This window comes from Solanum lycopersicum, chromosome 5 (assembly GCF_036512215.1).
Source record: "Solanum lycopersicum chromosome 5, SLM_r2.1".
NCBI classification, from domain to species: Eukaryota; Viridiplantae; Streptophyta; class Magnoliopsida; order Solanales; family Solanaceae; genus Solanum; species Solanum lycopersicum.
The window spans coordinates 62152556-62289209 of NC_090804.1; the positions used below are offsets into that span (position 1 = coordinate 62152556).

Genomic DNA, 136654 nt, shown 5'->3' on the forward strand with positions numbered 1-136654 from the left:
GGTGCACATGTCCAAGGAGGGACCAGGGCCAACACATTATTCTCAGAAAAGATCAGTTAGGGTGAAAAAGAAAGGTCTAGTTTAAGCTCAGATCATTTGAATCATAGAAGGATAAATTTCATTTGGTTTTATTTTATTTAGGCTAAAAATGGGCTATATTGAATAAGAGCCTATGATCCTTTCCTAATTGTCTATTACAACTTACATTTAGCAGGACTAACCAGACAAGTTCTAGCTTTATACAAATAGTGGACTATTCAAATCTTCCTCACACTCACTTGACATCTCATTACTCTACCAGATTATCAGACACCTAGTTCGAAATTTTAGACTTAGGGTCATACAGTGGTATACCTCTATGTCATGCTTAGAGCCACACATTTATCAATTACTATGCCTAGTCATGCATCATTTTCATTTTATCAGGATATCATTTTAGCCATCATGCTTCATAATTAAACTACGTACACAAGATATAGACATGTCGGTTCAACAGAAAAAATAATTAGTCTCTTGGGGAGAAAGAACACAGGCAAGAAAACCCCAAAACAGGATAGTGAATTGGGCTACTCAGACTTCACCCTAGCACTCACTTTCCGTTTACCCCACCCCCAACAAAAAGACATGCAATTGTCCCCAATGCATAAAAAATTGAACTACAAGAGTGGTAGGTGAAGCAAACTTGGGGCGCAAAGCGTCGACGATCAGCAAGCTGGTGGGTCCGGTTCCCCGGAACCCACTACCTCTGTAATCTGGACACCCTCAGTAGTGTCTTCAGCATCAACAGCAATATCAGCAGTGCCTCCCGCTATCTCCACATTTCTGGAGCTAGACGCCCCAGCAGCTAACTCTACTACTCTTATCTGACGCGTCTCCTCATCAGCAAGCGAGATTCTCCTCGCAGCCTCCATTTCACGGCGCTCCTTCTTCCGTGCTCGAGCTTCATCCTCCTCTCGACCCCTACGCCTCTTGGCATGCTCCCGAGGAGGAGGTGGTGGAATCTCTGATGTGGAGAATAGGGCCTCCATCACTGCGTCTTCAGCAGGCTCTGCACAAGGGGTTTCAGACTCAGGCACCCTAGCCTCTAAGATCATATCAATGTTTGCGCGAAGACTTCGACCGCAGCCTGAAGGGTCGACACATCCACCTGAGGGGATGGACGGGCTAGCACCCGCAACTCAAAAGCTTCCAACCGCTGATGAACCTCAGCGATCTTCCTCTCTGTGTGCTGGACAATTCTCCGCTCTAAACGCTCTTCTGCCTCAGCAATAGACCTCTGCATCCAATGCTGGATATGATGCAGAAGTGTAGGAGCTCAGGCCAGTGCTACTACCCGGGATAGACTCGACCGGGGTAGTGTCAGTGGAAGCCGCCTGCGTAGCCGTGCGGGCCTGTGCTACCGTATCAGCCAGATTATCACCAAGTGGAGGGAACTCTGGATGAGGCCCTCTGCGTGGAGCCAACTCATTGGCCTCATCCCTGACAAGGCCGATATCAACATGGCCCAGCGGGGTCTTGAGCTGATCAACGTGCCATATAGGCACACCTGCAGACCTGCATAGAGAAAATATCATGCATGGGAAAGGGTAAATAGGTGTGACCTTAAAAGCCCTCTCGTGCATGACTGCCTGTGGAAGCTAAGAAAAATCCACCTCAAACCCGGCTATCATCGCCGGCATCAGTACTTTTCGATTTTATGTTATTATATTATCAGTGGCTGTGGGAAAAAGGCAGTGGTGGACAATCAACGACAAAAACTTCACCGTGAAGGTCAGGTTACCCTTCTTGATGGCTCTCTTCGGCTCGGTCACCCATTCAGCACCCTCTCCATCAACGGACAAGTGCAGGGCCATCCACCTCTTGGTGGTCTCTCTCAGCGATGGCTCACGCAGGAATTTGTCCATCTTTGACAATCTTCCATCGGTAGTTAAACTCGGCGGTGAGAGGGGTCCGATTGACATCAACATTCTCGCTGTATAGATACCGGCGGATGGCAGGAAGGGATATATCAATCGAAATACCACGTACTCGGACCTGCTCCAGTGGGGCCTGTTTGGCGGGGAAAGCCCACCTATCAATCTCTGATCTAAGAGTCGCTACATAGGAGGCGTAGAACTCTTGGACCAACACTTCACTATAACGTCCCAACGGACGCACTGTCCACTCCAATCGATGTCTGGTGAACAGATTGTGGATCTCTGGCATCGTTGGGAGACTTCCCGTAAAGACCCGCCACTCAATGTAAGTGTCCGAGTCATGACTCCTTTGTCATTCAAGAACTTTGCATCGGAATAGACTTGATACTGCCTGTCGACACACCACCGGTTGGGCTATTCGATAACCGAGGTGAGAGCACGAGTCGGTGAATCGGGTGTGGATTCCAAACTGTCAGCCTTATCAGACGAGGCAGACTGTGCAGCGGTGGCGGGTGTAGGGACCTCAGCAGATCCGGAGGCTTCCTCCGACCACGAAACTCCTAAGGAGCCAGACGCTCCTTCTTCATTAGTAGCTGACCCAGAAGGTGTGCCGGTGAGTGTGCGCTCCTCATCAGACTAGGAGGCAGTGACTACGCTGGACACCACCTTTTTGGGTGTGGCTCTGGCAGCACGTGCAACTCGGGATGGGGTGGAAGTGCTTGGGGGCACGTACTTGGGGTCACGCTCATCATTAGAGTCAATGACCTGGCGGGCAGACGGGGCGACAGACTTCGATCGCCCCGTGCGTAGGCTCAATCTTGTTTTGGTGCCATAATAGATAGTACCTGCAGAGAATCAATATTAGTACTAAAAATAGCAAACAAGACAAGCAAAACCACACAAAATAAATAAAAAAGTTAAGATGTAATGACATTTCTATAGTAACAGTGAAACACGACGGACCTGGTGACGACTCATCGTGAGTACGACGGACCGTCACGGGGTCCGTCATGTCTTACTTAGACTATGTTTATATGGAGAACCCTGAAGGAAAGTCTCTGACAAGTATGACGGTATATGCAGGACGGACCGTCACAGGGTATGACGGTTCATCGTAGGTGTCCGTTAGAGGACACTTGAAAAAAATATGGAGACCCTTAGGAGAGGGGGTCTCTGACCGTCATAACGGTCATGCAGGACGAACCGTCGAGGGTATGACGGTCCGTCGTAATTGCCCGTAAGAGGACACTTGGAAAAAGTATGCAGACCCTTAAGAGAGGGGTCTCTGACTGTCATAACGGTTATGCAGGACGGACCATCATGGGAATGATGGTCCGTCGCATGTGTCCGGTTGTGGGCACTTGGAGAAAATTGGGCAGTAGGGTGTTAGGGCTGTTGGAACGGACCCAATGATGGTCCGTCGTGGGCACGACGGTCCGTCATGGGGGTCTCGTTCTGTCATTCAGTGATAGAACTGGGGATACCCCATTCATCCCCTATGACCCAAATGGAATTGATAGTGTTTTAACCTACATTTTTCTAATCCAACTACCTAGTAAACTAGAAATGCTAAAGCACCTATTTCTAGAGTTTTAACACAGCAATTTTGAGAATTCTAAACCTAGGTCAGACAGAATTTTATTAAAGAATGAACCTATCAAGAAGAACTAGGCTAATACTAATTGATAAACAAAAATGCAGTGTAAATGAGTAGAAATTAGAGACACATACCTGAGAATTGGAAGAAAAAAACAAGAGAGAAAGGTACTTGGTGATCAAGTAGAGACCCACAACGGCAGCTCCGACTAGTAGATATTGAATTTTAGGAATTCGGAGAATTTGGGGGAATGATCGATTGTAAGAGAGGGGGGTTATGATCTTTGGAAGTTGAAAAGGGAGGGAAATAGGAGAAAGAGGGAAGGAATGGGGTTAAATGAAGGGGGTGGGGATTTTAAATGTTAAGAATTTTAAAAAACCTTAGCCGGGTCGGGTACGCTTCATTAATGACGCGACGAGTCCCTGATGATGGTTCGTTGCATGTGCGACGGTCCGTCACTAGTTCTGTCGCGTGTGCCCTAGTTTGAAAATAATCAGAAAAACGTACCTGGCACGACGGAGTCATGCGACGGTCCGTCTCAAGCACAACGGTCCGTCGATGTATTCGTTAGTGACTGCTGCAGAGTGATTTTCTGCAGAATTTCCTGGTGATGTGCCTGCAAATTTAAAAACCCATTTGTAGAAAATGCTACCATTAATAGAAAGAAAAACTATAAGTATTAGGTTGCCTCCCAACAAGTGCCTGATTTACGTCGCGGCACGACTGAGGGCACTTGATTACTCAGCCTTCATCAAGATGGTATGCCTCTATCACTTCATTTACCGATGCAGTATGCCCAAAATAGAGTTTTATTCGTTCTCTATTAACCTTAAACCTCACTCCCTCCTTGGTTTCTAACTCAACTGCTCCATGAGGGACTACTTGGATAATCAAGTAAGGGCCAGTCCGTTTGGACTTGAGCTTGCTCGGAAGCAAACGCAACCTAGAACTGTCTAAAAGCACCAAATCCCCAACCATAAACTCTTGTTTTTCACTTTTTAGTTCATTATCCTTCTTCATCTTTTCTTTGTGGGATATGGCAGATACCGATTATAGCTCACCACTCTGCCTCATGGACGTACAAATGTTGAAGGTCGCTTCTTCATTGTTCAACAGAAATTTCATCTGCCCCTTTTTCATATCAACTAAGGCTCTACCTGTAGAAAGAATGACCCCCCCCCCCCCCCCCAAAAATAATAGGCACTTCAAAATCGACTTCACAATCAAGAATAAAAAAAATCTGCCGGAAAATATGAACAACTCCACTTTTACTAGCACATCGTGAAGTATCCCTATAGGCCTTTTCACTATTCGATCAGCCATCAGTAGCCGCATCGCAGTGGGCTTTGGGTCACCCAAACCCAACTTTTTGTAAATCGAGAGGGGCATAAGATTTATGCTTTCCCCCAGATCACATAATGCTTTCGCAAAATGTAATGACCCGACTGTACAAGGAATAGTGAACGCACCCGAATCTTCTTTCTTTTGTACGAGAGATCTTGTAGCAATAGCACTACAATGCTGCATTCGATCATCATCCTCGAAAGTGACCGATCTTTTCTTTGTAACCAGATCTTTCATAAACTTGGCATAACCGGACATTTGTTCTAGAGCTTCTACCAAAGGGACATTGATAGAAAGCTGCTTCAGCATTGTCATAAAAAACCGATATTTACCATCCTCGGTCTTTTTCACTAATCTCTGAGGAAAGGGGGGTGGTGGTATAGGCATGGGAATTACCTTTATAGGGCCTTCTGCATCTTTTCCAGTGCTATCTTCTGTTTCACCACTACTCTCTACCACCTTATCATTATCCTTTCTCACCTTTTCCTCATTAGACGGCATAGGTGGGTCAATGGTTTGCTTATCACCCCGAGTAGTGATTGTCATACAGTGTGCATCATTTTTTGGATTTTGGACAGTGTTGCTAGGAAGAGTGCCCGATTGCCGTGTGTTCACAGTCGCAGATTATTGGGCCATTTGCAACTCGATCTGCTTTATCGATATTGCATGTGTATCAACTTTTTGCCTAATACCTGCTAATCACTCCTTAACTTTTTAATGTGCTCATCATTAGCATCGAACCTGCTCATCAATTTGTGCAAGATATCCTCAACTCGCACCATACTATCTCCACCATCCCTAGGAGTAACTTCACAATTTAGAGGAGGGACATAGGGCTCATTCCTATCATTTATGTTACCATAGTTACCCGTGTTGAAGTTGTTGTCGTGGTTGTAGTTTCCATCTCGGACATAATGACACTCACTGTTATAGTTACCATAAATACAACCTTGGTTCCCTTGACCTTGGCGCCAATTATCCTGATTTGAGCCTTGGGCACTCGATCGGAAACCCCTCGTCTGCTCATTTACTACATAGGAATCCTCCGCATAATAGCGATCATCATTAGGTGGTGGTGGTTTAGACAAGTAGTTAACTGCCTTTATCTTTTCTGCACCCCCAATGGTATGTTTTAACACCAACCCAAGCTCAGTTCTCATCTGTGCCATCTCTTCACAGATCTCATATGTGGTTGGGTTGTGAGTGGATTGCATTGCGAAGGTGTTTCTCCCAGTATCTGACTTCCTAGTACTCCAAGCTTTATTGTTCCGGGAGATTTTCTCTAATTTTTCAGCAATCTCAGCATGAGAACACTCCCATAAGATCCACCTGCTATAATGTCCAACACCGCTTCATTATTAACATCCTGTCCCTGATAGAAGTATTCCTTCAGTGACTCATCATCTATACAGTGATTTGGGACGCTTCTCAAAAACGAGGTGAATCTATCCCAAGAACTACTAACTGACTCTCCTGGTAGTGCCACGAAGTTGTTCACTCTGTCTTTATGGTTTAGTTTATTGGATATCGGGTAGTAGCGTGCTAATAAAACGTTCCTTAGTTGGTTCCAAGTAAAAATTGAGTTGTAAGGGAGCTTAGTGAACCATATAGCAGCCTCTCCCGTCAGTGAGAGAGGAAACACTCTTAGCCCTATTACATCCAAGTCCAAGTCAGGCCTCCCTACACAGCTTTTACTTACTGCCCTCACCTTAGCTATATGGGCATGTGGATCCTCAGTAGGTAGCCCTGAAAACAAACCTCTGGCAGTGAGCATTTGCATCAGGCTACTAGTTACCACAAAGGTGTGGCTTGGTGGTAGAGGGGGCAAGACAAGTGGCCCATCGGATTCTGCTATATTGTCATAGCCTCTATAGTATTCTTGGGGCCGTGGAGCGGGATTTTGTCCCCGCTGTTGGTGTTCACATGGAGCATCGGGTAACAACTGACAATGAACATCAACCGGAGCTGGGATGTTCTGGTATGAATCATCATCATTAATTCCCAAGTTTCGATTCATGTTACATAGTGTACGCTCTAATTCATGATCGTAGGGAAACAAAGATTCTCTTCCTCTTCGTGTATTTGGCATACAAGAAAGACGGTTCTGCAAGAATCAAAAATAATAAAACAAAGTAAAATCAAAAAAAATTCAACTAAACTATAGTAATAAGTTTAAGTTAATCTAAAAGCTACTTTTTCCGGCAACGGCGCAAAAATTTGATACACTCAAACTTACTTCTCAAATAAGAAGTAAAGTGGTCGTGTCAAGTAAATAACCCAACTAATGAGGTTGGGATCGTTCCCACGAGGAAAATAGTTTATACTTAACTTCAATCTATTATTACTATTGTTCAGTCAATTACTTCCTTGGAAAGCAAAAATGATAAAAGGGGGGTTTTCTATTTCTAAATAAATGAAAATTACTAGCGAAATTAAAGGAGACAACTAACAGCTTCGAATGTTGGAGTTTAATCAATTAATCAAAGTAACTAGGGTTTATGTGTTTCCCACAGGTTCATAACTTGATAATTCTAACTATAACAATTCTTTCCTAGTATCTTGCATGAAAAGTGATAAGTTATGTATTTCTAAATCCTTGGTCCGGCATCTAGAAAATTTCACTCCGCACCTTGGTCGGGCTACGTATGTTGCTATACTAACCCTTACCTTTACCTCATATTAAGCATCGTATTCAATATTTGACTAAGTTATTACATCGTACCAATCAATACTAGCCTATTAGATAGTATACACTAAATCTATGTTGATAATTCTTTTCCTATTATCTACCTCCTTGGTCCGGCAAGTAGCATTAAAGCGAGTTCTAACGTTGGTCATTCGTTAAAAAGACTTCTAAGCGAAAGAATTATCAATACATGCAAGACACTATTCTAGAATTGTTATTTTAGTTAGGTTTTACCTCATTATTCACCTATGGTTCCCACAACCCTAGTTATGGAGTTTAGTTACCCATAGTCATAATCACAATATTCAATATATGATATAAGAATTCATGCACTTACTTCAATGAGAAAAGTAAAATCTAAAAGTTCGCTTCATTAATCAACAAAAATCACCAACAGTCAATTACTGAAATTAATTGAAGATTATAGAGTCTAACAAAGAGTCAAAATAATCAAGGGTCTAACCTCAAAAATAATCAATGGTCATGGATTTCGTCGTCCCATACTTGTGCAATTTCTTCTGCTGCTCTCTTCCTTACCCTCGACGGCAAGTATGTTGGGTACTGCGACTACTTCTCTGATCTTTATGACGAACTAGCAGAACGGACCGTCATGGATACAACGGTCCATCACGCACTTTGTAACCCCACACTTGGTCAGACTTCCCCATTTTCCTTCAGGAGCTGCACTACGATGCCACTTACGGACCGTCACGGGCACGACGAACCGTCACAAGCTCCGTAGGTGGTACTTTTCTGTATTTCTCGCTCAAAAACCTCCGCATTCATCTTTTAGACAGATTTCCTGCAAATAAAGAGAATCTTACATAAAAATTAGCACAAAAAGGCTTTTGGACACATTAAACTTAAGGAAAAAGTATTAATAATATCGTGAAACCATGGTATATCGATCCCGCTGTAGCAGTGTCGCTACAATGGCAAGAAACGAGGTAATGAGCTCCATAAGGGAGGTTCAATTCCCCTTTCACAACACATTCTTAACCCACTACGCACAGAAAATACCCTTAACGCTATGATCGATTTTTGAAGATCTATTATACAAATTTAATTCCATAAAGTCGTAACGATTACTTTAACCGATTATGCAATCAAATTTCTATTTACTTCACCCCATTGATACCGGAGTCTCCTACACTTTAATGACTTCAATTTTCTCCAAATTTGGACAAGGTTGGGAAATTACTAATAATAGGAAAAAGTTTTTCCAGACCTGATTTTTTCTCGTTGGCATTTCTATAACGACGAAACACGATTGTTACAAAGATATGAAAAATAGAGAGTAAATTCGAATTGAGTTTTTCTAAAAATAAATTATATATAGAGCATTTTTTACTTTTAGTAGCATTATAAAAAAATTAGAATTTGATTATTAAATTAAGGCAGAACACATAAGCAGCCCCTTGAACTTGCACGTTTTTTCTGTATATACACCTTAACAAGAGCTCCTTCCTTTGAACACTTAAACCACTCAAAAAGTGTACAAATCAAACACACGTGTCTGACTTATCACTTGTCCTTTGAAGAACGCCTTTTGAGCGCATGAGTGAGAAAAAAATTGATGTGTCTGATTTGACATACTTAACAGTACAATTTTTCCCCTTTATTTATCCATCCTAAACTATTCCCTTTTTTTAATTTCGTATCTCTTTCTTCTCCATATCTCACCATTGTTTCTGCTGGAGATCAAAAAAAATTCTTCATTCATATTCTTTACAGCGATTGAAATGTCCAATTTGTCGATTTCAACTTCTTCTGTTGCAAATGTGTTTTGTCAATGTAGGGTTAACGCTGAATTTAAAACCTTATGGACACAAATTAGTACAGGACGTCGATTCTTCTGCTGTAAAAACACAAAGGTAAGATTTTTATTATTATTTTTAATTTGGTTAAACAAATCGCTACCAATCGCTAATTATAGTTTAATTATTTTAATAATTATGTGGAGAAGAGGTGGTTGTGATTTTTTTCGATGGGACGATGATGATCTACCGCCTCAAGCAAAAAAGATCATATGGGGCCTATTGAAAAGAATCAAATCATATGAACAAGAGAGAAAGCGGGCAACAAAAATCAGGATCATATATGTTATTGCTCTCGTGATTTTCGCTATATGACAATATTTATGTTAGTAGGATTATAGTAATTGTATCAGTAGTCTTGTATTTCTGGTGTACTGATGTTAGACTAAGGAATGGAGATAAGTTGTTCATTAATCTATCATAATTTTCTTGTTTATTCACCTCTATTGTATTGCATTATTTTGATTTCTCTTATTGACCTCCAAACAACAATAACCATATTAAGTGAACAACACCTCAATCTTCTTGGAGAAGACTTAAAAAGGATTTTCCGAGCATATTTCTAGCAAGAAAATCCACAGTCAAATCATTAGTTATAATTTACATCAAAAACATATTAAAGCAGTCTCAGTATTATTTCCTGCTTGCATTACAGATTCAACATAAAACAACCCCCAAGAGTACATCAAAAATACCCAAGACACATTAAAATAGTCACACCCATGTTCTTGTTTTTGTTGCACTAGACATTTGTAGATCCACCCCTTTTGAACTTGCGTTGTAATTGTCAAGTGGTGACGACATCTTTACCCTTCCATTTCAGTCCACGAGCCTTATAACCAATATTAATGTTTATTGGTGCTGCACACTTGAAAATAGCTGGAGTAACAACTCTTTCACCTGTTGTACCAAGCTGAATACAAGAAACTAAAATTAAGTGTCTATTATCAAAGTAGGTATATTATAAATAATTAAAGATATGTTATAATCTTACATTTAATGTTTGTCTGCCACTTATATCATCAATGTAGATGCCAAATCCCACAGTATTAGGCCTTTTGTTTCCTCCTGTTGATGTTGATTTTCCTTCTCTTCACATACCTCTTCCTGCTTGTTGCCCTTTTGTAACAATTGAAGTATCATCACCTCCTCTCCCCCTACCTCTTCTCCTGCCTCTTCCAGCTTGTTGAACTCTCCCAACAGTTAAAGTATCATCAAAAATAGAAATTGATTGTTGGCCTGAGATGACATGTTGTGATGGTCTCGAGGTTGGTGATTGGCTAAAACCTACAGGATTGCCTTGAGTTAGCAGGTTGGCTAAAACCTACAGGTTGCCTTGAACTTTGAGGTTGACTTGAGCTAGAAGGTTGGCTTGAGCTTGCAGATTGCCTTGAACTTTGAGGCTGACTTGAGCTAGCAGGTTGGGTTGAGCTTTGAGGTAGGCTTGAGCTTGCAGGTTAGCTTGACCTTCCAGGTCAAGGTTGGGTTGAGCTTCCAGGCTAACCCAATTTAGAGGATTTAATAGTGTAAATAAGATGAAGAAAAATTGTAATGCATTTTATTTATTTAATTGAAGTAATCAAGGGTGGCTTGAGTATTACCACATATTTACATGCTTTATTATTATGGCCTTGTTGATGACACTTGGAGCAAGTTATTTTTACACCTTTACTAGATAACTTCTCATACTTCTTTCTTGGTTCATCCTTTGGCTTTAAACTGAATTTTGGTGGTCTGCCAGACATTTGTTGGTTCAGGAGGCTCAATCACTATATCACTAGTGTGAGGCCACATTTTCATGTTAGGTATTGGCTTGGTAAAGTAATTATAAGCCTTCAAGAAAGTATTTTTTTTTTGTACAACATGATCTTCAAGGTCTTGGCCTGCATGCTGATGTGCCAAAACAACATGTTGAAATGGTATGCCTCTTAACTGCCAGGTTCTACAAGTACATGTCTTTTTTCTGATATCAACATTATGCCTATGACCCTCTAAAATTTTATATTCAAATTGAACATTGAACCTAACTTGACAATCTCGAGCATAAACTTTGTTTTTTTCAAGTACTAAACTAGCCAAAGAAGAAAATATCCAAGTGTCAACAAATTTTCTCATCTCCACATTTCTATCCATTATCTTATGTCTAATCTCCTCTAACATGGTGATAATTGATTTATGCCTAGCATCTAATAACCAAAATTTAAATGTATCACACATATTATTCTCAACAATATCACACTTAGCATGCTCCTTAAAATATGATTTTGCACCATGTCTTTCTTTCATAATGTAACAAGTCCCCACAGATGTTCTTATTACTAAGTTTAGCAAGTTTGTCCATTTCATCTTAAAATTTTACCTAACTTGATTTTGCACATCTTTAGAATTGTTTTCTTCTTTGTTCTCCTCTCCAGGTCTTCTGCCAATTGGACCAAATGTGTCTAGCACACATCCTCTGCTCACAATCTGGCAGCAAATCCATTACGGCTGCTACAAGACCCTACATATCATAATAATTTATTATTAGTAATAATTAAATAAATATGTAATGAGATCAAAATAAATAAAATAACATTAAACTAATCTTTTGCATATCAGACATCTAAGTCAATCCATGTCCAGTGCCTAAGTTTAGATCTTGTATCAAGAAATTGATGAGGAAACTCCAATTGTACTTTGTTTCTTGATCAACAACTGCCCAAGCAATTGGAAACATTTGTTGATTTCCATTCCTACCAACTGCAACCAAAAATTCACCCTTGCAAGAACCCTTCAGAAAACATCCTTCAAACCCAATGATTTTCTACATCCTTCCAACCAACCTCCCCTTAATACATCAAAACAAACATAAAAGTAAACAAATAAAACTTTTCGTGGAGTAGATTTTCTGTCTGTCCTCACCCAACATGAACTATCGGGATTAGTATATTTTATCATGTCTGCATACACAACCTTGCAAACTCCATCTTACAATCACCTATAAACTCCTTGAGAATCATCAATTTTGCCCTATACCAACTCTTGAATTTACTCCAACATACAATTTTGTATCCTTCCTTACCAACTCTTGAATTTACCCCAACTTTATATGAGGTTGAGAAACTATTCTGTCCCTAAACTTATTTCCAATAAAGTTAGATGTACACCACTTGTTCTTAGTTGTGGTAGGGCAATGATAAACAAGGCAGTAATTTTTAACAATAAAGTCACCAGAGTCTTTGTCTAGACTAGCATACAACAACCATTTGCATTTCTTATGTTATCATTTAACACTGACTCTATGTTTTTCATTAGCCCTCAATTTTAATTTGACTTTATATTCCACAGCATACTCTGCTACAGCCTTTTCAAATTCTATAGCATTTTTAAATACCGTACCAAGCTCAAATATAGCAACTACACAATCAGGATCAAATCTGACCTTTTTACTTTTTCTTCTAGCTGGTAAATCAACACCTTCCACAGCTTCAGGATCTAATTCATCCCTATTATCATCACTATCCAGTTCTGAACTATCAATATATTGTTCATCTCCCCCCAATCTTCCTACATACCTAGCAGTTTTGTTCCTTCCAATGTCTTCGAATCCCCTATCAATACCAGTGACTCCAACAATTATTTCCTTTATAGGAATTGATTTTCTCCCTGCAATTTGGTTCTCCTTTCATTTCTAAGATTTCTCAAGTCTTCATCAATCTCTGTGTCATCTTTATCTGGAATAACATACTTTTGTGAATCATCACTGCAATCCCAATCAGTTTTAACACCTTCAAGATCTGATGCATCATATATACCAACTTCAACATTAATATTCTCATATTAGGTATCTTATTGTGTAACTCTTCATCCACACCAACTTCAATATTAATATTCTCAAATTGAGCAGCTCTTTGTTGGTCCCCTTCATCCACATTAATATTATTTGAGTTTTTTACCCCATCCTTATTAACGCTTTCACTAATTGTTGACCCACAAAGATAACCTGTAGGGACCTTATCTTTAACAACCTCTACCTTATCCACGACATGTTCAACATACAAGTCCAAAAAGTTATCATCACCTAGGTCTTCTATGAGCTTTAGTAAACTAAAATCATTATCCACTAAGTCAAAGTTATTGCTTGTAGGGTTTTTTAAATAAAACTCACCCACATTAACATACCCTAGATCTTTAGTATAAAAAACAATTCCATTAAGAAAAAGTGGTCTTTATCGATACCTACATATTCCACTTCACTTTTCCCTATGTAAGTAAAACCTTCACCAGATGTGTCTTTCACAAATTCACCCCCATGGTGAAAACGAGTTAGTATAATCATATCCATAAGATTCCCTGAAAAAATTCAAATAAAGCCGACAAATTACTGACAAGGAAACCCTAAATACATGTGTACAAAACATTATCACCGTACTAACAAACAAAAATAGACGCTACATTTAAAGGGGAAACTGCAATAATAGTCAACATATTCGAAAATGAACTTGCTTCTCAAGATTTTGACAGCACAAAATCTCCTAGTTTTCTCGAATTAGCTATAGAACACAACAACAACATTTATTTTCTTCAATCGAGCACACCGTAGGAAGAATACATGAAGATTAGAGAGATGACTGCAAGGTTTCCTTAGAGAATCGACCACATTGAGTGGGAATCGTGAATGAAATTCTAGGATTTTTTCAAAATGAATTTTGGGGATTTAGGGGAATGACTGAGGGGTAGGGTGTGGGGTTGAGTGTTTTACCACATAGATTAGATTTTTTCCCGTAGGAGGTGTGTAATATCACGTGCTCTATCTTAAAATAAATGTCTCAAACGACTATGAAAAGTCAGTCATGTGTGTTTGATAGGTACACTTCTTAAGTGGTTTAAGTGTTCAATAGGAAGAAGCTTTTGTTAAGGTGTCTAAACGGAAAAGGCATGCAAGTTCAAGGGGTCGCTTATGTGTTCTGCCTTAAATTTAATTTAAATAATTATTTTAAAATTTTAGTGAAAGAAAAAATGATCAAAATTTAATGTTTACTGTGCTTCTTATTTTTTTTTTTTTGGTTATATTTTTAAGTTATAGGTCTCTAATTAGAGATTATTCTAATAGAAAATATGAGTTTTGAATTTTTGAAAAAATAACATATTTATTAACAATGATTAGATATCTAATTAATATTTTTAATAGATAATGTATTAATTTTCAATTATTAAAAATATAACTGATTTATTAATTATAATTAGAAATTAATTGTGAGTCTTTTAAAAATGTAAAAATAAATTCTTCGAACTCGTGCATGCGTGCATTTATAAACCTTCATGTATGGCCAAGATACAGCTGGGGTAAGAAACCTAAGTGTGCTTCAGGGTGTTCAAAATATGTTACTTAACCATTTAAAGTATAATTTTACTTATATACACGATGTAATTTTTTGATGAAGAGTTTCCAATTGGACACTTTGAGCCTAGTGTACCTCCGCCCTTGTGTATGCAATACATAAGATAGTAAGGCCAGGAATATTAAAGTTATAAAAAATTATCTAATTAGACATATATCGATACTACCTTCCCCCTCCCCCCTCCCCGGTCACTAGTTATGTATCAGATTTGGAGTCTGATACATTAAAAATATCATTCCTTAAAATTAGCCTAAAATGGAGTTCTTATATATTTCCCTACGGATCTGACTTCTCCATTTCTCTTCTCTCCGTTTTTTCGAAGTTCCTATTTGGATTAGTGACACATGGCATAGGTTAAAAGAAATGGCTAAGATTTAATTTTCCAAAGTAAATCTCTAACCATGATTTAACTAATATATACAATATATATTTAGTATTAAAAATTATTATAATCTCACATTCTTATCAACATATTATCTTGTACATAAATATAGGAAAATAAAAGTTCTTTCTAATTACTTTTTTTACCTGGGATCTTTTTTACTTTTCTTTTAAATATTAAACTGCTGCAAAATATAGCTAATATTAATTTTGGAGGAAATAGAAAAAAGGTGAAATAAAATAGGAAAAATAATGCTTTTCAATAGTTAATAGTTAAAAAGAAAAATTCAATGAAAAAATGCAATAAAAATGTTAACTTAAAAATAAAATAAAATAAGATAAACATCCCAAGGAAAAAAAGTTAGGAAGAAAACTTTTTTCCCCTTATAAGATAATATGTAGAGCAGTTGAAATGAGCTTGGCCCGCTCGGTTGATCCGACCCTGCCCTAGAATTAAATAGGGTTTGAGCCTAATTTTTTTGGTCTATTTAGGAATGACACTTTTTATCCCAATCTTATTTGTTCCGCTAGACTCATAGGCCTAACCTGCAAGCCTTAGAGGTCAGCTCGTGAGCTATGACTATTTAAAAATATTTTCATAAATACTTTTAGTAGTGTTTTATTTGTAAAGTTTTTATCAATAATTTTTTTAAAAAATAAAAAATTAAATCTTTTAAACTAGCTAGTTTTCTTGGGAGGAATGGTGGAATGATCTACATTTTTTCTGCTAAATCTTATTTTGACTATCATGTATTTTTGTAAGTATTCACCGAAGTGTTTGATCCATAAATATATTTTTATAACTATTCACCGAAGTGTGTGATTGATAAATGAAAATTTGTATATATTCATTTCGTGTTCATAGACTTCAACTTTCCATACTCTTAGATACTCTTTCTAAGAGAGTAATATTGTTCATTTTTTTGTTTAAGGGCCAACCCATCCTAATCCGTGACCCGCTGCTCATGGCTGAGATGGACTGTTATTTTATAGGTCATTTAATTAAAAGAGTCAGCTCATCCCAACCCATTTAACTCTTGCCCGTTAGGGTTGGATTGGGTCAACCCATTTTGACAGCTCCAATAATATGTTGTTAAGATTGTCGGATTATAGTCAGTAATTTTTAAAATTAATTTATAAAATATATTCATTAGTTAAATCATAATTAGAGATTTACTTTAAAAAATTAAATCTTATCTATTGATTTTAACCTATGTCATATGTCATTAATCCAAATAGAAACTTGGAAAATTGAAAAAAAAAAAAGAAATGGACAAAAGTCAGATCCATTCACCTACTTAATTATCTCCCTAATTATATTTTAACTTCTAGCCAATCCGTTATCCACCCTCTCTTCATTCTTAATAGGGGTGGCAGGGGGACCGGGATGGCCCGGCCCGCGTCCCGACCCGAACCCGGCCAATCCCCCAGGGTTTAAGGGGTGGGGGATGAGGGGACCGGTCAGGGGTCAGTTCACCCTGCGTCCCGATCGACCCGGCTCGGTCCCGGCCCGGTTGAACCGGCCGGTTCGCGGGATCCTTTTTTTAAAAAAAATTTAAAAAATTGACTGTTTAGATCCGTTGGGGAAACGGCTAGTCCCCCCTCCCCCCAACAGATATATGTCCCTTTTTGTGTTCCCAAACACCCCCTACCACCCCCAACTTTTAAAACTTTATTTTAAACCCTCAAGTTATAATATTACACTTTAACTCATTTTTAATACTATAAATACACCTATCCCCTACTATTTCTTACAAAATCATCTATTCTCATTTCTCACATGTTTTTCTATATCATCTCAACTCTCAAGTGTCAATCTTAATTTCTATTTCATTTTAATTCTCATATTATTAGAATCCATCTATTTCAATTTTCAATTCAAAATTTTCATATTATATCAATAAATATAATTATATAATCTCATATTTGTTATCAAGTATTGGTAGGAGACTTGGAGTTACAAATTACAAGTTACAACAAATCACAAGCTTCAACAATCGGTTTAACGTTTGCTATTAACGCAGACGTTTGGTACATTCATTTCATATATTTATATTTTATTTTTCATTTTTACGTTTATATATATATATATATATATATATATATATATATATATATATACACATATATATAATTAACTATGAGTTCTAGCAAAAAAAATAGCGGTAAAGGAAAAGAGAAAGCACAAGATAACGAAAAATGTAGACTTTTTAAATTATTTAATTTTGGTAAAAAAAATAGTAAAGAAAAAAAAGAGTGGTAAACGTGGTGGTACTTCATCTAAATCAACGAGTAGAGTTAGATTTAACATAAATTATTCTACTTATGTTGATGATACTCCTTATAATATTGATTCAAATGTTCAACTCGATCACGAAAGTTTAGAACGACGTTATGGTAATATTAATCCTAATGTTGATGAAAATTCAGGTGAAGAAGTAAAAGCTGATTTGGGAGAAGAGGAGTTAGAAGAAACACCTACTAGTCCGGTGACAGAAGTTCCAACTGAGACTATCAATTTACCGGAGCAAAATTTTGGACATCCACCCCTTATACCTCCCACAAGGGAGAAGGTGAAGTATCAACGACCTAAAACTTCTATTGTGTGGCAATTTATGACTTTTGATAAAGAAAATAGTGTTGCTATTTGTAATAAGTGTAAGAAACCTTTTAAACATAAACAAGGTGGGGGTCAAGGTGGAACGTGGGATTAAATAGACATTTGTTATCTTGTGTGCCGATTCAATATAAAGAAGCTAAAGCATTAGCCAATAGAAAAAAGGAAATTTTAATTAATGAATTAGATATTACCGGTAATGCATCGATAGGGGCTTCTAACATGGTTCAAGGAACATTAGATCCTTTTAACCCCGCTTGTCCAATAACACAACGTAAATATAATAAGGAATTAGATTGGGAAAATTTAGCTAAAATGGTTTCTGTTTGTGGTTTGCCTTATAGTTTTCCTTCAAATCCCGGTTTTGTTGAATATATTCAACAAACTTATAATCCGGATTATAGAGGCTTTTCAAGAAATACTGTTAAATCTGATGTTTTTGAATATCAAGGTAAACATTGTCAATTTCTTCGTTGTCTATTTAGCATATTAGATAGTAGAGTGTTTATAACTTCGAACATGGGTCGTAATGTTAATGGAAATGATTATTTAACTATTACTGCATATTGGATTGATCATAATTGGAATTTGCAAAAAAGAATTATAAGTTATAAACTATGTATAGAGAAAAAAACTGGTGCACATTTAGCTTCAAATATTTTAAGTGTTTTAGATTATTACATCATTATAGATAAAATAATGTTTGTCACATTAGATAATGCATCTAATAATACAAACGCTGCTAAAATTTTAGAAGTTAGATTATGTCCAATTGACAATAATGTTTTACATGTTAGATGTGTTGCACATATATTAAATTTAGTTGTACAAGATGGTATTTCATTATTTGATTGTGATAGCGTAAAAGTTGAATATGTTGTTACCTTAATTTTTCATACTTCCAATTTCATGTTATATGCGAGGTTTTCTTGGTCCTAATTCTATTAACTGTGATGATTTTGAAGAATATCTTAATCAATCTTTAGAAGTATTGGAAATCAAAGATGACAATGAAGATTTATTAGGATGGTGGAGTAGGCGAAGCGATGCATTTCCAACTTTGAGCAAAATGGTTCGTGATGTTCTAGTTATTCAAGCTTCATCAGTTGCATCGGAGGTTGCTTTCACTGCGGCAAGGTTTCAAATTGGTGATCATAGACATTCATTGGCGGAAGAAAGTTTGGAAACAACAGTTTTATTTAGAGACTGGTCCAATGCCAAAAGGAGAAATAACAATTTGCCAAAGTTAAGTAAAAAACAAGTAAGTTGGATCAAAACACAAATTGAATGCAGTGATGATGAATTAGAGGCACAAGAATTTCTAACAAGTTTGCCAACACCGGAGGATATCACCATCGATATGATGCGACAATTAGAATTAAATTTTAAAAGGAGAAAACAGATATTTTTAGATTACATTCGAGAACTAATTGAAACAAAACCCTTCCTAGAAGGTGGCTGCGTAAAATTAGTTACTCATCTAATATCTGTAACAAATATTAGTTTTACGTATGAGAACTTATTGAAAAAGAACCTGTAACGATCCAGAAAAAAATTTAAATAAATAAGAATAAATAGGTATTTAAGGGCATTATGGTCTTTTCACGTACTAATTAAAATAAACCAGTTTTGTATTAATTTTTAATTATATTTGACAAAGTCTTGAATTAGTCTCCTAATCCTAATAGTTCTCTCTCTTTCTCACGCTTCTTAACTCTCTCTCTCACGTTCTCCATCATTCTCACGTTGTTCTGCCAAATATCAACAGTTCTTCACGCTTGAAGAACTCACATGAAATTTTAAGAAAAACAAAGCAACCAAAAAAATATTAAGGCGAAGAGAAGTTGTTCGTTGAGTGGTGTGTACGTGGAAGTAACTTGGACTGATTTTTGGACAGAGTATTGGGTAGCGAATTCTTCGTTTGAACATCAATAAAGGTATGGGTTTTCTTCTCTCTTGGCTCCTTTTCCAAGAGGCCCCTTACGATTCAAACTATTCATCTCGAAACTAAGGTTGTTCCCCGTTGCATGCCCCTGTCACTATCTCCCTATGATCTTAGGTTGGGTATTCTTGTTGGTAGAATTTAGGGATACTTGTTTGTGGCGATGATCTTGTTTCGAGTATGTGTTCATGACTATGTGTTTATGTTTTGTGTCTTTTGGGAATATGTATGTAAATACGTATGTATTTGTGCAAGATTGTAATCATGATTTTGAGTTTTTCTTTAGCATGCTAATAGCATAGAGGTTATTCGTGTTTTGTGTGCAATTAGAGGCTCTTAAAATCGTATATTCACATGGTTGAAAGGCTATAAATTCTAGTTAAAACAAATGATCAAATCATCCCTCTAAACTTGTTTTAAGAACCTTAACGAATGTATAAGAAACAAATGTTAAATTAACCCGCAAAAATGATGTATAAAATTGTGGAGTAATGTTCCAGAACCTGGAAATAAGTTGTAAATGAATTCTAGAAATTTTGAACAAAAAAAAATAAATAAAAATAGGTGAGGTCTGCAGGGATCGAACCCGAGACATCACCAAAGTAAGCCTTAAATAAAATAAAATAAAAGGGTGCCAGGCGGGGCTCAAAACCTAGGGCTGGGGGCCGGCGAATTCGCAGAAAAAAGAAAAAAAAATTGGGTTGGGGGGAATCGAACCCTTGGCCCCTGTATTGCGCGAAAAAAAAAAGAAGGAAAAGAAGTGGAGGCTGGAGGGATCGAACACGCGACCTGGGGGAAGGAGGAGGAGAAAATTAATTAAGAAAATAAGTGGGAGGCGTGGGATTCGAACCCACGACATCCAGCTACGCGCGAAGGAAGGAAAAATGGGGAAAAAGGAGACGCGAGGCATGGGAATCGATCCCACGACCTCAAGGCTGAAGGAGGGGCGAATTTAATTAAGAAAAGAAGTGAGGTTGTGGGGATTCGATCCAACAACCTCACTGTTGCTCGCCCCATTTAATTAAATTAATGATAGAGTGGTTGTGGGGGTTCGAACCCACCACCTCACAGCCACCTCTTCAGCGAAAAAGAGAGGAAAAATAAGGGGGTTGTGGGGGTTCGAACCCACAACCTCCCTAATGAGGCGAACTTAAAAAAAAAGAGATTTGAATTAGAATTCTAATTAAAATAGAAAATTAACTCTTTCATATAAATATGGAGATTTAATTTAGAATTCTAATTTAAAAAAAATTAATTATTTCATGAAAATGTTGAGATTTAATTAAGAGTTCTAATGTTACGAATATTAGAAATAAAATCATAAAAAAATTATAAATGATATCCAAGTGATTCAAGAATTGGGTTCCCGTGCCTAAACCTCAATATTGATACATAAGTCATACGTGAGTAAAATATTCAAGAATAATGTGATCTACTTGGATCAAAAATCAAGATCTTGGTATATATACAAGATACATAAGTCTTGTAATACATAATCTTAGGAAAATAAGAATCACTTAACGAACTACGAATGAAGCCCCATGGCTTGTATGTATAGACACATAAATCTAACAAACGTTCAAAAATTAAGTGAACCTAAGATGAATGTAAGGAAATGATGAACCTTGATGATTAAGTACGAGTTTAAGATATACTAAATGACCAAGTGCATTGGCATATGATGAGATGAATTATGAAATGAAGAAATGAACATTCACGTAATAAGAGGTGAGTAACTATGAAAAATAAAGGTGCTAATAATGAAGAATGTAGTGACAACATGACGTGAGGCAAATGTATATGATGAGAGCAATCTCAAATGAGCCTAAGTAAATGTTACCAATACGTACTCACCAATGAGAGTGTAAGATAATGAAGAGACCAGTCTCTATGAACACTCTAATGAAAAATATTGAGTTTAAAACACTTAATACTAATGATGAGATGAGAAATCATCTATTGAGCTATGATGTCCTCATACTAGAAGCCAGCTTCCATGATGTATGAGTTTAATGTAATGGAACTTTATACTGAGCATCGATAGGCTAGCTATGAGCGGTGATGCCTTCTTTCGGGAAGGGCGGAGGTTCACATAACTCTCATGAGATGAGACTGTCCGGCTTGCCGGGCATGGGTCTCCATACATCTCCTAGTCTTTGAACCTATATTGCCACTATAGGGATCTGGCGGGGTTAAATTCCCATATACGCTAGCATGTTATTGAATCGCTTTGGCCGGTGATTCCACCTCTTTTCGGTGTGGGGAAGACACTGGATTTCATGATGCTCACATGATCTATGTCGGTTAAAGTTAAAGTTCCCGATGAATGAATGAGGCCAGCCTCAAATGAATCACATAAAGAAACGAATGATACCGAAGGTGTTAGGATAAGATAATCAAGAGGTGAGCTAGATTCAGGTAATGACATTAGGTTATTCCTGATCATTGCACAGCAAACCCGATGAAAGTCTTAAACTACATCCTAGGTATAGCTGGTGTTCGCACTGGCCTATGAATGAATTGAAATGAAATACGTATGAAGGAATGAAGCAGACTCTGTGTTTGCTAAAGAAGGCTCCCTAGTTGAGGTCCCATATGTTGAGCCCTCATTTTGGAAAGTCTTAAGGTTAAGTCTATGATAATAAGGTCTCATGGTATATGAATGAATAATATGAAAGAAACTATGTGTTATATGTTATGTGCTATATGAAGATGTTATGTGTTGTGTGCCATACGATAATTATAATGATGCATGTCACTCTCATGGCATAACTTTCCCAATCTCAATTTAGCAAGTCCATTGACTTAACTTCTAAACATCATGTTGTTAGGAAAGAGCTCTTCTTCCTCATGCATGTCCCTGGTGTGTGCTTGCATATACCCATACTTAGTACAAGTGTGTACTAATTCCATACAAACATCTACTTTTAGGTGCAGGCACAGGTGGATGGTAGAGTTACAGGTTCGTTGTTGCAGTTGTCCGGACATCAGCATTCATCCGGAGTTTGGTATATCCTCATGCTTTCGAGGATGCTATTGTTTTACATTCTAGCGTAGTTTTAGAGTTGATCTAGTGGAGCATGTTCCACTAGCGTTTCTTTCCTGTTTTGGTTCAGACTTTGTTAGGTGCTATTTTGGCCGATATACAATTAATACTTAATGAATTATTTCTTTCAGTTGCTTATCTCTTAAATGTTAGATGGTTGATGATGAACGATTACGAAATATTAAGAATGTTTAGCAAGTATGATTAAAGAATCAAAAATTTCAAATTTTCCGCTAAAATTAACCTATGTAAAGTAAGAATGACGTAAGTAGGCTTGTTTGCGACCTCTGAGAGGTCAACGACGCCGGTCTCGTCTAGGGTCTAGATTCCGGTCATGACAGAACCCTTCCTAGAAGGTAGCTGCGTAGATTAGTTATTCCACTAATATTTGTTAATTGTAAGTTGTAACGTCTAAGTTCTATTGAATAAATTTAAAGGTTTTAACTTTTGTTCAAGTTTTTTTTTATACAATTATTGTTTTGCATTTTAATTTTAATATATACAATTAAATATATACTAAAGTACTAAACTAATTTTAAAATACTTAATTTAAAGTTTACAATTTACATTACTTTAAAATATTTAAATTACAAATTTAAACTTCTCAAATTTGAAATTTAAAACTTTAAAGTTAGAAACTTGACATTTGAAACATGAATCTTAAAATTTGAAAATTGAAACTTTAAATTTGAAATTTGTTTTGATATTTGAAAATCAAAAATTAAATTTAAAATTTATTAGCTAAAGACGTATAATGTCAATAAAAATATATAAATAAAAAAAAATCCCCCGTCCCATGTCGTCCCATCCCGTCCCATCCCCCCAAATCTCATCTCATCCCGTATATATAGTGGGACGGGATGGGACCTATTTTTGTTCCCCCAATCCCGGTCCCGTGTCAAATCCCCTCTCCCCGTCCCCCGTCCCGTCCCGTCCGTCCCCCTTCGTCTCGTCCCGTACCCCAGTCCCCTTCCCCGTTCCCTTGCCAGCCCTCCCATGTTGGTCACTCAATTCTCTTTACCTCTTCTGTCTCAGTACAATTTTCTTCAATGAAAAATAAAGCATTATAAATCAAATTATTGAAGTCTGTAACTTATTTAATCATTAAGTTATATACTTAATTTTTTTTATATCTTTCATTTGATATATTTTATTTTCTAGATTTGGATAGTTATACCAAATTATTTCCTTGAAAGTTCATCAATTTAGATTATTCGTTATTTACTAATGGCCAAATATAAATTATATTCCTGATCAAATTGAATAAATTTAAATATCGTTTTATATTCAAATTTTTCATTGTTCACTTCACCTAGACTCTTAAACCTCATGTGCGCTTTGCTTCACTGCAAAAATCAGTCTTGGATTCTAAAAGCAAACTTGTTTACTTATGTAGGAATCCAAAAGATACTTTTATTTCTCCGTGACACTTTACAAATAATATAAGACTTGATGATCACAAAGATACCAATTACATTGAAGAAATGTTTGGTCATTTTTTGAAAAGGTATGCGTCTTTATGGTCCGTTTTTGAATCGTATATTGAATTATTGGATAGAAATTATAGAAAAGCTTGATAAAGTACTTTTCTTGATGTATGAAGAAATTTAAAGCAACCTAATTCAGCTTAAACACTTGGCTGAATTCTTGAAATATCTATTTGTCATTGAAGAAGAAAATTTTGGAGTTGCAGATGGAATATTAAAAGTGTGTAGCTTTAGAAATTTGAGGAATTTGGAGGTGAATAAAAAAGGAAAAAGTTTAGCTGGAGTGAAAAATAAAAATCTCTTTCATCGAGGGGAAGTTCAAGATTAGACGAATTATTTTTATCTCGAGATGAATGATAAACTCAATAATATCACTGAAAAAAAGTTTCAAGAATCAGAATAAAATTTTCATATATTTGATTTGGCATTAATATGATATAACGCGAATTGAATATAGTTTATTTATTTTCAAAATCAATAATGTACGAATAGTTGTGTTTGAGAGTAATGTAACAAGAACATACAATAAAAGCTCTATTGTATCACTAATATATATTATTTTAAATGTTGATTACTCAAATTGTTGCAAATTATGCATTAATTTTAATGAATTGTACTTTTAGCGTGATTTTGTTATCATTGATTGTTTGCAAAATATAAAAATATATCAAGTTTAACTATGAACAGATGATGCATTTTTGTTATACTATATTATACCAAATTCATTATATGTGATGATATAGAAGTTTTTATTTTACTATCATTATCATTTTAAAGAGTTTTACGTCAAACTTTCTTGCTAGTAATTGAGTATTATATACACCCTTCTGTCACGGCCTTTTTGATTCGGACAAGACTCCGTGCGGCACTTGATGGTTTACTCACGATTCTTGCACGATCTCATAAACTCAAGTAAGCATTTTACTACTTGGATCGCTAAGAGAAGTAAGAAGAAAGACAAAAGGCAGAATTTGGAAGAAAGACTTGTATCTTATTAGTCAATTGATTGATGATTTACAAATACAATGACTCTCCTATTTATACTACTCTAATGACTAAGAGTAAATAAATGTTGTTATACAAGTCCCTAAGTTCATGCACTCAAGACATGACTACATTCTAAGAATGTCTCTAACTCTTCCAAAAGGGACTCCTAGACTTCTCTAGTCTGCCCCAACGTTCTAGAGGGCCTGCACAAGCCTCTCTAAGGCAGAAAATTGCTGCCCCTTTGTCTGCTGCACGCTTGGACTGCCTGCCCCTTCGTCTGCTGACCTTTTGGGCCGCCTGTCCCCTTTCACACGCTGCAAGCTGCCTGGATAGGTGGCGATCTGCCGGGATAGATGGCGGGACGTCACACTTCGCTCACTATTACTTGTTTATCATATTAAAAATAGTTTCTTACATTTATTTGCGTACTTTAACATATGAATAAATTATATTATTTTTGTTGTTTAAATTAGATTGTAATGGTTATAAGTGATATAAATAAACTCCAAAAAAAATTAGTCTTGAAATTAAAATTATAATCTGACAAAGAACAAAACATTTAATGAATTTTGCTAACTATTCTACCATACTCTCATTAATAACACTCTCTTAATAAATTAAATAAGTTAATCCAAGCAATTATCACTAATAGAAAGACATGAAAAATGTGAAGTGGTGAGCTCACATGAAGTGTATGACTAAACGTTCACATGAATAATAAGTGTATTCATGAATATTTGTTATAAAAACCCCAAACTTGAAGAAAATACTCAAATCATAAAATCATGACACCTTCTCCTCCTAGATATTTACAAGAGGATAATCTAAGTGAAGAGTGCAAGAAATTGCTCTCTATCTTACCAAAAGGAAAGGCATGGATTGGGTCATATATCTACAATTATCAAGGTTGTTGGATACCACCAAGATTGCTTCAAGGTATGATTGCATGTCAACAACAATTTCAAGCAGAAGATAGTGATATCATTCTTGTTACTACTCCAAAGTCAGGAACTACTTGGTTAAAATCATTTTTATTCGCTCTAGTGAATCGAGTGAGACATCCTATTTTTGAACCTAATCATCCTTTACTTGTTAAAAATCCTCATGTGCTTGTTCCATTCTTGGAGCATGAACTCTACGGTGATGGTCACGTTCCTGATTTTTCAACTTTCACTTCACCTAGACTTTTGGCAACTCATATGCCCTTTGCTACATTGCCAAAATCAGTCCTGGATTCAAAAACCAAACTTATTTACTTATGTAGGAATCCTAAGGACACTTTTATTTCTATGTGGCATTTTGCAAACAATTTAAGATTTCATCACAAAGATACCAATTCTATTCATGAAATGTTTGATCTTTTTTGTGAAGGTTTGAGCTTTTCTGGTCCGTTTTGGAATCACGTGTTGGATTATTGGAAACAAAGCATAGAAAATCCTAACAAAGTATTTTTCTTGATGTATGAAGAAATTAAAGAGAAACCAAAAATTCAGCTTAAACGCCTGGCTGAATTTTTGGAAAGTCCATTTTCTACAGAGGAAGAAAATTGTGGAGTGGTGGATGAAATATTAAGAATGTGCAGCTTTGAGAATTTGAAAAGTTTGGAGGTGAATACAAATGGAAAGTTGTCGTCTGGAGAGGAAAATAAAGTGTTCTTTCGTCGAGGAGAAATTGGAGATTGGAGGAATTATTTTACTACAGAGATGAACGATAAACTCAATCATATCATTGAAGAAAAGTTTCAAGGAACTGGATTGAAGTTTCAATATGTTTAATTAATAAGTATTAATATGCTATAGTTTCAATTGACTGCAATTAAATATTTTGAAAGTAAGTATCTAACTAGTTGTGTTTGAGAGTAATGTAACAAGAATAGACAACAAAAGTTCTATTGTTGTATTAATACTATTATAAATGTTCATTACTCAAATTTGTTGCAAAATTTCGTAGTAAACTAAGTATTTATCCGAGCTTCGCGCAATTATTCGCAAAATTAAAAAAATTATAAAATTAATCTTCATCCAAGTAAGTTTAAAATGTTAAATATTTTTAAATTTATTAAATAATATTTTTATGATTTTAATATATATGAATAAAGAAATAAATAAAAGCAAATTCTTGCAAATAATGGACAAAGAAGTTACGTTGTAAAACTCAACTATTCGAAAATCCATAAGTCTAATCATATTATCACGTATATATTTTTAAGGAAAAGAAGTAAAAATAAAATAAAAACAACTACAGCAATATTACAACACAAAAACTAAATAAAAACATTTTTTCTAAAAGACGCACTTTGTAATGACCCGAAAGGTTATTTTTAAAAATTTTAAATATTAGTATAACTTGAATTAATTAATTGATAATTAATAAACTAAAGTGATAATTTATTTTAAATCCTGCACTATTTAACCCATATCAAAATAATATACTAGGGTTAATCAATTTTAAGAGATCATTATTTTTGAAGAGAAAAGAAAGAGGAAGGAAAAGTCTTGGAGGGCAAACACTCCTACTAAATAAGAATGAATTATAAATGTTAGAAGATTAGGGAAATTCTTTGATGTCATTAATGCTAAAGGAAATTGGATTAAGCATTTTTGCTGATTGAACGTGAGTTTCGTTTTTATATATATACATATATATTATTAATTATTATGAATTTTCTTAAATGGACAATAATAAAGCAATGATTGCAATGATAAAGGAACTGATGACATATTTAATAAAATTACTTTCAGTTTGTATATAAATTCTCACAGTAATATAATGAGATAGGTAACTAATTATTAAATATATTATATTATATTAAAATTATGAGGATGATATTATTAGAGAATTTGAAATTTATTCTAGGCTCGAAACTTGGAAAATATGATAATTAGAATATTAATTGATGTCAAGATTTAAGAACTTAATTGTAAACATGGTTGAACTTTGGGTCAAGGTTAAACACATAGTAATATGAGTATTATTACTTTCAAAATCTTATTAAGATTATTAATATGAATAGATTGCTTTGAGTTAGAAGTACAACGAAAAGGGAAGGCTCAAGTTGCGGAGTAATTATTCAATTATTTGAGGCAAATGGATTTCTAAACCCTTATTAAGTATATGGAATGCGTGTATTTCCTTGTGATATATGTTTGTGAGTAATGGGCTTGGTAATGTGTTGACTTGTCCACATTGATTAATTCTAATGATAAAAACAAATGGTAATAAAAGGCAATGTGAATAATTGATTGTGTGTGATGCGTTGATAACGGAGAATGGTTTGAAAGGCTTATTAAATCATTGTTGATGTTGTTGTGAATTGCGCAATGTTATGAAAATGGTCATATCCTCTTTATTTGTGTGAACATGTCATTTGCATTATTTTAAGACATGGTTGTGACAAGTGTTATGTGCATTGAGAAAGAATGAGAACTAAAAAGGATGTACCTTTTCGAGGGACGTATCGCACGCCGCGATGGATATTAAATTTCGAGGGACGTATCGTGCGCGCGATGATTACTATTATCGAGGATTATGTCGTGCGCCGTGACAGATGCATGAACATATATGTTCCCATGGGTCCTGGACTGAGAGACATGGGGTGTGTATCATTTGGTCAGACATATATCATTAAACTAGACATTGCATTCCATGGCACATACTTATCATTAATGAACCTGATATTATGTTTTGCTGATCTTGTGAATGTCTTTCTGCGAAACTTGTGATTGATGAATACTGAGCTTGTTGTTGGGATATATAATTTATTGAAGTATTATTGTTGAGTTATATGTAATTTGTCAAAGTGTTAATGTGGATAATATGTATTGTCAAAGTGTTGTTGTGGAGGATATGCAATTTGTCTAAGTGTTGTTGTTGAGCTATATGCTATGTAAACTGTGAGCTGTTAGATTGGGTTGATTTTATGCAGGTTGTAGATGGGGAGGTGCTCTTGGGGTGGTAGGAGTACCCGTATTCAGTTCCCTTAGCTTGTGTTTACGGATTTACTTGCTGAGTACTGTGTAGTTTGTTACTTACCTCTTGCTTTTACAAATTTTTTTGTAGGTTACTAGCCCGAGCCTTCGTGATAAATTCTCTTCTTTTCAGAGGCTTCTTGGAGATTTGTGAGGTAGTTGTTTGTCGTATCAACAGACTTTCTTTCTCCTTAATTATGATCTTGTTCTATTTTAAAAACAAGTTCATTTGAGACTTGAGTTTTCTTTTACATCTATTGTAATACTTTAGAGACTTGTAAACGTGACAACTAAATTTGGGGGTATTTTTAAATTGATAATAATTTTTTCGCGTTTTATTGTAATAATTGAGTTTTAGGCTGACTTGTCTTAGTGGGATAAGACGAGTGTCATCATGCCTAATTTTGAGTCACGACACACTTTCTAACAAATATATTCTTGAAAGTATAGTCAAACAAATTTACAATTAATCTACGGTGTCGTGTGCTATCTAATTAAGAAACTTGATGTGATTAAATTTCGTAGAAATATGTAGATTGAACTTGAAGAGAATTCGAGGTTTTTTGTGATGCTTTTTTAAATTTCTACTTTATGATTTTTTTCATGATATATCATTAAATTTGTAATATACAATATCTAAATCCGCAATGCTCCATTGTCATTTCTGACTCAAAAACATAAGAATTTATTCAAAATGATGGATCAAATAAAATGATTTATGATTTCAAATGAGTTGATGAAGTAATTAGCTGCATACTATTTTAAAAAAAAAATTAATATAACTAGTAAAATCATTCATTAAAAAGAAGGGCACATTACTTCTTAGATCTTGATAAGATAATAATATTTATTGGTATTTAATTGTATGAGAAGTTAAAATATAATATAATGTAGAATAAAATAATAAAAATAAAAATTAAAGTAAAAATTTAAGTGATAATTTTTTCTTTCTTATCAACTTTTTTGTCAAACTTACAAATTTATTTGAATATTTTTATAAAAAATATTGTTTAAATTTTTAAATAGTTTACTTAGAAATTTTATTATCATGTAATAATTGCACATATAGATTTTTTCAATGAATTTTGTTTGGTAAAAATATAAAAAAAATAAGATTTTTGTAATTTTTTATTACAATCTTATAAATCTCATGTAATTTATACATTTATATATTGTGTAGACATAAGTTTGATGAATTAATAGGTCATTTATTTTTTGAATTGATGATTTACCGACATGTCATATCAACTAGAGTAAAAGCAGATTTTCTGAGAAATTTAGTATTTTTTGGATTAAAAAAATATAATATTATTCACTTACTGGAAGCATAAATTTCAAAATACACAATTAATATTATTGATTCATTATACAATTTATAATTAATTGATGTGAATTAGCATTTATGAGTGATTTGTATACCAATATTTTTTTGAACGTATAGTATTCAAAATGATGACATTATAATGCGTGTGTGTGTATATATATATATATATATAATCATTAATTTAGTTAAATGAGTTTAACGAATTAAATTTGTTTATTATTTAAAAAAAAAACTTAAATGACATGTCATGCCAATTAGGAGAGAGTAGAGTTTTTGAATTGTCAAATATATTTGGAGGAAAATAGTAATAATTAAGTGATATCTTGATTTTAAATGAAACATAAATAATATTTTAAGACAATTCTTTAAATTTAAGTGACCATTTAAGAAATTGACTCCTACAGATAAGAATTCCAACTCCATATACCAAAAAAATAACAAAAAGAAACATAAAACCAAAAATAGTTAACAATAATAGGGTAATTCCCTGAGAACAATACAAATTAATTCCTTGATTAAATAGGAAAGAAAACCAAAAGCAGTGTACCATTTTTGATGTCCCATGAATTACTTCTTTTTTACCGATATATTAAATATTGTGTAAGTTATATGAAAATTAATACATGAAAGGTGTGCTGGGTAGAAAAAATATATTAAATCTTTTAAATTAAAATAATAATATTCATATATATTCAAATTTTTATCGTTTTATTAATAATAAAATAAACAAAAGTAAACCTTTTAATAATTTATGATTTTTATTTGAGATAAGTTTTAATAATCAATTATGAAGACAAAAAGTATTATAATTACTTCATTACACCAATAATAAAAATATGATTTAAAGTAAAAAAAGTTTTAAAATTAAATTAAAAACGTCCAGACATACGTTTTTACGCCCATGACTTACATTTTATGCTTGGGGCTTACTCCACATATTTAGGATCTACGTCTTTAATTTGTGCCCCGAAGCATTTTTGGTACGCCTTACCCCGAAAATATTTTTAAAAACACTGACCAAAAATATTAAAGTTATAAAAAATCATATAATTAAACATACATCATACTACCTTTCACACCCTCACTCGCCCCAAAAACATTTTTAAAAACACTGGCCAGATATTAAAATTATAAAAAAATTATCTAATTAAACATATATTGATACTACCTTTCAATCCCCCCAGCCTCTCACCCTATGACTCACCTCAAAAACATTTTTGAAAGCACTAATCAAAAATATTAAAGTTATTAAAAATTATCTAATTAAATAAATGTATATCGATACTACTTTTCATCCCACCCTCATTAAATAGTTACGTATCAAATTTAGAGTCAGATACATTAAAAAACATCTCCATTAAAATTAGCCTAAAATAGAGTCCTTATATATCCACCTATTTAATTATGTTCGTAATTATGTCTTAGCTTCAAATCAATCCACCCTCTTTCATTCTCACCTTTCACAGTAACTCAATTCTCTTTATTTATTCTGTCCCATTTAATTTTCTTCAGTTAGGCCATAACTGAACGAAAAATAAAGCACTATAAATTAAATTGTTAAAGTTTGTAACTGATTTAATCATTATCTAAGTTAGATATTTAATATTTTTTTTTGCTTTCAATTGATATATTTTTTTTTCTAGATTTGGATAGTTATACCAAATTATTTCCTTCAAAGTTTATTGATTTAGATTTTTCTTTATATAATTGGAAGGCCAAATTTAAATTATATTTATGATCTAATACAATAATTTTAAATATTATTTTATATTATTATAAATATTTTTTTTTTCTAATTTCACGATAAAACGTGACATATATTCATTCATTATTATAAATATTATTTTATATTATTATTTTATACTTATACATTCATTCTTTACTAAGCGATTTTTCGATTGGGAAAAAACTACTGTAACTGACTTAGTAAAGAGGGGGTTTAAGCCGAAACCCTAAAAAGTTAACTGAAATGGAGTCTTCTCCGGCTGCGGTGAAACGGAAAGAACCGGAGGTGAATTCCGACGAGAAGGAAGTCCCGGAGCTAAATTCATCTTCCAAGAGAGCAAATTTAACTAGAACCTGCGTGCACGAGGTAGCAGTTCCATCTAGTTACACTTCAACAAATGACGAATCAGTTCACGGAACTCTTTCAAATCCTTGTTACAATGGTGAAATGGCGAAAATGTACCCATTCAAGCTCGACCCATTTCAGGAAGTGTCAGTTGCATGCTTGGAACGAAATGAATCAATCCTTGTATCAGCACATACCTCCGCTGGGAAAACTGCTGTTGCTGAGTACGCGATTGCAATGTCGTTTAGGGATAAACAAAGGGTTATTTACACTTCGCCTTTGAAAGCTTTGAGTAATCAGAAGTACAGAGAGTTAAGTCATGAGTTTTCTGATGTTGGTTTGATGACTGGTGATGTTACGCTTTCACCAAATGCGAGTTGTTTGGTGATGACGACGGAGATTTTAAGGGGTATGTTGTATAGGGGTTCTGAGGTGTTAAAGGAAGTTGCTTGGGTTATATTTGATGAGATACATTACATGAAGGATCGTGAAAGAGGGGTTGTTTGGGAAGAGAGTATTATATTCTTGCCACCAGCTATCAAGATGGTTTTTCTTTCAGCAACTATGTCTAATGCTACTCAGTTTGCTGAATGGATATGCAATATTCATAAACAGCCATGTCATGTGGTCTACACTGATTTTCGGCCTACCCCGTTGCAGCATTATATGTTTCCAATGGGCGGTTCTGGATTGTATCTTGTTATTGATGAAAATGAGCAGTTTAGGGAGGTCAATTTTTTGAAGATGCAGGACAGTTTTGCAAAGAAGAAAGTGGGAGATGGAAGCAACAATGCAAATGCTAGGGTTAGAGGTAGAATTGCTAAAGGTGGCTCTACTTCTGGGGGTGTCTCAGATATCTGCAAAATTGTCAAGGTGTGTAGTTTAGTACTTTGGTCTCTAGATGATATTATCTTGGTTTTGCTCTTTCTTATTATATCAACTCCACACTTAGATTTTTGTCATAACAGCTTTCATTACACATTAAACTTGTTTCTTGAGTGAAGCCATGCTCTTCGATGTTACACATGAACATTTTAATGATAAACCTATAAAGAAAACAGGGTTCGAGGTAGAGGTGATATGCAAAGGTAGGGTAAAGGATAAAATATGATTATGAGGTAACGATGTGATCCACCAAATTGATTGTTACATGTAATGGCTTCATTTCCCATGAACCTTGTCACTCGTATGCCTTATGGCTATTAAAAACATCATGTCATAATTCATTGCCCTTTACAGTTTTTAATGATTTACTATAAAAATGGTGATGGCTCATATCACTGAAGCAATTGATTCTTGACATTTAGATGATCATGGAACGGAAGTTTCAGCCAGTCATTGTGTTCAGTTTTAGTAGAAGAGAATGTGAACAACATGCAATGTCTATGCCCAAACTTGATTTTAATACTGAAGAGGAGAAGGAAGTAGTGAAGGAGGTTTTCCATAATGCAGTGGATTGCTTGAGCGAGGAAGATAGAAACTTACCAGCTATTGAATTGATGTTGCCCCTACTTCAGCGTGGGATTGCTGTTCACCACTCTGGCCTGCTTCCTGTTATAAAGGAACTTGTGGAACTTCTCTTCCAAGAAGGACTCATCAAGGCTCTTTTTGCAACAGAGACTGTAATGACTTCCCTTTGTTTTTGTTGTGTGTCTTGTTATCTTGTGTAGTTAGACTCCCCTAATGATTTTTCTCCTTTTTGTTTCCTTCTAATGTTTTGATAGTTCGCCATGGGGCTAAACATGCCTGCAAAAACTGTTGTCTTTACCAGTGTAAAGAAATGGGATGGTGATAGTCATCGTTACATTGGATCTGGTGAGTATATACAGGTGAGTCTGAATTGCCCATATGACATGACTTGAATCATTTTGCATTTCAGTTTTTTATTCTTCAATTTCTTTTTCCTTTCATGCAGATGAGTGGAAGAGCAGGACGTCGTGGAAAAGATGATCGTGGTATTTGTATTATCATGATTGATGAGAAGGTAAGTTGATAGTAATATTCTTACTTTAAGAGAATCTTGTAGATAACTGTTATTGTCATCTTGAAGTGTATAGTTTTAGCTACTCAATCATATGTAAAATTGCAAACAATGTTGTCAAGTATTCTTCTTAGCTCTTTTGGTGGATGGCTTACGTAGTGTTTGATGATTTCAGATGGAGATGGATAGCATCAAGGACATGGTTTTGGGTAAACCAGCTCCATTAGTCAGCACGTTTAGGTTGAGTTACTATACAATTCTGAATTTATTGAGTCATGCTCAAGGCCAATTTACTGCCGAGCATGTTATCAAACACTCATTCCACCAGTTTCAGCATGAGAAGGTTTTGTCTTTGTCAACGCCCATTCTATCTTTGACTGCACTTTATTTAATGACTGACAGTGAGGTTGTCTTTGTGTAAGGCGTTACCTGACATTGGAAAGAGGGTCTCTAAGCTGGAAAAAGAAGCTGCAAAGCTTGATGCATCAGGGGAGGTAAAATAAGTTGTCATTGACTTATCATGGTTTTCAGATACCTCTATCTTCTTATGCAATAGATTTTGAAATTTGTTTCTCTCTACTTGTAGGGTGAGGTTGCAGAATATCATAAACTAAAGCTTGAGATTGCACAACGCGAAAAAAAACTGATGGCTGAAATAACACGGCCTGAAAGGGTTCTCCATTTTCTTCTTCCCGGTAGGCTGGTAAGTGGCGAGGGATCTCGATTCTCTACTGTACTTTTTGTGAGTATATTGAGCTCTGATTAGTGTTAGAGTGCGGACCTACGTGACATTACCCTATTTTGACCCCTTATATGATTTCGTCACCGTGTTTCTGGAATGTTTCTGCCTCTCTATTTTTGGGTGCACATGAGTCTATCTGCCTCATATTTTTGGAAGCTCGCGAAATTCTACTTTTAACTAATTACTTTTTATTATGACAATTTTAACTAATTACTATTGATGCCTAAGCCTCTTTGTGAGATGAGCCGTAGTTCTGCATTCTTGCCTTCTGCAACTTACACTTTAGATACTTCTTATAGTTTCTTGCTCTTTTTTTTGTCAGTATTTTCTTACTCTTTTTTTATCAGTAATTTCTTGCTCTTTTTTTATCAGTAATTTCTTGCTCTTTTTATCAGTAATTTTTTGCTCTCATTCTAACATTACCTATCAAAATAGATAGAGGACTCTATTTTCTCATGATGCTCCGTGATTACTGTTAGTTTCCATTAACTAAAGCCACTGTACTCGTTGTGGACCCCATGGCGATGTGGGATTGTGCGTGCTATTTATTACTTTTGTGGTGTTCAATTCATTTTTTTTTTCATTCTCAAAAAAATTTATTTTTCTGTTTGTATTGTTTGAAAATTCACTCATTTAATTTTTGATTTTCCCCATTAGACTGTTCATCTTAATGTTGTTCATTGAGATTGCATCGATGATGGCAGGTCAAGGTATGGGAAGGTGGAAAAGATTGGGGTTGGGGTGTTGTAGTCAATGTGGTAAAAAAACCTCCAGCTGCGTCGGGTTCTATGCCTGCTGCACTCTCTGCTTCACGTAGCACGGGCTATATTGTGGATACCCTACTTCATTGCTCTCTTGGTTCTGGTGAAAATGGTTCTCAACCCAAACCATGTCCACCTCGTCCAGGGGAGAAGGGAGAAATGCATGTAGTGAGTACATAAGTTTGTAATAATTGTTTATTTCCTATATCTAAATTAGATTATGACGTCATTCCTGAGTATGTTCCCAAATATCAGGTTCCTGTTCAATTGCCCCTGATTTCTTCCCTCAGTAAGCTTCGAATATCTGTTCCTGCGGATCTTCGGCCATTGGAGGCAAGGCAAAGCATCCTTCTTGCTGTTCAGGAGCTTCAGAAACGTTTTCCTCAAGGCCTCCCGAAGCTTAACCCTGTAAAGGTATGACTCATCTTACTTCTGGTTCCACATTGGATTCGACATTTGGCATTTTTAATATGGAACTGTCTGTTAGTAAAGATTGGCATCTTAATTATGTCCTTTTTGGTTCCTTTTGTGAAATGATTATCTGGTTAACTAAAATTCTTTGTTAGGAGAGACTGCCAATCATATCAAAAACCATAAATTAGTGTCACTTATATGAAACTGGAGCCATGTGTAATTCAACTGTATTTTACGTGTTTCTTCACAAACAGTGGAGGCTATATGTGGTTGATCAGTACCCTATATGGTTGCAGTCTAGGCTAACCTACTCAGTCATAGAGCATTTTTGAATTGTTGATGCACAATTCTCTCAGTAATGAAAAGAAAAAAAGAGCTGAAAGGGAAAGTATCCTCTGTCAGCTAATTGTACTATCATTATCAGATTACTTTCATTCATTGTGTATAATAGCTACATTTGATGCCAAGTACCATTCTATTGCCCTTCTATATCTTGTTGAGAATAACCGTTCTTACTTTCATTGAGGGACTTGTGTCTTAGGTCACAAGTTTGAGCCTTGCGCCAAACAAACTAACTCTGGTATTCAGAAGATAAGGATAGAGGGGCGGGCCCATCATCCGTGAGTTTTGAGTGCTATAGTTGGCCCCAAGGGTTGGCTCCTGACAGATTTCTCGGTCATCCAATTTTTTCTTTTTAAACATTGTTACTTTCTCTGGCATTCATCTTATGCTGGTCAGAATTCTGCATTTATTGTTCTTGTAGTCTCACATGAGTTTAGCATCACATCCAGCATAATTTTGTTCTGTTTGGGTCAAGTATAACGGAGGTCCACTGGTTGTGGAAGGAACCTTATAAACATTCTTTCTTCAGCTATGAACTACTGATCTATATAAGTCTATTGCTACTTTTCCCGATTTCTATCGTTGTAGGACATGGGATTTGAAGATCCTGAATTTGTTGATATAGTGAACCAGATTGAGGAACTGGAGAAAAAATTGTTCGCTCATCCACTACACAAGGTTTGACAAAAAATTTATTATGATACTCTGTTTAATCTGTGAGGACGCATGAAAAGTATAAGCTTTTGCTTTTTATGTTATCGATGAATATGATTTAATTATTGTCACTACTTTCTACATGTGATATTGCACACGTGTGGAACAGTCACAAGATGAACATCAACTTAAGAGTTTCCAAAAGAAGGCGGAAGTGAACCATGAAATTCAACAGCTCAAGTCGAAAATGCGGGATTCACAGGTAAAGCTCTTATATGGAATGATAAAATTAATTAGGGGTTAGTTCATTATATAATTTTTCAATTTCCAGCTTTCTATTCAAGATTTGCTTTCTCTTTTCACTTAAAAGGTTCAGAATGTTATTAGTCCTGAACAATCAGCATCCTGTGGCACGTCTTTTGCTCTTATCCTTTTCAAGTTTTCTTCTATACTATTATACTCTTTTGAGCTTCAAGATGGTATTTATATATATATTAAACTTCACTTACATCACCTTGGAGTTATTGCTGTAATCTTTTAGAACTTTACTGGATTTTATTAATTTATTTATTCAATACGAAAATTGACATTTTTCAGCTTCAAAAATTTCGCGATGAACTTAAAAACCGTTCCCAAGTCTTGAAGAAGCTGGGTCACATAGATGCTGATGGTGTTGTGCTGTTGAAGGGACGAGCAGCCTGCTTGATAGACACTGGGGATGAACTCCTTGTGACAGAATTGATGTTGAATGGTAATATTTGTCCATATCAGTATGCAATTTTAATTCTTTGGAATTGATTTTAAAAGTGGGAGCAATGTGTATTACTTTGGGACGCATAAAGACGTGATTGTGAAATTCTTAAGAGCGAAAGCAAATGAGTTCACATTAAAATGAATTAAGGCGTGGCCGAGCTGCTTTTTGCGATACAAGGATTTGACAACCATGTAGTTGCACTGAAACTTATGTTGCAAAATAAATTATTTTCTTTTACTGCTCAGCTGTCTCTTTTATGCCTTTATTGCTGAGTACTTCTGCTAACTGGATTTCAGAATCCAACTAGTTACTTTAGTTTTCCTTTGGGCGTGTGCCCGAAGTAGATATAAACCAGTGATATACCATTTGTAAATAATCTTTTTTTGCTAGGTACATTCAATGATCTTGATCATCATCAAACCGCGGCTTTGGCAAGTTGCTTTATCCCAGGAGACAAAACAAATGAACAAATACATTTAAGAGCTGAGCTAACTAAACCATTACAACAGCTGCAAGATACTGCAAGAAGAATAGCAGAGGTCAGTCTTATATAGGGTTTGGAATTCAATGATTGCATGTCAGAAGCACGAGGAAAAACTTTTTTTCTGTTTGCAGATACAACGTGAATGCAAGTTGGAGATAAACATTGAAGAGTATGTAGAGGCATCAGTACGGCCATTCTTGATGGATGTCATCTACTGTTGGTCGAAGGTTAAGTGTCGATACCTCTGTTCTGTTCAAGTCCATGCTTAAATTAGAGTGATACTACAAGTTCATGTTTTTTGCAACATTTTTCTATAAGCCAACTCCGAGGCTTATGATTGATTGATACTAGTTTTCCATGCTTCAGTCCAAAGAAACTTCCATCTATAGGACATCCATCTTGCTGAAACCAGCAACCTCATCTATTTCTTTTGTCTTTTCCTTTTCCTTATCTGATAGATAAAAATGGATCTTTATTGAACTTAGTAGCAAAAGGTCAGCTCTCCTTCACATTGTTAGTTAAGAGTCAGGGAGCTGACAAAGTTCAGAAAGAAATATGGGGAATCTAGAGGGGATAAAAAACACTATACAAAAGCATGAGGCAATTAGCTTTTAAAGATTGGTAGGTAGTGATATTCCATCAAAGCATCTTCTATTCCTTTAGTTCCAGATGCTCCAAAAATGGCTGCAGGTATCATCTTCCAAGCTCTTCATTACTTGCAAACCTACTGGAAGTCCTGTCTGGCTTCAGTGCAGTTTTCGTATCTAGAATGCGAGTGATTTCTTTTTCTTTGTGGTCAGCCTAACTCTGTGTGTTCATGTGGTGTTCATATTTTTGGTTAAGCTCCATGATCGTCATTTACCTGCGAGAGGCATATTCAGAAATATTGATCTACTATAGGACAATTATTTTTATCCCGGAACCATAATTTTCTAGTTTGAACTTGGAACTGCTGATTACTCTTGCTTAATCTATTATGATTGAAACCAGTTGGAGGAAAGTTGATTATAATCAAACTAGTTTCTCGTATTACATGGAAGAGGTTTATTCAGTTCAACTCTAGTTCACTCTTAAGGAACATTTTAGTGTTGGAGGATTCTTCCTTGGTTAAATGATTGCCGGTTTCCCTAAACTAAGGTTTCTAGCATTGTCTCTTCCACATTGAGTTAACCTAGGGTGTTTCCTTGCCCCAATTGAAAAAGAAGAAGAAAACACTGCAAATTTGTATTGTTTCCTCTTATTTGTTTTAATGCTTTCCTTCAGGGAGCATCTTTCGCGGAGGTTATACAAATGACTGATATCTTTGAAGGTAGCATCATTCGGCTAGTAAGAAGGCTTGATGAATTTTTGAACCAGGTAATTCATGGATACTTTGTCATAGCGTTTATGTGGGGCAAAAAACCTATATCTTTAATATCACTGGTTTACTAAGCTAGTTGGTGCATCAAGGAGTACTTCCATGAAATAAGTTGATTTTCTTTTTTATTAACGCTTGTACACAAGTATGTAATTATGTAATACTTTGGATACGAGTTCCCGTCTTTATATATGTTATGGAATCAAATACTGGAAATTTGTCTCTTGGATTTACAGTTAAAAGGTGCTGCACATGCTGCGGGAGAAGTAGATTTGGAGAACAAATTTGCTGCTGCCAGTGAGAGCCTTCGACGAGGAATAATGTTTGCAAATTCTCTGTACCTCTAGTCTAGGAGTGTGTGTACTTGGGGAACTCTCATTAACCTTAGATCAATTGATGTGTAAATTCTCCCCTATTGATATATGAGGACTAACCGGCATTTCCTTTTCTTCCTTCTATAGAAAAACTAATCGAGTGTTCCACTACTCGAGGATAGATGTGGAGCACAAGTTATTTTCCTAGTTGTAGCTGATGTATCTCAGTTTTGTAATGAAAGCAAAATGTGTTGTAGTAAAGGCACAGAGTGTGAAATCTTTATTATTTTGAACTACAAATGATATTATGGTAATACAAATAGGTGAAAAAAAACTATAAATATTCATTAGAACCTTTTAACACATTATGCAGCAACAGGCTTGAACACAACTGTGGAATGCTTTGCAATGTGCAAGCTAAACTGCCCTCCTTTTTCACTTGTATCAACTTTTCCCTCACCTGAAGGAGCCTGCATTTCAAAATTTGACACTAGTTTGGCTATCACAAGCCCCAGAATTGGCAATGCAAGGATGATTCCGGGGCAGCTCCGCCTCCCCATACCAAACGGTAAGTACCTGAAATCCACCTTACCACCAGCAACAGCTGCCTCCGTGCCACCATCCTCCTCGAGAAACCTCTCAGGTCGGAACTCATTCGGGTTTTTCCACCATGCAGGGTTGTTAGCCAACCACCATGCATTCACAACCACCTTAGTTTCCTTAGGGATAGTGTAATCACCTAACTTTGCTTCATCAAGGTTCATGTGTGGTACCAGTAAAGGTATTGGTGTGTGGAGTCTTAGTGTCTCATTTATTGTGGCTTGCAAGTAAGGCAACTCATGGAGATTTGATTCTGTGACTGACTTACCTTTAAGTACAGTTGAGATTTCATCCCTAATTTTCTGTTGAACATTTGGATGATTAACAAGCTCACCTATAGCCCATTCCATGGACCATAAAGTTGTTTCAATTGCTGCAACATTGATATTCTCCACAATATACAACACATTTTCTTCACTTATTTCTCCTTTCATTTGAGCATCTATTATATGATCAATAGCACAACTTATCTTGTGTTTCTCTCCATTTTCAGCCATTAGTTTCCTGTCAAAGAAAAGTTTTACTGAGTTTTCACTTACATAACTTCAAACGCGATCTAAAAATATAAAAAGAATGAGAGGAAAAAGGGGTTACCTTCTTTTCTCCACAAAATAATTGTTGAAGAATGCAAGTCTCCTTGTTTGTAGATCTTTGCACTTATTAAGATACCCTCTCAAGAATGGTCTAAGCAAAGGTATAAAATCACCATAATTGTAATCAAAGCTTTGAGCTAATCTACTTCTCTCTGAATTGAACTTAGTTGCCTCAATAAACAACGGATCATCTAAAGACTCAAATTTGTCATCGAACATCATCCTATACATAATATTATATAACATCAATTGCAAACGTCTCCTTATAACAATTCCTTCATGTTTCAATTTTTTCAAGTCATCAACAACTAGGTCCATTTCATTTTCCCACATATCACTATATTGGTGCACAACTTTGTTAGTGAAAAATGGTACTGTCATGATACGTCTCATTTTTCTCCAATGATCACCATATATTGTGAACACCATGTCTTGTCCATTCCCCGTGAATATATCGAACACAACGTTACGTGGACGTGACCCAAACTCAACCCCTTGTGTGTGTAGGACTTGATTAGCTAGCTCAGGGTTCGATATAACAACTAAGTTTTTGGACCCGAGTTTGAGTAAAAATATCGAACCATAGGTTTGTGCCATGGTCGCTAGGAGTCTATGGTTCAAGTCGTTACCGACTTGAAGCCAATTACCGAAAATCGGGACGGGCCGTGGGCCCGGAGGGAGGGTGATTTGGGAATTGTTGGCATAGAGGAAGTAGAAAATAAGGGGAAGTATAGGGAGTACAACAAGTGAAATGTTATTGAGAGGGAATGATAATAATTTTGAACATGAAATAAATATAATTGTAAAGAGAATCGAATAGATGGTCATTTTGTTAATAAATTTGGCCATGCTTTTTTTCTTTTTATTTTTTTTTGTAGAAATGAGTTATATTATGAGAATAGGCATAAGGTGTTAATTATGTGTATATATATGAAGTAAAATTGACAACATGGTGGGGGTAGGAAAGTTTGTTGTCAAATGGTTTTGTGTATAATCCATGGGCATGTTCAAATTCTAGGTAGGAGAATGTATATAGTGGCTATCTATTAATCAAGTCAAAACTAGTAGATTCATGTTTGGTAAAGCCAAAAATGTCATTCATCTACATTTAAACATTTTTTCTACGTAAACTTAATGTCATAGGTAAGCTATCGTTTGATCGTAAATTCAGATTTTAAAAAGTTATTTTTAAATATTAATTTAGCCATGAATCATTTGATTTTTTTTAGATTTTGAATATTTGATCTTGGAATATTTTTATTTTTTTCAAAACCTTATTTGGAGAAATTTTACTTTTATTCACATAATTTCAATTTTTTTCTAAGTAAAATGTATGTTCAAATACGACTACTTCAAAATTTATGTCCAATGAGAGATTAAAGAATCCAATTGGTCTTGAACTAATTCCATTTTAAAGTTTCCACATTTTAAGATGGCTGCCACTAATATAAAAAGCAAGAGTTGAATTCTATATAATAAGGTCAATTTTGAGTAATTATTGATAGTTTTTTTTTAATAATAAACATTAATACATAACATGATAAAGATTACTAAATGTAATCAACAAATATTTGGTATTATGACATATCTACTAGCCTAATTCGAGTGATGAATACGATTCCATATATTCACAAAAATTATTTAGATTATAACGAAAAGTAATTAAAGTGTCAATGATATTGTTACGTAGTTATTTTATAAAATTTATCTTAAATTAATATTTTTGTTAATTGATTTGTATAACTAATATTTTTTTTTCTTGAAACCAATTCATTATCTTGGTTTCTTTTTAACATTGATACAAATCGATTAATTTTTAATATTTTTTAAAACAAGTAGAAGTTAAAACACTATACCACATATATTCTTATGTCTAATTCTTTGGGTATAACCAAACAAATTCATCATCAATTCATTATATAAAACCCAAAATGTATAGGTTTCGGGAAACTTACATAAATATATTACATTATAAAAATATTTATCAGTTATAACAATAATATTTTTTTCACCTGATCATTTTTAATCATATCATATAATTATATAAAAGAGAATCTTAGGCACGCCTACGTGGCGCCACCACAAACAAGAATTCTCTTTTAATTAATTTATTTACAAAACTAACCTTCACCTTTCATGAAAAGTTGTGATATTTATGGATGTTGTGACTTTTATAAAAAAATCGCGACATTAATGAAGAGTTGCGATTTTTATAAAGAATTGCGACTTTTATGAAAAGTTGCGATTTAATAAAGAGTTGCGATTCTTATGAAAAGTTGTGATTTTTCTGAAAGATTGTGACATTAATGAAGGATTGTAACTTTTCCAATTAGTTGTAACTTTTCGATAAGCCACAATAAATATTCTTCCACACTACCCTTTGTGCACACAATAAATAGTGAGTTTTCCTCCCATTTTAAAAAAATAAAAATTTTAAACTTCTTCTTCTTAAATATTTATGTATCTTGCTCCTGTTGAGTGGCTAACAGGCATCATTGTTTATCTCACAGATCCTGGTATGTATTGTTACACTCATTAGTTTATGCTTATATTATTAAGGATAAATGATAAGATGCAATAATTTTTATGTTCCTTTACATCGTTAATGATTCTTACTACATAATCTTGTGTGTAAGAGAATATAGAATTTTAGGTTTAATGACCGATGTACTTTAAGTATTATTTTATAAATTTTGTAATATTTAACTCCCGCACGAAACGCGGGTATTTTTACTAGTTCATTTATTATACAATTTTAATGTATATTACAAAGAAGAATATGTTATTCACATATAGTAGCGTTATTGATGGTTAATACATTTATCACACATTTTAATACTCATATAATACAATATATCAATTTCTTTTCAAACAAGCATAATATAATTTAAAAAACAGTTATAATACATATATATTGCATACATAAATTACTTTTAATACATATTGCAGATTTAACATAGTATTGTTATGTGTTACTATAAATGGTGATAAATAAAAGGCCAAATCTATCGGTGACCCCCTAAATTTGGCACCAATTTTCACTTAAACACCTCAATTAGGCGATGTTCATTTTAGATACCTCATGTAGGGTTCTGTTGTATCATTTTGACACTTTTTGCTAACATGTCAAAGTGAGTGAGATATACTCAACAATATCGCGTGAAAGACTTAATTTAACCATTTTTAATTTTATTTTCTCTTCTTCTTCTCCATTTTTCAAGCCACCACCCCCTATCCTTTGTTCAAGTTTAAATTCCTTCAATGGAGGTCAAATTTTTTATTCAAGTTCATTTTTAAGTCATTTTCTTCTTCTTCATCGTATTACTTATCTAAATCTATCATCACATTCCTTCATATTTTGCCAAAAAAATGGATACCAACACCCATATTTCATATTTATTCTCTTCTCTTTCTTCCTCTCCCTCTTTTCTTTCCAAAAACAATACTAAAAAGAAAGAAGATGAATAAATATGAAAAATAGTAAAAGAAAAAAATATTTTTTTTGAGAAAACACAAAATAGATTTTGAGTGTAATGAAATAGAGATTTTCTTAGAATAATATTTTAATTTATTTACTAAATAGATTTTTATAATTATTTTTAATTGAAAAGAACACACATAATTATTTAATTGATTGTTTGTCACGTCATCAACAAGCGTATTACACTCTCCTTTAGTTTTTTATTTATTGTTAAAAAAATGTCAAAATGACAAAATAGAACCCTACATGAGGTGTCTAAAATGAAAATCGCCTAATTGAGGAACTTAAGTGAAAATTGGTGCCAAGATTAGGGAGCCACCCATGAATTTGACCTAAAGAAAAAGTCGCTAAAACCAGTAATTACTTATTAAAAAGTATTAATCCATATATTTTTCCAACATACATTTACATATCTAAATTTGTCTTTGATACATATATTAGTTTTTAAATATTAATTTAAAATATCAAATTAGTATAATTTAAAAAATTAATCTAATTTTCTTTTGAAAAAAATAAGTAAAAAATGACGGAGGAAGAAAATAGATAAGAAGTTGAAAGTGGAAGCGACGATAGCCCAGTTTTAAGTTTAGGGGCAGCAACATTGTGCATTTGAGCTTCTCAGGATAAGTCACCAATGGCAGCTGGGTTAGCTTTATCCATAGCCGTAACTCCAAAATTGAGGTTAATTTCCCACCAAAATCAATCTTCTGCACAAAAGGTACAATTTTCACTTCCATCCATCTTGGCTATACTCCCCCCTCACTTTTTTCCTTTTTACAACTAATTTTTGAACCTAAATTGAATCAAATCAGCTTATTTGGATGGTTTTTATGTATCATTGCATTGTATTGGCGTTAATACATAAACTATTTTAGCTTAAACTTGTACAAAGTTGAACATATATATACACATAAAACATGAATTGCCAAGTAGGACACCACGTAGAAGGCACGTGACTACTTGTTCCACTTTATATAAGTTAAAAGTGCATGTTTATGTATTATACCTATTGTACTTATTGTTTTGAAGAGTACAATGTTCGAATAGATTGTATTGGATTTTTCGAACATGGTTGCATCAAGTAAAATGAAGTGGGAATTGATCAAAAGCTCAACATTTAACCATGTGGACCATTTAGACTTCTTGTAGTACGGGTGCCAGAATATAATATTATACAAATTTTAGAAAATGCAGATATAAAATATCTAATTTTACGAAATGACCGCGGGATCCAGTTCCCTATTTTTTGGCTCTAAAATTTGCCACTGGTTATTGCGTAATGACACACATTAACAATTTGAAGGATGGAACACAATATTATAAAGAAAAGTAGGAAAAGCAGGATAAGAGGTAGAGTTATTATAGAAAAAGTAGGGCAATGGATAAAAAAGGATTATTAAATAGTAAGCAAAGACAATGAGAAAGACAAGAAAGATGACAATGCGACCACACCAAACGGATCGTTACATAAAACGTGAAACTTTTCGTCGTTACATAATGATGGATTTAACAATAAAATATAATAAAATTTCAAGCAACAATCAAATCAAATATTGGATTGGAAGTAGCAATACGATTAGAAACAGCTATCCAATCAATCATTGCATAAATATAGTCATATGGTTTACCTTATAAGTTGTATATATTACTGATCACAGAGACTTTTGGCACATGAAACAGGGAGGGAATATTGATCCACGTATTAATTACAGAGATTGTGCTTCACTGATACAGGGGTTAAGTAGGAAAAAATTGCCTGTTGCTGCTGAAAGGCTAGTCCTTGAAATGAAATCTGAGGGTTTTGTACCTGATAGCTCTACCTTGTCAGCATTGATGCTATGCTATGCTACTAATGGTTTATTTTGCAAAGCATTAGCCGCTTGGGATGAAATTATGAATAGTTCATTTCTGCCGGATGTTCATGTAATTGCAGAACTGATTGATATTTACGGTTGCAAAGGATATCTAGATGTTGCTGTCAGAATATTGCATCAGATTCAGTTGAAAGATTCCAACCTGCTTCGTGATGTTTATGCTCAGGCTATCTCTCGTTTTGGAAAGAAAGGGCAGCTTGAATTGATGGAAGTTATGTTGGAAGAGATGGTTTCCATGGGGTTCCCTGTTGACTCTACGACTGGAAATGCCTATGTTATTTACTATAGCAATTTTGGCACGCTGAGTGAAATGGAAGTTGCATATGGCCGTCTTAAGATGTCAAGAATTCTTATAGAGGAAGAAGCAATCAGGTCGATATCCTTGGCTTATCTCAAGAAAGAGAAGTTTTATAGTTTAGGTCAGTTTGTAAGAGATGTCGGTCTATGTAGGAGAAATGTCGGGAATCTATTGTGGAACCTGTTACTTCTTTCTTATGCTGCCAACTTCAAAATGAAAAGTTTGCAGAGAGAATTTGTGAGAATGGTAGAAAGTGGATTTTTTCCTGATCTTAATACTTTCAATATTAGAGCTTTGGCATTTTCAAAGATGTCTTTATTTTGGGATCTGCATGTAACCCTTGAACATATGAAACATGAGAAGGTAGTTCCTGATCTTGTGACTTACGGTTCTGTTGTTGATGCATACTTGGATAGAGGTCTGGGACGAAATTTGGATTTTGCCTTAAGGAAATTGAATACAAATGATTGTGTTACAGTAGCAACAGAACCGCTTGTATTTGAGGCCATGGGGAAAGGGGATTTCCACTTAAGCTCGGAGGCACGTTTAGAGTTCAGTAAGAAAACAAATTGGACATATGAGGTGCTTATTACCACCTATCTCAAGAAATACTTCCGCCGTAATCAAATCTTTTGGAACTATTGAAGATGAAAAGTTTCTAAGCTGGAAGTTCTGTGCAATTGCTTTGTGCACAGTAATTTGAAAAAGTAAGCATGTTTTCATTGCTTATTGAAAGCAAATTTAACTCCATGAATGCATGCATAAGTAACATCTGATATGTGAGACAGTAGTATACTAATATCCACCTCAGACATGTTGCGTAGTATGCCATAATATGTGAGAAAGATGAAACAGTTTCTTAAACAGTATTGATCCTAACAAGATTATGACATTTTGTTTTCTGTCTGTCCGGTTCTTCAGATACACTGGGTTTAAGTGGTTTATCTGTCCTGACTGCAGCTACCCATTCACTGATTTTATCAGAAAAGATATAACTGGAAGCTGCAGTTGTGGGTTAGTTGCAATTTACAATTCTAAACTTTTTTTTTCTTTTCTTTTAATTACCATTTATGCTATTGTTTGGTCCCTTTCTTGCCTACCTATCCATTCAGTAAGCTCAGCTGAGTGGTACAATTTAGTGGATTGGTTAACAGATGCTAAAAACAAATAAAAAAAAAACTGAAGATTAGTAACCTGAAAAAAGACAAACTTCTGCAGATAAATGGAACTCCAGGAGGATCTTCACTTGGAGTTTCCTCCGAGTGGAACAACTTCACGTCTCCAAAAACTCCCAGAAGACTCACTTTTTCTTAAAGCTTTACACACACACACACACACACACACACACGCACGCACACATTCAAAATCTGCCTTGATGTGGCGAGGGTTAGATAGACTTGGAGCCCGTTTGGATTGGCTTAAAAGTCTGTCAAACCTACTTTTAAGTTAGTTTTTGACTTATGGAAATGTTTTACAAATATAAAAAATAACTTAAAATAAGTCAAAAACGACTTAAAATAAGTTACGAAGTGTTTGACAAAGTAAAAAATGACTTAAAATAAGTCAGAAACCAAAAGTAGGTCTCCCCCTACTTTTTATATTTTTGACTGAAAAGTCATTTCAGTTTGACTTTTTATTTTTGACTTAAAAGCTACTTTTTTAAGCCTATCCAAACGGGCTCTTACACCTGAGTATTAATAGCTAAAAAGGTGAAGATTGATGAGAGAGACTAGACTCAATAGATTAATGAGTGGGTGAGAAAATATGAGCTCACAAACTCACAACTCCATTAATGAACACAAGCTAAGAGAAGAGAGAAAGGAAGTTGTATTGGTCATTATTTTCGTGTGTTACATTCAAATGAGAGCATTGTGCTAACTCTTATATCCCCAATCTACAAAGTATCCTGTAAATGAATCCTAACAAACAAAGCCAGCTCATCACCAATTAATGAGTAACCAGTCAACTAACTATCAGATCAGTAACTAACTAATGGAATGATTAGTAACTAAGTAATGGATGGGATTCATTGTGTGATACAACCAACTAATGGACCGGGTTCATTACGTGATGCATTTGAATAGTGGGCCAACAGTAATGTTAGTGGCTCAATGGGCTGAACTTAGAGAAACCCAGAGCAGCTTTATGGGGTGAGTTGAGAAAGATAAGTGCACAACAATAGAACATGAAAAGAGAAAATGGTTGTGCAAATGGGCTCACGAGAGTTCGACTCTAATATCAAGTGAAGAATATGAGCATCTAACCCAAAACCTTAAGGCAATAGGTGGTCCAGGACTTTATAAATCTCTTCGAAAACCCATACACAGTCTATGAGGAGACTTACCAATCCCACAATCGATGTGGGAACTCAACACTCTGTGTGCTAGAACTGCACATCTGTAGCATGAACAATATTAGATGGGGGGCTTAACATCTGATAAACCAAGAGAATTGTGATAAGCGTAACTCTAATACCAGGATAAGAAAATTGGACTTTGGTCCTAACTCAATATCAAAAGCTAGCTCATGAGGTGAGGATCGTCGGAAACCATATAAGAGATCTTTGTCTGTTCAGGGTAAAGTGGCCTCGTTGATTTGGACAACCAGTAACGATAAGAAGTTCTCTGTTAAAAGTTGTTAAAAGTGGCCTTGGAAGACTGAAACATAAGTTAAGGTAGCATGTCCGGAATGGATTGCAACCTAGGGTGCATGTCTACTCAAAATAAATTATAGAAGAAGGGCTTTATTTTGTGTAACAGATTCTACTTATGTGAAGAAGAACAGTAAACAGTTGAACTTTTACTTCTCTACTGCAGATTCTCTTGATGAGGCTGGGAACTTTTCCTTAGCGTTTTGGGCATTTCATGGGTGATGTCGAAAGTTATAAGGGTCTATTAGTCATTAGAAAGATGGCATGTTCAAAGGGTTCCTAGTAGGCTGAAACAGATATGGAAGACTATCCCTCTCTGCATTTCTTGGATAATATAGCTGGAAAAAAACAAGCTTTGTTTGAAGGACATAGAGATCACATTTCTAGAGTTAAAAATAAATGTGGATCTGTACTTCTGGTGTAATAACAATATGTTAGTTAATCTAGATTAGTACATGGATTTTCTGAAATTGTTAGGTAGAAAAGAGTAGCAGATTGTGTGGTTGGGTTTTGTTTGGATTCTTGTATCCTTCTTGGTACTGTTTCAATAATACTTTACCTTATTAAAAAATAAAATAATAGGAGACCAAATACCCTTTCCACAACTGACGTGGAACTCCGCCAACAAAACTTTAATTTTTCAATACAACTTCATTCCATGTGATTTTAGGTCTATATTGTCTCCTTTTACTATCTTCTATCATCATGATTTCGGTTGAAAATATAGTTAACAAAATAGAAGTATGCTTTTCTCTGACAACTTAAGTTTCTAGGTGAGTCGAATGTCAATCAAATATTTCAACATGGTAGCAAAAATCACTGCCACCCATTATCAAAAAGAATTTCCACATTCTTGGCCAATGAAAAAAAGAATTAAGCCCAGAAGTGAGGGGGCGTGTTGAGAATATAATTAAGAAAATGAATGTGTGCTCTCTCTAATAGCTTAAGCTTTTAGATGAGAATGGTCACACACTTCAACAGTTTCACAAATATGGACCGGTGCATCTGAGGTCGATATATCACGTGACAAGCTAACAACCTTTTCTCACTTTATCCTCTACGTGCACTACTTTCACCTTTTGCCAAATGTCATCATTTTTTTTTAATCTTCTATGACTGCACATCCTTCTGACATTTGCATTTCTCCTTAAGCTTATTTTGAAAGGAAAAAAAAAACATTTTCCAAGTGTTTTAATCACAGTGCTTGAATTCTGTGGTTTCACTAAAAGAGTTGGATGTTCCATCTTCCAACTTGTTAATCTGCTGGTTCCAAATTTTCTTGTTTAGAGCTAATGAGTACAGGAAATTCGTGTTCCTGCATTTTATAGTGTTACTCATGCCACATGGCCTTAAGTATATAGGATCTTAAAGGGAAAAAAATATTTTTTATAAAGCAAAAGGAAACATGCTATCAGAAGTCTGTCAACTTTTATGAACATAGTTTAGTTAAAGCATCATTTTCTTTTTGCAGGATAAATATCAAGTAACTGGTAGCTGGATGAAAACAGCTATCTTCAGCTACCTAGAAGATGAACTACATTAAAGAAGCTGCTTGTGGTATCTTTGGTGTCAACAGTATCTTGGCTCCTTCAGCTTTTTTCTGTTATATGCATATTCTTATTCACCACTTGATTTTGTGCTTGATGAAAAGGGGTTGCTTGAGCGACTTTTATTGCTATCTGATCCTGAAATTACCTGCAAAAGATCATTACTTTTTTATGTGTTTGAAGGTTCTTCTTCATGGTGGGTATGCCAATCAACATTGCTGACATTCTTCCATCTGCAGCATTCTCATGATATTTTCTTGAAGTTGAAACTGTTTTCAATTTGCTTTTACAAAGATGTTCTTATATCACTTACTTGAGAGCTAGATCGACTTTCACTAGTTGGGCTTCTTGGGCTGCTTCCAAAATGCATTGGTTGCATTGCTTCTTCAGCAAGTAAACGTAACCTGTTAAGTTCAGGCAAAATTACAGTGCCAAGATCTGGTCGGTCTTTACGCCTGAGTTCTGCACACTTGAGTGCTAACTTGGCAAACGTTAAAGCCTCTTCCACAGGCCAGTCAGGAACTGCTGGATCAAGCATATCAGGAAAAGTGCCTTTCTCAATTGCCCTCTCAACATGGTGAGTCAAACCCATTGGAGGTCTGGCTGTAATTATTTGGAGAAGCATTATTCCGAATGAGTATATATCAGATTTTGTTCCCAACATCCCAGTTTGCTGATATTCAGGATCTATATAACAAAATGTTCCCGCTGTTGATGTCATTCGGTACTGTGTCACGGAGTCAGCTATAGAAGGGGGGACGAGCCTAGCTAAACCAACATCGCTGATCTTACTTACATAGTTGCGGTCAAGCAAAATGTTGCCAGGTTTCAGATCCCTGTGCACTAGAGGTTCTGGCTTGGTCTGGTGAAGGAAAAGGAGGCTAGTTCCGACCTCTGCAGCTATACGAAATCTCAGTTGCCAAGGAAGAACTTGAGTGCTTCCTCTTCGGAAGAGGCGATCATCTAAGCTCCCATTGGCCATGTACTCATACACTAGGCAGCCAAATTCAGGGCAGGCTCCAAGTAGAAGAACCATGTTTGGATGCCTTATGCAGCTTAGAACTTCAACCTGCATCAGAGCAAATGAAAAGGGGCATGAGAGAATATAACCTTTTCGGGAACTACTCTATGACTAATTGGATTTGCTTGGTATGTTTTTTTTTCTTCTTTTTTTTTAAAGGGTGTGTGGGGTGTGGGGTGTAGTGTGGCATAGTCAATTTCGCAATACACACAATCTAGAGACTCTATAGCTCCTATTTCACATATTTTGATTTGTTGAACACTGATTATGATCCAAGAAGGACACAAGTTTTTATAAAGATGCTTAGTCCATGACGCCAGAGCACTAATATTCTGTTTTCCTGCAAGATAAACAACTGACATATGTTCTCTAAATGTGTTCAAATCTTCGTTACTTTCTTTAGACCAAAGGAAGGATTCCTCTGTTACATACCTCTTGCTGAAATTGTGACCTTCCTTGAGCAGCATCTGGACGGAGAACCTTAATTGCAACCTGCGTGTGATCCAAGTAACACTTGTATACCGGCCCGTATCCACCTTCTCCAATTTTACGAATTGCTGCAAAGTTATCTGTTGCTGTTTCAATCTCCTCTATTGTATACTTACGATACCGGCAATCACTCTGTGCAAGGGCATCCAGTACCTTCTTCTTCTCTTCAGATTCTTTGAGTGCCTTCCTTTCTGCACTGATTCTTCTCTGTGCCTCTCGTTCGGCGATCCTCTGTGCTTCTTCTGCTGCTTCAAGGGCTGCCCTGCACTTTGCTTTTTCTTTCTCTGCAACAGCCAGTGCTGCTTCCTCTGCTAGTCGTGCCTCTTCTAATTTTTGTTCTTCTTCTACTTTCCAGCGGTGAAGCTCCATTGCCTGCATGAAAAAAATTAGGCTACATTCCAGTTCACAAGTGAAGGTACTTTCCAACATATTCTGATACACTAATGTACTATAACTCTGATTAAAACACAGAAATTTTTACCACCTCAAATTAATACCTTATGTTTTGCTGAAAGTGCCTCCTTGCATGCTGAACTGTACATGTCCATAGTCTGCTTGAGTTCCTGCTTGAGTCTTCTCATCTCTGCTTCTATGTCTTCCTATATATTAGAGAAAAATATTTATCATTTATCTTCTGTATGTGGTGCTAATAGTAGTTGCTAAAGAAACCTTCTCTGTCACAGCTTTAGTGAAACATAGGAAAGCTTGAGTGACAACACCTTCATAACAACAGAAAGTGATGAAATTCATATCTTGGAATCATGAGGAGGATAGGTTCCATCAAATGATTAGAGTTTGTTGTACCATGTTTATCTTCCTATACTTTTTCTGGATTTATTTGGTTAAACTTAGATTGCTTCTGTGATATTGTATCTAGTGTGTTTCAACAATTTTTTGCAGATATTCCTGTAGTTGATGTTGAAATGCATACCATGTTGCTGGGTGAAGACCATGATCCATTGCCACTATCAAAAGAATTTGATGAGAAGCCATTGGCTTCAGATAACCTGGTTGCTGAGAATGATGATCCAAAGCTTAGTCTGCTCTCCGTTTCTGAGCTGTTTGAAAGTCGTGGAGCAGAATATTTAGCATCTGTGTCTGAGCTGTTTGAAAGCCGAGGGGGAAGACCCAAATCGTGACTGCTATCCATAGAGATTGGAAATGTAGAGCTTGGACGACCAGAGCTCACAAATGATAAATCAGATTCTGCCACTGAGAGGTCTCCATATGATCTGTTTATCGCTTTACCTCTGGTGAATGGGGACCTGTTGAAAGAGATAAATATAAATTGAGTCGTTTTATCTTAATCAACCATTTAGAGTAGTACATTTTGCACTTCCTCTTATATATTGCATAAAGTACTTTCTGCTTCCTGATTCTCTGAATTACTTACTTGATGCTATCTAAATCGTCAGCTGAGCTTCGTGATGCGTATGGTGACCTAATATCAGTCACACTTCCTGGTGAAATAGGACAGGTTAAACCAGTTCTAACAGTGTTCAAATGCTTTATGACAGAAATTAACGCAATATGCTGCAGGTGGAAAAACAGACCTTTTGTGTCGCTGCTGATTTGTGCATAACGTGTATCAGCGAAGCCAAGCTTAGCACCTAGAGAGGAGGTGGAATGATTCTGCTGCGAGGGAGTTGGTGAACTGGGAACTGGAGAAGATGCATTCTTTGTCGATTGAATTTTGCCTTTGGCAATCACAAAAACTGTGCAAAAGTCAGGTACGATTTTGGACACCGCGGTTGGGACATCCGTCATCTTGAATCTTTCAAGTAAAAATGTCATAAGTAGTTAGATATGAAATAGTACAGTGTTGGTGAATACTTCAATTTATTGGAAACAATAGAAAATAGTACCTGCTAACAAAACCGTTCCTTGATGCAGCGCCCACCACTAGATTCTCTATGACGTTGGCTGTAACATAGTCACTTATGGAGGTCGCTATGTCTATGCCTTCAATTACAACTTCATTGACTTGAATCTACGACAAAGAGATATAAGATGATTCAGAAAATGAAACGACATCTGCAAGAACACGAGGAAGATTGAACGTTTAAGCAGCAACGTGCACTTACATTCTTACGGGTGCAGAAGCATCGAAAAGGTAAGAACAATTCCTTTGCTTGACTATCAGGATCACTTCTATATACTCTGGGAGTTCCATCACTCACATCTGAGAAAGAAACGTTGTTCAAATAATAGGTTTAAAGCCAGAGATGGATATAGGCTTTGAATAATAGGTTCAACTGAACTTAATATTTTCTACATGAACCATATATATATATATATATATATATATATATATAGAAAGAAATCACTTTACTTTTAACAAATATTAAATTCTAAATTCATAATTTGAGAAGTACATAGCTTTAAGATTAAAAACATCATGTCTATCTTTTGAAGCTAGAACATATACCTCTTATCAACAAATAAAAATACTTTCATGCCATTATTTATGGTTTTATATGGTTTGGGATAAACACCGTGTGCAAGTAAGTTTTCACCTTTTTCTATAAAGGAAAAAAAATGTACCTCCATTTACCAAAAGAGAAAATGATAGGCTAAACATCTCAGCCAAATCATTTACCAAAAGAGAGAATTGACAATGACACAATAAAAGATTAAACACAAAAAGAACAAAAACACAAAATTAGCAATGTACATCAATAAGAATGACATAAAAGAATCAGAAAAAAAAACATCAATATCTCCTATCGATTTTCGTCGATTTTTTTTTAGAAAAAATAAAATTGAAAGATTATATGAAGTTTAGAAAAAAAAGAACCTGCATTAGGAAGGGAAACAGAAGGTCTAACTTTAACATGAAGAAGAGTAACATTTTTGCCTCTTCCAATCAAAGTATCAACAGCCCATTTTAATGCATATTGGCTTCCTTTATCTTTATCTATTGCAACTACTGTTGCCTTATTTTGATCCCCAGTAAAACTCCTTTGGCTCATTATAATATATGATGATAATTTTCAACAAATTTATTCCACAAAACACCACAATAATAATTGAAAATATTCAATTTAAGATCAATTCTTAAATTGTTTCTTTCGATATGTATAGGGACCTCAAATAAGGTCCCAAATTCTTTATGTTTTTTTTCCCCTTTGTTTAGTTTCTTTCTTCTCAATATGTTTTTCAAAAAAATTTGTTGTTGAAATTGTTTTATCACTATATGTATCTATATATGTCAATTCATTTTGGAGGCTCTAAGAGTTTTGCCCATTTATCAAGCTCGTCCAGGAATTTGTTTTTTCATTTACTTAATATTTATTTTCTTTTAGGGTTCTAAGTTTTTAGGGTTGTTCTAAAACATTAACTATATATATATATATTTGACTAGAGAAGACGTGGAATGGAAACAAATGTTTTTTATTCTTTTTTTTTGTTTACTTCTAAAGTTTTTTTTTATTATATATATATATATATATATATATATATAGATAGATAGATAGATAGATTTTTATAACAATATTTGTAGAGTGATCTTGTTATTTTCCAAGTTAAACGGTTCAATGAAGCATAAAATAAAATATATGTTATAATTCATATATAATTATTACATGTTATAGTATACTACTAACAATATGAAAATATAAGTATGTCCATTTACAAAATTCATCTAACGTGATTTTAAATACTTTTGATTTCATTATGATTTTGGGAATTGGTGTAATAAGTTATACTTGATATTCATTATATATGAATTTAATTGAGTGTAACTTAGATCTTGAAATTTGTAGCTTTTGATTATGATGAGTACTCGTATTTAAAATTGTTGGAGAGAAAGTTATCACTAGATAGAAGTAATAATAATAATAAGTCGATATTTGATTGATCAGAACATGTTATTTTTTACCTATAACATAAATCTAGGTCTCTAGGATAAACTGATATCTTGGGCTGAAAAATGAGCTCATATTATTTGAAGTCCAACTCTATAATATTAGAATTAGAGAATAACTAAAGCTTTTAAGGATTTTTTAATATAATATAATGTTTTGAAAAATATGATAAAGAAATAACTTTAATTAATGATAAGGTTAAATTAGAAATTAAATGTAAAATTATTTGTAAAGTGGACAAGTATTGTTGGACATTTCAAAATAATACAGTGACAACTATTGTTGGGCGAAGAGGTCATTATTTTTCAACTCAATTTTCATATTTTGGTCTTTAAACCCTTGAACATTATTTTAAGGGTAAGGCTAAATGGCCAAAAATTTAGCTTGAATTTGGCCACAGATTTTAAAAGTTAATAATATCTTTTTTACTTCAAAATAAATTGAGTTTTTTTCCTTCTATTTTTTAATTTAAAAATATTAAAATTAAAAGGATAAAAATATCTAAAAAAATAAAATAACATTGGCAAAATATCAGTTTCGCCTAAATTCAGGCCAAAAGGATTTTACTTATTTTAATATCAAACATTGTATAAATAAATATATATCATCTTAGCGCAATGGTCTTCAATACCATTTTCAATGTTAACATGTGCCATTACTTGAAAAGAGTGTAATCTGAAGAAAAAAAAAAGAGTAATAAATTTACTAATTTGATAAAACCAAAGAGAGGTTAGGAGGTCAATTCTATTTAATTTGTCCATATTTTAATATATTTGAAAATTTTACGTAATCATTTTTTTATTTTATCCCCAACATAATTATTTATTTCTCAAATCTTTTCTCAACATGTTCATACATGCTATACATCAATTATTAAAACAAAATATTCATATTTATCACTATTTTAAAAGGCATGCAAACTCCATAATAATTAAGTGAAAATGAACGGAGAAAGTATTTTCCATAGAAACTTGAATTGGAATTCAAGTTAAGTTTCCTTTTATTTTAAGCTAAATTAAATAAAAATGAGTTGAACTTTTGAAAGATATCAAGAAAAACATACTTTAGGTCTAACTTAACCTAGAATTTAGCTCAAGAGGTAAGGACGATCCATACCATATAATGAGTACATGTCCTGGACTCTGGAGCATGAACGATATAAGATGAAAATCCATATCGAATAAACAATGAATCAAGAAAATTGAACTTGAACCTCTAGTACTAACTGAGCTCTTGATTTTTAACTCTCAAAGTTTGATATTCCTATCAATCCATCTCTTGATGAGGTTGATAGACACAATAATCTTCGTTTTTCTGTTGTTTTTCCTCATTGTTACCTGAGATACAAAGAAATAGCCTCTCATACGCTGCAACCATTTTCGTTGCAGTAAACATCTTCAATCCTCTCTCCCTAGCAAACCCGCCTTTTTTCTCCAAATTTTTCTTTCCCCCTTCCCAAACTTCATACAAAACTCTCTTCAATTCACTTACTGTAGGTGAAAATGTGTATCCCATATCTTCGTTGACAATAATAGAACCAGTAAAACTTGCTAGTTTTGTCGCCATCACAGGCTTACCTGTTAAAAATGCTTCCAATGGTACTTGATCTAAACCTTGAGCTCGTAAAGTTGGGTGTACAAATATATCTATTGCATTGTAAAACTCCGCCAATTGAGCACGTTCTAATGGTCCTAAAACCATCACATTTGGTCCTAGCTCTTTGTATCGATCACCCCATGGACCATTTCCAGCTATTAGGACGATCACAGTCTCGTTAAATGTCGAGTTCTCTAAGAAGAGCTGTTGTAATGCTTCAAACATTAATGGATGTCCTTTATCTTTAACCAATCTACCTGATAATCCTAGGATTATCGATGACCTTGATCTATCTTGGTTGAGACCTAATTTCAGTAGAAAATCATTGCCTTTTGAAACATCTGGTTTGAATATTTCCTCATCTACTCCATTTAAGATGATATGAACGCGCTCTTCTGGGATCATATAGATCCTTTTAAGTACATCTCCAACGTGATCACTCGTGGCAACATGGTGAGCATAGTATTGAAAGAACTTTACCTCTTCAACAACTTTCATCATTTTGCCATCGCTGATCACTTGTTGTGACGATGAATCTAGAGGATTTCTTACGAGTTCTTGTATGATATCAGAATGTATAGTCTCATAAGCAATTCCATGCCAGCTAACCGCGACATTATTCAGGTAAGTACTTGATTTTGTTAGTCTGAGACCTACACTTTCTGAATGTATAACATCAAAGGCCTTTGTCGCGTTTTCTTCTAAAAATTGCTTCCAAGCAACAACTTGATTTAGATATCCTGAACCTATAGGCCTTGAGATGTGAAAATGGAGATTACTCATGGTACTTGGAATACTCGCGGATGAAGAAGTTGTGAAGATGTGAAGGTCATGTCCGCGTTTAGCTAAGGCAAGATAGAGTGTTAAGGCGTGTCGTTCCATACCTCCAGCTTGATTCTTTTCTGGCCATTTCCTGACAAAGAGACCAATTTTAAGGAGTTTTGTCTGAGGAGTACGACGTTGTTTTGATGAAAAAACAAGTTGGTTCCAAGCTTTTGGAAATTTGAGGAGTTTAATTGGTTCCATTGATAACATTTCTTTGTTATTTTCTACTTGATCATGACAATAGCCATAACCAATTGAATAAGACCAATAGAGAAGAGGAATTGATGAGAAGATTGATAAAAAAACAAGAATAGAACAAGAAGATCTGAAATTGAAAGAAGTGGTTTGATGTTTTGCCATGACAAGAAGATGGAGTAGGAAGCAAGAAGATATTAAAGTGTACCATCACTATATCAAGCGTTTTATGAGATTAAATGTAATTTATCTTGGTGATATGACTCGGTTTCAGATACTTTTGTTATATTTTCAAGTCAAACACTTCCACTCACTATATCACTATCAGAAATAAAGATTGTTTTCATCGCAAATCAGTAAAAAAAATTGAGCTGTCAAATATAATTTGACATAATACATAATATGTCCTTTAACTTGGCCTCAATTTGTATTTATGTCCTTCAACTCTGAGTGTTCACAAGTAAACACTTAAAAGTGTATAACATATAGATATACACGTCCTTTGAACACCCAAAGTTGAATGATAATAATTGTGAAATGAAATTAAATTAAAGGGTATATTTATTATTACGTTTAAATATACTTGGTAACACATAAATCTCATAGGGATTTGTAAATATAAGATTTCCATTAATAAAAAAATTACTCCTATTTTCCTAGTGAAAAATGTTAAATAGCTATTTCTACATATATTTTAATGAAATTAGTGTGAAAAGAAAAATAATCATGTTTCCATACAAAAAGAGTTTGGTAACTTCCTATAATTCAGCCACACATCATGAATTTTTTTCAGTGAATTATCTAGGCAAAAAACAAATACGAAAAATAAAATATTTTTACCAGATAAACGAATTTCGTGCCTTCAATTAAAAAAAGAATAATTTTCTTAAAACATATATATATATATATATATATATAACATCATATATAGGTGTCAGTGATAGAATTTTCTATTTTCTTATACTCCCTCCGTTTTATAAAGAATGACCTAGTTTAACTTGACACGAAGTTGAAGAAAATAAAGAAGATTTTTGATCATGTGGTCCTAAATTAAAGTTATATCAAATATACAAAATAGTCCTTTAATCTTGTGGCTTTAAACATGTCATGTGAAAAGTTATTACCAACAAAATAAAGAGGTCATTCATTTTTAAACATACTAAAAAAGAAAGGAGATTATTCTTTTATAAATGTATGGAGTACATAATATTGAGGATATTATAATTATTTAATTTTAAAAATTTAAAAATTCTATTAATAACTGATAATACTCCAGTACAAAAGTGTTAAGTGTAATTAACTCTTTATTTTTGAATTAAAATAAAATAATGTCTGTTCCTGTTGCAGATCTATCACGGAGCTTTAAGTTGACCATAATAATTAATATTTAATCTGCTCACATTACTCCATAAATTTAAGTATGAAAATTGTATATAATGTAAAATTATTAATTTAAATTAAATGTTATAATTATAGTTTTACCTAATAGTGCTCTGGAGCAAACTCTCACTCGCCACTCACTCTTTCTCGCTCGCTACTTTCCCCTTCGCCTCTCACCCCGCCTTTCTCGCTTTATATAAATATAAATGTATAAATTACGCTTCTTTTTGTATAAAACAAGAGAAAATTATATATATACATGTAAATACATATATTTTCGTTCTATAATACGCTTATTATACAATACAAATATTTTCCTCTCCAGCTTTCTTTTGCATTTCTCTCTTTCTAACTTTATACAAACACAAATTATATAAAATACAATGTATAATTTTCGTATAAACGAGAGAGAGAGAGAAAGAACGATAATTGATATACAAATATTTTATCTCGATTCAATAGTATACAATTCAAATTTTAAACAAATATACAAATACATAAAATTGAATTGAGAGGATGCCAACGATTTATACAAACGAGAGGTTGGTAACAATTTATACAATTATTTCTTTTATATATATATATATATATATATATATATATATATATATATATATATATATCGAAATAGCCACTGCCTTTTCTATATATGTATAGCGAAATAGCATAACAAAATTTGCTATAGAGTGTAATTATGCAAATTAACATATAAATAAGAATTTTATATTTGCTATTTGTATAAATTGCTCTTTAAGCATTATGTTTTTTCTTATTTTTTTGTCTTAAATTATTTATCATAATTTTTAAAAATATTCTTCTAATACATATATCAATTAAAACAAATAATTATAGACAAAAAGCATATTAAAAAAGTCAAATAAGGAGCTGCCTGTCTTCTTTGTATCCGTAGGCTGAGGAGCAAAAGAAGGAATTCGCCTTAGATTTAATGGGCATTTATCTCGTAATTCGTTGCGAACCTTTAAATTAGTTCAAATATTTTGTTTATTATTCTTGTTTCTTGACACTTTTCGAAATTTAATAATTTAACATGTCTAGGTTAGTCTCAATTATTTATATATATATTGTTTAAGATATTGAATGCGGAGGTTATTTATATCGTGATTAATAGAATTATATTTTCAAGAGTGAAGAAATCGATTTTGACTTTTGATGTTGAGTCCAACAATTTTAGCTACAATTGAAAGATCCATAATTCGTTGTTTTTGCATGCTTTTGGATTAATTTTTACAATCCCCAAATATAATAAACTAGATAAAGTTTCCAAAAAAAAAAAGTAAAAAAAAAGTGAAGGCAACTAGCTAAACTAGATTCATCAAGGACAATTTACATGTTCCCTTGCTTCAATTGAATCAAAACAAAAAAACACTTAACTTTCATTTTTTCTATCTTTTTATTTTTTTTTGCACATTTATTTATTTTGTGGTTTCATTGAGCAATATATACGACCCCCAACCATGCATCAATCAAAATAAAAGTCCCATCCCATATTTACCATGATGATATTTGAACAAATAAAAAAGTGTTAGACACGAACTATGAATATGTATAACCAACACTCTCTAAATGTTCATTGAAACCTGAGTATAATCATCGGATAATCCTCTTGTAGAGTAAAAATCATCATCCCCATCTCTCTCTTTTACTTCTTCAATCCTTTCCATTGCTTCCTTTATGTCAAACCTCTTTTCCATATCAAGATCACAACAACCCAAAGCTATCTTCAATAACTTCATCATTTCTCCCTCCGAATTCGTTGTACCCCTCATCTCCTTCTCGAATACATCTACCTCCGTCATGTCCTCATTTACCACGGACCTTACCCACGTAGCCAAATCCGTGTCACTCCCCTTGCCTTGTTGCAAGAAATTAGACGGGAATTTGCCTGTTAACATCTCGAGGATCAATATTCCAAGCGTCCACACATCATTTTTACGTGTGATACGACCATTATGTTTGAATTCAGGAGATTTGTAAGCAATCATGTGTTCTTGCGCGTGTTCTAGGTTTACCACAGGTAGTAATGCATAGTCCGTGAGGAGGGGCTCGTAGGATTCATTCAGAAGCACGTTCGAGGACTTGAGGTGACCGTGGGGTGCTGTCAAGCTTGGTAGCTCGTTGTAGAGGTACAATAGTCCTTTGGCTACTCCCTTTACTATTTTCAATCGCGTTGGCCAATCAAGACTTGGTTGGCCCCGTGATTTATTACCTAGAAAAAAAAACATTATATTTAATGAGACGATCACAGAGTTCATCATAGTAAAAACTTAATATCCAGATAAGATGATCACAACGCCAGATCATCACTCTAGTAGAGAGTAGGTAGAGAGAACAACAAATGAGCCCTATTCAAAGGATTCGAGTTGCATATCAACTCTGTTTTAAAATGAATTGAATAAAATAAAGAGAAAATGCATAAGTACCTCCAAGCTATGCTCGAAATCTCAGAGACACACTTATATTATACTAAGGTCTTATTACTCTCCATAACTTATTTTATAAAAAGAATTTTCTACCCGTTTTTGGCCTACGTGACACTATTTTCTGGGCTCAGCGCGTTTTGACATTTTTTCAAGCTAGTGTCACGTAGACCGAAAAAAGTGACCTTAGTATAATATAAGTGTGTCTCTGAAATTTCGGGTATAGAGCGAGTTAATAAACTAAGGTGATAGCGCAAATCATGATTTTATGATCTAATTTTAGCGTCGGAAAGTTAAAAGTATGAAGTACATACCATGAAGATGAACCGCAAGGCTGACATTGTTGACATACTCTGAGACCAAAAGCTTTTCCTCTTTCCTATAGTAATAAGCTACAACAGGAAGCAAGTTCTTATGACTCAACCTACCTATCCTTCTCATATGCTCATGAAAATCTTCCTTGCCTACATTATTCATTTGCCTAAACCTTTTGACAACCATAACGCGTCCCCTGCTTAGTGCAGCTTTATAAGTCGAACCAAACACACCGCTACCCAATATTTCAGCTGAAGCCTTTAATAGATCTGGCAAATCAAATTTTTCAATATCGTCTTTTAAGAATAAAAGTTTTTGTTGTACTGCTTGTACTTCAGGCCTCTTATTCGTATTGAGTACAGCGGTCCCCTCTGGAGACTGGTCACGAGCAGCAATTGCTTGATTGCTGCCCTGTTCCATTTTATTTAGATCTGCTGCTGAGGGCGCCCCTGTTTGGTTAGTAGCGCCCCCTGCAGCAGCTCCAGAGGGTGTAGGTATTGGTCTTGTTTCAGTTTCGGGTGTCTGCTTGCCCCGACGAAGAATGATGATAACAACAACAATTGCTGCTACTGCTGCTGCAACTGCGATAACCACCAATATAATTGTCCACAGAGCTACTTTTGGTTCACTCGTGCATTTCGAAAATGGACCATCACAAAGATTATTACCTGAATTATTTCACAAAAATGAAAGCTTAACTCAATATTTTTTGAAGTTAAAATTTAGATATTTAAAAACTATATAAAAATTATTATGAATTGCATTTCTTCTAACGTCAATATGACGAAGAATGTGGGTTAAAAGGGCCATATGGGGAATGTACTGATCGTCTGCTAATATGGACTTTGACAATCTTTCCCTCGTGAGCTAATTTTTGAGATTTAGTTAGACCCCAAAAATGTCATATTTTTATATGATTTCAGAGTCAGGTTCATCTCTGTTTTTGGTGATAGGACGTGAAAGAAGTGTTAATGAGTCTCATATTGATTGGGAAATGGATTGTAAATCTGCTAATTTGGACTTGATCAATCCTTGCTAGCTTCTAGTTAGGCATACATGACATTATCTTTATGACTACATTTTAGATATTCGTGTACGGCGTAGCTAGAAATTTCAAAAAATGAAATTCATCCTACACAATGAAAAAAATAAAAATTACCTTCAAATGCTGAAGGTTTGAGACTAGCAAGACCATGAGGAATTGGGCCCTGAAGAGAGTTGTTAGCAAAATTCATATCTATAAGTCTCTCTTGATTAAAATCAGGTATTTGGCCTTCAAATTTGTTGTTTTCAAGTCTTAATTCTGTAAGCTTAGGCAATTGACCAAAAACAGATGGGATTTTACCACTAATTTGATTGTTACCAAGATGAAGTTTTTTTAACCAATGCATCCCTTCAAAAAAACTATTGTCAATTTGGCCAGAAAACTTGTTATTTGTGAAATAAGCCGTTTTTAGCCCCGCAAGTTTACTTAAATTCGGTATAGGTCCTTCAAAATTATTGTTCATAACACTTATGGTCCTGAAATTAGGCAAATCTTTAAGAGCATCCACATCTATTGTCCCACTTAAGCCTTTATTCTCCAATTGCAACCCGAAAACGAATCCGTTTTCGCAAATAACATTATCCCAATTGGGTCTATCTGTCTTTTTATCGCAAGGTGATACTTTCGTATTCCAATTAGCAGTTGCGTCATTTTTCTGTAAGGACTTGCTGAATCGAAGGAGAATTTCTGCCTCGTTATTATCTGATTTGATCGGGACAATGACTTGTAATAATAACACGAAGAGGATTAAGAGATGATGATGGTGGTGATGACGATTGTGGTTGCTATAACGATAAGCCACCGACATTGCATAGACTAGTTGTAGGGGTGCGCACACTTGTGGGTGCGCGCCCTTTACAAAAGGCAATTACAAATGAGAAAATACTATGATTTAGAGTGCATGCAAAAAAAAATTCAACATCTCTAGGGAAATGGGATTGTGTGGGCATGCATGGGGAAGCACAAAGAGAAGAAAGATGGAAGGGAGGTGAGGGAGAAGCTTAGAGTTTTGAGAGGTGGTAAGAGTAAGCTTGGAGGAATGGACAAATGGAAAGTAGGGAGTTCAAAGTTGACAATGTCATCTATGGTCTTTGGTGTTACTTGAGAAAAATATGCTTTGCCATTGAATTCAATTATAATTCAAATAAATATATATTTATCGCCTCTAAATATTTTAACTAGTGATTAAGGATATGTATGCCTGAATTTCATTAAATATATGTAATATGTTAAATGTTATTCGAATTTTGTGATCTTATGTTAAATATATAATTTTAAAAAATTATTAGAATGTAAATAGTAACATCATTTTTTTGGTACTAAAAAAGAAAGTAAAGAAACACAAAAACTAGTGTAATTTATATTTTTCCTTATTAATATTTTCGAATATTTTGCTTTGAATAGATAGAACGAAATCGTGATATTTCTTTTATCACAATTTATGCGAATGAGTTTGGGGTGAAAGGATATAATATTGAATTTTCACTATGAATTCGAGTATAAATTCTTCCAGTTTAAATTTATATATTCAAAAACTATCTACACTATAACCTTCATGGTGTGTGAATACATTTTCTTTTTAGTTTATTTCAAAAAAAAAAAGTTAAGAATATCTTTACGAACACTACGCCTGAATGAAATGTTGGATAAACTCAAGAATGTACACCTATTTTCTTAGTATTCATGTGTTACGAGTACAAAGTCTTCTAAGGGCTATATACACACCACCTTCTTAACTTTATGACTTTAACAATTATATCAGACATATTAATATTCTTCACATGATCTCCTCTCATATTACTTTCTTTTTTCAGGATGTAAGTTAAGATTCACACTTTATTTAGTCCTAAACAAGTTTCATCAACTATATGACCTTAGATATCATGCTTGTGCAATTAAATGTATCTCAAGTCAATATTACTCAAACGAAAACACAAAAGTACATAGAAAGAAGTTCTCTATATGTTCACGAAATTGAAAATCTCTACTTGGTTAAAAGACTGCTAAAAAAAAGTATAGGACCTCAAGTAAATACCAAAAATGGCTAACAAAAAATAGATAACTTTCTAAGTTTTTAGTCTGTGTTAGCCCATGAGTATTTAAGTGATATTGCTTTCTGTCGATATTTTTGCAAAAATATTATAGAACCCTCCATAAAGAGTTGGAGTAGCAATACGTGAAGTCTCGCCATTTTTACACATATTTTAGACATTTAGGAATCATTTTTATAGAAATTAGGCAAATATCTCTTCAATTTTGTGTGTGTTAGTCCATGTGTATTTCAGTGTTATGGCATTTGGTCACTTTATTGCATAAATTTACGGAACCCTCCGTAGGGATTTGGAGAGAAATATGTGAAACCTCACACCATTTTTTTGGATATTTTGGGCAATTAAAAGCCTTTTTATAGAAATATAAGTGTTTTTCTCAATTTTTCGTGTGTGTTAGCCCATACATATTTTGATGCTATGGCTTCCAATCGATTTTTTTTTTTGTAAAACTTTCACCAAACCCTTTATAGGGAGTTGGGGGAGTAGTTCGTGAAGTCACACCAATTTTCATTGATATTCTGGACATTAGACGAGTATTCTCAATTTTTTTTGTGTGCGTTAGTCCATTAATATTTTAGTCATGTGGGTTCTAATCGATAGATTTTACAGTACTTTTACAGACCCTCTATAGGGTATTAGGGGAGTCTACGTCACCAATTTTTGCACATGTTTTGAACATTTAGGAGTCATTTTTTAGAAATTAGGTATTTTCTTTGTTTTTTTTGTGTGTTTACCATGAATATTCTGAAAAATATGGCTTCTGCACGAAATCCTTCATAGGGAATTGAGGAAGCAATACGCGAAGCCTCATCATCTTTTATATATATATTTTGGGCATTTAGAAGCCAATTTACAAGAACTAAGCAATTTTCTTTTCGTGTTTTAATCAATGAATATTTTATTGTTATAAGCTTCTGGTCGATTATTTTCAAAGAAGACAACTGAGAAAGTGTCAAATTTAAGAAATGAACAAATTGATCTCAAGCACACCAAATAACAACACCAATAAATTCAAATGTATCCCAAAAACTTCATAAAAATAGGTAAGACTCATGTAAATCCATCCAAATAAAAGAATGAAATCAATCAATCGTGATTTGGACAATTAATTTGTGATAAATTGATCATTTTAGATTGGAAATTGAAAAGAACAAAGAAAATTTTACACTTTGTATGTTGATTGAGCAAGTTCAACACTTAGAGGTCGGTATCGCAAATTTAACACTAAGAGTTTCTCATTCATTAATGATATCAAGAAAATAATTGAAGCTGAATACCTTTGAGTTGTGCCATGTGCTTAATATTATTTCATTGGTCGCTGGAGATACTATTGGAGTCTCTCTTTACACATCATTTTCAAACCGTCTATATATTATTGAAATTTTTGATACTCGAGATAACAAATTAAATATGAAATTGACTTGTAGGCTAATAAATGTAAATCAATCAACGATAACACAATATAGATATAGATTAATGAAAATACCAAAATATAGATATTAATCAACATTTCTAAAGACCTTCATACTTTTAATATAATATAGATATAGATTAATGAAAATACCCAAAGACCAGTGGAAAATTGATTCAAAAGTCTTTTGAATAGACACATTATAGTTCATCTTTCAAACATTAATTGTTATTGTTATTATTATTCTATTTGACATAAAACTAAAGAAAGTGTGCATTATATTTGTTATGTACAAAACTATACATTAATTTATTATTTGAAGAATAATGACAACTGTAAGTGTAACAAGCTATTCATGATACTCTTTTGAAGATAATAGTACTTCATTAAGATAAGCTCCAAGTGCCCATATGGGGAAAATATTTCTGTAGGATGAGTAGCTTATCATACAATTTCTGTTGAATACTCCAATTATTTCCTGCAAATTTGTTAAATATTATATTGTTGAATAACAAATATAATTTTATGTGTCACCCTGAGATAATAAAAATTTAAAATTACGAGTGAAAATCAAAAGGCAAATTACAAAAATTACATACTTTTAAGGTAAAATTATAATGTATCCCTTAAAAGTTTATAATTACAAATATTCCTCAAAACGGATACAATAATATAAGCTCTGATACATTTATCTAATGCACGAGATACACTAATATGATGCGCGGGGTACATTTTATACATGATATACCAATCTGATGCACGAGATACACTAATATGATGCGTGATGTACATTTTATACATGATACACCAATTTGATGCACGAGATACACTAATTTGATGCGCGAGATATATTAATGTAATGCTCGAAAATGAGGAATTTTAGAAATTTATGAAACTTATTGGGCATGACGATAATAAGTAAACTAAAAGGTGAAATTTCCGTAATTAATACAGTACCTGTTGTGGAAAATCTCCATTGTCCATTTGAGAATTTACCAGAATTTTAGCAGCTCGTTTGAGTGGAGTAGGATCTCTTTTGCCCTAACAAATTTCGATAATGAGTAATTTCATTTTTCAGAATCACAAAAATTATGTAAAGATATTATTCAAATATATACAATAGTATGGCATTTTACCATATTAAAAAATTGTATTGATTCTCTAGTAATTATGATTATTTAATTAATATACTAAATTAAAATAATTAGTGCTATTTAAATTAAGTACCTGGCCAGCTTCAATAAGAGCCAACATGGCCCAAGCTGTATTCACATTGTGTGGTTTATTCCCTTCAAGGTTCGTATAAATCTGTCGTCACATCAATTAACAATTATATGTTATAACAATATTTCACTATAATGATGATTAAGTTCGTTTCTGAACTAATTTTTTTGTTCTTGTATCATATGTTCTTTATATAAAATAATATTTTATGATAGCAATAAAAAAAATCATATTAATTAATGTGTACTTTAAGATTTGTCTTTGAATTTCATCAAGTCTACATTCTGACAAGCCTTAAAGCAGGTACATTTGTAAATACTAAAATTTTGTGGCATTCTACAAGACGTGTTGAGTTGGAACTCTACAAGGTGTGTTCAATTCTAATTAGAATTTTTGAAATCTACTCAACTCTAAACCCTAGTTCATGCGGTTAGATATCCTCTTAAAGAGGTATCTTGAATATTCTGCAAATTCATGAAATATTCACAAAAGAGATCAAATTCAAATCATTCTATCTAGTTCGAAAAATACGTCACTAATAGATAAATCTTACGAGAGAAAAGGATAAATCTTACGAGAAAAAGAATCGCTCAACAGATTTGTACTCACAATCAATAAAATTATGTTTCTTCGAAAAAGAATGATGTGTCACCTTGTGTTGAGATGAGACATAGTTTTCTACAAAACGTGTTGATTTGAAACTCTACAGGGTGTATTCTATTTCAATTAGGATTTTCGAAAGTTACTCAATCCTAAATTCTAATTCATGCTATATAAAGATAATATATATATATTCTCTTAAAGAGGCATCTCGAACAATATTCCACAAATCATGAAATATTCACAAAAAAAGATCAAATTCAAATTATCTTAGTTCGAAAAATACGTAACGAATAAATTAAATCTTACAAGAGAAGAAGGATAAATTTTACGAAAAAAGAATCTATAAATCAACAAATTTATACTCACAATCAACAAAATTATATTTTTCGAAAAAAAGTTGATGTGTCACCTTGTGTTGAGATGAGAGATAGCTTTCTCCCCAACCACCAGAAGATTGTAGTTGTTTGGACAATAGGAAATTACAAGCCTTTCTTATGCTTTTGCAGTTTTCATAAGTGTAGCCACCAGCAACCAGCCCACATATTCCAAACCATGTTCCATAGGTGTAGCAAACTCCCCATGAACCATACCTTTGTACACAAAAGAGTTTAAGTTATAAGCATTAATAGTATGAAAAAATATTTACATAATCAGCTTATTTAAAAAAGAATTATAGGTTGCTATAATAAGCATTAAATAGTACTTTCTTCGTCCACTTTTAATTCTCATGCTTTCGAGTTAAAAAATAAGAATTTTGACTAATATTTTACGATGTATTTTTTCATCATATTGATATGCAAAAAATTGTAACTTATAGTACTTGTCGCATGGTTTTGAATATCTAAACTTTTGTTTAAAATATTGAATCAATATTATCTAATTTAACTTTAAAAATGAATCAAATTGACCGAAATTTTTTGTCTAAAATATTGAATCACTATTATCTAATTTAACTTCAAAAATTAATCAAATTGACTTTTAAAAGATATAACATGACAAATAAAAGTGAACGTTTAGTACATGCTAAAATGTTGATTCCAAACACCACAAATTATATGCATTAAAAAAATAAAATAGTTACCATGAGCCATCAGGAAGTTGAATAGTTTGAATAAATTGGAGAGCTTTGTTAATACATGCTTCTATTTCCTTCTCTCTATGTTTGGGGTAATTTTTCTTGAAGGATTCAAGAGCTTGAATTACTGCAGATGTACATTCCACATACCTACACCAATTTTTTTTAAAAAAAATTAATAAAGAATATATATATATATATATATATATATATATATATATATATATATATATATATATATATATATATATATATATATATATATATATATATATATATATATATATATATACACACACATCACATTCACTATATAGAAACTCCTATAAATATAGGTATGTCATTAAAAAAAAAAAAATCACTCAATATTTGGTATCTATATTGAAACTCAATTAATTCAGATTCGCGTCACATAGTGCCCATTTACACTTTCAACCAAGAACTCTAATTAATAAAGAAGCAGTCTCATCCGCTGTATCACATCCTTTTCTTTTATAATTGAATTAGATATAAACAACTTCTCTTCCTTTGCAAAGTAAAGGTAAAATTCCGTATAAATTTTCTTTAGTAAATCTCACTTATAAAATTACACGACGTGTATGTAGTTGTTACTATCTCTAGATATGCAACATATAAACGTGTGGAAAGTCTTACTGGTAATCAATAGTGATGTCCCCAAATGTTTCCGATGGATTAATCATCTGTCAAATTGCCATAAACCAAAAAAACATATGACAAAAATAATTAAATCATTTGATGAATTAAAGAAAAAAATATTTGCACAAGTGAAATATCCCTCGTATCAATTTATATCACACTTTTTTTTATAGTTTGGTAAGAAATTAATGTTACATTTCTATACTTATAAATAATTTAATTATAGAAATTTTTATTTTATCTTCAAAGAACTTATTTATAGTCACAATATTTTATTAAATCTTAAATTTCATTAAAAAAAATTTTTTTACGTCAAGTCAAACAATGTCGCGTAAGTCATATGTTACCTCAAGCCATGCATAAGATCTTGTTAACTCGTAGGAAGCAAATCCACCGTTGCTATTCTGAAATGTATATTTCAAAAACAAAAAAAAAAAAGGAATAACATATTTATAATCATATAAATATCAAAGATTTTAAGGAGAGGTATCCTAAGTAATGGTCATTAATAATCATAATAATTAACTTTTCCATTGTTATAAAATTTGAAATAATTATCACATTTAATAGCTATCTAAAGAAGCTAATTGAGAAGATTATATTAAGTAAATTAACCTGAAGAGAAAGAATCAAATCAACAGCTTCAAATAGCCTATGAGGTGCTGTTACTTCTCCAACAATGTCTAATGGCATCAGAGATAGCAAGATAGATGCCTATAAATTTAGCCAAATAAATAAATAATTATGCTATGACACAAGGGGTATATTATAAATACAAAATATAACATGAATATATTTGAATCAAAACTATATCAAGAAATAATATATATTATCATTGTAGTTTATTTTTATCTTTTGCAACAGATAACGTATTTTAGAAAAAGCTTATCTTTGAATCACATGAAAGATATACCAAAAATTACGGCTAAAGTTTCTCCAAATGTTGTTATTAGCTTGATTTGTATAAATTCAGAATTTGTATAATTCGATTCCTGATTGTATAAATTCATGATTTTGTATATGCTTATCCTAATTTTTTGTACACGGTTTATAAAAAAATCATAATACAGACAGAGTTCTGAAAAATTCTTAAAATGTATAAATACAAAAGTTGTATATACTTACCATATTTTTACATACACAAACGAAATATACAAATCGGAGTCTCCATAGCAAATAGAATTATAGCTATATATGGAGTGCAATTATCATAATTATATCTATTATGTTTGTTATTTCTAAAATTTTCTCAATATATAACTTGCTCGGATGGTAAACACCTCTCACTTACAACCCAAAGATTGTACTTTCGAGTCACCAAAAGAACAGAAAGATGGGAGCTAGCTCCTAAGGAGGAGGCATTTTTAAAAAAAGAATTATCTTACTTTTGATCATATAATTTTACGGTGGATGAATGAGTATAACATAAAAAAATTAATATAATGAACAAGTAAAAATGATCGAGAGTAATGGACCTTTAAAGCTTCTGCAGTGCAATCAGATACAATCCAACCATTATCAACAGTAGAGAAAGGCCATCCACCTCTAGAATGCTGCCTATACCACTTCTTGGCATCTCCATTACTATTTTCTCTAACCTTAAATTATAATTAATTAATTGCAGAATTATAAGCATACACAAAGTTATTTGAAGCTTAATAGAAGATGAAATAATTAGTGAGAACCTGTGAGGCTTTAATGAAGTGGTGTGCATTTTTAAGCATCACACCATATTCTTGAGGAAGATTTGTAGCTAGTATGGCTTGTACACCAAAACTAACATCCCATAGTTGACTTCCATTATATCCCTATAGTTACAGGCGAATTCAGGATTTGCAGATGATGGGGCAATACCATCAAAGACATATGCACATTTGGCATATGTTATTTTTATTTTTTTTGTAAAAGTACCATAAGTCATAATAATTGATAATTTAAAAAACTTAGAGCTACAGAAAAATTTTATTTACTCTCAAAATTTAAAATATGCTACATAAATTGAAATAGAAAGAGTACTTTGTTTCACAAGTTCCCTTTTTTTTGTTTTTCTTGGGAAAAGAGTCAAATATGCCCTTAAACTAGGTAAAATGAACAGAAATATTCTCAGTTTATAATTTGGCTAGAAAATGTAGTTACGATCAATACTTTGATTCATTTTTTAATGAGAAATTATACCTTCATTTTCATGCCATCTTCAGCTAGCCATAGGTAATCTTTGATTCTTGAGAGATGAAGTTTGATTGCCTGGGAATCTGGATCCTCTACCCAACAACATAGCATGTTCAATACCTGTATTTTATTTTTATTTTTGGTGTCCAGAAAATTAAAATGTCAGTTGCTTTTGTTGTATTCTTTTGTTTTTGTCATAATACATGAACATATCAGTTAACCAGGCAGACCCATATTCATTCGTAAGATTGCACATGTATTCATTAACTTTGAAAAAAATTATAAATTGAAAAACTGATAAAAATTAAGATATGATTAATAGTGCACTTATATAGAAGAGTATAGAAGTGCATGCCCTTTATCCTGTTGGTACAAGTCAGCCAGAGGAATCACATGCGAGATTAAGGTTCAGATCTAGCTAGAGCCTTCATTTTTTATTTTAAGTATATTTGTGCACTTAAAGTTTTTAAATTTTAGGTTCGTATCTGTCTAGCAGTATCTTCAATCGGCAACGAATATGTCCTTTAGACTTTGCTAGAAATGGCCGAACACTAAAAAATCGGTGGAAAACCAGCTTATTATTTCAACTTTAGGTGTGCACAATGGGCACTTAAATTTGTATATAGTTGAGTAGACACACATCTTACTTAACGTTTTACGTTGCAATTCGTCTCATACATATATTATGTCACGTAGATTATGTGTATCTATTTATTCAATATTATAGAAATTCTAATTATCTATTCATACACAGCCAGAATTGAAAAACATAAATATCAATTAAAAACCCAAAGTGTCAGTATAGTCAAATAAAAAATAGAATACCTTATTGACAGGTCCAATACAAATATAATTGGTATTTTCATCTTCATAATGAATATGTTCCATCACAGTGTTGAGTGCCTTTTTTCTTAGTTTGGAGAGTGGCCATTGCATGAGAAGAGGTTCTCCAATTTTGTGAAGACCTTCCCAAAGTATGTCTTGTACTAAAGGATGAGGGTAGTACAAATCTTCCTGAAATTAATTAAATTAAAGGGATAATGCTCAAGTACCCCCTCAACCTATGTCCGAAATCTCAGAGACACACTTATACTATACTAAGGTCCTATTACCCTCCTGAACTTATTTTATTAATAATTCTTTACCCCTTTTTAGCCTACGTGGCACTATCTTGTGGGCCCAACGATGGTTGACTTTTTTTTTCAAACTTGTGTCACGTAGGCTAAAAAGGGGCAGAAAATTACTTATAAAATAAGTTCAGGGGGTAATAGGACCTTAGTATAGTATAAGTTTGTCTCTGGGATTTTGGGCATAGATTGGGGGTACTTGTGCATTTTCCCTAAATTAAACACCATACATTATTTTAGTAATTTGCGCGATAACTTATAGCTTGTCTGATTAAACTTTTAAAAATCACAAGTACTTATTTTAGAAAGTCTTTGAAGTATTTGGTTAAACTTTTAAGTAATACTATGAATTGAAAATAGTAACTTAATTCTTCTCAAAAGCACTTTTTGTTTACCAATTGCCACCCCAAATTGTTGTTTTTATATTAGCAAAAATGTTTTACTAGAAAAGTAGATTTGACTCTAAATATTTATAAATATGTATTTTTTTAGAAACTTGATCAAACAGACTATTAATTTATTAGTTTCACGATGTTATTTTCAATTTCAAATGATTTTTTAAAAAATAATTAAAATGGAAGAAATTAGAAAAATATACCTTAGCACATTGGTTTCTAGCCAAGTCCCAATCAATATGGTGATAGGGAGTTGTATAGAGCTCTCTTCTAAGTGATAAAATGATGGAATTAATAGGACCTACATATCTCCTTCCATACAAATAAGACATTGCTAAATACACCATTCGACAATGACACCACATTCGACCTACCATATCATCAAAATAATAAGATGATTATATGTTTTGGAATTAATTGAGAAACAAATTAAAATCATATAATCCAACTCACATGCATCACCGACCCCGTCGATCGTTTTTATTTTTGTTTTGGTGAAATTGGTGGATAAGGTTAGAGCTGTCAATATGGGTTAGTCCACCCCATTTGGGTTAATTCATACAGATTTCAATATTTTACGAGCCACGCCGAGCTAGCCCATTTTTAGTGTGGGCTAGAAAACGGCCGGCCCAACCCACAAGTACGTGGGCCACATGCTTGTCGGACCAGTCCATTTTATTTAAAAATTATGTTATTTTTAGAATTATTAAATTAAATTATAAATTATGATTTAAAAATATTATCATAAATATCAGCAAAACAATGTTACATGATGTTAATGTTACTACTTTTAAATCAAATCCACAAATAAAATTATCTTTGTAATATTTATTATTTGTCAAGTAAAAGTATAAAATTCTAAATAGAAATATTAACCTAATTGTTTTGAGTTTGAACTCTCTTTAATTTTAAATTTTAATATTATATTATATTTTTTAATTAATTTTTATTGGTCCACGGCCGGCCCTACTGATATTTCTCAAGCTCTACAAATCAACAAGTTTATTCAGACCGGGCTAAAAAGACCTTTTCTCAAATGAGCTCCAAAAATCGAAGCTCAACCCTATTAAATTCCGAATTAGACCAGGCCTAGCCCATATTGACGGCTCTAGACAAGGTCGGTTAAAATCGAGGGACAACTGATCCTTTCTGTCAGTTTTTTTTAAAATTAATGGACGGAGTTGATTCTTCTTCTGAAATAGTAGTTACTGAGAAGCAAATCCTAGTATTTTTTATGACTTTGAATAATTTTATCACTCGATCATACATGCTCTTTGATGAAATATTTCAATCATTTTTATTATTATTCTTTCAACTGCAATTTTATACTTCAAAACCCAATTTTATCCATAAATTTTTATAAAAGGAATTAATAAAAAACAACGAATAAATTAATTATATTCAATAGACTCTCGACTCAAAATCACAAGAACCTGGGTGTACAGGAACAAAGTAGGGGAGAAGCCATAATTCTGGTGGTAGTGGATTATTGCCGCTCCATTCGTATACGCCAAGTACCTAACACAAAAAGAGACCCAAAACGAAAATATAAATAAATAAATAAATAAATATATATATATATATATATATATATATATATAAAGACAATACTAAAATATAAATAAATAAATAAATATATAAAGACAATACTATCTTTTATTTTTTTTCCTAGAAAACAACAAAGATCAAGCATTCATAATTATTATTTAGTATAATAGATAAGTAAATATTTTAAATGACATTTTGTATATTCAGTTTTAATGTAATGAATCAAACATCAAATAAAAAATAATTTTTATATTACACGTTCTAATTTCTTACTTACAGAGAGCCAGAATTTTCCCCAAGACGGAATATAAGTGACACCACCATGCTCAATAATCCATTTTCTAGCTTTCTCCATTGCTTCATTGTTTACATTATTTTCTCCATTAATAAGTCTTATTGCCACATAATTGAGAGCTGTGCAAAACATAGTGCTATGTCCTTCTATATGCAACCCCCATCCACCATCTTTATTCTGCATTCAATTTTTTTTTTTTTAATATATACATAAGTAGAAATAAAAACTTTAATTTACACATTTCATTAGAAAAATCATGACAAGCTACACTCTTTTATCGTATACTATTAAATAATAATATATTCAGTGTAATCTCATAGTATTAAATTGGGAGAATAGAATAATAATATGCTCAGTGTAATCTCATACAATGAAACCGGAGAGAATAGAGTATACGAAAAAAATAATTAAGAGGGTTAGGCACCTGATGATTATATAAATAACGAAGTATTTCCTTTTGATGTTCTTCTGATAAAACTACATTCATTGCTTCCATTATGAATAGACTTATAACCTGCGAAAGTTAGATCAAGAGAGAAAGATCGGAACAATGAAAGGACGAGGGTGATATGAGAAAATGATTAACTTAAGAAGAGTCATAGAACCCTGATAGAAAAAATAAGAATAATCGTGCTTTAATGTGAATATGAGATATCGAGTAGAAAATTTTAAAAAACAAAATAAAATCCATGTGTAGTTTTGGTGTGTATATACATAGTTGGCAATTTAAACACTCACACACTAACACACAATAGCTAACATAGTTTTATTAATTCAAGATTAAATATGATTAATTAATCAAGTATCACAACCACCAAAATTAAAAAACTTATCATTATGTAACAGAAGGATCATTAAGTGCAATATATATATCCCTAATTTTATTCTATCGGTCTTAACGTGACACATTTAATTTTTAATTTGTTATCACTTTTTATAATAATCAAAATCAACTTAAATATTTTCTTTTGATTTTTAGTAAAATGATTTATAGTTTGCATAAATATCTAAGATTTGTTATAGATTATAAATTTTTTGTATTTTATATCAAGTCAAATGATACCACAATTTATGTGACAGAATTCATTTTTAGTCTGTCCCAAAAAGAATGATATAGATTTCTATATTTAATAACAATTTAACTTTAAAATATTGATTTCTGACTTATTATTGAAAGAAGGAAATAACAATTACTCCCATCATTATCCCAATTTACACGACAAATTTCATTTTTCTAGAGTTAAACTGTAAAAATTTGATTGGAAATTTACACATTGAAATCTTCAACTTTTGAAATGAAATTTATATATCTATAAACTAGGTAAAAATATAAGTAAAAATAATTAACAATTAAAAATATTAAAAAAAATATATGAATAATTTATGATCAAAGATACACTTATTTGAATCTCGATATCTGAATTGTATGACGTAAATTGAGATGGGAAAGAATTGAATTTAGAATAGGGTCATACCAAACCAGGCAAAAGAAAGAGAGGGCCACCATAATCAGCAGGCCAATGACCATCATCAGCTTGAATTGTTGAATAAAATCTCAAGCCCATTTTCAATGTTGTCTTTACTAATTCTTCTTCACTTTCTATTTTCACTTTTTCCAACATTTCAATTTGTTTCCCCTTTGCAAACTAATTATTATAAATAAAATTAATTCTCATATATTTAAAATCCATGATTTAATTAAGACATGTCAATTAATTACCTGAAGTCTTAATAGGAGATCAGAACTATGTTTAACGTGAAATCGATTCATAGAAAAATGTTCACGAATATCTTCAACATGAGATCGTTCTTCATCTGTTCCACTATTCTGATCGAATTCCCAATATTGCCTACCAACGTTATTGTTCAAACTTCTAATCCATGGATCGTCTCCCTCTGACAACTTAAGCTTCCACATCGTCTTCTTTTCCCTTTTTGATTGATTTATTTCTATACTTGTTAAAATCACAAGAATATTGTAAATACGCACAAATTTTATATAAATAAAAAAAGTTGTTGATAATCCTATTTAGCGATTAATTATCAGAAAAATATACATATGTCTACATATTTTATATTTGTAATTATTTTTACTGAAATTGTACGGACAAAACAACCCTAAGTTTGTCAAATATATGTTTAATGACTAAACAAAAAATTAAAATGCACAAACGTTAAATATTTAGACCAAAAAGACTTAAAACAAAAATTACTACTCCCTTAAATGTAAACCTGGTTGGCCGTACGGAATTTAAAATTTTTAAATAAAAAGACAAAAATATTTAATAATTTATTAATTTTAAATAAATTATATAATATAAGAAAAATGATGAAAGAGGGAGAAAGAGACTAACAAAGAGTAGAGCAAGAAGTGAAGAGCTAGTTTAAAGAAAGAATTGGTCTGTCTCAATTTATACACAATCCATTCTATTTTTTTAATTAATTATTTATAACAATGCCAAAAGCGATAATATATATATATATATATATATATATATATATATATATATATATATATATTTATTGTTAATTAGTCAAATATATGCAACTTGTCCAATTTAAAATGTCAAAAGTTCCATTCAATACACGTTAAAGTATATTTAATTAGGTCGAAAGTACAAAATTTCACTTATATTATATAGTTTGTTATAAATGTAGTCATACATAGTTAACATAAATTTATAATTAGATAAATGCTTGAATTGATAAGCATGTAACTGAATAAGCTTAGGGAAAATGCACAAGTACCTGTTTAGATTATAATTAAAATTTCAGAGACGCTTTTTAATTAAACTAAAGTTCTATTATTTTTCTGAATTTATTTTCTTTTTGTAATTTTGTGCACCTTTTTTACTTACGTAGCATTCAAATATTTCTCACGCGCTTCAATTGTGTGGTGTCACGGAGTGTGCCACGTAAGATAAAATGTGTGTATTATTATAAAAAAAATAAGTTCAATGGGGTAATATGACTTTAGTTTAATTAAGGTGTGTCTCTGAAATTTCGGTCATAGTCTAAGGGGGTACTTGGTACTTGTGCATTTTCCCTTCTTTTATAGACAGGGACGACTCAATGCTATCGGAGGCCTAAAGCAAAATTTCAACTAGAGCCTAAAATCTAAATAACTTCATATGTATTATTTTATACAAAAAAAAAAAAGTAGTTTGCTTTTTAAAATGCAAAGTATACTTAATATTTTTTATAAATAATTTATTTGATTTTATCAATTATTGAAAAATATTTACTTACTCGGGCAATAATTATATGAATTGTTAACATAGAATCAAATTGATAATTTTATATATCCCTATTTTACTATGCTTGTTGTAATGCTTGAACATCTAAGAAGAAACAGAAAAAGAATTTACAATTCACTTTGCTCAACACTTTTGACTATTGATTCATATTTTTTTTTATAGAGTATTACTCCATTTGTCAAAAATATAAAGAAAAGAGTGTAAAAGGAGTTAAAAGAATAAAATAATATAAATATTAGCATAGGAACGATGAGAAAATAAAACAATTCTTCTTAATTTCTTCTATTTAAATGGAATTAATGAAAATAAAATAATAATAATTTAATAAAAAATATATTTATCATAAATAATTTTCTTTTCTAAAAAAAATTAACTCATAATTTATTATTGGTAAAAAAATTGAGCCCCCAAATTGGGGGCCTATGGCCAGTGCCTTATTCAAATAGGCATAGTAGTTGGGCTTGTCTATAGATGAAGGTTTATTAATTATTATATAATAATAAATTTAAAGAAAATATTCTCCCTCCCCCAAGTTCTTTTAAAATAGGCATAGTAGTTGGGCTTGTCTATAGATGAAGGTTTATTAATTATTATATAATAACAAATTTTACGAAAATATTCTCCCTCCCCCAAGTTCTTTAATAATATTTAGGAATAATTTCAGAAACCTCTTTTCAGGTTTCGCTCTATAACACTCACCTCTTCTGTGGTTTACGATATTACGTCAACCTTTCTTATTTTTATTTTCTTGTAATCATTCTTTAAATCTATTTAAAATAAATATAAATTAATTTAGATTTGACAATTTACCCTTATATGCAAGTTTAGATCTGATTTTCAATGGTTTATCTTTATTCGTTGGATCATGTTTCTTCTTCGCTCGTGAAAATATTTAACGAAAATAAAATCAAATTGTTCTTATTGAATTTCTCTTACGAGGAGTTCATTTTTATCTTTTATTTGAAGAAATTGTTACTGAAAAATGATGGGTTACTGTATGGGAAAAATCTACGTGAATTGATAAAGGTGAAATAGATATGAACACTTAATATTTGGTAAAATGGTGAATCGGTTTGATGAAGACTCTGATTTTTGTTTGATAAAAAGAATATGTATTTGTGCTGATTTATTTTTAAAATATTTGTTAAATAAGTTATTTTTTACATAATATTTATTAATATGAAGAAATTAATATAAAAAAGGTAAAATTGTCAAATCTATATTAATTTATATTTATTTTAAATAGATTTAAAGAATGGTTACAAGTAAATAGAGAGTCAGGAACCTAAATAAGCTACAAAAATATAAAAGTAACCAAAATAAGTCACTATTTCAGTATGAACTAAAATAAGCTTAGTGGAAGAAAAAGTTTCACTTTATCCAATTTTCTAGACGTTTTTCGTTAGTGTCATAACGTGTATTTTTAATATAAAACGAAACTTTTTCTTACACTTTATAAAGTGTAATTTTTTCTTCCACTTTATAAAGTAGAACTTTTGCTTACACTTAATAAAGTGAAAGAGAAAAAAAATTGGAACTTTTAAACGATATGCCTTGTAAAAAATTAATTGGATATTTAGCGTTGTGTTTGGGAGGACAATTATAATAAATGGAATTTCCGTCATATATAATTTCACCATCTCAATAAATTGAAACTTTTAACTTTAGGTGTAGAAAACATTTTTTTTGAGATCGAAATGAAGAAAAATAAAAGACTTTATGTTGTAAGAGCTATCAACTATGTTTAAACGTCCTTAAATAGAGATTGAAAGTTTTTTCTAAATAAAAAAATAAAATACTTAATGTAACTCTTTTTTCGTTTTTATGATATGTCAAATCATATAATTGTATGACAACACTGAAAAAGCTTCTTCAAAATGTGAAAAATATTCCTCTTATAAAGTGTAAGAAAAAGCTCTACTTTGTAAAGTGGAAGAAAAAGTTTCACTTTATAAAGTGGAAGAAAAAGTTCTGTTATATATTAAAATGCATGTTATGACACTAACGAAAAATGTTTATAAAATTAGATAAAGTGGAACTTTTTCTTACACTAAGCTTATTTTTGTTACATACTAAAATAGTGACTTATTTTGGTCACTTTTATATTTTTGTGGCTTATTTAGGTTCCGGACTCGTAAATGAAAATAAGAGAGGTAGACGTAATATCATAAATCACAGGGGAGATTAGTGTTATAGAGCGAAACTTGGAGGAGGTCTCTGAAATTATCCCAATATTTTATTATATTTCATAACATAATTAATAAAATATAAAGTATATTTTAGACGTTCATCTCAAATAGTACTATGTGCATGTTATTGCAAAATAAAGGTTCATCTCACATAATGTCGTACTTTATTTTTGTCACTACCCAAAAATGGACGTGATGACACTCGTCTTATCCCATCAAGACAAGTCAGCCTAAAACTCAACCATTACAATAAAAATGCGGAAAATTTACTATCAACTTACATTATACCCCAAAACCTGGTAGTCACGTGTACAAGCCTCTAAAATATTACAATTGATTCAAAAGAAAAACTCAAGTCTCAAATGAACTTGTTTCTAGAATAGAACAAGATCATAATTATGGAGAAGAAAGTCTGCTGAGATGGAAACAGCTACCTCACAAATCTCCATGAAGCCTCAGAAAAGAAGAGAATGACATTGTCACGACCCAAAAATGGGTGTGATGGCACTCGTCTTATCCCACCAAGACAAGTCAGCCTAAAACCAAATATCTAACAAAGTGCGGAAGTAAATGACAATCCAACAACAATTCCTATTATGAAACCAAGTTATATTAATCCAATCCCCAAAATCAGGTTGTCACGTGCACAAGCCTCTAATGTAAATATTAGAATTGAAATAAAATAGAAGTCTAAATGAAGTTGTCTTTCAAGTAAAAACAAAGTCATAAACTGGAGTAGGAAAGTTCGCTGAGATGACAAGCAGCTACCTCACAATCCTCCACAAGATGCCTCGGAAACGAAAAGAATGACAAGTATCACGATGATCCAGGCTCGTATCCTACAAAAATTTGTAGAAGCAAGGGGTGAGTACCAAACCACGCGGTACCCAACAAGCAAACCTCTAAACACAAGTTAAGTGAACAAAATACGGGCACTCCTTACACCATATCTAAACCTCCACGATACAGTCTAATAGGTTACAGTTTACCAAACACACAACTCAATAACCACACTCTATCAGTTTACACATTCTCAATAACAACTCAATATTCAACAGTCACAAGTTTCACAGAGAAACACTCACAAGATCAACAAAACACATGTTCAAGTTCATCAATAATAAAATGTGTAATGCCATGAGATGCAATGTCAAATATAGTGATGCATGTCTTCCCTAACGATACACACCCGCTGTCTCTCAGTCCGGGACCTATGGGGGACATATCTGTCCATGCATCTGTCGCGGCGCACGACACGACCCTCGATAAGTAGTAACCTTCGCGGCGCGCGATACGTCCCTCGAAATATAATATCCGTCGCGGCGCGCGATACGACCCTCGAAAATAGTACACCATCCTCTTACCACAACAATGTCTCAGATACAATGCAAATGACATGCTCAAATGAAAAGGGAGGAGATAACCATTTGATAACCAAACACAATTTACAACAAGAAATACAACACCAACAAATAAACAACAAGTCTCCAAATCATTCTCAACATCACACAAGGATATACACGAATTTCGTACGCTTAACAAGAGTTTAGAAATCCACTTGCCTTAACCACTCGAATAATCACTCTGGGACTTGAGCCTTCCCTTTCCGTTTTGCTTCCAACTCAAAGCAATCTATTCACATTAATAATCACAATAAAATTTCGGAAATAACAAAACTCATGTTACTATAGGTCTAACCTAAACCCAAAAACTCACTCAAATCTATAATCAAATTCCTAATATTGATGTCAACTAGCTAAATGTCAACTTTCATATTTATTCAAGTTTCAAGCTTCGGTAAGTCTTCATTCATTAACCTAATATTAATAATATTCATAAAATACAATACACATAATATTCAACTACTCATTTCAATAAAACAAAACTTGAATTATAATGTTATAATTATAAGAAGAATCCGATAAAAAAAAATGATTAACTACCACTTTATAATATATTTTATGCAAATAAACCAATTTCCCTTTCTTCTGTATTCCCATTCCAATCCAATTTTATTTATTTTCTTCCAGGAACCACACTAAACAAACCATTAATTTCCATTCATGTTATAATATTTATGACAATTGTTTTGTCTTTTCCTTCTTTTGTTTTTCTTTGTTTAGCAATACATACTAATTGTCTATTATAAAACCAATCAACTAATCACAATTAAATCACTAAATAACAACTAACAAATTAATTTCAATATTATCACAATTTCCAACAATTCACGTGATTTATCATTCCATATTTAAGGTTCAACTTGGCAATCACTACTTATTATTATAAACATATATAAGTACCTATATAATATTGCTATATACATACATAAATTTTCTCTGCCAAAAGCTTATTCCAAATCTCCAAACCCCAAATTCAATTCTAATATAATATTAATATATATATGTATATATGTGCACAACAATTAATGATTATATGCAAATCAATTAATGTTGTAGTCATATGAGAAATTAGAAAAGCTTCAGTTGAATTTTTTTTTCTTACGAGAAGTCGTGGAGCAGTTCGTCCCCTTCTTCTCTGTTCACGCCGCAAGCAGGTTAGTTTTCTACTCCTCTTCCTTTTCTTTTCTAAATTAATTAAGTACTAAAAGTGATAGGTTTTACCCACATATTTAATTAAATATAGTCTAAATGGTATAGAGTCTTAAATAAATTATCACTTTAGCCCATAAACTATCGATTAATTAACTCAAGTTAAGCAAATATTCAAAATTTCCAAAAATGACCTTCCGGGTCATTACATTATCCACCACTAAAAATCATGTTCGTCCTCGAACATAGAGTAAAAGTAATTACCTGAAGCCTCAAAAAGTTAAGGATATCTGGCACGCATGTCAGACTCAGTCTCCCAAGTTGCCTCTCTCACTGATCGGTGCTTCCACTGCACCTTCACTGAAGCAATCTCCTTGGTTCTAAGCTTTCGAACCTGCCTATCCAAAATAGCTATAGGCTCCTCTTCAAATGTCAAGTCTGGACCCAACTCCACAGAATCAAGTGAAATCACATGAGATTCATCCGGAATATACTTCCGAAGCATAGAGACATGGAAAACAGGATGAACTGCCGACAAACTAGGTGGCAAGGCCAACTTATAGGCCACCTCTCCCACTCGGCTCAAAATCTCAAAAGGTCCAATGAACCTAGGGCTAAGCTTGCCCTTCTTTCCAAACCTCATTACACCCTTCATGGGTGATACTCGGAGCCAAACATGATCACCCTCCATAAACACCAAGGCTCTAACTCTCCGATCTGCATAACTCTTCTGTCGACTCTGAGCTGTCAATAATCTATACTGAATCATACGGACTTGCTCCATAGCATCTCTAAGCAAGCCTGTATCCAAAGAGTCCATCTCTGCCGAATCAAACCAACCAATAGGAGATCTACACCGTCTACCATACAATGCCTCAAATGGGGCCATTTGGATACTAGAGTGATAACTGTTATTATAGGCGAACTCCGCTAAGGGTAAATGTCGATCCCATCTTGCACCAAAATAGATTACACACGCTCGAAGCATATCTTCCAATACCTGAATGGTCCACTCAGATTGACCATCTGTCTGAGGGTGAAATGCCGTACTCATATCTAACTGAGTACCCAGACCATGTTGTAATGCCTTCCAGAAGTGAGAAGTAAATAGTGAACCTCGATCTGAAATGATAGAAACAGGAACTCCATGTAGTCGCACAATCTGACTGATATATAGTTCGGCTAACTTTTCTGCTGTATACTTTACCCGAACCGGGATGAAGTGGGCAGACTTGGTCAGCCTATCAACAACAACCCAAATAGAGTCATAACCACCCACTGTGGTAGGCAAACCCACAACAAAGTCCATAGTAATCCGCTCCCACTTCCAAGTAGGAATAGGCATCCTTTGAGATACACCACCAGGCCGCTGGTGCTCACACTTGACCTGCTGGCAAGTCAAACACCTCAAAACAAAGTCTGTAATATCTCTCTTCATCCCACACCACCAGTAATGCTGACTCAGATCATGATACATTTTTGCCGCTCCCGGATGGATAGAATATCGAGAACAATGGGCCTCCTCAAGGATCAATCTAATCAAATCGCCTGTCTTGGGCACACAAATCCTGCCTCCGATCCTCAAGACACCATCAGAATCAAGGACAGCCTCCTTAGCTTCCCCTCTCAATACTTTGTCTCGAATGAGACATAATTTTTTGTCATCAAACTGGTGTGCACGAATCTGCTCGACTAAAGAAGATCGAGCCTCAATAAAAGCAATCATCCCATCACTCTCCTCTGAGATCTGTAATCGGACAAGACTGTTAGCTAACAATTGAACATCTCTAGCCAATGGTCTCTCCTCAACACTAAGAGATGCAAGACTCCCCATGCTATGAGTCTTCCTACTCAAAGCATCGGCCACAACATTGGCCTTCCCCGGATGATACAGAATGGTCACATCATAGTCCTTCAGCAACTCAAGCCATCTTCGTTGCCTCAAGTTCAAATCCCTCTGGCTAAAGATATACTGAAGACTCCGATGATCAGTGAAGATCTCACAATGCACTCCATACAAATAATGACGCCATAACTTAAGTACAAATACCACAGCCGCCAACTCCAAATCATGAGTAGGATAGTTCTTCTCATGGGATTTCAACTGCCTAGAAGCATAAGCAATCACTTTCCCCTTCTGCATCAACACACCACCCAAACCAACTCCTGAAGCATCACAATACACAGTAAAGTCTACACCTTCCTCAGGTAAAGTCAACACAGGAGCAGAAGTCAACAAAATCTTGAGCTTTTGAAAGCTCTCCTCACACTCATCAGACCACTGAAAACTCACATCCTGTCGAGTCAATCTAGTCAATGGAGCTGCAATAGTAGAGAAACTCTGAACAAATCATCGATAATAGCCTGCCAATCCCACAAAACTCCTAATCTCAGTAGGTGAAGTAGGTCGCGTCCAGCCTCTAACTGCCTCTATCTTGGTCGGATCTACTCTAATACCCTCCTTGGACACCACGTGTCCCAAGAATGTCACAGAAGTAAGCCAGAACTCACACTTTGAGAACTTGGCATACAACTTCTCTTCTCTCAACCTCTGAAGTACAATCCTCAGGTGTCGGACATGGTCCTCCTCAGTCTTAGAGTAAACCAAGATGTCATCGATGAAAACAATCACAAAAGAATCAAGGTATGGTCGAAACACCCCATTCATCAACTCCATGAATGTTGCAGGGGCATTAGTCAATCCGAAGGACATCACTAGAAACTCATAATGCCCATACCGGGTCCGAAAAGTTGTCTTAGGGATATCTGATGCCCTAATCTTCAACTGATGATACCCAGACCTCAGATCAATCTTAGAGAACAATGATGCTCCCTGTAACTGATCAAATAAGTCATCAATACGCGGAAGAGGATACTTATTCTTAATTGTTACTTTGTTCAACTGTCTGTAATCAATACACATTCTCATAGTCCCATCCTTCTTCTTCACAAACAATACAGGGGCACCCCAAGGTGACACACTAGGGCGAATAAAACCCTTACTCAATAAATCCTGCAACTGATCCTTCAATTCTTTCAACTCTGCTGGAGCCATACGGTATGGAGGGATAGAAATAGGCTTAGTGCCCGGCTCCAAATCAATAGAGAAATCGATATCCCTATCGGGAGGAACACCTGGAAGATCAGAAGGAAATACATCGGGAAACTCCTGAACCACGGGAACAGAATCCATGGGAGGATGTTCAACGCTAGTATCCCGAATAAAAGCTAAGTAAGACAAACACCCCCTCTCCACCAATCTCTGAGCACGGATAAAAGAGATGACCTTGCTAGGGTAAGAACCACTAACACTCTTCCACTCAACCTTCGGAACACCAGGCATAGCTAAAGTCACAGTCTTAGCATTACAATCAAGGACAACATGATAAGGAGAAAGCCAATCCACACCCAAGATAACATCAAAGTCCACCATCCCCAGAATGATTAAGTCTACCCAAGTGTCATACCCAGCCAAAGAAACAAGACAGGATCGATACACTCGATCCACCACTAAGGGTTTACCCACGGGTGTAGAAACACGAATAGGTACAGTCATACTATCACATATCATATCAAATTTAGCAGCAAAATACGTAGACACATAAGAGAATGTAGAACCTGGATCAAACAGCACAGACGCAGGTCGATGGCATACTGGGATGATACCTGTAATAACAGCATTAGAGGTCTCCGCCTCAGGTCTCCCGGGGAAAGCATAGCAGTGGCCTCCTCGTCCACCTCCATCCTGGGTGGTACCTCTACCCCTACTCTGCTGAGCTGCAACACTACTACTAAAAACTCTATCACCTCTACCTGACTGAACTCTGCCACGACCTCTACCCTGTGGTGCTGGTGGTCTAGTCTGGAATGAAGAATTAGGTCGAGGACCACCACGACCCCTTTGTGAAGTACACTGCCGCATTAGATGATCGGGATCTCCACAAGTAAAACAAAATCTCTGACCTGGGAACTGTTGTGTGGACCTTGAAAACCCACTATAATTTCCTCGCCCTGTAGGTCGCTGCTGTGAACCGTACGAGCTCTGACCCGGGCTATAAGAACCCCTAGATGTCTGGCCACCCTCAAATGTCGGCATAGATGCATGAATAGGTCCCCGCTGCTGAAAAGAACCACACACTCTCTGTGATCCCCTACCTCCAGATGAGGCACCATGAAACTGTCCTGATATACGGGCTCTTTTAGGGTCCCCAAACTCCTCTCTCTCCATCAATTCTGCCTCTTTGGCGGCGCTCACAATGGACTGAAAAGAAGCCCCCTCCCTAGATGCCCAAAACACAGCTGACCTGATAGAGAAAGTCAATCCCCTCACAAATCTGCGGATCCTCTCTGTCTCATTCGGAATAATGGCCAACGCATGCCTAGACAACTGGCAAAAACGAGCCTCATACTCTATAACCGATAAACCATCCTGTCTCAAACTCTCAAACCTCAAGCGACTCTCCTCTCTCACGCTCCATGGGATAAACCGATCTTGGAATGCACTAGCAAACTGCTCCCAAGTCACTGGAGGAGATCCAACTGGCAAAACCCCCGAATAAGTCCTCCACCAGTCTCTCGCTGGTCCACGAAGCTGGAGTGTAGCATATCTAACCCCATGTGACTCAGCTAATCCAACCACCTCTAGTAACTCTCAGCAGGTAGTTAGAAACTCATGAGCGTCCTCGCTCTTCCCACCCTGAAACTGAGGTGGGTCCATCTTTCGAAATCTCTCATACCTACGCTGCTCATCCTCTGTCAGAACAACCATCGATGCAACTTGACCCCCAACTGCTGGTGTAATATCATTCTGAACCGCGGGATCTACTGGTAGTTGCCCCACCGCATCCTGAACAACCGGAGCTTATTGCTGCTCTTGGGTCTGAGCCCCCTCTCTAGTACGAGAGTCATGTGGTGTGGTAGTTGCACCACCACCCTGAGAAAATCCCTCTAGCACACTTTAACACCCTCAATAGCGTATCCTGAAGCAAAGGTGTGACTACGGGATCTGGAGGAACCTGGTCCTCTATGTCATCAATCTGAGGTTCGGTAGAGGCCTCTCTAGCACTACCTCTCAGTGGTGCTGCTCCACGTCCACGACCTCTGGCTACTGTCGTACTACTAGCACGACCTCTAGCTCGAGATCTACCCCTACCCCTAGCTGGGGCCTCAACAACTGCCTCGGGAAGTGCCTCCCCTCTACCACCAGTAACATTAGTTCTAGTCCTCGTCATCTGTCAAAAGAGTATACAACAACTCAGTACTAACGAAGGTAACTACGCACGATGAGAAACAATGAACAAAAGGAAGTTTCCTAGTAATCTTTATAGCCTCTCAAAGATGAGTACAGACGTCTCCGTACTGACCCTTGAGACTCTACGTAGACTCGGCTTGTAGACACGTGAGACCTATGAACCTGGGGCTCTGATACCATTTTGTCACGACCCAAAAATGGGTGTGATGGCACTCGTCTTATCCCACCAAGACAAGTCAGCCTAAAACCAAATATCTAACAAAGTGCGGAAGTAAATGACAATCCAACAACAATTCCTATTATGAAACCAAGTTATATTAATCCAATCCCCAAAATCAGGTTGTCACGTGCACAAGCCTCTAATGTAAATATTAGAATTGAAATAAAATAGAAGTCTAAATGAAGTTGTCTTTCAAGTAAAAACAAAGTCATAAACTGGAGTAGGAAAGTTCGCTGAGATGACAAGCAGCTACCTCACAATCCTCCACAAGATGCCTCGGAAACGAAAAGAATGACAAGTATCACGATGATCCAGGCTCGTATCCTACAAAAATTTGTAGAAGCAAGGGGTGAGTACCAAACCACGCGGTACCCAACAAGCAAACCTCTAAACACAAGTTAAGTGAACAAAATACGGGCACTCCTTACACCATATCTAAACCTCCACGATACAGTCTAATAGGTTACAGTTTACCAAACACACAACTCAATAACCACACTCTATCAGTTTACACATTCTCAATAACAACTCAATATTCAACAGTCACAAGCTTCACAGAGAAACACTCACAAGATCAACAAAACACATGTTCAAGTTCATCAATAATAAAATGTGTAATGCCATGAGATGCAATGTCAAATATAGTGATGCATGTCTTCCCTAACGATACACACCCGCTGTCTCTCAGTCCGGGACCCATGGGGGACATATCTGTCCATGCATCTGTCGCGGCGCACGACACGACCCTCGATAAGTAGTAACCTTCGCGGCGCGCGATACGTCCCTCAAAATATAATATCCGTCGCGGCGCGCGATACGACCCTCGAAAATAGTACACCATCCTCTTACCACAACAATGTCTCAGATACAATGCAAATGACATGCTCAAATGAAAAGGGAGGAGATAACCATTTGATAACCAAACACAATTTACAACAAGAAATACAACACCAACAAATAAACAACAAGTCTCCAAATCATTCTCAACATCACACAAGGATATACACGAATTTCGTACGCTTAACAAGAGTTTAGAAATCCACTTGCCTTAACCACTCGAATAATCACTCTGGGACTTGAGCCTTCCCTTTACGTTTTGCTTCCAACTCAAAGCAATCTATTCACATTAATAATCACAATAAAATTTCGGAAATAACAAAACTCATGTTACTATAGGTCTAACCTAAACCCAAAAACTCACTCAAATCTATAATCAAATTCCTAATATTGATGTCAACTAGCTAGATGTCAACTTTCATATTTATTCAAGTTTCAAGCTTCGGTAAGTCTTCATTCATTAACCTAATATTAATAATATTCATAAAATACAATACACATAATATTCAACTACTCATTTCAATAAAACAAAACTTGAATTATAATGTTATAATTATAAGAAGAATCCGATAAAAAAAATGATTAACTACCACTTTATAATATATTTTATGCAAATAAACCAATTTCCCTTTCTTCTGTATTCCCATTCCAATCCAATTTTATTTATTTTCTTCCAGGAACCACACTAAACAAATCATTAATTTCCATTCATGTTATAATATTTATGACAATTGTTTTGTCTTTTCCTTCTTTTGTTTTTCTTTGTTTAGCAATACATACTAATTGTCTATTATAAAACCAATCAACTAATCACAATTAAATCACTAAATAACAACTAACAAATTAATTTCAATATTATCACAATTTCCAACAATTCACGTGATTTATTATTCCATATTTAAGGTTCAACTTGGCAATCACTACTTATTATTATAAACATATATAAGTACCTATATAATATTGCTATATACATACATAAATTTTCTCTGCCAAAAGCTTATTCCAAATCTCCAAACCCCAAATTCAATTCTAATATAATATTAATATATATATGTATATATGTGCACAACAATTAATGATTATATGCAAATCAATTAATGTTGTAGTCATATGAGAAATTAGAAAAGCTTCAGTTGAATTTTTTTTTTCTTATGAGAAGTCGTGGAGCAGTTCGTCCCCTTCTTCTCTGTTCACGCCGCAAGCAGGTTAGTTTTCTACTCCTCTTCCTTTTCTTTTCTAAATTAATTAAGTACTAAAAGTGATAGGTTTTACCCACATATTTAATTAAATATAGTCTAAATGGTATAGAGTCTTAAATAAATTATCACTTTAGCCCATAAACTATCGATTAATTAACTCAAGTTAAGCAAATATTCAAAATTTCCAAAAATGACCTTCCGGGTCATTACAAAGTACAACAAAAATCCAGGCTCATAACCTACAAAAATTTGTAGAAGCAAGGAGTGAGTACCAAACCACACGGTACTCAGCAAGTAAACCTTTAAACACAAGCAAAGGGGATGAAATACGAGTACTCCTACCACCCCCAACCTAACCTCCACAACTACAACCTGCATTAAAATCAACCAAACCTAACAGCTCATAGGTTACATAGCACATAGCTCAACAACAACACTTAAACAAATTAAACATAGACAAATTACATATCCTCAACAACAACACTTAAACAAATTAAATATTCGCAATAACAAGCTCAATATTGATCAATCACAAGTTTCATAGAAAGGTAATCAGAAGATCAACAAAACACGATATCAAGTTCACTAATAATAAGTATGTACAATGCAATGGAATGCAATCAAGTATAATGATGCATGTCTGACCTAGTGATGCACACCCGCTGTTTCTCAGTCCGGGACCCATGGGGGACATATCTGTCCATGCATCTGTTGCGGCGCACGACACGACCCTCGATAATAGTAACCATCGCGGCGCGCGATACATCCTTCGAAATATAGTATCCATCACGGCGCGCGATACGTCCTTCGAAATGGTACATCCTCTTTAAGTTCTCACTCTTTCTCAATGCACATAACACTTTTTACCATCATGTCTCAAAATAATGCAAATGACATATTCACACAAATAAGAGGATATCACCATTTTCATAACATTGCACAATTCACAACAATAATGATTCAAAAAGCCTTTCAAACCATTCTCCATTATCAACACATCACACACAACCAATTATTTAAATTGCCTTTTATTACCCTTTGTTTTCATCATTAAAATTAATCAAGGTGGAAAAGTCAACTCATCACCAAATCCCGTTACTCACAAACATATACCACAAGGAAATACACACATTCCATACACTTAACAAGAGTTTAGAAATTCACTTGCCTCAATTAATCAACAATTTACTCCGGGGTTTGAGCCTTCCCTTTTTCGGTGAGCTTCCAAATTAATGCAATCTATTCAAGTATATATATTTATAATAAGATTTCAAAACTAACAACACTCTTATTAATGCATGTTTAGCCTTGATAAACAAAAATTGAATCAGATTTATAATTAAGCTCCTGAATTTTTAAGCCTAGAAATAACTCTTAATTATTCAAAAAAAAATTTAGCTCTAATAATTTTTATGTGATGTAATCCATCGAAAATATCTATTTACTATCTTAATATAAAGAAAACTTAAATTATAATGCAACAATAATAATAATAATAAAAAATGAACTAGGGTCATCTAGTTACGAAGAGTATTCTGCAGACCTACTATTCCCATAATTATAATTCACAATGCCTACTAATTCAATTCTCTAATGACAATCATTGCCAATTTATTAACTTTGATAACAACCTTTAGTTTATAAAATAAATAATAATAATATTATAGTTGGTGTAGAAATCAAATTCTTCTCTTCCTACCATACTAATCACATGCTACTGTACGTTTTGAGTACCCATGAAACCAATAGCGACAAACAAAAGTTAGAAATAAAATTGATAAAGTAATAATTTCACTAAATTAAATTCATATATAGTAACTTCCTTAAATCTTTTTCTTTGATGTATATATAGAGTTCTTTATCTTACAAGTATCAATACACCATAAAATAATAATAATTATTCCACCCAACTACCAATTCTTATAAAAGGAAAGTTTGGAATTTAGGTTCAGCTTTTTTTTTCCTTTTACCTGATGGAGTGCGGCTGCTCTCTTCATCGTGTTCCGTTTGTTCTCTTTTCTTTTTTTTATCAGCAGCTATCTCAAATTTCAAGTAGGGTTTTTGGTACTTATTTATTGATTTGTTTATTTATTAATCCTTTTTATTATTTTCTTTGTTCTTCCATTATTAATAGCAACAAAATGATCCTTTATTAAATCTGAAAATAATGTCTCGTATTCTTATAGGCCATAAATTATTCATACAAGACACCAAAAGAATTAAAATAAAAAAGATTGTTAAAATTCATAAAACGAATAAGAGGGTCGTTACATCATCCACCACTAAAAATTATGTTCGTCCTCGAACATAAAGAAGGAGAAGGGAGAATAATCATGTTTCCAAAAGCTTGTGTTATGACGTATAAGATATTCATCTCTCTAAATGAGCTCCTCTTTAAGACCATTCCATCAAAATCTACTACTAAGAACTAAACTTTCAAATCAAACTTTAGAATATCTATAAATTAAGAGTGATTATCAAGCCTCAAACTAACTCATGAACCCAATTTGAACGGAAAACCTCTTGACCATAACACAATCATCTAATTTATTTTTTTTCATATAACCACGAAAAATTCTGAATCATTACTGGATACAACCAAAAGTAAAGTTGAACCAACCACCACATACTTATAATGAACAAACCATCACAACTCTTGTCAAGATTTTCCTCTCACAACATAATCTTTTTCATGAGCTTAAGCTATAAAAATTTGATCCTTAGACATCAATACAAATCAAGGGAGAATCAAGCTTATCTAACCCAAAGAATAACAAGATCAAGTAACCACTTAACTAGCGATTCACTCAAGCTAATAGAACCTCGAACCACACTATCAAAATGTCATATCGATAGCTATTATAGTAGAGAACCTTTAATATGGTAGAGCTATACCCAATGCTTCCTTCATTCAATCACACAGATTCGAAACATGACCTCGATGATGAGATGAATACCAAGACTATCAGACAACTGTAGGTATCCATGGTAGCACTTCTGTTAACTCTTAAACAAGATTGTGTGTGTAGAATCACTGCTATAGTTCAACTTCCCAAACAATAGCAAATCATCCATAATTGAAATGAATAAGTCTAACCAAAAATACCATCCTACCAAAAGGACAATCACAGGATTGGTACACCCGATCCACCACTAGGAATTTACCCAAAAATATGAAAACATGTGTGGGCATAAACACCTAATCACACTTCAAATCGTATCCAAAATGAAGTGGTGGTCACATTAGAATATACAGAACCAAGGTTGAATAACACTTAATATTTCTTCCATAGTGCCCATATCAAATATTTTCATTCATATGACTAATCTCCTTGATATTTTTTTTTTTTGCCACTCACAATCAAGTTGTCTAGTCTCCTTAATAATATTATACTTGCTTGATTTGTAAAACCCCAAAACTTATCACAGTACTCCATTAGATCCAATACTCTTAATATCAATTAAAACTGTCACTAGTTTAAAATTCTTCTTAGCAAGCATATTATAGTCTCCAAAATTTCGAACTATGATTCCTTCTCTTTCCATTTAAGATCCTATGATAGATATGAGTCCATCTAGGCTGGATACACTAATTCCAAATCTGATAGTACTTTCCCATTAAGATAAAGTTATTAAATCACCCCCATAGTCAATTCTTTACAAACTTTCAGATATCATGTTTTAACTACCATTTACACTCGTCATATGCCTCGTGCCAAAATTTGAGAAATCCTTCATCACCAATAATGGTGTATACTATAAAATCAACCAGCATCAAATGCCTATGTAACACACCAAAACAACTTGTATCATCCCATCAACAAAGTAATTTCAATTTTCTCAAAATCCTCATTAATTTTGTAAAATTGTAGGTCCACACCGTTGAACATCAATAAGTTACCTATCATAATTTGAACAATCTAACTCGACATAACCACATATAATCTTCCCCACATCATTACTTGTCACCCAAACAAAACTCAATCTTTAGAAAAGGTGATGATAATTCCTAGTAAGTATGTACTATTTCATTTTTCACAATCATATCTAAATTCATAGATAAAAAAAAATAAATTCTTCAACTACAAACCAAGGGCTTATACGAGAGGTCTATTCCTTCATTTTTCTTAAATTTTTTCCATGACAAAAACTTATAATACCTTGAACTCTTCAATACATCAAAATTCTGTTCTTTATTTTTTTTCTAACTCGCTTACAATTTTTATTCTTTGTCCAACAACCCATGACATTTTTACCTTATCTTCTAAATAAAAACTTAACTAAAACCATTCCTTAGGTATAACAATCAAAAGTAAACAATTTACTACTCAAATTATTCTTAAGTCTATCTCAATGTTTCATACCTAATGTGATCGATCACTTCTTACCTTATCAATCCATACCTTGAAAAAAAAACACTGCCACAATCTACACTTACAATAAAAACTTGATTTTTTTTATTTATTCTTTTGATCCCAACCGTGTAACACAATTCCATTATCTATCAATATTAGCACACACCTGAAATTTTTATGAATTTATGTATCATAGCTTATCATATTTCACCTCTCTAGCGACCTTATAATATCTTTTGCTAAAAAAATCAATTGTAGATGAATGTATGTATATTTTTTCCTAAAATTTTATCAAATAGTCTTTAACATATATGAATGTCACATAACATTATCCCCAAACTAAAGCAGAACAGAAGCAACCACGAGTCCCTGAACTCAATTTCCCAAATTTTCACTGAAAATACATCTCTATCCCTTGTAATCAGAGTAAATATCCTAGATCTTTCCTCGCTCTAAAAAGTTAAGCTACATACCACTAATTCTTTCCACTATGGCTCTAGCTCCTTTCAATTCTATTCAAGTGGTGTCCCAACATCTCATACATCTTTCCATAAAAATCACACTACTTACCAAATAGTATCCAACCATAACCTTAGATAATTAAAAGTAATCATTACCACAAGAATTCCTTTTAACCAACAAACCTTATCATATAGTTTTATTTCAATCACAATCCATCACAAACTCTTATAACCATTATGTTCAGTTAGCCCTTGTCATCACCACAAAGTCAACTTTGTCATCAATATAACATCTCAAACAACCTATACTAGTAAAATTCAAAAGACTACCACAATTTTATACGCACGCTTTTACTAAAATTCTCAATCTCGTTTACTCTAGTATGCTTGTTGAGACTTCCTTTACTTATAAGCTTATCGTCCTAATGTATGTTCACTTCCATGGAGCTTACGATGAAATCAACAATCATTTAAAATCCAAAAATACATTTCACAACCTGAACACATCAATGTCATACCAAAGATCCACCACTAAAATATTTCTTAAAAAGAATGTTTAACCCATCCATCCGTAGTAACAAGCTAGTTGGTTTCTCAAATAGGAATTCAACACCAAATATTATTATATGATCATGTGATACAATAGATAAATCCTTAAGTAGTTATTATTTGTACTTAACCATCGTTGTATCCGTTTTTATACACCACTAGTACCACATCGTGGAACTCTGTTAAATCCACCACTAGAACACATCATACCTATCTAAAACATTGTATCCAAATAGTCAGTACATTTCTGCCCATTAATTAACTATATTACACCACTAAATTCATTAGGTCTCTCATTCAATCTGATGTGCATTCCTTTGTAGATCAGGTCCATAACAAGAGTGCCAAAATACATAACTCTAACCAAGTAAGAAATGTACCATTGTACTAGTCATATCATCGCCATCTTTGGTATACGCTCAATCTATAAAACCACAAAAAAGAATCTGACCTCAATTGGTGTAACAACATTCTTATCATTCGCTAAGTAACTCATACATATTATGAGAACTTTTCTTACTGTATTTTCTCAACTTTCATAGTTCATTATCTTGCCATCAATTTAATTCGTTCACTTTCAATTATTGAACCATAGATGTACCATTCCTTTCACTAAGGTAACTAACCTTACACAACCCTTTCAACTTATTGACATTTTAAGTCCAAGCAAACATCTTTTCAATAATTACATTACTTTCGTCTTAATATCATATATAAGATTAAAACCATACAAGACATCAACTACTCACACGATGAACCACAAATGAGTCATCAAATAATATCGAGAGAATAGAATGAAGCAATAAGAACAAAAAGAAAACAAGAACGCACGATAGAGATTAAAAAAAACGAAGATTTTTCCTAAAAGTCACTATAGCCTCTCGAAGAAAAGTATAGACGTCTCCATACCGATCCTCAAGACTCTACTTAGACTCAGCTAGTGTACACGTGAGACCTATGAACCTGGGGCTCTGATACCATTTTTGTCACGACCCAAAAATAGACGTGATGACACTCATCTTATCCCATCAAGACAAGTTAGCCTAAAACTCAACCATTACAATAAAAATGCGGAAAATTTGCTATCAACTTACATTATACCCCCTAAACCTGGTAGTCACGTGTACAAGCCTCTAAAGTATTACAATTGATTCAAAAGAAAAACTCAAGTCTCAAATGAACTTGTTTCTAGAATAGAACAAGATCATAATTATGGAGAAGAAAGTCTGCTGAGATGGAAACAGCTACCTCACAAATCTCCAAGAAGCCTCAGAAAAGAAGAGAATGACAAGTACAACAAAAATCCAGGCTCATAACCTACAAAAATTTGTAGAAGCAAGGGGTGAGTACCAAACCACACGGTACTCAGCAAATAAACCTCTAAACACAAGCAAAGGGGATGAAATACGAGTACTCCTACCACCCCCAACCTAACCTCCACAACTACAACCTGCATTAAAATCAACCCAACCTAACAGCTCATAGGTTACATAGCACGTAGCTCAATAACAACACTTAGACAAATTACATATCCTCAACAACAACACTCAAATAAATTAAATATTCGCAATAACAAGCTCAATATTGATCAATCACAAGTTCCATAGAAAGGTAATCAGAAGATCAACAAAACACGATATCAAGTTCACTAATAATAAGTATGTACAATGCAATGGAATGCAATATCAAGTATAATGATGCATGTCTGACCTAGTGATACACACCCGCTGTTTCTCAGTCCGGGACCCATGGGGGACATATCTATTCATGCATTTGTCGCGGCGCACGACACGACCCTCGATAATAGTAACCATCGCGGCGCGCGATACGTCCCTCGAAATATAGTATCCATCGCGGCGCGCAACACGTCCCTCGAAATGGTACATCCTCTTTAAGTTCTCATTCTTTCTCAATGCACATAACACTTTTCACCATCATGTCTAAAAATAATGCAAATGACATGTTCACACAAATAAGAGGATATCACCATTTTCATAACATTGCACAATTCACAACAATAATGATTCAAAAAGCTTTTCAAACCATTCTCAATTATCAACACATCACACACAACCAATTATTTAAATTGCCTTTTATTACCCTTTGTTTTCATCATTAAAATTAATCAAGGTGGACAAGCCAACCCATCACCAATTCCTATTACTCACAAACATATACCACAAGGAAATACACACATTCGATACACTTAACAAGAGTTTAGAAATTCACTTGCCTCAATTAATCAACAATTTACTCCGGGGTTTGAGCCTTCCCTTTTTCGTTGAGCTTCCAAATTAATGCAATCTATTCAAGTACATATATTTATAATAAGATTTCAAAACTAACAACACTCTTATTAATGCATGTTTAGCCTTGATAAACAAAAATTGAATCAGATTTATAATTAAGTACTGAATTTTTAAGCCTAGAAATAACTCTTAATTATTCAAAAAAAAAAACTTAGCTCTAATAATTTTTATGTGATGTAATCCATCGAAAATATCTATTTACTATCTTAATATAAAGAAAACTTAAATTATAATGCAACAATAATAATAATAAAAAATGAACTAGGGTCGTCTAGTTACGAAGAGTATTATGCAGACCTACTATTCCCATAATTATAATTCACAATGCCTACTAATTCAATTCTCTAATGACAATCATTGCCAATTTATTAACTTTGATAACAATCCTTAGTTTATAAAATAAATAATAATAATATTATAGTTGGTGTAGAAATCAAATTCTTCTCTTCCTACCATACTAATCACATGCTACTGTACGTTTTGAGTACCCATGAAACCAATAGCGACAAACAAAAATTAGAAATAAAATTGATAAAGTAATAATTTCACTAAATTAAATTCATATGTAGTAACTTCCTTAAATCTTTTTCTTTGATGTATATATAGAGTTCTTTATCTTACAAGTATCAATACACCATAAAATAATAATAATTATTCCACCCAACTACCAATTCTTATAAAGGAAAGTTTGGAATTTAGGTTCAGTTTTTTTTTTCCTTTTACCTGATGGAGTGCGGCTGCTCTCTTCATCGTGTTCCGTTTGTTCTCTCTTTTTTTTTTCTATCAGCAGCTATCTCAAATTTCAGGTAGGGTTTTTGGTACTTATTTATTGATTTGTTTATTTATTGATGTTCTTCTTTGCCATCTTTAATTTCCATTTTTTCTTTTCAAAATCGTTACCCGATGCCAACACACTCATAAAGTTGTCATCTTCACCAAATTCAAAAAATGATCAATCATCTTCACCACCTTCAATTTATTCTTTTTTTAAGGAAAAATTACGCGGATAAACAAACTTATACTATTTAATTACTCATCGTAGCTATAGTTTGCTATAATTACCACTCGCAACTAACATTATACTTTAATTATGTGGGCTGACTTCGAGTTTATATAATTAGTCATGTTTGTATATGTATAATTTATCACGATAGACAAATAAATATGTATAATATACAATTTTTTAGCCTATATACATATACAATTCACCTCTCTCACACTCTCTGTCCTCTCTCGCTCGCCTCTCTCCTCCCTCTCTCAATCTCGCTCGTCTCTCTCCTCTCTCTCCCAATCTCGCTTGCCATTTATACAAATGTATATGTATAATATACAATTATATACAAATAAAATTCACCTCTCTCCCACTCTTTGTCCTCTCTCTAACGATCTGAAAAAAATAAAATAAAATAAAATAATAGGTACTTAAGGTGATTTAATTATTAATTAAAAAAATCTGGAATTTTAAGGGCATAATGGTCTTTTCACGTATTAATTAAAATAAATCAGGTTTGTATTAGTTTTTAATTATATTTGACTAAGTCTTGAATTAGTCTCCTAATCCTAATAGTTCTCTCTCTCACGCTTCTTAACTCTCTCTCCCACGTTCTCCATCTTTCTCACGTTGCTCTGCCAAATATCAACAGTTCTTCGCACTTGAAGAACTCACATGAAATTTTAAAAAAAACAAAGCAACCAAAAAAATATTAAGGCGAAGAGAAGTTGTTTGTTGAGTGGTGTGGACGTTGAGGTAATTGGATTGATTTTTGGAGAGAGTTTTGGGTAGCGAATTCTTCGTTTGAACATCAATAAAGGTATGGGTTTCTCTCATGGAATTCTTTCTCCAAGAGTACTTTCTTTCGAATGTTTCTTAAACTCTTGAAACTAAGGTTGTTCCCCTTCGTATGTCCTTGTCCTTAGCTCCCTAACGAATTTGTAGGATGGATATGTTGTGCTGCTAGATTTTTGCATGAATGATATGTTTAAATTAAATATGAATGTGTTTATGTGCGGAAAATCACGATAATGATCATGAAAATATGACCGGAAAAATTAATGTATAGGTGTGTATAGAGCAGTGTTTTAGTCATTGTTTTGGGGTGTATAAGTTGTGTATTTTATGTATATAATGGGTGTACAATGTGATGTTCATAATGATGAAGTATTGTGAATTGAATAAACATCTTATAGCTATTTAAACTTATGAAAAAAATGCACCTAAAAATGGTTGGAGAAGGACAATATTTTTGTACCCTTCAAAAGTGTCAAATTCTGAGTTTTAAATCAAAATAAATTTAGTGAGGTCAATGGGAATCGAACCCAAGACCTCACTTGTGAAAGAAACTAGAAAAAAAAGGGAAGGGGCTAAGGGGAATCGAACCCCTTAGCTTCTAGTTCGCTGGGAAAAAAAACAAAAAGGGAGAAAAAGAAATGGGGGCTGGAGGGAATCGAACACGAGACCTGTGGGAAGAGGAGAAGGGAATTAATTCAGTAAATTAAATGGGAGGCGTGGGATTCGAACCCACGACCTCCAAGTGCGCGCGAGAGAGGAAGAAAAAAAATGTGAGGCGTGGGAATCGAACCCACGACCTCAGGGACTGTAGCAGCGAAAAATAAAAATAAAAATAGAGGGGCTGTGGGGGTTCGAACCCACCACCTCACAACCTCCTCTCTTCAGCTAAAAGTTAAAAGAAAATAAGGGGGATGCGGGGGTTCGAACTCACAACCTCCCTATTGTAGTAAACTTAATTCTAAAAATCAAAGGGGTAGTTGGGGCTCGAACCCCCAACCTTTCGGTTAATTAATAGTAAAAATTAAAATAGAAAATTTATCCCTTCATGTGAATATTGTGATTTAAATTAGAATCAATATATATATATATATATATATATATATATATATATATATATATATATATATATATATATATATAAATGAGGACCATAGACAAGGTGATGTGGCACCTCTCTATGGCCTCCATTCCTTTTTTTCTTTTTGATATTTTTTCTTCTTTCTTTTCATGAAATAATTTGTTTATTAATTAAAAAAATTCAAGCATATTTATTATTGTAATTATATATAATGAGTTACAAAAAAACTTCTATCTATTGATGTTCTTACTTAAATAGCATGTCTTTTCAATTTCCTTCTAACTATTTGTATGGCTTATCCGATCTATAAATATATATCATCTATAGAGATGTTGAATGTTTATTTCCATTTTTTCATTCTTTCTTTTTAGTAGCATAGGTTTTTAATTTTCTTTTCTTCGTCTTTTTATTCATCAATCATGTACATAATAAAAAAGAAGACATAGAAAAGATGATGTCACAATATGACCTTCACTTTGATGAAGATCATAGATATATTCTTTAAAGATTTATCACATTATTTGGTATAAATTCAACAAAATGAAGAAGGAAGCATAATTATCTTGGAGATTCCGGAAGATAGAGTCATAGTAGTATAAAAGTTTGAATGATTTCCAGACATTTTGAAAATTCATTGTTGTATTAATTTGATTCCAATTAATATTATTCTATTTTATTTTATTTTATTTCTTTGATTTGAACAAAAAAATGAATATTCTATTCATTGTTGTTGTCGTTGAAGATTAAAAAATGCACATTTTTTATTATTTATATATACGTTAGTTTGTAGCTAATTAACATTTTAAATTTTGCCATGATTGAATTAAAAGTATATTACTTATGGTACATTTCTTTTAAATCTACTGGATATTGTTGCCCCTAAAAATATATGATGTGGTCTATCATATTAGTAATCAATCACAAAATAAATGAATTATAATAATCAATCACAAAATAAATGAATAAATCTTATTTTTAGTATTAGATTTTTATAATAATATTTTGTGAATAAGCACACTCGATATCACTTTGTAAGAATACATTACATTATTGTAATTTGTTGTTTATCACATTTTATGTTTCTTCATTAGTTAAAACCTTTACTTTTTCATTTTATCCTGTAAATAAATGGGTAAGGGGAGCTAATCCTACACAAATAATTAGAACTTTAAATTTATCATTTCCTAAAATTAATTATTAATTTTCCCTTCTTAAACTAAGAAATATGTATCTCTTTATCTTCATAATTTATATTTTCATAATCTCTATAACTCTTTATAATCCCCAAATTTAAATGTGTATACTTATAATTATTTATTTGGTATATATATATATATATATATATATATATATATATATATATATATATATATATATATATATATATAAAGAGAGAGAGGGGGGGGAGAAAGAGAAAGAGAGGGGAAGGGGGTCATGAATTAGAATGGAGATTAAAGAATAGAAAATTTAAAAAATATTAAAATAAAATTTTAAAATAACTTGGTTAAGATTATGCAATACAAATTTCACAAGTTTTCAATTTGTGTTGCAACTTATTCCTTAAAGAAAAGAAAAGAACCATGATGAAAAATATATTTTTGCCAAAATAAAAAATAACAATTGAAAAAAAGACTTGTAATTTAATGAACCAATATTATGACTTGTGTTTTTATTATTTTATTTATTGTTTTTTATCTCATTTTTAGTTTTTTTTTTACGCTTTATTTTACATGAATTGAAATAAGTAAACAAAATTTAATGAGTGAAAATATTGATCCCATAATTGATGATGTTGCAAACTTTTGAGTCAAAACTGTTCTTTTTTGCCTTGGTTTACTTGTATTTACATCGCACTCTACATATATATTTTAATATTAGATACTTATATTCTTTATACTATCAAAATCATATTTTTATAACTCTTTTGAAATATATTAAAATATAATTATCAAATCAAAAAAAAATAAAATTGTGAATATAAATATTTATAAATAAAAATATAGTAAGCGAGTTGATACAAAAATCATGTTCTCATTCGAAGTTGAACAGATCAAGACTTAATAATCAGTAGCGTAACGTTTTAATTATTTTCTAAAAAGTCGTATTTAACAAGTGCAACATAACATTTATCTTTTGATATAATTGCAACTAAAAAATCTAAAATATCGATTGATGTGATTTATGCAAAAATCATACAAATCTAAATTGTATATTTGAAAAAGAACAAGATTGATTAAAAAATGAGATATTTAAAGAAGTTTTATCATATCAATATGACAAAGAATAATAAGACATGTAGACGTGTTTCATTATTATTTTCAGTTACTTCACAACATAACTTTTAGATACTCAAGAAAAAAGGTACACCGTTATAATAGATTATACATGTTAAATTTGTCAAGCTTATTTCAATTGTCATCTCAAATGATCTTCATAATTAATATATAATTAAAAAACATAGTGATAATATTATGTTTGGGCATACTGAGAACATATAATTAATTAAAAAAAGTAATTCTTTATCATTTATTTCAAAGACCGTACGAAGCGCGGCCAAATTCCCTAGTTCTAAATAAAATAGAATATTAATTCTTTCATGCAAATGTTGGATTTTAATATAAAATTCTATTTAAAATAGAAAATTTATTTCTTTCATGTAAATGTTGAGATTTAAGTTAGAATTCTAATTAAAATTGAAAATTCATTATTTCATGAAGATGTTGAGATTTAAGTTAGAATTCTAATTAAAATAGAAAATTCATCATTTCATGAAGATGTTGAGATTTAAGTTGGAATTTTAATTAAACTAGAAAATAAATCATTTCATGAAGATGTTGAGATTTAATTTAGAGTTCTAATGTTATGAATATTAGAAATAAAATCAATGAAAAGTATAGATGATATCTAAGTGATTCAAGAGTCGGGTTCCCGTACCCAAACCTCCATAATGATGAGATGAGAAATCATCTATTGAGCTATGATGTCCTCATACTAGAAGCCAGCATCCATGATGTATGAGTTGAATGTAATGGAACTTTATATTGAGCACCGATAGGCTAGCTATGAGAGGTGATGCCTTATTTCGGGAAGGGCGGAGGTTCACGTAACTCTCATGAGATGAGACTCTCCGGCTTGCCGGGTATGGGTCTCCATACATATCCTAGTCTTTGAACCTATATAGCCACAATAGGAATCTGGCGGGATTAAATTCCCATATACGCTAGCATGTTATTGAATCGCTTTGGCCGGTGATTCCACCTCTTTTCGGTGTGGGGGAGACACTAGATTTCATGATGCTCACATGATCTATGTCGGTTAAAGTTAAAGTTACCAACGAATGAATGAGGCCAGCCTCAAATGAATCATATAAAGAAATGAACGATACCGAAGCTGTTAGGATAGGATAATCAAGAGGTGAGCTAGATTCAGGTAATGACATTAGGTTATTCCTGATCATTGCACAACAAACCCGATGAAAGTCTTAAACTACATCCTAGGTATAGCTGGTGTTCGCACTGGCCTATGAATGAATTGAAATGAAATACGTATGAAGGAATGAAGCAGACTATGTGTTTGCTAAAGAAGGCTCCCTAGTTGAGGTTCCATATGTTGAGCCCTCATTTTGGAAAGTCTTAAGGTTAAGTCTGTGATAATAAGGTCTCATGGTATATGAATGAATAATATGAAAGAAACTATGTGTTATATGTTATGTGCTATATGAGGATGTTATGTGTTGTGTGCCGTACGATAATTATAATGATGCATGTCACTCTCATGGCATAACTTTCCCAATCTCAATTTAGCAAGTCCACTGACTTGACTTCCAAACATCATGTTGTTAGGAAAGAGCTCTTCTTTCTCATGCATATCCCTGGTGTGTGCTTGCATATACCCATACTTAGTACAAGTGTGTACTAATTCCATACAAACATTTACTTTTAGGTGCAGGCACAGGCGGACGGTAGAGCTACAGGTTCGTGGTTGCAGCTATCCGGACATCGGCATTCATCCGGAGTTTTGTAGGTCCTCATGCTTCAAGGATGCTACTATTTTACATTCTAGGTAGTTTTAGAGTTGAGCTAGTGGAGCATGTTCCACTAGCGTTTCTTTCCTGCTTTGGTTCAGACTTTGTATTGGTGCTATTTTGGCCGATATACAATTAATACTTAATGAATTATTTCTTTCAGTTGCTTATCTCTCATATCTCTCTCAGTCTTGCTTGCCTCTCTCCCTCTCCCAATCTCGCTTGCCATATATACAATCACATATGTATAATATACAATTATCTAACCAATATACATATATAATTCACCTTTCTCTCACTCTTTCCCCCTTTCTCTCGCCTCTCTCCTTTCTCTCTCAGTCTCGCTCGCCTCTCTCCTCCAAATAACATGTACCTACAAATTATAATTATCAAACTATAGCTATAGCGAGTAATTAATTATTTTTAAGTCGCTATATGTGAAAGTTTCCCTTTTTTTAACCCATCACCTAGAACCACCATAATACTCATAAACTTGCAATTACAACCAACCCAAAAACTGATTAACAATCAAATTTTTTTAACAAAATCAAAAAATATAAAATATAGAAACAATCAATCAAAATCACCTAAATATAACTTAAGGATTTATTTATTTAGATTTATCTAAAATTCTTTTTAGATTCTTCCTTCAGTAAAAGTTATCAAAAAATAAAATTCTTTTTAGATTTTAATTATTATTTCTATTTTTATTTCTTTGCTGCATCAGTTTCAAGGGGTAAAGAAGTTCACTTTTGAATAATAAAAGGTGTATAATAGATCATTATGATAATTTAAGTGTGTAAATGGCTTTCGATGCAAATTTAAGGTAAAATTTATGTCTTTTCCTAAAAAGGAGAAGAAGAAAATAGTATACTCAGAGTTTCTGTTCTATCCCTATATAAATCTTGTAACATTCCTAGAATTTATATCTTAACTAATATATTTTATTTTTCTTTAGAGAATTGGTCCACTACTATATGACAACACTAGATTATCTTCTTAAAAAAATATGGTCCTCTTGATAAATTCATTTTATTTTATTTTTATTATTCTTGGGTTATTTTGATCTTCTTTTAAGATAACAGAGTGTGATTTTTTAATTGTAAAAGATAAATAAGTTGAATGAAAAGCTACTAAAGTAATCCCAAGATCAATTGGATATTCTTTTTACTAAAGCAATTTCGAGTAAAATGTTCTCCAACTCCAAGTTTGGGAGCTAGTTGAATTGAGAAAAAATATAGATATATTTTAAGTTTGAATATGTAAATTTTTTTGTAATTAAAAAAATGCATATTTTGATAAGATAGTAACATAATATATTTTTTAAAGATCCATATATGTATGTATACGATCTCATTATTATTATAAATTAATAATATTATAAATATATTTAAGATAATTTAGTGAAATATGATTGTGTTTTGTTTTTGTCTTTTGTTAAAATTTAAATCTGGTTGAAGTTAATTTCTTATTTTTCTTATTGAATCCAAAAGTTCTGATGTTGCCACATTGCAAATCGTTTTTAGTGCATGTCGAATGATCACTTTTATACTCACATAATTCTTTAAGTATTTGATTTATTATTATTGATTTTATGATGCTTTTTGAATGAAAAGCCTTTTTTTATATGATTACAACAAATTTCGTATCTTACTTGTATGGTTTATTCTCCTACCATCATATCTTAAATATTATTTTTTTTTTGTAAAAATGCAATAAATAATATTTGTTTTTTAAGAAATCAAGTCAGTTAACAAAAAGTTATATTACAACGGATCGTACACACCCATTTAACTTTATACATAATCAACTTATTTTTATATGAATTCAATAAATATGATAGTTTAGCAAGATACAATATTTTTTATTAATTCACCTAATCTCAAAATACTTTTTAAATTAATAAATATTAATTTTATCAATTAAATAATATATCTACACAATAATAATATTTTTATGATCTACCTATTTTACTTAATAAGGTTTTAATGTATAGTCTATTTGGCTACAATATTTATTTTGAAAAGTACTTCTCAAGAGTATTTATATAGTTTTTAATTAATCATTTTAAAGTATTCCCTAATAGTGTTTAAGTAATCAATTTTGAAAGTATTTTTATTAATATTAATTAAAGAGGTATTTATATTTAAATGATGTTGAAAAATACTTCTAAAAAAAATTATTATTTTTTCAACTTATAAAGATGACTTCTATAAATTTATACGTTAATTTCTCAATTTTTTTTATAATGTTATTTAACTTCTCAAATATTTTACATGACCTCAAGGCTCTTATTTAAGACTTGCATATCAATTCTTTATTTTATTTCTTCAAAATTTTAATAGAAATTTGACTACTAAACACTTTTTTCTTGTTGGCTTTACAAGTTTTTGATGTGTATTTTTATCGGATCATTTTCTTCAAAATATTTTTTAAAGTTAAATATTAGTTTACCATTATAAACTCATTCAAGTTGAGATTAATGACTTAGTCTAAGAATCCACATTTTAAAATATTATCATGAGAATGTAAGAGCTAATAATGACTAAATTTCATTTAAAATCTCTCGAAAATAATGATTGTTTTTGGGGACATTATTTTTGCAATTATTTGAGTTAACTACTGAAATATATGATATGATAAGGTGGAGCCAAGGGATTTGTTGGCTTTCTTAAAATATTTCTTTTTAAAAATAATTTCACCATTACAGTTTTTGGTTAGAAGTGTTTATGGCCGGTTTAAATCAATTGTTGATTAAAATTAAAACCAAATTAATTTTAATCGATTTTAAAATTATTAAAATCAAACCAAATCAAATATAATATATGTTTATCGGTTTGGTGGTTATTGGTTTCGATTTGGTTTGATAGTTTATTCGGTTATTAACCATACAAAAAAAAACAATTCATTCAAAATGTAATAAAAGTGGCAACAATCCATTCAAAATAAAAAATAATTTGAATGTCTTAAGTTGCCGAACTTTCGCTCACTGAATTTACTATTAATAAAATTTTAAAATTCACGAAATTGACCTAGAAGGAAGAGAAAACAACATTTTTAGTCCCACAAAGAATTGTCATAGACACTTATACACATTAAATTAATAAGAAAGATGTTTTCACCTTGGACATTCTTGCTGTAAAGTTTAAAGAAATTTTGATGGAAACATATGTAAGATTTTCACAATTGTTTATAAAAACAATATATTAAGTATGTATACTATATATATATATATAATTCATCGATTCGATTCAATTATTTTTTCGAATAAAATCATAATCAAATAAAATACTATCGATTTTCAAAGATTTAAAATCAAATCAAATCAAACTCAAATAAAATTGATTTTATTTTATTGGTTTAATTTGATTTTTTAATTTAAATTGTTTTTTTACCAAACACTACTTCTAGTGGTTGTTTTTTCCTTTTAAAAGAAAAAGGGTCAAATTTTCCTTAAACTATTTGAGATGAAATAATTTTGTCATCTATTTAAGATTGAGGAAAAGTGCTCTTGATTTTGAAGATTTAAAAAAGAAATTATTTTGGAGATTAAGAAATTAATTTATTTTAAATGATAATTTTTACACCATGCCAATTTTATAAAATATAAGGATTAGTCTTGATATTAATTTTTCAACTAAACATTCATTCTATAATTTCTTTCCAAGACTATTATATTGCCTTTTCCAGCTGAAATTTAGGATGACTCAAACTTAGAATAAGTAACGGAAAAGGGTCAAAAATATGTCTAAACTACAGGAAAAAGTTTTAAAATACACTTTATTAATTTTTTTGGTCTAAAAATATTCTTCTATTCATCTTTTAAGTCTAAAATTAGCCTTTCATCCATTTTTTTGCTCACTTATACCCTTGTAACTATCGACCCCCTTTTTTTTAGTACTTATTATGTGTCATTTTCTTGTTGAATGAAATAAAGATCCACCTCTATTAATATTTTCCCATAATTTATCCAAATTAAAATAATATCTCTTTTCAAGATCCAAAAAATATATTTTTTTAAAATTTAGTAGCTTTTATTTTCTATAGTTTTTTTCCAAAAAAATAAACAAATGTATTTTAGATAATTAAAATATTTTTAAAAATATTAGTCATGCCACAATTACAGGGACATAATATATTAATATAAATCTTAAAAAAAAGTTGTTCCAGTTGGTGCACCAATCCAAGATTTGATTACTAATGACGCGGACGACAAGATTATTCGTCCAAAAATATTGAATGATCTTTTTCTTTTTAAAAAAAGGAAAGATTTAAAAAAATTATAATTTTTGGATCGCGAAATTATATTGTTTTAATTTGGAGAAAAAAAATTAACAAAAGTGGATTTTTATTTCATTCAATAAAAAAATATAATAAGTATTTAAACAAAGAGAGAGATAGAGAGAGAATTAGTTGCAAGAGTATAAATGAGAAAAAAAAAGGATGGAATGATAATTTTAGATCAAAATGATGGATGAAAGATATTTTAGACTTTTTCTTATAGCTCAGGGGTATTTTTAGCCCTTTTTCGAATAAGTAATAAAGTGTATAATTAAAGATATAATTGAAATTGTTTATTTCATCATATCATTCTTAAAATTAGTTAAAAAGTACACAATAATAAATATCATGTTCATAAAAATTGATGCATAGCTAACATGCATAGAATCAACAAAAAGAACTTAATGTAGACATTAAAATTCGCGTCGATAAAACAATAATCAAGAATGAAAAATTATAGCAACAATTAATTCATTATTTCAAGTGCGAGTGTTACAATCTCTATGATTCCTCTGAATTCGCCTTTTGAAATATAACTTCAAGGGATTTAAAGCTTGATCTTGAACTTGGGATTTATCTTGATCTTGATCTCTATCTTGATCTGGGACTTGAATTTGAACTTGAACTTTATCTTGATCTTTATCTTTATCTTGATCTTGACTCTCTAGTTGAATTCAAGGGCTTGAAGCTTGATCTTGAATCCGGTGATTTTGATCTTGATTGTTCTTGAACTTAATCTTCGACTTGAACTTAGGCTTGGACTTGATCTTGATCTTGATCTTGACTTGAATTTTATCTTAATCTTGACTTTCTAGTTGAATTCAATGGCTTGGAGCTTGATCTTGAATCTGATGGTCTTGATCTTGATCGTTCTTGAACTTGTTCTTGGACTTGTACTTTATATTGATCTTGACAATCTAGTTGAATTCAAGGGTTTGGAGCTTGATCTTGAATCAGGTGGTCTTGATCTTGATCGTTCTTGAACTTGATCTTGGACTTGAACTTATACTTGGACTTGACCTTGATCTTGGCTTAAACCTTATATTGATCTTGATCTTGACTTTCTAGTTGAATTCAAGGGCTTGAAGCTTGATCTTGAATTCGGTGGTCTTGATCTTGATCATTCTTGAACTTGATCTTGACTTCTTCAAATCTTGAACTTGAACACTTGAATTCTTGAACTTGTGGAGAAATTTATGGCTTTTGATCCACGAGCTTTCTCTAGCTTCTTGTTTAGAATTCTTGGTTCCCTTTTTCTAAATTATGAGACCCCTATTTATAGTTTTAGAATAGAGGAGTTGAGATTAAACAGGACTCCCTTTGGCCAATCACATTTAAGTGAAATATCATATAAACTTTATAGAGCGGACTTTAATTAAATTTAAATAATTAAATCAATTATATTAATCTATAATATTTATTTGGACGGATATATTCATTAATTTAATATAATCTGAACAACTTTATAAATTTATATTTAATAAATTTTAAGTGACTACAAATGCCCCCTTCTTCAAGTCTTGTCGAGATATTTATCTTTCAAAGACTAGGCTTGAAGAATTTGAAGACTTCAACTTGCATACTTGGAGATTTTAAAACTTCATCTTGAAACAATTTTATTCATAAGGGTTTGCCCCCATTGAGTCACCAACATTTGGTGCAAGTCTGAAGTTTTTTATGAAATCTTACTCATAACTTCAATTCATGTAATAGATAAAGTGGGAACATTTAATTTTTTGACACTCATGCAACAAAACTTAAAATATGGTTCTAAGTGCCTACGTACCTCAATGAAGAGGATCAAGTCACAATGTAGTTCTGGAGGAGTGAGTGATTTTTTTGTTGTGTCGTACACAATTTATACTCTTACAGGATAGGAGTGGAATGCATTTTAGGCTCTTACCTTAAATAGCATTTTAACTTGAAGATTTAGCTCAAATTCAAAGAGCTTTATGATATACAATTTAGTCTTAAATCTCAAGGAGGATTTCAACTTGATGATTTAACTCAAACTTTAAAATTTAAGTGACATACAGTTTAAGCTCGTGTTTCAAGGAGCATTTCAAGTTGAAGATTTAACTTAAACTTAAAGATTTAAGTGATATACAGTTTAAGCTCGTGTTTCAAGGAACATTTCAACTTGAAGATTTAACTCAAACTTGAAGATTTTAGTGACATACAGTTTAAGCTCGTGTTTCAAGGAGTATTTCAACTTGAAGATTTAACTCTAACTTGAAAATTTAAGTGACATACAATTTAAGCTCGTGTTTTAAGAAGCATTTCAACTTGAAGATTTAAGTGACATACAATTTAAGCTCGTGTTTCAAGGAGTATTGTAACTTGAAGATTTAACTCAAACTTGAAGATTTAAGTGACATACAGTTTAAGCTCGTGTTTTAAGGAGCATTTCAACTTGAAGATTTAACTCAAACTTAATGGTTTAGGTGGCATACAGTTTAAGCTCGTGTTTCAAAAAGCATTTCAACTTGAAGATTTAAGTGACATACAATTTAAGCTCGTGTTTCAAGGAGCATTTCAACTTGAAGATTTAAGTGACATACAATTTAAGCTCGTGTTTCACGGAGCATTTTAACTTGAAGATTTAAGTGACATATAGTTTAAGCTCGTGTTTCAAGGAGCATTATAAAATGCAGTTTGAGCTCATGCGTTAAGTAGCGTCTGGATATATATTGACTCTTCAAAGTCATCTTCAGATGCAGACTTTTCCCTACTTTGGAGTTCTTCTATATCTTCATCTTCAAGAGGTCCATAGATAGGAGATTGATGATCTTCTCTTAAAGTCATGCTTAATTTCATGTCATGTGCACGAATTGCCAACTCTTCAAATGTATTGGGATTTAATCCTTGCAAAATGTAGTGAAGACCCCAATTCATACCTTAGATGCACATTTCAATGCTAGAAATTTCACTAAAACAATATTCGCAGTTGAGGCTCAGACTTCTCCAATGATTGATAAAGTTAACAACTAACTCATCTTCACCTTGACTAGCCTTTGTAAATTCCATTATACTAACGACACTTCTTGTACTATAGAAACAATTAAGGAACTCTTGCTCTAATCGCTCCCAACTATCTATAGATTTAGGTTCAAGATCTGTCTACCAATCAAAGGCATTTTCTCTGAGAGATCGAACGAACTCTTTAACAAGATAATCACCATACTTTCCAGCAACATTGTCTCGATAAAGTGTGCTATATGTTGTTTGAGATTTCCTTTGCCATCAAATTATTGAAGATTAGGAGGGTGATAACCCTTAGATATTTTCAAGTTTTCAATCCTTTGTGTATATGGTTTTGCATATATGGGATAAAATTTGTATGAACACTCAGATTTGTCTTCGATAGCCTCTATGATAAAGTACTTTAACAAATCAATTGGAATCAAACCTCAATCTGAGATATAAATCTCTTTGATCTTTGTTTGCTTTACGCAAGACACTTTTTTGTCTTCAATTTTAGAAAGCTTTAGAGGTGATTGACTTGATCTTATTTGAATCATGTTATCCATCTTATTTGTTAGATTTGAAAGTTTAGCATCTTGTTCGTGTGCGCACTTTGTCAGGCTTTCAATTGCCTTAGTTAAGTTTGCTAGTTGTTCTTCTATAGTGGAAGACATTTTGATATTCTTTGATGCTTGAAAAGTTGAGATGAGAGGTAGAGATTGTCTCACTGGGCGTGCCAAAAGTTGTAGATAATAAAATTCCCACCGAGAAAACAATAATCAAGAACGAGCAACAATCAATTTATTATTTCAAGTGCGAGTGTTACAATCTCTATGATTCCTTTAATTCGCCTTTTCAAATATAACTTCAAGGGATTTAAAGCTTGATCTTGAACTTGAACTTGAACTTTATCTTGATCTTGATCTTGAACTTGAACTTTATCTTGATCTTGACTCTCTAGTTGAATTTAAGGGCTTGAAGCTTGATCTTGAATCCGGTGATTTTGTTCTTGATTGTTCTTGAACTTAATCTTCGACTTGAACTTAGGCTTGGACTTGATCTTGATCTTGACTTGAACTTTATCTTGATCTTGACTTTCTAGTTGAATTCGATGGTTTGGAGCTTCATCTTGAATCTGATGGTCTTGATCTTGATCGTTCTTGAACTTAATCATGTACTTGTACTTTATCTTGATCTTGACTTTCTAGTTGAATTTAAGGGCTTGGAGCTTGATCTTGAAGCCGGTGGTCTTGATCTTGATCGTTCTTGAACTTGATCTTGGTCTTGAACTTATACTTGGACTTGATCTTGATCTTTACTTGAACTTTTTCTTGATCTTGATCTTAACTTTCTGATTGAATTCAAGGGCTTGGAGCTTGATCTTGAATTCGGTGGTCTTGTTCTTGATCGATTCGGTGGTCTTGATCTTAATCATTCTTGAACTTGATCTTGACTTCTTCAATCTTGAACTTGAACACTTGAATTCTTGAACTTGTGGAGAATTTATGATTTTTGATCCACGGGCTTTCTCTAGCTTTTTGTTTAGAATTCTTGGTTTCTTTTTTTTCTGAATTATGAGACCCCTATATATAGTTTTAGAATAGAAGAGTTGCGATTGAAAAAGGACTCCCTTCGGCCAATTAGATTAAAGTGAAATACCATAGACTTTATAGAGCGGGCTTTAATTAATTTCATATTTATCTGAATTTAAATAATTAAATTAATTATATTAATCCATAATATTTATTTTGAACTAATATATTCATTAATTTAATATAATCCGAATAACTTTATAAATTTATATTTGATAAATTTAAGTGACTACACTTATTACACTATCTTTTTTATGTTTTTAAATGAAAATTATATTCCTATCTCGGAGTAAGTATTAAGAGTTTGAGAGTTATAATTTTTTCCTTTTAATTTCTTATCATTGAGTTGTCAATCAGTTTTATTAGGGTTCACAATTTTTTTTTATATATATATATATATACTTAATTTTCTAGTACAAATACAAGGTCTATAGAAAAAATAATATTTTCGTCCAAATCCACGAACCTCCACCTAACACCGTATATTTAATTTCTAGTATATATACAAGATCTATAGAAAATCTAATCAATTCATCTGAACTGATGAAACTCCCAACTAGCTCCGCTCTTATTTCTATCTTATTAAATTTATCACGTCCCTCTCCCCTATCCCCCTCCAAAAAATGTATAAGAATTAAGAACAAAGAAAAAATTGTTTCATTTTAAATAATGTATTAACCTGTCATTTCTATTATAACGAAGAATTAATATAACATATTTTCAATAAGTTTGAAAATATTTTAAACCTTTTTTTTCTTTAGTATATAATAAAGAAGCACACCATAAACAGAAAGAAAATAAAAATCTCAATTGCTCTAATTTATATGAAATGAATTGATGAATAGTCAAAATTGGCGGTTCTTCACTTATCATGAATACGCTTGTGGACCTATATTTACGATATAAAAAAATAATAATTAAATTTGTCTTTGTACTGTAATAAAATTATTATTTTTTAATTATATTTTTTTTGATATATTTATTTTTATCATTCACCCATACACTTGTTTAGATCATTATTACTCATTGTTTCATAATATATTGTATTGTATTATACTGTATTGTATGGTAAATACAAGTTTGGCTAGATTGTATTGTTTGTTGTTGTTTAGTAACATTTTAATTGTTTGGTTTGATTGTATCATACTGTATTATAATTTATAAATTTACTTAAATATTTTTAATTATTCTAGGATAGGAGGTTTGACTAGATTTAAATAATTAAGGTAAAGGGTAAAATAGTATTTTGAAATATTATGTAAAGATATAATTAGAAAAAAAAATTAAGTAAAAATAGAAACACACCAAATTAATTAAATAAAAATTTTTATTATTTCGTAACAATAAAATTTAATAATACAATATAATATATTTTAAATAACAATCGAAATAAACCTTAACAATGATCAGTGTTATGGTCATACTCATTATTCAAATTCAATATCTTCATTAATTTGTTACATCTGACAATTGATAGTTTTATTTCTTTCTCTCTCTTTTTTTTGTTATTGTTATTTAGATTATTAGTATTTTACATAATATCAAAGTTCTACATACCATATCCAACTTAATTAGGCAAAAATAAATTACTTAAATCATGAACTTTTTTTGTATCAAGTACTTAAATACTTGCGCTCGTTGCAAAACAACTATCAATTTAATTAGTAAGAAAAATTATTCCAAGAAAGTGGCATTTGATAAATTCAAGATAAAAATTTGTATATTTTTCAATTATATTCTTATACGTTAACTTTATTCATAATGTCCAATTTTTAAGAAAAACTTATTAAATAAAAAATAATTTAGTAAACTCTCTCTATATATATATTAAGATAAATGTTACTTTGGTAATATGACATTTATTTTGTAATGTATGGAGTATTAAAATTCATTTAAAATGTCTCGAAATAACGATCGTTTTGGGGGACCATTAATTAATTTTGCAATTATTTGAGTTAATAATTAGTGAAATATATGCCGTATCGAGGTTGCGCCAAAAGAAGTTGTTGGCTTTATATTTTGCTTTTAATTTTAATTAAGAAGCACACGTCAAAATAGAAATAATAATAATAATAATAATAATAATAATAATAATAATAATACATAGTAAAAATGTCAATTGCTCTAATTTATATCATTAAATAAAATTTATAAAGTCCAAAATGGGCGATTCTTCATAATCCTGCAATACGCTTGTGGGCCTTCACATTATTGGATTGTAATGGTGTACGTTGGTTTGAATTTTTTAAAATGATAAATTAAAATTAAATGTGTTAAGGTTTTGAATATATATATTTTCAAATCAAATTAATAAAATTTGTAACTTTCAACTTTAATTTTTTCTTTTCTTTTGGGAGGGTTGGGGGTGGGGGTGGGGGTCGGTTTTTTTAAAAAAAATTGATAATGTCTTCATACAACACATATTAACTTGTAGTTAAAATAGTTCTTTAATCATAATAAAATATAATTATAAAAATAATTTTAAAAAATAATACAAAATATGAGATAAGTGATGACATTGTACTAGAATATTCAATAAATAATAACAAAAACAGACAAAATAAATATTATAATTAAAATAAAAAATATCATAATCCAAAAGTACTAGTAAATATAAATATGAGTAACAAATTTAATTATTTCGACCTATCAATCAAGTATAACTTGCTATTATCAGAATTTGTACGACCCTTTGCTAAATCAAATCAAAAATGAAAAGGTATCAAATATATGTCAAGAATCGATAGATAAAAAAGGATGCTTTCTATGTTGAGACAAATAATTTAGAAAAATGTGTGTACCAAGAAGATTACAGAATCTTATTGGCAGCAGAGAACTACACCAGTTTGTACAGAATAAATTATAAAAAAAAAAAATTGAGACAAAAAATATTTAATGTTACTATGACTAAAAGCAATATTGAAATTTTATTAGTAGAAAATAGAGGAATAATTTATCAAGTTCAAAGATATGAATTTTAAATCTTGTTTATAAGTTTAAAACGAACCGTTTGATGGGTTCAAATTTTTACAAGTTTAAAAATCTAGAACAATTCATGGAGTTCAAGCCTATGACGCCTTGTGTTCTCCTTATGTTATTTTTATTCCTATGATACTTGACATAGACTTATGCTATCGTTGAAAGATCATATTTCTTAGATGAGTGATGTTGGTTTAAAATAAATTGGAAGGTGTTGTTTGCCTCGCACGTTCAACATGTATACTCCAAGTTGACTCCGATGAAAGCATTTAAAGTCAAGATAATAAGGTCGTACAAGTAGGTGTATTACCTATTTTGACTTATTGACTAACCCAAAAACAGTGGCGGAGCCAAAATTTTAGTCAAGGGTGTTCATATTTTAGGATAAGTAAAAAAAAAATTAGTCTTGCTAGTTAGATTATAAAGATTGGCTTCAAAATAGTCATACATCAATTATTGATTTCTACATAGTACTTCAAGTTGTTCATACTCTTTACTTGTTCAATATCAAATTAACCAACTATCCTAAATGTTTGAGAAGAGAGAAAGATAAAGAGTAAAGTTGTAAAGAGTTTTTACGAAAAGAAGAAGACAACAAACTAAAAGGAAAAGATAACTATGAATCTATTCTTCTTTTAAAAGATTAAGAAAAGACAAAAATAGACCTTTTATTTCCTTTTATTATTCTTAAATTAATAAGGGTATTTTTTTGTACTTTTTTCTTAAGAGAAAAACAAAATAAACATTAAAAAAGCGAAATGTTAAAGCCTAGGAACAAACCCAGGCTGAGTTTTGCCTTTCTAAAAGAAAAAATTAAAAAAATCGCCACAGTGGGGCTCAAACCCGGGACGTAGTGATATTTTTGCACAGCCTTAATCACTGGGCTGTCAACTTCTATTATGTCAAGATTATTCAACTAATAATATATATCTAACAACATCGATATTTAGTATATATATTCAAAAAAAAATTCTGACGAAGGTTGGTCATCTGACCAACCTTGTCATGTCATAGCTCCGCCCCTGCCCAAAGAACCAAGTAGGTACATCACTTATTAAGACTTAACTAAGCTAGTAGGTGATGTAGGTGATAAGTAAGTGCATCACTTATTTTGACTTATTGACCAGTCCAAAAGATTAAGTAGGTGCATCATCTACTAAGACTCTTTTGTCAATGTAGTTGAGCCAAGTACCCTATCACCTAGTTACATTAATTTGTTACAAGTTGAGTAGAAGAATAAAGGGAAAATGGACAGACAAGACTCAATATTCTTAAGTCCAAACAGACCTAAGTGAAAAGTCCAACTAGGTGGATCACCTATTTGCATTAATTATGACCCAAATTAACAAGAATAATGGATAATTGACAGCAAGGCCCAACAAGTGTTGAAGTCCTCAAAGGTCCAAGTTAAAAGGCCAAGTAGGTGGATCACCTCCTTGACAATATATGCCCAAAATTGGTCAAGATAGTCGATCAAGGATAAAGATCAGACTTTTTGCTTCATTTTTAACTTGTAAAATTTCAGATTTATTAAGTTTCTCTCTTGGTCTTTCTTGGCTTCAAACAACAGCCCTAAAACACGTTAGATTCTTGAATATTGTCCCTCATTCCAAGTAAAAGTTTGAAGGAGAGTTTCAGTTCTTGAAGTACAAGTTTAGAGGATAAATTTTCAAAAAACTTATGTAACGCTACTACCTTTCTTTTCTCTCTTTAAATACAGATTTTGGGTGGAGAATTTTATATGTATTTGTCAAGTGTCATGAATGGTGATAAAATCTTGAGTTAAATAATCTCCTATTATACTGAAATTGTTTTGGAGATTTATAGTGGTTTCCTTATGTATATTGTTGTTAGGGGCAACTTGGTCTGGGTCTACTTATGTTGTATACAAGTTCTGGATCTACTTATGTTGGTTCGTATTGCTACATCCTATGTGAACATGTCATAACTTTAAGATTGTCATAGTTATATGCATAATAAGCATAGGTTACATGTTGTTCTCTCAGACCTTTAGAGCATCGAGTGTTTATCCATCTTAGTAGGATCTGAGGCGTGACAAGACTTTTATAAGTTCAAAATTAAGCAGACATTTATGTGGTGTACAATTTCCATAAAGTTTCAAATCCCATGACAACTCGTGTATTTCAAATCTTTATAAGTTTCAAAGAACGATTCATAAATTTTAATTTTTTTCCTTAGAGCTTCAAATCCCATAAACGATCATTCGGTTCACTCATTTATAAGTTCAAAACTAAAGAAAGATGCATGAGTTGCAACCATCTAAGTTCTTCCGTATTTTAAGTATGAATATTGTTATCCAAAATTTACTTCGCATTAAAGTAGGGCTATTTTTCGATTACTTTTCAAACAATTTGGTGTAATTTTTTGATGGCCTCGTTCGAAATAAACCTAAGCTAGCTTGTGTATGCCTTGCAAAAGGATGCAAGTCTTAAAAACTTTGTTTGGAATCTGTTAAATAAATTAAAGTCTGAAATTGAAAAGAGATTAATTAATGAGGTATATATGAATTGCTAATTAAGTGTAACGATCCATATGGTCAATTTGCATTTTTCCAGTTTGAACCATTCATAGGTTCAGGGATAGATTTTTTGTTTTGGAAGTTGAAAAGTTAGACCAAAGTTAACATTTTAGATAATAAGCTCAAATTCAAATTTTTAGGATAATATTTGCATTAGAGAGGACTAAATAATATTATATACTTATCATAATTCCCAATGTATCCCAAAATGTATATACACACCAAAATTCCTACATATGAGTATAAAAGCAATATATATTTACCTTAGTCTATGTATTTCATTATGCAGCAGTGGCATAGCCATATATAGCCAGCCTCATGGTGGCCACTAGAATAGCTTTCATCGAAAAATTATAAAAAAAAATGTATAAAATATATAGATTAAAAAAATAAATTCACAAATATATTAAACTTTAGATATTTTAAATAAAATTTTTGACTTCAACACTTATAAGCACGTAAAAAAAATGTATATATAGACTTTTTGAATCACTTCTCATAAATTTGACTTGTCTCACAAGGTAATATGAGTTGCTTTTTCTGACGGTTATTTTGGGTTTATGCCCAAATTAGCCCATTCATAAAAAATTTACTTGGAAAACTTATATAAATATATTATAATAAAAAAAATTATTTTCACTTAAATCAGTTTTAATTTGTTTAATAATATAGTTTTAATACATATTATAAAGAACAATTTATTATTTATATATAATGCAAATTTTATTGATGGATAATATATTTATCATACATTTTAATACACTTGTAATATAATGTGTCAATTTCTTACTAAACAAACATAATATATTAACAATTATAATACATATATATTACATACATAATTCACTTTTAATATATATTACAGATTTAACATAGTATAGCTATAAATAATAATAAATAAAAAGTATCGCTAAAATCAGTAATTATTTATTAAAAATGTATGCATCCAAGTAATTTTTCCTATATTACATTAAGACAATTATGGCTATTTTTCTCTTTTTATCCTTCTTAATCACTTGTTATAGCTTAGAGCGTTCGCCTTATAGCTAATTTGTGACTATTGGATCTTATACTAGGTTAACTCTTTTAAAAGATTAACCAACTAATCCTTTAAGGGATTCTTTTCAAAAAATCTTCAACCCAACACTTATTACTCCTATACATTATTCTAACATACAATATAATTTTTCAAATTATGAAAAAAGATTTTAAAATATTCCTAAATTATTTTAAAGGTTTAAATTAAGTATATCCATCATCCACCTATTTTGCTACGGATTTGTTCATTTTCTTTTCATGTTTACCCTTATAAGTAACCCCCTTCTATTTATTTATAGTAATTATTTATTATTTATTTTTATATTTTTTCTTTTTAAATCAACAATTAAGGCTCAAATATGTCTTATTCTCTCTGGTATAATTTTTTTAATTATTATTTATTATGTGTCACATCCTAGGGATCAAATTTTTTTTTATTTCTATGCTATATTATTAACAAATAGATGAATGAAAGACATTATTTAAATTTTTTAAAACAATGTAGCCTAACTTTTTTTTTATTGGTCTTCTCTGATGGGAGACTTTCAATTACTTTTCATGATTGACAAAGTGATGACAAAGTATGAACCATGTTCATTTATCTAAAGGTAGTAGCGTTGTCGTAGATATTAATCAAAAAACGGAAAGTTAACAGCAGAAAAAATAATAAGGAAAATAGGACAGAATTATTTATGGAAATAAAGAAAAATATTTTTTTTAGAAGTCGCCAAAAATATTAAAATATTTTCCAAATGATGACGGCAAACCTTTTTATTGTCAAATTGTAGATGACAAAAAATTTGCATCAAGAAGCCCTATATAAAGAGAAAAGCCAAGACAGGAAAAGCATTCTTTGCAATTCACAGGCGAGAGAAGCAAGCGAGAACAAGAAAGAGCAGCAGTATAGATACTTTTGTGAAAGTTTGTGAAGTTTGTAAACAGGAAGTGGGTTTGGCTTCTTGTGATAGTTAGTCGATACTTAAGAGTTAAGATTATTTATTTTGTAATCGAAAAAGTTAATAAAACAGAGGTTAATATTTTTCGTTCCTTGAGTGAAAGGTTTTAGATAAACGCATTGTTTCAATTAAACTTTTTCTTAGCCAAATATTAATATAGGGGCAAGTTTTCTATTCAAATAATATTCACTAAATGTAAGGCCCCAAAAAAAAACCATGATTACTTTTAGTTATGAAAGAGCAAAGTACATAAATGGTATGCTTTTGGGATCACGATTTAAGTGAGTCCGAAGTTAAAAGAGTAAAAAAAATTATCAAAAATTTCAAAATGGTGCATCAATTTTTTTTAAAATCAAAAAGGTAAAATCACTCCTGACAGAGTGATTTTTTTCTGACAAAATTGATGTGTTAATTTTTTTTAAAAAAATACAAAAATCGCTGCTGTAACAGCGATTTCATTCAAAAAAAAAAAAAAAATTAACAAAGCTGGCCCTGCCTCTGTTGCTGGCTTGCTGCAAAGAGACGAAGACCAAAATGCCTGCCTCTATTAACTTTTTTAAGGAAAAGCAAATCGCTACAATATTTTAATTTGATTTTTTTTTTTTGAAAAATGCTTCATGCGCAGCGATATTAAAAAAATAAATTAGGTATCAATTTTATCAGAAGAAAATCACTCCATTCGGAGCGATTTTGCCTTTTTAATTAAAAAAAAATTGATATATCCTTTTAGAATTTTTGACAATTTTTTTTATTCTTTTTGCTCCGGACTCCAATTTAAATTGAGTCTAGACTGAATTTTTGTTTTTTTTACAAATTTTGACGCTCTTCAAACCATTCATATATTCACTAGTAAGATTGGAAAATCATGCTTGTTGAATGAAAGGGGTTAAAAGAGAGGTCTTCCTACTAAATACACTTGATTAATGTGAGATACCTTGAAGTAATAAGTTAAATAAATATTTTTTGGGCTGAAATAATTATAGCGGTTGATCTTCAACAATTAAATATCCTTATATCTCTAGGTCTAAAAATTTCATCTATTCAAATATAATAAAATGTGGAAGAGGGATAAAAATTGAGAGAAAAAAATTGTAACTAAGACTCAATTAAAATTGAAATAAGAAAATGCAATAAATAATGGTTGGAAAAAGTTCCTAGTTAATTCGTCGTTAAAATTTTTATAGTTAATTGAATTTTTTTACAAATAATCTCTAATTCATAATAAAAATGAAATTAACATGCGATTTTGATTGTTAGCTACATAATTTGTTTCGTTTCTAATTCTTTATTTTCTAATAACATATAGATCCATAAATGAGTTAATATCGATATACAACCTTTGTATCATGGTATAGGTAAGCTTTGTATGAAAATATTTAATTGATTGATTATCTAAATTTTTATTTTATTAATTTTTACTATATTAATAAATATTCAATTCTCAAATGATCCTTACCCCCAAATTTTAAAAAAGAAAATAAATAAAAAATGTCTATTTCATGTGTGGCTTGCGATCTATTACAAGAATGAGGGTTCAATCGGTGTTATCTAGAAGATAATAATTACAAATTTCTTTTGCTTTAAAAAGAAAAAAATTATATAATATGAAAGAATGTGAAATCGTTATCCTTAATTTACGATTGAGTTGAACAAAAGGAAACAAGACAAAACATATCTTTCCAAACCATAGACTTTTGAAACTTGATACAACTTTTTTCGGAAGGAAGACGAAGTCATAACTTTAGTTTTATAAGTTTTGAATTTTATAGTTATCATTTCAAATATATGTTTATTTGTTATTTCCCCCGTTTAAAAAAAATAACATAGTTTGACTTGGAACAACGTTTAGAGGAGACAAAAAACTTTTTAATCCTGTGATTCTAAATTAAAGTTATGTCAAATATATTAAAATGTCTTTTAATTTTGTGACCTTAAACATGTCACGTGAAACATTAAAATTAAAATATTATCAAAAAATTAAATGAGTCATTCTTTTTTAAAAAAATTAAACAAAAAATTATTCTTTTTAAAACTTAGTAATTAATGTTTTTAATATAAAATACCAATTTAATTAAATTCGTATTGAGACTTCCAACTCTGCTTCGAATTAGAAGTTGATCAAAGTGTTGGTCATCTCACATAAGATATTGGACCTTTGTCCTACCGACGCAAATATCTTCTATTATTTTGCGACCTTTGTGAAATCTTTTTGCATGGCCAATTATTTTTCTAATAATAATAATAATAATAATAATAATAATGTCGTATGAAAGCTTTCAACCAATTAAAGAAAAAGGACAGTGATTGTACGTAACTTCACATCAGGCCTAATTAATGGCCACTCTTACTAAAATATCCAACATGAAAGTCACTATATTTATGATTTAATAAAATTACTTTTAAATATTCTTTTTAGTTGATGTGATATTTTCTCTTTAGTTTGATGTCAAATAGAATAACGTCTTTTCATAATTTTTCTAACATTATAATTTAAAGTTCGAAAAAGGGCCTAAAATACCTTTAAAGTATTAGAAATGGTATAAAATTACCCTCCAATTCACCTATTGGCTTCAAAATACCCTTTCCACCCATCTATTGGGTCCAAAATACCATTGTCATCCATCTTTTGAGTCAAAATTGACCACTTATTTAACAGTTTTATATTTAAACTATTTAAATATTTTTTTAAATACGTGATGCTCAACTATATGTTATAATTTAACTTATTATTATAATTTATAAATCAATCCGCTACCCACCCCATTAATAATTAAATCCCTCTAAATTAATGAACCCGTCACATTATTAATGCAAGCTACTGCCAATTGAGTGTTTTTAAAAATTATAGAAGTAAATTATCATACATTCAAGTGGCAAAATAAAAATCACCAATAAACTTAAAAGTCTGACTATGTTTATCTTAATTATTCTTACGTCTCAATTATGTGATGTTACTTCATAGGTAACTTTTTTCAAAATAATATATTAATGTTTTAAAACAAATCATAAATATTTATAAAATTATATTTAAAAAAAATGCATGAATCAATTCGGGATATATTACTTCTTTACCTTTAATTATAAATTTCTAACTCTATTTAGAAAGAAAGTGTCCTCCTAAATAAGCGGCTAAACCTAAATTTAAATGGGGCTCCGATTCGAATTCGAATAACTTTGAATGTCATTTTCAGAAATCTATAATTTCATCGTGTTTTAGTAGTGTTTATGACGATTTTGATATTATAATTGGATTATTAATTGTGTGAGGTTTAGTTAGTAATGAGTGTGTAGTGGGTTGGTTTATAAATTATATTAATAAATTATAATTATAATCAATAATTGAACGCCAAGTATTTTATAAAATATTTAAAGAGTTTAATTTTAAAACAATTAAAAAAGTGGTCAATTTTGAACACAAAGGTGGACGACAAGGGTATGTTGGAGCCAATAGGTGGATGAAAAGAGCATTTTAGAGCCAATAGGTGGATGAAGGGTAATTTTGTACCATTTTCAATACTTTAATGATATTTTAGCCCTTATCCGTTTAAACTTTTCATTTTATTTTTAATGAAACAATGATTTATAGCTATGTGAATTTTTATAATTTATTTTAGATCATAAGTGTTATAGGTTTTCTTTTTTCTGACTGCCGAAAACTTATTATTTTTCAATTGAAAAATGTAGATGGTTTTGCAAATATTTTGATTGAATAAAATAGTAATGTTTTTATAGTAAAAAAATTTGAAAGTTACACATTATTTCAATAAGAATATATTTATCGTCATGTATTTTTTTTTGAAGATTCAATGGGAATGAGTCAATTAATCATGTTGTATACTCTTTTTTTTTCTCAATAATTCACTGTGGAAAAAAATTATTATTCTATAAGCGTCTTTTATATTTATGTTCAGTCAAACACTTTCACGTAATTACTATTTGTTATAGTACTAGTCGTACCCTTGTAGTTTTTGTTGCTATTTTTTCTTTCTTGTAGACTTTATAGTGTTTTTCTAATTGATTGTTATGTTTTCTTCATTGTTTTTACTTCTTCTTTTAGCAGGGTTTGATGCACTTGAGCCGAGAGTCTTTAAAAAATAACTTCTCTACCTTCATGAGATGCTGATAAAATCCGCATATATTATATTCTCCCGAGACTCCACTTAATGAAATTTCACTTTAATATATTAACAAGTATAATAAAAAAATTATAAAAAAACCAAATTCACTTAGACCATATGCTACATTGTGGTTAGCTCTAGTTCAATATTTTCTGACATGAATTCATAAACACAAATATGTAAAAGGCACTAAATATTTTTTCATAAATATTAAGTTTTTAGTATATAATTTCATAAATGACATTGACAATTATCAAATTTATATCTTAAATTCGTTCAGATAAACCACTCGTCTCCACATATATAATTAATTTTCATCTATTAGTAACCTTAGCACGTTACAATGCTGCTTTTGCAACTATATCAGTAAATTAAAATTAAGAACTATATATTACCCACGGCATAGATTAGTGGGAAGAAATTAAATAAACTAATTTTAAATTAGTACTAATTAATTACACCCCATTATCATAAGGAAAAGAAGTAGAATCTAACCATTCTTCCCCTGTAATAAACTCCGATACCGTAAAATTAGCTGCATCGTAATAGTCCATTATATGATAACCCGACCACGTAACCCGATTATCGACCCCCGAGGCAGGCCCACTATTTTCGTATTCTCCGTAGTATAACGTATCTAAACTTTGATTTCCGGACCATTCTTTCCACCCCTCCGGATTAATAAAACCGTCTATATAAGATTCTAGGTACACTGTACGAGAATAATCTCTCCACGGTCTACCTAGGTAACTATTAATGGTACTAGAATTGTAATACAAATCCTCTGTGGCTAAAATTGAACAATTTTGAATAGAAATGCCAGTAAATTCATCTGGTGAATCGCGTGATTGAGCTGTAATTACGGTGAATTGACCAGGCATGGGTAGCCTAGACACTATGTTACACCCTTGGAAAATAACAGCCGCGTTACCAAAAATGTAATCTACTGTCCCGTAGATGTCACATTCGCGGTAAAATTGTCTGAATGAGTGGGCGTAAAGAGTGTCTTGGTAACCGGTTATGGTGCACCGGTAGACGGCAGCTAAGTCTGCATTGATACGAAGAGCAACCGCTTGGTGCTTCTCGGGTCCGGCTGTGTTCTCAAAAGTTATATCACGGGCTAAAAACCCTTCACCGGATACCGCTGAAAAACAATCAAAATTTAAAAAAATTCAAATAAATTTATATATGTATATTTAGAAACTATACTTTAAAAAGAAATATAAGTTCAATGCATTAACAATATACGTACATAGCAAATCCACTGTCAAATTATTAGTAGACAATTGATTGTAATTATATAAAAAAAAAATCTTTAATAATAAGAATTCACGCGTTTTACTCAAAATGTCTAATTTAAAGACAAGAGATGAAGAGATAATAAGTTCATTTTCGAACCATTGAGAATTGGTCACAAGAAAAAGAAAAAATGATTTCAATTATAAAAAAAAATAGGTTTATTTCTTTGGACTTGTTTAGATTTAACGGAAGACAGTAAGGACCCCACCCAAAAAAAAAAAAAGTTTACGATGGAAAAGTTAGTACTATTACTTTATCAATGAATCTCGGGTTTGAACCCTACTAGATAAGAGGTCATCTTTATTGGTGTTTAGAGAGTTTTTACCTATTAAAATGAGGTTTTCAAGCACGATATTATATTTGATCGAATCTTAATACAAATACGGAAAAAAAAGGGAGAGAGATAGAAAGGATAAGTGATGAATTTACCAACAGTGGCAGATCTGAAAGTAGTCCAACCATCAACAACACTTCTATTACCAGTAATTACAGTAACATCACTTCCATCTCCAAGAAGAACAATGTTAGTCTTCCAACTTGGAATCTCAACATTTTCTTGATAAATACCTTCTTTTATATACACAAATATCCTATCATAACTATTATTCGGGGCGAAATCGATAGCTTCACTTATGGTCTTGAAATTTCCACTTCCATCAGGTGCCACTGTATACGTCAAATCATCATTCTGATCATAATCATCATCGCTCTGCAATATGCGTCTGTCTTTCCCAGACAGCCACATCGGCTCGCTGGCTGACAACAGCCGGCGATGCCTATTTCCATTCCCCTGTTTATTAAACAGAGTACTTTGTTTTTTCCCCTGTTTTTTAAACAGAGTCCCCTGTTTTTTCCCCTGTTTTGAAAACAGAGTGCTCTGTTTTTTAACAGAGTACTTTGAGAGCATAGATAGCGAATTACTAACATGCTCGTAAGTACTACTCAGAGTGTTAATCAATGTAGATTTCAACGATCCACTACTCGAATCGAGTCCTTCTAAGCACGTAGCTTTGTTTGTCAGTGCTGCACTGAGAAACGTTTTTGCATCAGCTAAATGCTTGGAGTTAGCTGATGCAGTATTGATCCGAGAGACGGATTTTTTCAAAGAAGATATTGTAATTTGATGGAGGTCTTTGCAATCTTGCACAATACCCTTTTGTTTTTCGACAAGATTTGAACGTCCAGCGGAGGAGAACAGAGTTGTGAGGTGTCCTGTCTCTAATAAGGCTGTTTGAAGAGATTGTATGAGAATGTTTAAGATGTTTGGACTAATGTTAATGGAGATTGACAACTTGTTTGTGTTGAAACATGATTTTGGATATGGAGTGGAATTGCATAATGATTTTAAGGAAGAAATATGAGTAGTAGTGTTCAATGTTGATGAAGAATTAAGAGAAGAACTTGTTGTTTTGATGAAAGAAGTTGAACAAATTAATATGAGCAACAAAAATTTAGTAGTAATAAAGGAGGAGGAGGAGCCCATTATGACTAAGTTGGGAATGAAGTGAAATGCTCCAACAATTTCACTTCTTATATAAAGTGAAGTGTGTATATTCTTTTAAAGGTTAATATGACTATCATATTGTTGGAAAAATTGATGAAAATCACTATAAATTGTCAATTATAATGATATTTTAGTGTGCATAATTTGGGAGCTTATGGTGCTTGGATTTGACACCTTAAAAGTTAGCCCAAAGTTTACGTCTAGAATTTTATTTATTTATCGATGTGAGATATTTTATTTTATTATTTATCATCCTTATATATAGTGTATAGACAGAGTTTTCAGTAAGAAATTTAAAATTGAAAAAATTAAATACACGAATTAATTAAAGAGGTTTAATATCTGCTTATAAATATAAAATATAATTTTAATCACATATAAATAGTTTAATTTTTCATCGAAAGATCCCCCGCCATAAATTTGCTTCCCTTGCCTTTATATTAGGATTCATGAATTCATTGTTTAATTCAATGCATGCAAATTTATTAATTACGAGTATGAACTTAACTCGACCTTAAAATTAGTTTAAAAAGAAAAAAAAATAACTATTTTTTTCTGATGTGAGACTCTTCAAAGCTAGTCCAAAGTTTACGTTTAGAATTTTATTTATTTATCAATGTGAGATATTTTCTTTATCATTCCTGTATAGTGCATAAACAGAGTTTTCAGTAAGAAATTTATATGCACAAATAAGATAAAGAAATTCAATACCTACTTATAAACATAAAATAAATAAACATTAATCACATATAGATAATATAATTTTCCACCGGAAAAGACCCGACTATAAGCTTGCTTCCCTTGCCTATATATTAAGATTCAAATATTTTTTTATAAATTCATTGTTGAGCATGAACATTTATCCATCAACAATATAAATTTAACTCGACCTCAAAATTAACTTAAAAAAATAAATAACCATTCAAATTTTTTAATCTGACGTGAAACTCTTCGATCGACACTTAAAATAGATTGAATTTTTTTGTTGTTAATGATCTTTTTCTTATGCTGATTAGAATCTTTTATGTCCCGAAGAACTATTTTTATCTTTTTGTGACATTTGGACAATAGTAAAGGTGCAGATAATGGTTTTTATTTTTTAAACAAGTTTTATTGAGAATTAGTCTTTTTTCTCAAAAAAAAATTATATAATAAATACTCTTTTTTTTCAAAAAAAATTAATTAAAATACACATAAATACTGTCTTTCACATGTGATTTCAAGCCACATACGCCAAAAAGTTGAAAATTGTGTCCGTGGGTAGAATTAAAAGGCATGGACGATGCTACTGTCATTTTATTTTATTTTTTTCAATTTGATACTATTATATAGTCGTTTTATACGTGAGATAAAAAAAAATTATTTTTTTATATATGATTTAAGGTATTAGTTTGTATCGAAATATTTCAACATTATCATTTGTAATAATTAAATTACTATTTAAATATATATAAAAAATTATTTAATCTCATAAAATATTTAAATCGATGAAATATTTTTATTTATTCCGTTTCACATACCAAATGGGGTTTAAGGTATTTCAAAAATGAAAATGACCGGAAAGAATGAATTCATATCAAATTATAACCAAGGAGCCGTTTAACCATAAGAATTATTCATTTTTATCATTTGGTGATAAAAATTTAAATCCAAACTTAAGAGTTGAATTTCAAAGTATAAAAAGTGCTCTAAATTTATTTTTGTTTTTTAAATCTTCATCTTCATAAATTTGGAATAAAATGCTCTATTATTTTACAGACAAAAAATATAACATTATTTTTTATATTGTGAAAAATATTTAAAATCTAGGGCCAAATTCTGGTGTTTTATTTTAATTTTTAGCATCAAGATTTTGTGGTTGATTTAAACATGTCGTTGTATACTAGGACAGCCTCACAACCACCACATGCAAGCCACACACTAAAAAGCAAACCTTACAATTTCTTCTCGTATATATCGATTTATGTAATAAATATTTAATACTACTTGTAGAAAAAAGTAAAAATTTCATGAAAAATAAAAGGGTTATTAGAAGAAATTTTACATATTTGGAGTACTATATCTAATGAAAAATAATTTAAAAATAAAAATAATTATATTATTAAATGAAAACTAGAAGAAATAAATTTATAGAAAAATTATTAACAATTTAAGTTTAAGATTCCATTTGACTTTTACTTTAGGCAATAATACGCTTGAACCACTCCTATTTATTATTTTGTCAAAGTTTTGAGTAAATAATTGTATATTAAAAATAAAGTAATAGATTTTATGAATGATGAATATAAATCATTATATGATGACTTGTTTGATGATGTCAATATGAGACCGATGAAATAAAAGAGACAGAAAATAGCTTCCCAACTAGAGGGGAATGACTATGGGCGGATCTAGTAAGGTTTGTGGGGGTGTTACGTCACCCACGAGCTTCAACGAAAACTCTAGCACATATAGGTATATATCTACAATATAAGTATAAATATAAAACGTGTCATCCAACGAACCAATAGGCCTTGTGGTGCGGCTGGCTAAGGGTCATATTTCTAACACAAAGATCATGAGGTCAAATCTCGTAGAGGCCATAGTATTTTTTTTTAACTTGCTAGCATGACAGTTTTTTAATTTCCAAATTTAACTTGCTTCTTCCTTAATATGACAACGGCACATTATTTTTTTTTGTTTGTTTCTAATAATTTTCTTAATATGTTGTAGTAATTTATAAGTATATTTGACTAGTGTGTTACATAAAACGTGATTTATTTGTAAATATAAGCAATGATATCCTTATTGATCAATTTCAAAATATAAAAATTATCGAGTACAATTTTAAATGAATAATGAATATTAATAATATTTATAGTATAATTGAAAGTTTTAACTTTTACTTTATGATCTCAATCAAATGTGTGGTGCAAATTTGTATTAAAATATATGGAGGTAGGGAAGGAAAAATGGTAGCGTGAGAGTTCAAATAGTCAATCAATTGAGCTAAAGTGATTTTTCCCAAATATTATATGAGAAAAAATCATCTTGAATTTGACTTTCAACGAAACCATCTAAATTAAAACGATAAACTTTTGCTTCGTTGGAGACATCTTGTTATATTCTAGGTGTTCTGATGATCCTCACAAATGCGGGGACCTGGTTCCTGGCAGAGTTTTCTCGTCCATATACAAATGAGGTACAGTCATAAAAGCTGTCATGTCAGGTGGTAGGTGAAAAGTGCAGTATCCTACACCAATAAGCGGAGGAGATTGTATGTTTCAGTATCTCACAAATGCAGGGACCTGGTACCAGGCAGAGTTTCCTCCATCGGATACATAATTGGTTACAACTGTAAAGCTGTCACGTCAGAGGTTGGTGAAAAGTGCAGTATCCTACACCAATAAGAAGAGCGGACGAGATTGCATGTTTCAGTATCTCACAAATGCAGGGACCTAGTACCAGACAGAGTTTCCTCCATCAGATACATAATTGGTTACAGCTGTAAAGTTGTCACGTTAGAGGTTGGTAAGGCGTCAGTGTACTACACCAATCAGTATGGAGGAGGGTGTTTGTCCAATGGATAATAACTCTTTATGTTTATTATATTCATTCATCCAAAGAAGGAAGTCAGCTAGTAAGCCTTTTCAAGAACTCATATAGAAGTTTGCAAGGGACCTGGTTCCCGCGAGCAAGGGACCTGGTACCCGCAAGATTGCGACGTGAAAAGGACAAAAAGACAGCTGTCAGAAAAGCTGTCATCTCTGACGCGGTAGGTGCACAACTTTTCCAACAGCAGACCTTCAGCCAATGGGATGACTTCAACGAATTTGTGGGAATTTATATTATCTCTTTCCAACAAACACAAATTCAAGACTTGGCAAATTAAATTTGGATTTTCTCTGAAAATTCACAAGCTTGAACAGAAGGTCATCTTCAAGGAAGAACATTGCTCAACTCAACAGAAGGACCTGATAGAGTAAAGAAGAATCTTTGTTGTATTTAGAGCTTTGTGTATATGTACTTACATTGTAAATCTGTTCCTAATGTATAAAGGATTCAGATATTTGTTTAGGGTTTGTAAAAGTCTAAATCAGTTAAGGTTAACTGATTTCGTGGGCAACATTGTTTTGTTGCTTAGTCAAATTCTAAGTCATCTAGAGTTAGGTGGTTTAGTGGGCGGTGTGGTATCCGCTTAGGCTCTTCAAGTAATAGGTAGATTACTTGATCGTGAGATTAATAACCTTTTCTCACATTGATTGTAATCGGGTTTCACTTTTGCTTGAGAAGATTAGTGAAGACGGTTGTAAATCCTGTGCAACAGGTCGTGGTTTTACTCCTTTGAGCAAGGAGGTTTCCACGTAAACTGCTTGTGTTGTGTTCTTCATATTGTTTAATCTTCTGCATTGTTTTTGCTATGTCAAGGGACCTGGTCCATTGACTGGTAGTGGACGCACATATTTCAACACATCTGATAAAATTAAAACAATGCGGAGAAAATTAGCATGACTTATGCAAAAATAGTTTGTAGTTTATACAATACATTACTTATTCTTGTTCATATTTGTCATAGACGGAAAAGACAAATAGTTCGACTGAAACCTAAAATTGATTTAACCGGTGAATCTATTTGGCTCCCAGAGACTCGAAATCCTGGATCCGCCTCTGAAAATGACAAATGAATATAAAAATAATAATGTGGGTTCATGTTGTTTGTTAAAATATAAAGAATGAATAATCTGAAATATATACACGAATTTTGATCGAAATTATTGCTACGATACTAAATATTATAAAGGACTTTTTATCGCTCATGCATTATTTAATGATGTATTTTAAAGATATATATGTGCACACGTGGCATAAAAAATATTGCATAATTATAAATAGTAATATGTTCACATGGACACACATATACCTTTAAAATATTTTTTAGACAATTTTCTGAAATATAAATGAAACAACAAAATAGACAATTACTTACTAAAATACTACAATTGATTGACAACTGTTTAATTTCTCAATTCTTACCACAATATTCACATTAAATAAGACAAAATGTTATTATATTTTTACCCAAATTTTTTCCCTTAAATTTTAAGACTTAATTATACAAAATAAAATTACTTGCAATAAATTCTTATGGTTGGAACCTTTTTTGCATCGATTTATTTTTTATAGTAGGAGTGGAATGTCAATATCACGGAGATCTTTTGAGAATTTTAAATAAATGCACCAAAAACAGTTAAGCTAATTTGTATCTTAATTTTTTTTTTAAAAAAACACTTTCACGTGAATCTTTTGTCTCAATTTCAATAAAGGACCAATACTCTTAATTTTTAAAAAATTTGTGGGACTCCATTCCAACTTGGCAAGTTGCCAAACCTACTTTTACTTTGATTGTCTACTAGAAAATTACTCCACATCAAAACGAAAAAAAAAGACATTTTCAATCGAATTTAAAAGAAAAATAAGATAAATAAACTGAATCAGAGGAATTCGAGGGAAAGAGAGTAGCAAGTATAGCTACTTTTTTAAGTATCCCTTCTTAATTTGAATTTACAAAAATTAATGTTTCAAAGTGAACTAGTATGCATCAACGCTGCTAATCACCTCTGAAATAGAAACAAGACTTTAAACTACACAGAAAAAAATTTATGATTGTCGAAATTTTTGACATTTTATCTCCTATACATAAAACATATTTGACAGCTCAAAAGGATATTATAAGATTAAACATAGTATAGTTGTATTAAAGAAATAAAGAGAATTGTTAAATAACTCAAATTGAATTAGAAAAAAGTAGAAAAAATAATGTGATAATTTCCTAAAAAATTGAAAATCCACAAAATTCAATGCATCTAAATGACAATCAAGGAAAAACAAATTAAAATGCACATGTAGACTAATTATTAATTACTAGTAGAAATTAATACATATGCAGCCAACACTCACGTGAACTAAAATGAACTACTTCTATAAATATATGTACCAACAAATGCATAAACCAAATCTTTTTTTATGGTCCACAAAAAATTAGTAACTTTTATATAAAACATTTATATATATAGTTGATTGTGAATTTAATTGTTATTTTATGTTTAATTGAGATTATTGTAAAAAATCTATAAATTACAAATCTTGGATCTATATTACCACGATGGTCTTGTATTTTTATTAGAAATATATGTGCAATT

At 32.3% G+C, this 136654-nt stretch overlaps 8 protein-coding genes and 1 long non-coding RNA gene across 24 annotated transcripts; 3 read left to right on the forward strand and 6 right to left on the reverse strand.

Moving 5' to 3' along the window:
• The first annotated feature begins 25992 nt into the window (after positions 1-25992).
• LOC101251094 (uncharacterized) lies at positions 25993-27104 on the forward strand. Its single transcript, XR_011221045.1, has 2 exons — positions 25993-26137; positions 26573-27104. It is a non-coding gene; the product is annotated as an uncharacterized lncRNA (long non-coding RNA).
• A 4955-nt stretch (positions 27105-32059) lies between these two features.
• Positions 32060-40628, forward strand: LOC101262619 (DExH-box ATP-dependent RNA helicase DExH10). Its single transcript, XM_004240073.5, has 16 exons — positions 32060-33437; positions 33872-34186; positions 34289-34393; positions 34480-34548; positions 34721-34888; positions 34968-35039; positions 35132-35248; positions 35992-36216; positions 36304-36462; positions 37393-37482; positions 37628-37720; positions 38056-38209; positions 38603-38751; positions 38828-38923; positions 39960-40052; positions 40290-40628. The coding sequence occupies exons 1-16, from the start codon at positions 32463-32465 to the stop codon at positions 40398-40400; spliced, it is 2991 nt and encodes a 996-aa protein (XP_004240121.2). The 5' UTR covers positions 32060-32462; the 3' UTR covers positions 40401-40628.
• LOC101262919 (cytochrome P450 CYP73A100) lies at positions 40617-42484 on the reverse strand. Its single transcript, XM_004240074.5, has 2 exons — positions 41562-42484; positions 40617-41471 (listed from the first exon to the last, which is right to left on the reverse strand). Exons 1-2 carry the CDS (start codon positions 42407-42409, stop codon positions 40733-40735), a joined length of 1587 nt encoding a protein of 528 aa, XP_004240122.1. The 5' UTR covers positions 42410-42484; the 3' UTR covers positions 40617-40732.
• A 3088-nt stretch (positions 42485-45572) lies between these two features.
• LOC101250803 (pentatricopeptide repeat-containing protein At3g42630) lies at positions 45573-59538 on the forward strand. 16 transcript variants are annotated; one of them, XM_069298113.1, is made up of 10 exons: positions 45573-45759; positions 46722-47920; positions 48135-48227; positions 51335-51987; positions 52095-52559; positions 52835-53335; positions 53821-54139; positions 54460-54650; positions 54814-55033; positions 59135-59538. In XM_069298113.1, the coding sequence occupies exons 1-2, from the start codon at positions 45676-45678 to the stop codon at positions 47856-47858; spliced, it is 1221 nt and encodes a 406-aa protein (XP_069154214.1). In that variant the 5' UTR covers positions 45573-45675; the 3' UTR covers positions 47859-47920; positions 48135-48227; positions 51335-51987; positions 52095-52559; positions 52835-53335; positions 53821-54139; positions 54460-54650; positions 54814-55033; positions 59135-59538. The 16 variants fall into 16 exon arrangements, with proteins under 16 accessions (XP_069154214.1, XP_069154215.1, XP_069154216.1 ...); XM_069298114.1 differs by having other exon boundaries at positions 52896-53335; XM_069298115.1 differs by having other exon boundaries at positions 53276-53335; positions 53604-54139.
• LOC101262013 (U-box domain-containing protein 35-like) lies at positions 51229-56209 on the reverse strand. The gene is made up of 10 exons (XM_019213800.3): positions 55718-56209; positions 55005-55102; positions 54786-54910; positions 54474-54694; positions 54314-54380; positions 53852-54185; positions 53418-53519; positions 52864-53292; positions 51724-52479; positions 51229-51558 (listed from the first exon to the last, which is right to left on the reverse strand). Exons 1-10 carry the CDS (start codon positions 55890-55892, stop codon positions 51481-51483), a joined length of 2385 nt encoding a protein of 794 aa, XP_019069345.2. The 5' UTR covers positions 55893-56209; the 3' UTR covers positions 51229-51480.
• LOC101262314 (uncharacterized) lies at positions 57873-59567 on the reverse strand. The gene has a single exon (XM_004240072.5). It carries the CDS (start codon positions 59565-59567, stop codon positions 58053-58055), a length of 1515 nt encoding a protein of 504 aa, XP_004240120.4. The 3' UTR covers positions 57873-58052.
• A 2544-nt stretch (positions 59568-62111) lies between these two features.
• Positions 62112-65494, reverse strand: PRK1 (receptor-like protein kinase). The gene is given in 3 exon segments (NM_001246954.2): positions 62112-63009; positions 63535-64203; positions 64695-65494. Coding segments are annotated over 3 exon segments (2010 nt in total). The 5' UTR covers positions 65389-65494; the 3' UTR covers positions 62112-62362.
• A 2719-nt stretch (positions 65495-68213) lies between these two features.
• LAS (lanosterol synthase-like) lies at positions 68214-79535 on the reverse strand. The gene is made up of 19 exons (XM_019213801.3): positions 79490-79535; positions 78856-79085; positions 78611-78781; positions 77560-77649; positions 77118-77312; positions 76726-76810; positions 75496-75662; positions 74596-74784; positions 73777-73890; positions 73287-73409; positions 73077-73199; positions 72217-72315; positions 71949-72005; positions 71599-71645; positions 70951-71094; positions 70279-70459; positions 69270-69350; positions 69000-69083; positions 68214-68520 (listed from the first exon to the last, which is right to left on the reverse strand). Exons 2-19 carry the CDS (start codon positions 79051-79053, stop codon positions 68392-68394), a joined length of 2277 nt encoding a protein of 758 aa, XP_019069346.2. The 5' UTR covers positions 79054-79085; positions 79490-79535; the 3' UTR covers positions 68214-68391.
• A 48346-nt stretch (positions 79536-127881) lies between these two features.
• LOC101261415 (probable pectinesterase/pectinesterase inhibitor 12) lies at positions 127882-130645 on the reverse strand. The gene is made up of 2 exons (XM_004240069.5): positions 129401-130645; positions 127882-128816 (listed from the first exon to the last, which is right to left on the reverse strand). The coding sequence occupies exons 1-2, from the start codon at positions 130452-130454 to the stop codon at positions 128128-128130; spliced, it is 1743 nt and encodes a 580-aa protein (XP_004240117.2). The 5' UTR covers positions 130455-130645; the 3' UTR covers positions 127882-128127.
• Positions 130646-136654: the final 6009 nt, after the last annotated feature.

Bases quoted from the DNA above. Each gene is read 5' to 3' on its own strand.
- LOC101262619 (XM_004240073.5), top strand. From the start codon at position 32,463: ATGGAGTCTTCTCCGGCTGCGGTGAAACGGAAAGAACCGGAGGTGAAT. The intron at 34,889-34,967 runs GTTTTGTCTTTG...TCTTTGTGTAAG, and splicing joins ACCAGTTTCAGCATGAGAAG to GCGTTACCTGACATTGGAAA. The intron at 36,217-36,303 runs GTGAGTACATAA...CCCAAATATCAG, and splicing joins AGAAGGGAGAAATGCATGTA to GTTCCTGTTCAATTGCCCCT.
- LOC101262919 (XM_004240074.5), bottom strand. From the start codon at position 42,409: ATGGCCAAATTTATTAACAAAATGACCATCTATTCGATTCTCTTTACA. The intron at 41,472-41,561 runs GTAACCCCTTTT...TTTCTTTGACAG, and splicing joins TATTTTGTGGAGAAAAGAAG to GAAACTAATGGCTGAAAATG.
- LOC101250803 (XM_069298106.1), top strand. From the start codon at position 45,676: ATGGCAGCTGGGTTAGCTTTATCCATAGCCGTAACTCCAAAATTGAGG. The intron at 45,760-46,721 runs GTACAATTTTCA...CACATGAAACAG, and splicing joins ATCAATCTTCTGCACAAAAG to GGAGGGAATATTGATCCACG.
- LOC101262013 (XM_019213800.3), bottom strand. From the start codon at position 55,892: ATGAGCCAAAGGAGTTTTACTGGGGATCAAAATAAGGCAACAGTAGTT. The intron at 54,381-54,473 runs GTCTGTTTTTCC...CTATTTCACCAG, and splicing joins AATCAGCAGCGACACAAAAG to GAAGTGTGACTGATATTAGG. The intron at 51,559-51,723 runs GTAAGTGATATA...GATCTTTTGCAG, and splicing joins AAAGTCGATCTAGCTCTCAA to GTAATTTCAGGATCAGATAG.
- LOC101262314 (XM_004240072.5), bottom strand. From the start codon at position 59,567: ATGGCAAAACATCAAACCACTTCTTTCAATTTCAGATCTTCTTGTTCT.
- LAS (XM_019213801.3), bottom strand. From the start codon at position 79,053: ATGTGGAAGCTTAAGTTGTCAGAGGGAGACGATCCATGGATTAGAAGT. The intron at 78,782-78,855 runs GTAATTAATTGA...TATAATAATTAG, and splicing joins ATCTCCTATTAAGACTTCAG to TTTGCAAAGGGGAAACAAAT. The intron at 70,460-70,950 runs GTAACTATTTTA...TTGTGTACAAAG, and splicing joins CAACTTCCTGATGGCTCATG to GTATGGTTCATGGGGAGTTT.
- LOC101261415 (XM_004240069.5), bottom strand. From the start codon at position 130,454: ATGGGCTCCTCCTCCTCCTTTATTACTACTAAATTTTTGTTGCTCATA. The intron at 128,817-129,400 runs GTAAATTCATCA...ATTGTTTTTCAG, and splicing joins TTTCAGATCTGCCACTGTTG to CGGTATCCGGTGAAGGGTTT.